Here is a 121,896-nt window from a genome sequence, read left to right as displayed (position 1 = left end):
ATATAACATTTCAAATTGCTTTCTCATTGAGGAAAGAAGAAAATTTGGAGGCTCAAAATTTTAGAAGTGATTGTTAAAATTTGTTTTCACATGCAATTGGAAAAAAATTAAAATTTGAAAATTAGAGTTGAAAAAATGAATTCCTCTTCTCATGGTATCATCCTTCTCCAGCACAGTGCCTGACACAGAGTAAGTGCTTAAGAAATGATTTTGATTTTTTTTATGTTTTTCAATATTTAGGTAACATTTCTTTTGCTTTTATTATGCTATATGGCATAAGAAATTAGTTCCTCAAAAGGTTTGGCAACTGTCAATGCTGTAAAATTAGCCATGCATATAACTTGTAAATAAAAAGGTATAACAATAATAATAATAATAATAATAAAGAAATTAGTTCCTTCTGGGAGATGACTAAAAACCATTACATAGAATTCCCAATCCCTATATTTTTGTCTTCCTGCATTTTTGATTTCCTTCACAGACTAATTATACACTATTTCAGAGTCTGATTCTTTTTGTACAGCAAAATAACTGTTTGGACATATATACTTATTTTGTATTTAATTTATACTTTAACATATTTAACATGTATTGCTCCAACCTGCCATATGGGGGAGGGGATGGGGGGAAGGAGAGGAAAAATTGGAACAAAAGGTTTGGCAATTGTCAATGCTATAAATTTATCCATTCATATAACTTCTAAATAAAAAGCTATTTAAAAAAAGAAATTAGTTCTTTTAAATCAAATATCTCTGCTGTGGATTCAACATCCAAGACATATAAATTAACAGAAATAAATAAGAGTACAAATCTTTTTCATTCCCCCAAATACAAGGGGTCAAAAGAAATGAACAAATAAGGGTTGTGAGGAGATAGTGTTAGGTCCAAGAGGAGGCCATATCCCTTATAAATACCCCGATAAAACTCTTAAAATGCACCAGAAAAAAAATAATAAAAAGAAAACCAAAGAGAATTAGCTATTAACTACTTTATTCCGTTCAGAACTGCATAAAAAGTCTACAGGAATCTGATCGAAGTGTTGATACGGGAAGGATGGTCTTGCCCTCAAAAGTAAAGAGGTTGGAAGACGGGATGAAGAATTAACAGGGAGATAAAACATTGAGGTTTTATCTGTGAACTTTAAAGCTTTCACCCTCCCAGACGGATTTTCCATTACATTTTTGACAGCCTTTGTGAAGTCCCTACTATATGGGAGATATCATACAGGTACCAATAAAATGTAAAAACGCCCCAAACGAGACACTTCTGAGTCATTTTTCTTGGCTTATAGATTGGGCAGGAGGAGCTATCCACTTATTATTAACAGGTAGCAGCGAAGGATCTTCAAGGATCCTGTTTGCCACAAAAGCAAAGTTCAAGTCAAAGGAGCAAGAAATGACCTAAGTAGGGAGGGGAAGGGGGGATGGCGAGACCGAGGGATTTCACCCGCCTTGCACCGCGCGGATCTGGTTCTGGAGGATTTACACTCCGGGAGAAGGGACGTGGCAAGAACTGGGGGGGGGGGGGGGGGGGGGGGGGGGGGGGGACCCAGACTGAGGGGATGGGGCTAGAATCGCCCAGCAAGGGAGGAAATACAGCATTTTTTACAATATTTTGTCTACAAAGTCTCTTCTGAGCAGTGCACCGGGGAATTGAGTCTCCCTAGGAAACTGTAGCGATCTCTGCAGTTGTCGCCCAGGGAGAAGTCGTTGGGATGCCGTGCTGGTGGATGAAAAGAGAAATAGGTCCCCCGACATGGGAAGAGCGGGACCCGGGTATTCTCTTCATGTCCACTAAGGCTCCGACCCCCGGAGCCAAAGGTTCACTGGTCCTGTCCGCAGCCTGAAAAAGAAAGGGCCGCCGGAGTCCAGAGACCCCGAAAGGCCGGGGGCGGGGGGAGACAAGGGCGGGAGGAGACAAGGGTGGAGCGCGCCACGTGGAGAGTCGTGCATTCTCAGAAAACGGCTACGTTGGCGCCGCAGCCGCTCACGCCGCATCCCCACTCGGCCTGCGCCGCTGGCGTAAGCCTGGCCAGGGGCGGGACGTCGCGGCCGGGGGCGGGGCAGTCCGGCCGCGCGCTAAGAATCGCGGCTCTACGTGGACTCGGAGCAGACGGAGCCTGCGCCCCGAGGTATCCTTCAGTCCCTCTTTGGGGCGGCCTGCGGCTGGGGAGGCAGGTAAGCAGGCTGGTTCGGGGAGAGGAGCCGGGCCCGGGCCGCGGGGGCGCGTGCGGCGGGGCGGGGGGGTAGCGGAGGAGCAGAGATCCCGGGGAGGCACAGGGCCGGGGGGCTCAGCCGCGGGGACCATGTGCGGCGATCGGGTGGGCGAGAGCGCCCGGGGACCGCCGGCCGCCGCCTCCTCCATCCTCTGCAGCGCCGCGGCCGCCCTCAGCCCTGGGCCCGGCACAGGGGGCAGCTCCCCGGGCCGTCCCGCCGGCGGCCTGGCCCTGCTTAGTGACCGCCCCGTGCATTCTCCTGAGACCCCTCCGAGTGTGGATGCGTGCGGGGGCCGGGGGAGTCGGAAACGGGCCCGACATCTGGAGCGCGCGGCTGGCTGCTGACCGCTGCCCCGCGCAGCCCGCCGCTCAGAACGCATTTCTTAAAGGGAGCGGCAGATGCCGAGGGCCAGAGGGGAGCGGCAGATGCCGAGGGCCAGCGGCACCGGCTAACGGGGCTGTCACGTTTGTCTGGTGGGCATTTGTGTACCGCACTCTCGGAGAAGTTTTCTTGGCTAAGAGACGGGGTGGTGGCCACTTCCTTCCCTGATGAGTTAGGCTACCAGGTTGCGTGACTTGTCCAAAGTCATACAGCTAGTGTCGGACGCTGGATCCGAACTCGGGTCAGGACCTGTGTTCTATCCGCTGTGGATCCACCTTCTGCCTCCTTTTAAAAAAGCCTGCAGCGCCTGAGATTCTCCGGCAGTCTCCCATCCAAGAACTGAGCAGGTAACTCGGCGATCTTAGCCTTCATGGTCGGACTGGATCAGGACTCATTCAGAGTGGTATTGCCTGGCCCATAGCAGGTGCTTGCTGAGTGACTCATTGCCACCTATGATATTGAAATAGAATTATCAAAAACATGTAAAAATCTTGGCTGAAAAAGGACCGTTATATTGAAATATAGTCATCGATATATATGTTTAAGTAGTTGCTAAAGGAAATAAATTATATTGAAATATACTTATCAAACTACACACACACACACACACATACACACACACACACACACACACACACACACCCGCACCTCTAACTGTTAAAAAAAAAAAAAAAGACTCCAAGAGTACATGGAAAGGATACAGAGAAGAGAAGGCACTAAGGAGAATAGAGAGAAAGAGGTAGGGAGGGAAGGAAGAAATAGCTTCTGGGAATTGGTGGAATTTGAGTCGAGTCTTAGAGAAATCCGGGAAACTAAGGTAGAAGGGGAAGGGAAAGATATGGGGAGATAACATGGAGATGGGAGGATCTAGTTATCTATTCCAGAAACTTCCCGCAGGCTGGGGAAAATGATTTGGGGCATTGAGCTTGTGTGATAAACCTTGGCTACCTTTTGTTGGCTATTTTGTGAGGCTTCTAATGAGTGTTTTTATGAAAAGGTTTGGAGTGAAGTTTAATGCTTTGTTTAAATGACTAAGATAAGGACCGTTTTGAATTCCTAAAGAATAGAATTGAGAAATAGTCAGTTTAGTCAAAATATCAAAAACTATTTTCTCTAAGTAAACTGAGTGCAAAATACCTTTTGTTCTAAGGAACCAATTATTTGCTTTAGAATTTAAACATTCTCTTCCTTTTTAGAGCTGGAGCTAGAAGGTCACTCTATACCAGTGATTCTCTGTGAAGGTTTTCTGGAGGCAGCCTTAGTCTCACTTGAAATAAATAATTACTCCAAAATCGCAGCCAGTTGATAAAAATGCAAAAAGATTCCAACAGTTCTCAAACTTTTGTTTTCAGTATCTTTATCCTATTAAAATTTATTGAGGATCTCTCCAGTGTTTTTGTTTATCTGGATTATATTTATAGATATTTACCATATTGGAAATAAAAACTATTTTTGAATTTGTCGACCCTCTAAAAGGGTTTCAGAGATTCCCCAGGATTTTCTAGACCATACTCTGAGAACCACTGCCTATACAATACAAAGAGCGTCCTTTTACAACTGAAGGAACTGAGACTCAGGAAAAGACTGGTCTTGAAGGGCCAACTCCAAGCTCAGGTTCCAACAAACCTCCTCTTTTACCACTCAGTCTACTAACTATATTTCATTGAGAAAAGTTCAGGAGTTCAGTCTGTCAGAACATAATATATTGGCTGGTGCAAGTTGTAGATGGGCTTTTGATTTGGCCTTGACTATATTCTGGTTTGGTAGTTCTGGTTCACTGCTTTGGGCAGTGAACCTCCCTGTGGCTTATTTATTAATGTGATTTTATTTTTGTTTCAATGATGAAAATGCACTTTTCCTACCTTTCACTTCTTCCCCTGAAAAAGAGAGAGAAAAGCAAACTCTATGTAACAAATATGTATAATCACACAAAACAAGTTCTGGCATTGTCTGTGACTTACTTTATTTAGCTGAAAAGTGGACATAAGAAGCAGTGTCATCTGAGGCAGTGGCTTGAAGGTCTTATTTTGGAACCAGATACCATGGTCTGATCTACCTGGGCAATTCCTTTAAGGACTCTGTTCTATAGACCTGCAGGATGACAAATTTCAGTTTCAATAAACAGTTACAATTGCAAAATTGGTAGAGGTTATCAAGAAATCCTTCATTGATGAAATCAAAAGACTTCATCTCATCCCACCTTCCAAAAATCTGTGGTAATGCTTGTCATTTAGCACCCATTTATTAGCTGGCTGTGCAGAGAGCATCAAGCGAGATGGGGGTATACAAATAGAAAGCATGCTCCTTGCACTCGGGGAAAGCTTATATTTTGGGAAGGCCTTGGGACATTCAGGTGTGTTCCCAAATCCATAGTACTAAATGGTCACTGTGATACAGAATAGAAGAGCCGAAGAAGGGTCAAAAGTGCTCTTCAAGGCTTGAAGACCCCTGGATGTCATTTTTGTGTGCCCAGCACAGTGTATTTATTTTTTATTTTTTTTAAATCACAGACACTATGTATTGAGAAGGACTTCACAAGTCATCTAGACAAACCCATATGGAAATAAGGATTTTCTCTGTGACATCCCTAAGAATTAGTCTGTCAGTCTTCTCTTGGTGTTTTCAGGCAAGGAAGAATACAGTACCATGCCATTTTTGGACAATCTGTTTAACGAATTGCCTTGAGGAAAGAAAGAACTTCTATGTGAGGGTGGTTGATCAGGGACAGTTTGTGGAGAGCTGATTTTAGAACTGGAACTTGAAAAGTAGCTAGGATTCCAAGAGATAGCTGAAATTTGGAAGGGAAGAGTAGGGTGGAGGGGGAATATATAGAATATGGGTAGAACTGTTTGACTAGAGCTTAGCACCTATAAAATAATCAGTTTGAGATTAGGTTGGAAAGATAAGAAAGTAGTCAGCCTTGAATGGGTTTGAGCTGGGCCATGGAGGGAAAAAAAGCATTTAAACTTATAGAGAGAATGTTTAAGTATAGAATATGCCAGAAGCAATAAAAAAGTTGAAATTATTTTAGTGGGGGACTCCTGTTAAGAAGTAAATTGAGTATTTACAGTGAGACTAAATTATGAAGGACTTTGAAAGTTTGTCTCATAGGAGTTTAAACTTGATACAGTAAGCAATAGGCATCAATTATAGGTTCTAGATCAAGTGGGATGTTGTGAAGAAGATACTGTTGTTTTGTTTTGTTTATTCCAGCTCTTAGTAGACTGCTTGACACAGAGTAGGTACATAATATTTGTTTATTGATTTAGAATTTGAAGGGTTCTTAGAGATGTAGGTTAGCTCTTTCACTTTATAAATGAGGTAATTCAGGTCTGGGGAAGTTAAATGATTCACCAAATGTGAAAATGGAATAAAGAGCAGAGAACTTTGCTGCCTTATAAAGGATAATTAATGTACAAAATTCAGAAAAATACAAGAAGACTTGTATGAGGATGAAGAGCAACGAAAGCAGAAACAAAAAATAATACAAAGTCAATTTGGATGGAAAAGCAACAAAATTCAGTTGTAACTGTGAAAGTTAAGAGTACATTTCTTATCTACAAAATTACTATTTGGGAGATGGGGGTGGGGAGAAGAATATGAATAAGATATGTTCCCCCACTCTCAATTATCTGGAAGAAAATAAGATAAAAACATACTGCAGAGCAGAACATGGTATCAAAAGTACAAAGAAATCATAGTGGGAGTCTAAGAGAGATCCTGGTAGAAATAGGATAGGTAACTCAGGGAAAGCTTCCTGAAGGAGGTGGCATTTGATTCAATAGGGTTTTAATATAAACGTAAAGGATAGCATGTGGAAAACACAGAGACACCTAGATTCTCAAAAATGATGGGAGTGCTCTGTGCCATTGGCACTGAACATCTGACTGAAACATATTATCCAATTCACTTAATGATTACTGAATAAATTGCTTTTAGAGCCATCACGGAGCTCAATAAACAATTCCCCAGAAGATTTTATCATCCAGGACACTGTTTCTTAATACTTCTAGGTGTTTAAAAGACCTCCAATTTTTTTAAAATTTTGTTTCAATCCAAGCATTTTTTATTAAGTGCTTGTATAGCAAGGTACTATGCCAGAACTGGGAATACAAAGATGATCTTTGTCTTCTGAGAGAACCCTGACAGAAGAATAAATGGGAATGAAAGGGAACAAATAAAGTGACTTGGGAAAGCTTAAACAGAGGAAAACCAGAATCAGTACCAGGAGAAGGGTCAGGAAGGTGTAGAGTATAGAAAAGAATCCAGTCCTCTAGACTGTTCAGAAGACTTGAGTGCAAATTCTACATCTTGACTTGTAGTCCTGGGCAGGTCACTTGCCCTTTTACTGTTTCAGGGAACTCTTTTCAGAGTTTCTCTTAAAGAACAAACAAGTCCCTATCTGCTTTGGAAAAAGGATTTTTTCATTTGAAGTTCCTTCAAGGTGAAGTTATAGGTCTGATAAAAAAAACAAATCAGCAAAGGAATGGAAGAGGTGATGAGCCACAATGAAGAGGAATGTGTATAACAGGAACAGAAGGGAAGCCCGGACAAATGTATGAAGTTTGAAAACAACTGTACATGATTAGTTTCTCAGTGGACTAGGTTAGGTTCAAAGGACAAAACAGTCGATAACTTTAATGTTAGTGTTTGACAAACCCAAAGACCCCAGCTTTTGGGATAAGAACTCATTGTTTGACAAAAATTGCTGGGAAAATTGGAAACTAGTATGGCAGAGACTAATCATTGACCCACACTTAACACCATACACCAAGATAAGGTCAAAATGGGTTCATGACGTAGGCTTAAAGAATGAGATTATAAATAAATTAGAGGAACACAGAATAATTACCTCTCAAACCTGTGGAAGAGGAAGGAATTTATGACCAAAGAAGAACTAGAGATCATTACTGATCACAAAATAGAAAATTTTGATTATATCAAATTGAAAAGGTTTTGTACAAACAAAACTGATACAGAGAAGATTAGAAGGGAAGCAATAAACTGGGAAAATATTTTTACAGTCAAAGATTCTAATAAAGGCCTCATTTCTAAAATATATAGAGAATTGACTCTAATTTATAAGAAATCAAGCCATTCTTCAGTTGATAAATGGTCAAAAGATATGAACAGACAATTCTCAGACAAAGAAATTGAAACTATTTCTAGCCATATGAAAAGATGCTCCAAATCACTATTGATCAGAGAAATGCAAATTAAGACAACTCTGAGATACCACTACACACCTGTCAGACTGGCTAGAATGACAGGGAAAAATAATGTGGAATGTTGGAGGGGATGTGGGAAAACAGGGACACTAATACATTGTTGATGGAATTGTGAATATATCCAACCGTTCTGGAGAGCAGTTTGGAAATATGTTCAAAAAGTTATCTAACTGTGCATACCCTTTGATCCAGCAGTGTTACTACTGGGATTGTATCCCAAAGAGATTATAAAGAAGGGAAAGGGACCTGTATGTGCAAGAATGTTTGTGGCAGCCCCTCTTTGATGGGGAAAACTGGAAACTGAGTGGATGCCCATCAATTGGAGAATGGCTGAATAAATTGTGGTATATAAATATTATGGAATATTATTGTTCGGTAAGAAATGACCAGCAGGATGATTTCAGAAAGGCCTAGAGAGACTTACATGAACTGATGTTGAGTGAAATGAGCAGGACCAGGAGATCATTATATACTTCAACAACAATACTATATGATGATCAATTCTGATGGATCTGGCCATCTTCAGCAATGAGATAAACCAAATCAGTTCCAATAGAGCAGTAATGAACTGAACCAGCTACACCCAGCGAAAGAACTCTAGGAGATGACTAAGAATCATTACATAGAATTCCTAATCCCTATATTTTTGCCCACCTGCATTTTTGATTTCCTTCACAGGCTAATTGTACAATATTTCAGAGGCCAATTCTTTTGTACAGCAAAATAACGATTTGGACATGTATACTTATTTTGTATTTAATTTATACTTTAACATATTTAACATGTATTTGGTCATCCTGCCATTTAGGGGAGGGGGTGGGGGAAAGGAGGGGAAAAATTGGAACAAAAGTTTGTCAATTGTCAATGCTGTAAAATTACCCATGCATATAACTTGTAAATAAAAAGCTATTAAAATTTTAAAAAAAGAAAATAACTGGACATGATCAGGTAATAACTAGGAGTTTGATTTAGTTATGAGGGAGAGTATATGAAGAGCATTATAAGAAATCATACTAAAAAGTTAAATTGGTGCCAGTTGAAGAGAACCTGAAAAGTCAGAGTAAAGATTTGTATTATATTGTAAGATATGGGAAATTGATTCACATCTTTAAGCTGGGGATCTACATATTTGAAGGACTTTTTAGGATATTACTGGAAGGAAAAACTAAAGAGGTAGGAGATTTGTTATTTAGGAGAGCTAATCAAGGGCTATTACCACTTGCCATTTTCTGTTGTGTTTTTCGTAGTCCTTTAAAACTTTTTTTTTTCAAGTTAGTGGTCAAAGGTATATGAACTCACAATTTTCAAGGGAGAAATGCAGGTTGTCTCTAGCTATAAGAAAAATGTTTCAAACCACTAATAATTAAAGAAATGCAGATTTAAAGCTTGAGGTTCAACCTTATATTTATCAAACTGGCAAAATTGACAAAAAAGAATCCTTTTTTTTCTTACCCCCTTCTTCCTTTAAGGATGCTAACTTTTAAGTGTCATTTTTATACATTATATAACTTGAATGGACTTTTGAAAACCCATTCTTTCCCTTTTGTTTTTTTTTCTAGAACCTTGTTGTTATTTGTTTAAATCATTCATCCAAGTTACACATTCTAAATGGGTTTTTTCCATCTACTACATCTACATGTCATAATCTAGGCAATACATATATATATATATATATATATATATATATATATTAGTATATTTTGTTTTTTCAATGTGAACCAAGCCTTTTCACATTGTGTATTTCACTAAGAAAAATTTTCTTTTGTTTTTATACCCCAGATTCTTAACAAACTCAGTGCTTTGCAGAAGTAATTTGAATTTAGAGTGTTTTGAAATGAGTACTATTAGAACAATATTATCTGTCATAAATGCCCAACTCTAATGTCTTGTCAGGGTAGAGAGGTAATCCTGGTTTCTCAAAAGTTATGCACATGTACAAACTCTGGCAGCTTTTGAATAGCTGGAAAAGTTCTTATTTTCTTTTTTATAATTCTGTATTTTGTGTATACATGTCTACTAATAAGCATTTATTAAACACTTATAACATGCCAGGCCTTGTACTTAATTGTGAGGATAGAAACTTAAAATCAAAAATGGCTCCTGTCCTAAAGGCATTCAGCTTGATTGTAACAGGGGGAATTTCCCAGACTTAGCAATTATTTTTTCTTAATAATATTTAATTTTCCCCTCAATTATATGTAAAATCATTTTCTAACATTCATTTTTAATCTTGAGTTCCATATTCTCTCCCTTCCTCTGATCCTTTCTTTCCTCTAAGATGGTAAGCTATTTGATATAGGTTATATAGGTACAGTCCTGTAAAACATTTCCATATTAGTCATAAGGAAAGAAGGAATGCATTTTTTGGTCTGCATTCAGAATCCATCACTTCTTTCTTTAGAAGAGAATAATATTTTTCAGCATGAATCCTTTGGGAGTCTTTTGGATCATGCATTGCTGAGAATAGTTAAGTCATTCACAGTTCATGGTATAATATTGCTATTACTGTGTAAGGTATTTTCTTGGTTCTGCTCATTGTATCAGCTCATGTAAGTCATTCCTCAGGTTTTTCTAAAATCATACTACTCACCTTTTTTTTTTTTTTTTCTTTTTTGCTGAGGCAATTGGAGTTAAGTGACTTACCCAGAGTCACACAGCTAATGTCTGAGGCTGGATTTGAACTTAGGTCTTCCTGACCTCGGGGCCAATGCTGTATAAACTGTGCCATCCAGCTGCACCTTGCTTATCATTTTTTATAGCCTAATAGTATTCCATTACAATCACCTACCACAACTTGCTCAGCCATTCTCCATTAGATGGCATCCTCTCAATTTCTACTCCTTTGCCACCACAAAAAGATCTGCTATAAATACCCTTGTACAAATAAGTCCTTTCTCTATTATCTCCTCCTCCTTCCCAGACTCTTTGGGACATTGACTTAGTTGTGGAATTGCTGGATAAAAGTGTATTCACAGTTTTATTTTCCTTTGAGCATAGTTCCAAATTGTTCTCATTTTTTCACTTCCTCTCCAACATTTATCATGTTCTTTTTCTGTCTTATTAGCCACTCTGATAGGTGTGAGATAGTCCCTCAGAGTTGTTTTAATTTGTGTTTCTCTAATCAATAGTGATTTAGAGTATTTTTCCTATGACTGTAGATAGCTTTGATTTCTTTTTCTGAAAACTGCCTGTTTGATCACTTTTCAATTGGGTAATAACTTATATTCTTATAAATTTGACTCAGCAATTTGGAACTATGCTCAAAAAGTTATCAAACTATGCATACCCTTTGATCCAGCAGTGTTTCTATTGGGCCTATATCTCAAAGAGATCTTAAAGGAAAGAAAGGGATCCACATGTTCAAAAATGTTTGTAGCAGCCCTTTTCATGGTGGCAAGAAATTGGAAACTGAGTGGATGCCCATCAGTTGGAGAATGGCTGAATAAGTAATGGTATATGAAAGTTAGGGAATATTATTGTTCTGTAAAAAATGATCAGAAGGATGATTTTAGAGAGGTCTGGAGAGACTTACATGAACTGATGCTAAATGAAGTGAACAGAACCAGGATATCATTGTATTGGCAACATCAATATTATATGATGATCAATACGATGATGAATGTGACTCTTTCCAACAGTGAGATGACTGATGCCAGTTCCAATGACCTTGTGACAAAAAGAACCATCTAACCCAGAAAGAGGACTGTGGGAACTGAATGTGGATCAAAACATAACATTCTCACTCTTTTTGTTGTTGTTTGCTTGCATTCTTTTTTCTTATTCATTTACTTTCCTTTTTGATCTGATTTTTCTTGTTCAGCAAAAGAATTGTATAAATATGTTTACACATATTAGATTTAACATATATAACATCTATTGAATTGCTTGCCATCTAGGGGAGGAGGTGGGGAGGAGGGGAAAATATGAAATCCAAGGCTATGTAAGGGTCAATGTTGACAAATTATCCATTCATATGTTTTGAAAATAAAAAGCTTTAAAAATTAAAAAAAAATTGACTCAGTTCTCTACATATTTGAGAAATGAGGCTTTTATCAGAGCTGCTTGCTATAACTCTCCTCCCTCTCCCCCAGTTTTCTACTTTCCTTCCAATTTTGGTTGCATTGGCTTTCTTTGGGCAAAACCTTTTTAATTTAACATGAATTATCTATTTTACATTTTGTAAACAAGCTGGAAAGATTTTTTTTTTTAATAGCCTTTTATTTACAGGATATATACATGGGTAACTTTACAGCATTAACAATTGCCAAACCTCTTGTTCCAATTTTTCACCTCCCACCCCACCCCCACCCCCTCCCCCAGATGGCAGGATGACCAGTAGATGTTAAATATATTAAAATATAACTTAGATACACAATAAGTATATATGACCAAAACATTATTTTGCTGTACAAAAAGAACCAGACTCCGAACCATTGTACAATTAGCTTGTGAAGGAAATCAAAAATGCATGTGTGCATAAATATAGGGATTGGGAATTTAATGTAATGGTCTTTAGTCATCTCCCAGAGTTCTTTTTCTGGGCATAGCTAGTTCAGTTCATTACTGCTCCATTAGAAATGATTTGGTTGATCTAGATTTGCTGAGGATGGCCTGATCCATCAGAACTGGTCATCATCTAGTATTTTGTTGAAGTATATAATGATCTCCTGGTCCTGCTCATTTCACTCGGCATCAGTTAGATATAAGTCTCTCCAGGCCTTTCTGAAATCATCCTGTTGGTCATTTCTTACAGAACAGCAATATTCCATAATTTTCATATACCACAATTTATTCAGCCATTCTCCAACTGATGGACATCCATTCAGTTTCCAGTTTCTAGCCACTACAAAAAGGGCTGCCACAAACATTCGTGCACATACAGGTCCCTTTCCCTTCTTTATAATCTCTTTGGGATATAATCCCAGTAGTAACACTGCTGGATCAAAGGGTATGCACAGTTTGATAACTTTTTGAGCATAGTGCTGGAAAGATTTTGAATCTATTCCTGGTATGAACCATCTGTTATTTGAGCACCAACCTAGCCAGGTGAGGAGAACCTGATTTCTTTTAAGTTAGCTCCTTAAAGTGCTGAATGTTTTGATCACAATGCCTATCCTCTTTATACATATGCAGTCAAAAGGGTGCTTTTGGCATACTAAAAACCACAATTTGTAGACAAGACTACAAACTGTTGCTATTGTATGGAAGTTTTGTTTTCTGAATGAGTGCTCCTGGAGAAACTCAACCCCACCGAATTGACATTCTCCTTAAAAGAGAAGTCAGAAGATATAAAGACACAGAAAATGGGGAGCTTATAGTATCTTCTTTGAGAAATAAATAAGAAGCAAATTTTCTGTATTCTGAGACATCTGTTTTGTCTAGTTTATAACAATAAAATCCAAATGATCAAAAAGAAGATAATTGGAGGAGTACATGTACCAAGATGTATGGCAACATATGAATTAGTAGAGAAAAAGCCCTCAAACCAACTCAGCATATGGCTTTAATGCAAAGGTGGGCATTGTGGAAGTTGGTTCCCAAAATGTCAAAAAGTGACTTTCAGGATCAAGGAATAAGAGACTATGTACCCCAAGGTGATTAGATCACCTGTGGCTTGCTGGTGCTCATCTGTCCTGCCATCTGTTGAAAGTTGAGGTGAGCTGAAAAATTAGAATCCGGGGTGGCCACTTTTGCCTAGGATGGGGACCCTCCAGGTTCCTGTGTGGTTGGGCTGCTCAGCTTTGGCAGTCAGTATGTGTATACATGCTTCATGTGTGTGCTTAGATGTTCTGATCAAAAATACCATCTTTGAAAGTAAATTGTCTGGACTCTGTTTTGGATAGGGCTGAGAAGAGTGGGTGGATGGAAAGGGTTGGAATCACTGCATTTTGCCTCCTGAGGAATAGATGTCAGCCTGATTTTCCTCAGCCTCCGCTGCCCCATCAAATCCACCACAACCAAGAAAGAGAAGTCATTGCTGAATTAACCTTGGGAGACCCTTTTGTAGAGATCATAACCTCTTGAGAACATTCCAGGACTATGGTCCCCTTCCCACTGAGCCCTCTGGGTCTTGAACTGGAGTCCTGTTTTCCAAGCATCCTTTTCTCCATCCTTCCCACTGTCTCTCTCTTCCTCCTCTTTTCCCCAGGATATGACAAGGTGAATATGGAGGAAAGGGAGCTGACCTGAGCATGTAGCAGCTAGCTGAGGTTCATGACTGGCCAGCTAGCCTTCACAGCACATCAGGAACCACCCCCATCCCCCAATCCTGATAGATTTTATAGATTGTAAAAATGTGAACTTTTCCCAGGCTGTAGCTCACTTCTCTTTGCCAAAAATCAATGTTTTCCTTCCTTGGTTGAATGCTCAGCAATAGATAGAATGGGGAGCCTGTGACCCAGCCCCAAAGGGATTGTTGGGTATCACTATCACTTGGGTTCACTTATACATGTTTATTTATGTTATGATTATTTTACTTAAAGGTATAAGTAAATAAAATGCTTTGTTTTTAACCACACACACACACACACACACACACACACAAACATGCTACTCAAAAACCTAGAGCCTGTGTACCCTGAATATGTGTTTGACAATTGGAAGGTTTTATCATGACAGGCACAGATATCATAGAAAAAGAAATTGACCATATCTTCCTAGACACAGATGTTAATACTGTGCTGAGTCTTTTCAGCATCAGTAGACTCTGTTCAGTTAGATCATTAACAAAGTAAAGCAGAAAACAAAACCAATGGATTAGAAGAAGGAATAAAGGTGAGAAGAGACTATAATTATGGCACCTCCACCCCTAACCTGTTTAATGAACTGGTGACTCAAAGAAATGTGAAGGTTTAGTAGATAAAAAAATAGACACCAGAGTAATAAGTAATAATAATAATAAGTAATAATAACAATAATAAGTAATAAGTAATAGCCAAGAAACTACCTCTATAGGGCAATTAGGTGGTGCAGTGGATAGAGTACCAGCCTTGAAGTCAGGAGGACTCAAGTTCAAATCTGGCTTCAGACACTTAACACTTCTTAGTTTTGTCACCTTGGGCAAGTCACTTAGCCCCAATTGCCTCAGTAAAAGAGAAAGAAAGAAAAAAACTACCTCTACAAGCATGCCTATAAAACCTTATAGATCAGCAAGAGGATAGAAAATTAGAATGATATCATCATCCAGAATACTGAAAAGCCAGTAAAGGGCGAATAACTTGGTAGAAAGTTTGGAGTGAGATTTAGCCAAATTAGGACACTGAAAGCATTTGTGAAGTATGCATAGATAGAGGACAACATTTATATGTGAAAGAGCAGTTGGTATTTTTATGATTATCTATGTTCTTTTCATTGACAATAGTGGAATCATTACAACTGCCATCTTAATACCCAGTGTTCTATATAAGGAAGTAACAGTGACAGTCTCTTCTGTCTGCGTATATTTTGAGGTTCTATTTAGTCTTCTTCATTCTACTTTCTCCTTCCATTCATCTGCCTTTCTTGTTGCTGCCATGGTAGGTTTTATCACCTAGGGTTACTCGTCTAATAAAAATCTTCCTTATTAGTGAGAGAGTAAAATTAAAATTCTGTGGTGTAGCATTCAAAACTATTCATAATTTGGTGCCACCCAAAGACCTTCTAGCCTTTTTTCCTGCTTCATCTTTTTGAGATACTCTATGTTGTAGCCACATTGACTATTTATGTCTTCTATATGTGTCCTGACACTTTCCCTCTTCTTGCCCATTGCTATGATTTTCCTCGTCCTGCTTATTGAGTTACTACCCATCCTTGGTTTCTTATTTTTATAATTGTCTATACTCTTCTTTTTAGTCTTATTTTATTGATATCTTTTTTCATGATAGCACCATCATGCTTCAGATTTGGGCTGATAACCTCTCAGGTCTGCTTTAATTCTTATGATTTAATCATTCTTTAACCTGAATTTGCTTATTGGGGTTGGACCCATATGTGGGAGGAGTGGGCATGAAATATCTGATTCATTCTTTCTCATCTCCAAGACCTTGAGTGCTAGCACGATCTCTGGGATGGAGAAGAATGAAGCAGAAGGATGAAATGCTTGTCCCATAAAGAAGCTTAGGAGGAGACGACAACCTGTAACAAACTTTTGGTTTTGTTTTGTTTTGTTTTCCTTTATCTAAAAGAAAAAGAACCTGCAGATAACTTGATCAGTCTACACCTCTCAGAATGTTGAGTCACATCGTTAGCAACTCTGGCTTTAGGCCCTTCAGCCATTGCCTCCTCTCCTGGATCCGATCCACAGCTGTCTCCAGAACACGTATGTATCTTACCCTCAGAATCAGGTGAAGGTTTCAGGGAAAGAGGGAATAAGGAAGCGGGAGGGCAGGGTGCAGAAGGAAAAAAATCTTTTACCTTTGAATGTGACTTCTGAAGACCTCCTTGCTCTAATTCTGTTCCTTTTTTTTCATTTCTGATGGACTCCCTGTCAAATTCCCTACAACAGCTGCTTCAGATTACTTTCTCTAACACTTCTCCTATCTCCAGCGCTCTGTTTTGGGTCTTCTCTATGAATGAATGACCTTGTCTTTCACTTCACTGAGAAGATCGAAGTTATCTACAGGACCATAGAATTTGATTAGAATTGGAAGGAACTCCACCAATCATTTAGTCCAAACTACACCCTAAAAAGAATTCCTGTTTACATTATATATGATAAATAGTAATTTGGCCTCAACAAGCATTTTTAAAGATTTTGAAATCTAAACTCTCTCCCTCCTTTCCTCTTCTTCCCCCTCCTTGGAAAGGCAAGCAGTTTGATATAGGTTATACTTATGAAGTTATATAAAATATATTTCCATATTGGCCATGTTGCCAAAAAAAATACAAACCAGAAAAACAAACAAGAAAAAGAAAGTAAAAAAATTCCTTTTTTCTTCTGGATTCAGACTTTTTCAATTCTTTCTCTGAAAGTGGGTAACATTTTTCATTATAAGTTAGTTGGAATTGTCTTAGATCATTGAATTGCTAAGAATAGTTAAGTCATTCATAGTTGTTCTTCGTACATTATTGCTGTCACTGTGTACTTTCTTCTGATTCTGTTCACCTTGCAACAATTCATGTAAATCTTTCTGAGGTTTCTTGAAAATCATCCTTGACAATCATATACCATAACTTGTTCAGCCATTTCCCCCCAGAAGTATATCTCTAACCCTAATATTTTTCCTAAGTTCCAATCCCATATCTCCAATGCTAGACATATGGATGTCCTACTAATACTTCAAACTCAAAATGTCCATAACTGAACTTCCAACTTTCAGTCACATAAGCTTGAAAACTTATTCATTTTATACCCTTCTTCTGTTACTGCTAATATCTAATAGTAAAGTCCTGGAAATTCTCTCCAGAGAACATCTCTTAAACCTGTCCCCTTATTTTGATTTATGCTACCACCATTGTGGTTAAAGCTTTCATTACTTCAGGCCTGAACTATTGTAAGAGTCTTCTAATTGGCCTGCTTTTTTCCATACTCAATCCTTTTCAGTCTATCCTTATCAGGGTTTTCAAAATATTCAGTTGTTTTAGCCTGGCATTAAACTATCACTTCAGCTTTATTTTAAATATTACATTTCTTCATGCACTCTATATTTCAGTCAAACTAACTATGGTCATTTCCATGACCTCAGCATGGTATTTCCTGCCTCTGTGCATTGTGTCAGCAGGCATCTCTCACCTGGAATGTACTACTTTCCTTCTACCCTTAAAAGTGTTCTTTTCCTTCTCAGATTTTCCTGGAGCACTGTGTCTTTGGCCCCATTATATCTGTCATTTATATTATACTTACCTGTCTGTACGTCATTTCTTCCCTAGTAGAATAGGTGCTTCTTAACCATGTAATTTTTTATCTTTATACAGGTACTTTGCACCTAATGATGTCTTATATATAGGCTTTCAATAGGTATTTGTGGAATCCATTTTGGGAGGGGGGAATGGTCTGAGAAAAATATAGATAGTAGATTTAACTATAATCTATTATGTTTGTAAAAAAAAATTACTTTTAGTTAACTTTTAACTTTTGCTTTTGTTTCCATTACTTTTTATTGAATAAAGTATAAATGATTATTCTTTAAGCATCAATATGACTCTTAAATGAATGCTCCTCTAAAGTTTTATAAACTTATTTGTTGACTTACTAGTCAGGAGTCAAGAAAAGCTATTAAAAACAAACCAACCACAGACAAATGGAAGAGATAATGATTCCACGCATTAAACAAAATTTTCTGATGTTTTAAAAAAGTTGACAGCATCTCACTTACATTTTTTGTTGTTTGTCCTTCATTCTTGAAGAGCATCAGGACATCAAGGAGGTGATGTCATGATATGCAAAGTGAGTTGGATTTCAGTGAGGGAAGGGTGTACAAAATCACCTGCCTTACTTTCTCCTCCAGAGCCATCTGGGTCCCACAGCCAGATATGCTTCAGGACAACAGGAGGTGGCCTTGGATCCAATGGGAGACCTTGGCCTTTTTAAGCTAAGATCTTCAATAGGTCTCAGTTTGACTGAAGCCTTGGCTCATTCAGTGGCTCATTTTTTCCCCACTTTGGATTCCTACATCTATTAACATTAATAGCAATATAGATAATATTAATAGAATTATGAATTTTCAGATCATGTTGTCAGCCTTTGATCTTTATTTTCTCTGTAGCATTTAACTTCCAAATAAAGACTTCATTTCAGGAAATCCACGACACTCTGTGGAAAGCCTATTCTATTTCTCAGTGGCTTCAAGGAATAGGAACATCAGATTTTTCAGTGACCTATTTTCAGATCATAGAAAGAAAATATTTTCCAAGTATTAAAAATGCTTCATATTAGCAATTTGGTTGCACAGCAGTCAGAGATAATTAAAGAAAAATGATGAGAGACCAACAAAGCCACTTTTCGTTTCAGAAACCCCGTCTTCTCCATGTCCTATTTTTCCTGCTTTCAGCTTTGCATTTAGGATCCATGTGTCACTGACATACTGTGCAGATGTGGGAAATTCAAAGATAAGTCAGACAAGGTCTCTGTTCTGAGTTGTCTCTGTGTATTTGTGTGAATCTTTTGTGTTCTACCTGCTGTGTGTTTTTATAATGTCTAGATTTTATGCTTCCACAGGTTTGAGTTCATGCTTGTTAATAACACTAAAAACACCTGCTCAGTAATGTCAGTCAGACACAATAACAAAACTCTTTGAATGCTGATATTGAATTGTAGGTTTCAAGCCACCATTTTTTAGCAGCAGGAGGTAGCTGTTTTATTTGGTTTGATTTTTGTTGGGGAGTTTTGTTTGTTACAGATGTTGTTTTCTCCTCATCTCTAGATTGTCTCATCCAACGACCGACCTTCGGCCTTAAATTTTCTCGTTCTTGGAGCAACATTCCCTTCATCACAGTGCCCCTCATTCGTACGCATGGCAAACCCTTTGCTCACCGGAGTGAGCTAAAACATGCCAAGAGGATTGTGGTGAAACTTGGAAGTGCTGTGGTGACAAGAGGGGATGAGTGTGGTCTGGCCCTGGGGCGGCTGGCATCTATTGTTGAGCAGGTAATATCTCTCTCTCTCTCTCTCTCTCTCTCTTTGTATATTTTTATCTGTCTCTCTCTGCCTTTATCTTTCTGTCTCTCTGTCTCCATCTCTCTCTCTCTCTCTCTCTCTCTCTCTGTCTCTGTCTCTCTCTCTCTCTCTGTCTCTGTCTCTCTCTCTCACACACACACACACACACACACACACACATATTCCTGTCTTGGGAATTTTGTGTCCTTTCTGACTTAAAATGCCATGTCCAGTTATCAGTGTTAAGATGAAGTTTAGCTGAAAGAAAACTTCACATTAGAGTAAGCAAATCTAGAGAATCCCATCATCAGTGTAGATGATAAGGTAAGTGGTAAAATAAGAAAATGGGGGTCAATGTGGGTAACATTGTAGGGCATCAATAGCAAAATGGGTTTCAAGAGTGATGGCATTATACCCTCTCAATCTACATCCTATTTTGATTCCTCAGAGAAAAGCACTATATGTAAATAAAAGGTATCCTTATTTGTGTGGTTTTTAAAAAATTATGTGGTTATAGAATCCACATGGGCCTTTCTTAATTTTATGTAAAAGTCATTAGGTTCTTATTTGGGGCACATTTTCTAGGGTGAAATTGTTCTCTGTTCTTTCCTTTTTCACAAAACAATAGTTGATCTATTATTCATGGTCTCTCATGATACTAGTTGTTGACACAGTGCTTCCTTTCCATTTTGCTTGCATCTTTACCATCTCATGAAAACTGTACTTTCTTCAAGTATCTAAATCTTAAAATTCCTCTCCCTGACTCCACATTTTCCAGCTTTCCTCCATGCATAAAACCTGTTCTGTATTGTCAGGATGGCTTGTGGTTCCTCGATTTTACTTTATCTCTGTTATGTCCCTTCTCCCTGGTGCCCCAGGACTTCTCATCTCCAGTTCTGGAGTAGTTTTCTTCCTCTGCTTCTGTTCCCAGTGTGGAGAGAGTCTCAAAATGCATCTAATTTCACCCATGACACGTGTGTAGTACATAACCTTGCCAGAGCCCTCTAGGTTCTTCTTTTTCCTTTTACTATATTTTTATTGACTCCCTGTTCTATTCTACACAGCAGCTATTCTCAAATATTTTTCTTTTTTCTTCAAGTATAGCTATACCTCCTTGTCACCTTCTTGAACTCTTAAACTGGGCGTCCCCCAGAGTTCTATTCTTGTTATTTTCACTCATATAACTTCATTCATTCACTCATTCCAACTAAACTGATGACATCTCCTGACTAGGACCATCTTCTGAGTCCAGAATATTTAGACATCCCACTAGTATCGCAAACACAATATGTCTTAACACAAGCTTAGTAGCTTTTCTTCAGGACTTGCTTCTTCTTCTGAATGAATGAACTCTTTCCATCCTGGGTAACACCATTTCCCCAATCTTCTGTGTTCAAAACTTTAGTATCATCCATAATTCTCCTTTGCCTGTGCATTGTTTATCCAGTCAGTTTTCAGGTCTTCATGAGTTTACTGCCATAGTGTTTCTCATATGAGTGCTGTCCCCTTTATTCCTACTGCCACCACCTCAGCATCAGCCTTTGTTGTTGCCACACTGCCTAGATCATTTCAGCAAGTTAACTGTCTTATTGAAATCTTTAAACTTTGATATTATCAAGTTTAAGTTTAAATTTAAAAAGTAAAGTTTAAATTCTTCCTCCACTTGTCTCCCTGCCAGTAGAACCTTTCCTTGTTACAAATTAGCATAAGTTAAGCCAACAACTCTTTGGCCGTGTCTGATCTTTGTGTAGAAAGAAGATGAAAGGTATGTTTTACCTTTAGTTTTTTTACATCAAGATTGATATTGTAATAATCAGACTTGTGATATTTTTAAGTATTTTGTGTTATTTTATAAGTTGCCATTTTGATTCTGATTTCTTTTAAAAAATTAATTTTTTTCAGGTAATAAAAAATTTTGCTTGCTTTTGAATTGGTACATGTAATTTGTTTAATAGTTTCTCCGGATTCTATATATGTGCTATTTCTTTACGTATAATATCCCATTGCATTTATTTGCCACATTGGTTCAGCCATTACCCAGTTAATGTACACCTACTTTTCTATCTTTTGGTTCATCTTTTCTCCCTTCCTTTCGTCCTTCTTGCTTTCTCTCTTCTTTCCTCCATCTTCCTCCCTTATCTCTTCCTTTCCACCAAAAATACTTCTATAGGTACTCTTATATATGTGGAACTTCTCCCTACTTCTTTGACTTTGAGGCTTTAGTGGTCTTACTGGGACAAAGAGTATGTATAATTAGTGATCTTTATAATAGTTCTAGTATCTTCCATAAGAATAGGCTTAGTGCATAGTTCTACCAACAGTGTATTAATGTGCCTGTATTCCCACAATCCTTCCAATAATTGCCATTTTCTGTTTTTAGTCATCTTTACCAGTTTTATGATGTGAGGTGAAACTTTTGGATTTTTCAGTTTGCATTTTTTTATTAATGATTTGAAACATTCTTTCATATGGTTTCTGATATGAAAATTTCCTGTTTAATCTATTGGTCATCCTGCCATCTGGGGGAAGGGGTGGGGGGAAGGAGGGGAAAAATTGGAACAAAAGGTTTGGCAATTGTCAATGCTGTAAAATTACCCATGCATATAACCTGTAAATAAAAAGCTATGAAAAATAAATAAATAAATAAATAAATTTTTTTTAAAAAAGAAAATTTCCTGTTTATATCCTTTGGCCATGTACCAATTAAGGAATGCTCTTTGTTTTATATATTTGTGGAGTTCTCTATATTTCTTGGATATTAGATAGCAAAGTTATATGGTGTGAGAATTCATACCCCTCCATTAATAGCTTCTCTTATTATTCTAGGTGCATTAATTTTTGCTTACATAAATGTTGAATTTTATGTAAGGGTTTCTTCCTTCTAGCAACTGATCACAATGTATCATCTTTGGTTTGTATTCAATACCAATTAGCTATAGTTAGCAAGGGTACATTATATCCTTGTATAATTGATTCAGCCTAACTGCATCTCTTTCTCTTCATCTTATTGGTCCTCTCTCTGTCAGTCTCTCTGACTGCTCAGCTTACAAACTCAAAAGGTCATTCTTCTCTATTTTGAGTAGTAGATAAACTGAATGAACTTTACATATGCTTGGTGTGGTAGCTCACCTTTCTCATCTCTGCAGGCATCTTTGTCATGCAACTTCAGGATTTTCAGTTTTCATACTATATACAATTCTGAAAATGTTGCCTTTGAAACTTTCTAGCAGTCATATTTTTTCCCCTTCTTCATTCAAGTAGCTGCCATCAGGTATGGAGTGTCTATCTTGTTGTGGACCCAGATATACCATGTTTCTGTCCTAGGAAAACATGCATCCTATATTGAGAAAAGTCTTACTCTAGGCCATTAGTTCCAATGAGACTCAGACCAGGGAAAGAATCTACATTTATTTAAATTCAAAAATTGTCTTTTCTTTCATGATAACTTTGTTATCATGTTCCTTGCATTAAATTGTATAAAAATTTCAGTGCATTGATCTGGTCAGGTTAACTTCTCAGAGCTTTTCAGTAGTTTCTAGTTCATTAATACTAAGACCTCCCCTGAGTGTGTTTCTAAGCTAAGTCTGATGTGATGGCCACATAGAGATTGGAAAGTAACACTTTTTCCCTTAAGTTTTCATTACTACCAGGGTTATGATGTACACAGAGGATACTTTGAAAGGAGAAACCTTCAGGCTTCTCTTTTTGGCCCTTGGGATCCTTCACAATCAGGCATCATCTTATACTACTCTCCTTTAGGGATTCTGTGTCCTCATCCAACTGGACTGCTTCTTGCCTTGCCCTTTACAATCCTCTGAGAAAAATTCTGAGGTTAGGTGACCTACACAGCTAGCCAAGCTATGAGGTAGAATTCAAACCCACATGTCTCTATAGAGCATGGCACACTAGTCTCCCCTATCATGGCAGGTGACATTATGACTAGGAATTCTTAACTTAGTGTGACATGGATACCTTTGACAATATGAACACCGTGAGCATTAGCTTAGAATAAGTTTTCTTAAATGCATAAAATAAAATATATGGGATTCCCAAGGAAATCTTATCAGATAAAAGAAAAACAAGTTTACACACCTTTCATAATGGGTCTTAGAGGTCAGTTAAAGGAAGTGGCAAACAGATACTGAAAGTTTTTTGATCGAAGAAGTAACATAATAAAAACAGTTGCAAATAAGGGATCTGGCAATCTGATGATGTAGGATTAATTGGAAGAAGACCGGCACCCTCTTGAAAGACAGCCAAGTGCCCTTATAAAAAGTCTGGTGGGAATGGCAGGAAATAGATTATGGCTGGTATGATGCTTAAGAATCACAAAGTTTTTCTCAGTAAAATGAGACAAGCACAGGTCAGACATTGTCTGGGCTTTCCCACACTGACTGGATTTCTTGCACCTAGCCCAAGCCAGGACGTCCTAGCCCTATACCTGGTCATCGATTCATGATGATTAGTGCAGGAGAGTTTGGAGGTGGGTAGAGACTAACAAATGTTTTCACTCCTGAAATCAAGATTAAAGCATGAAAGGAGTGAGACCAGCTTTTGTGAAGTGCATGAAGGTGCCTGCCTTTGTCTCCCTGTTTTAGAGCCATTGACTAACTGAATCACAGCCTTATGTCTACTTTGACCCCTTTATGACACTGGAGAGAACTCCTGGCCTTATTTCTCTTTCCTGACAGGTGTCCGTGCTGCAGAATCAGGGCCGAGAGATGATGCTGGTCACCAGTGGGGCCGTAGCCTTTGGGAAGCAGCGACTGCGTCATGAAATCCTCTTGTCTCAGAGTGTGCGGCAGGCCCTGCATTCCGGACAGAATCAGCTCAAAGAGATGGTGGGTCCTGGAGTGCCTTCAGGATGCTAAAAGATGTCCCCTCTCCTTCTTAACAACTCATCTCCTTGTGGATCTGTTGCAGGCAGTTCCCGTCTTGGAGGCACGAGCCTGTGCAGCTGCTGGGCAGAGTGGGCTGATGGCCCTGTACGAGGCGATGTTTACACAGTACAGCATCTGCGCTGCTCAGGTGAGTGTCTGTCACACTGACTGAGCAAGCCTAGAAGTTCATCTTCAGCTTTTCTGCGAATTCAAAAGCTTAAGGTAGAAGGGGGTGGGGGAGGATAGGCATTCACTAAACACCTGCCTGTCTGGCACTGTGCTAAGCATTTTTTCAAACATTACCTCATCAGACCCTCCTCCCTGGGAGGTAGGCCCCCAGCCTGCTACCTCAAACCAAGGGGGTTTGCTTTACCTTTGTGCTTCTGCTTCTCTTAATGATGGGAATCTCTTGTGCAGACTCTTTAATTAGTATTAATTTGATAAAGTGCATGCTAGAATAGAGTTTGCATCTTGTAATTATCACCCTAATTATGCTGGTGCTCTTGCTGTTATTCCTTGAAATTTGGCCAGAGACCCCATCCATAGGTCAAGGCCTTCCAGTTCAGGCCCCTCTTGTAACCATGGTTCTTAAAGTCACATCCAGCTGTCTAGCACTACAGATTGTGGAATAGAGCCAGATAGACTTGTCCAGAGGTCACTAGCACATGCAGGAGCCAGAAATGAAACCAGGCAGTCTCACATTTTCCTATTCACCAGTATGTCTGGTATCATTCCTACACAGAGGTACCAGACCTTTCAGATTCTACTTTTGCTTTTTAAGTAGAGTGGACCAGAGCAAAACTTCTTAAACTATGGGTGGCAACTCCATTTGGAGTCACAAAACTGAATGGGGGTATCATGAAGTTATGATTTATTATCAGTAAATTTTTGATTATATATTTATTTTATAAATTTATATACCTGGGTCACATAAAAATTTCTCAGTCAAAAAGGGGTCCCAAGTAGAAAAAGTTTAAGAAGCTCTGAACTAGAGGACTTCTGAGGTTTCTTTCAGCTCAAAAATTCTTAGATAATAAAAATAACTTGATTTTTATTGCAGAATTGAAAAATGCACTTAAGTATTTAAATGCCTCCATATGCTAGATGGTGAGGTTAAAAAGCTTTTAAAAGGCTATTTTCTCTATGTTTAGAGAGTTTACAGTTTAAAGTTATGACATATGAACACAAATAGAGATATTCCATTGAAGTGCCTAGAAGTCAAAACAGAAAGGCGGAAATGAAGGAAGGATTCCATGTAAAGATGTAGATTAAGGTTTATTTCAGAGTTGTCACATGGTGTATACAAACACATACATATGAGAGAGGTCCAAAGATCAGGACGGGTCTAGCAGTCTTGTTGGGGAAGTGTTCCAGACAATGTGCATGAACTAAGACTAGAAAGATGGATTGGGTCCAGATGCTGGAGAATCTCAAATGGCAGTTTGAGGAGTACATCTTTGAGACAGTAGGAAGCCACTGAAGGCATTTTAAGTTGCTGAAAAGCTTTTCTCTTCTGAGTTCCAGGGAATAACATGGAGTACATTTGCCATAAAATCTATTAAGCTGCCCATCTTCTTTTCCATTGCCTTTTGTATCTGTATCTTATCTCTCTTCTTTTTCTTTGGTTACTTTTTTTTTTTTGTATTTCTGATTTTTCCATGTTTCTCTCTTTGTTTGGTTTTGCCAGTGTCCCATATTCTTCTTTGTCTCTCCTTTTCTCACTTAAGACTGTTAAAACATTAAATATTTTGCCACTTTACCTGTTGTTTCTATTGTATAATGATACAAGTATTTCACCTTATTCACTAATCTTCTAGATAGCAGTTTATGGGCCTCTTGCTCAAGCTACTTATTCAAGTTTTAATCTCCAAATGGACTTTAACTTTTGTTTTGTGGCCCCTTATCTTCTCTAATCATCCTTTATAAAAGGCCTTTGTTCATAGCTTTCTGGGAATCTTAAGTACTTTTTTCCAATATGGAATATAGGCTATCTGGTCTGTAATTTATTTCTCCAAGTTTGCCTTTCTTGTGAAGGCAAACTATATCATGGGCTCATTTCCTATCTCCATGGGCTCGTGATTTGTAGAATTTTTTCTCAGCTAACTTTTTCTTTTCAGATTTTTGAAATTATTTTTGATAGTATTTTATTTTTCCAAATACATGCAAAGATAGTTTTCAACATTCACCTTTGCAAAACTTTGTTTCTCCCTCTCTATTCTTCTTGCCCTCTCCCCCAGACAGCAAGTAATCTGATATAGGTTGGACATTCACAGTTCTTCCAACTATATTTCCATATTCATCATGCTGCACAAAAGGGAAAAAGAAACATGAGAGGGAAAAAAACAAGCAAACAAACAGCCACAACAAAAAAAAGATGAAAATACTATGCTTTGATCCATATTCAGTCTCCACAGTTCTCTCTGAATGTGGATGGCACTTTTGTTTTTATCACGTCTATTGGAATTCCCTTGAATCATCTCGCTGTTGAAAAGATCCAGATCCCTAAATTGACCATCACATAATCTTGTTATTGTGTACAATGTTCCCTTGGTTCTCTTCACTTCACTCAGCATCAGTTCATGTAAGTCTTTTCAGGCCTTTCTGAAATCACCCTGCTCATCATTTCTTGTAGAACAATAATATTCCATTACCTTCATATACCACAACTTACTCAGTCATTTGCCAGCTGATGAGCATCCACTGTTTCCAGTTCCTTGCACTACAAAAAGAACTGCTACAAACTTTTTGCACATGTGTTCTTTTTCCTCTTTATGATCCCTTTTTATGAAAGACACTTTTGGATCAAAGGATATGCACAATTTGATAGCACTTTGGGCATAGTTCCAAATTGTTCTCCAGAATGGTTGGATCATTTCACAACTCCAACAACAATATATGAGTGTCCTAGTTTTCCCACAACCCTTCCAACATTAATCACTATTTCAGATAACTTTTTTGGATAATTTTAAAATTATTCTTCCTTCATTCCCCTTAAGAGTTTTTTTTTTTTTTTTTTTTTTTTTTTTTTTTTTTTTTTTTTTTTTTTTTTTTTTTTGCCAATTTGATTCTTTACTGTGCTTATTACCCCAAGACTTTTGTCTTCTCAATTTTAGTCTTTTACCTCCTAGAACAGTCATGCCTTAGGAACAGCTTTGTTGCTTTTTATCCATGACATGGGTAGATACTACATTTGATCATTCCACCCTACCTGTAACATTTTCCCATTCTTAATGCTATAGACAATGGGAAGAAACATTTTCCTTAAATATCAGAAAAAAAAATAGCTGACGTTAATGTAGCATTGACAAAATTTAAAATTTCTTCTTATCTTCCTGAGAAAACCCTGTGAAATAGATATAGCACAGGCAGAATCTCCATTTGGAGGAGTGGGATTAGACTTTTGATTTTATTCGAAAAGAATGCCCATGGCAAAAGTGTCTTCTGTAATGCATGAGCATCTACTGGAATCTTATAATTTTAGGCATTCCCTGGGACTTTGCTCAGAAAACACTCAGAAAACAACCGGTTTCTGTAAGAGACAGGTCTTGCAGGCAGGTTCTCCAGGCTATCAGGGTTCTCTTGGCTTAGTGACTGTTTTACTCCAAAGTATATAGAGGATGAGTTAAATGGGAGAGATAGGACCAGGATGATCTTGCAGAGAAGGCACATAATGAGTTAGAGATGAAGGAGGCTCTTAATAAATGTTGATTTGGTGCACTTGCTGCAGAATCTTCTTGGAGAGTGGATTCAGTTGCTGTTTCAGGGAGTTTAGTTGCTGTTTATGAGTGGTCAGAGTTACTTAAACCACCAAAGTGGCCTTAGGATTTAGCAGGCTTCTGAAAGTAAGGGGTGGCATCCTATGCTCCAGATTGTTTTTAAAGATGTTTTGATAATTATATTTCAGTATAGCAGTATAAACGGTTTCTTTCTCATCCTGTGGGTTTTATTTTATGCATTTAATAACATTTCTGAGAAGGAGGCCACAGGCTTCACCAGATTGTCACAGGAGTCTGCAATGTGGGAAAGGTTAAGAGCCCTCTCTGAACTGAGAGCCTCTTTGTCCTTTGTGGAGTACTAGAAGCCCCATTTATCATGTAGTTATCAGCTCGGTGGCTGGTATAGCATCATCTTCATGTGTATTTAACCTATGGTTCTCAGATTCTTTCCTCTGACATTATTTATTTGTTCTTAGATTTTAGTGACCAACCTGGATTTTCATGATGAACAGAAACGCCGGAATCTCAATGGGACACTTCATGAACTGTTACGCATGAACATTGTCCCGATTGTCAACACAAATGATGCTGTTGTCCCCCCAGCTGAGCCCAATAGTGACTTGCAGGGGGTAAATGTGGGTAAAGTATTGCTGAGGGTGGAGCCTGTTGGAGCTACTAATCCCTGTCTGCTGCATGTACTAACCACCCCAAGCCCCAAAAGCAGTGATGTGCATGAGGTGGGGAACTCCTCAGCCAGGCTGAGTTGGGCATGAACTCTTCAAATATGAGAGGAGGGATGTTAGCGGGATCAAATGGTCTAAATTTCTAGGAATATGGCTCATTGATGTGGCATGGTACCCAGGAGGCTTCAGGGTTGTGGGACGGAAGCCTAGGGGTTGGGGAAGGGCCCTTGGGAGCATGCAACTCAACCCCTCCCTTGCCAGATGAGCAAACTAAGGCCCAGAGGTGCCTTGTCCAAAGACACACAGGCAAGGCATGGTGAAGGCAGGAGTGGAAAACCAGGACCTCTCCCTCTGGGTCTGATTCTCCTCTCAGGAAGAATGGGAAGAGAAAACCATATAGCTGAGACTGCAGGGACTTTGGCTTTCTTTGTATGCTATCTGAGCCTTAATGCTTATCTAGGTCCATTCTTAGGCAGCATGATTCATTCGTGGCATTTTACCTGAATTCTAGGTCATTAGTGTTAAAGATAATGACAGTTTGGCTGCCCGTCTGGCTGTGGAAATGAAAACTGACCTCTTGATTGTGCTTTCAGATGTCGAAGGTATGTGGTGAGATTTTTCTTTCATCTGTGACCACATCCACTCCTCTGAGTATTGTTTAAGATCCCTTCTTGGTTTTGGAAGCTGATACACATTGCACTGGCCTTTCTCCATTTTCTTCTTCCTAGAGTTTGGCACACCTACTTCCTGGCTGACTCTAGCTTTGTCCTCACTATAAAAAAAAATAAAATTCATTTGTTCTGAATTGGCTCCCTTCCCCAACCATAGAAAAGACAAGAAAAACAAAGGCCATTAAAGTGTGTTTAGTTAAATAGAATTAATTTTGCATTAGCCATATGGGGGGAAGGGGGAAATAAAGGAAAGAGAAGAAAAATGCTTCAATCTGTACTCAGGATTCATCAATTCTCTTTCTGGAGATGGATGTTTCTTTACTTGTCCTGTGGAATTTGGCTAGTCATTACGTTGATCAGAGTTATTGTATCAGTTCATACAAGCTCTCTCAAGTTTTTTTCTTTTATTCCCTTTATCATTTCTTACAGGAGAATAGTATTCTGTCATATTCACATGTTATAATACTTGTTTAGCCATTCTCCAATGGATAAATACCTTTTAGTTTCAGCAGCTATAAATATTTTTGAATATATGGATTCTTTTCTTTTTTCTTTGATCTTTTTGGGATAAACACCCAATATTATCACTGGGTCAAAGGGTATGCACAGTTTAATAGCTTTGGAGGCATATTTCCAAATTGCTTTCCAGAACAGTTGAACCAGTTCACAGCTTTACCAACAATACATTAGTGTATTTGTTTTCTTATAACCCTTTGTTTTTGTCATTTTTCCCTTTCTGTCATGCTAATCAATCTGACTGAATAAGGCAGTACCTTAAAATTGTTTTAATTTGCATTTCTCTATTAGTGTTTCAGAGCATTTTCTTTTCATATGCTTATTGGTTGCTTGGATTTTTTTCTTTGATTTCCTTGTCTATTGCTTGGAGAGGGGGTCAGAATCAGAATCGGAATCAAAATGATTGACTCAGCAAATCTCACTCAGTACTCTGTATCTTAGAAATGAGACCTTTATCAGAGAAACTTGCTACAAAGATTCTTTCAAGTATCCTGCTTTTATTCTGAACATAGCTGCATTAGTTTTGTTTGTGCAAACCCTTTTTTTATGTAATTAAAATTATGCATTTTATATTCTTTGAACTTCTCTGTCTCTTGTTTGATCATGAACTCTTCCTTTAGCCATAGACCTGATAAGTAATTTCTTCCATGTTCCACAATTTTGCTTATGCCATCTTTTATCTAAATCATGTAACCATTTTAAGGCTTTCTTGACTTATGTGAGATATCAGTTTCTGCTGGGCTATTTTCCAGTTATCCCAGTACTTTTGTTGACTAGTGAATTTTACCCAATAGCTGAGACCTTTGGGTTTATCAAACACTAGATTTGCTGTGCTCATTTGCTTCTGAATGTTGTGTAATCTATGCCATTGAGTGACAGCAATTTCTTATACAGTATCGAATTGTGATGGATTATAGCTTTTTAGTATAGTTTGAAATTTGTTGTTAGTAGGCCCCCTTCTTTCACATTTTAAAATTTTCATTAATTCCCTTGATATTCTTGATCCTTTTGTTCCTCCAGATGGAAATTTTTTTATATTTTCTGGTTCTATGAAGTAGTTCTTTGGTAGTTTGATTAGTATGGCACCAAATAAATAAATGAATTTGGGGTACACTTGTCATTTTTATCATTTTGTCTTAGTCTACCTACAAGCACTTAGAATGGCGTGTTTATAGATTGTTTCTGTTAGTTTTTTAGTTGACTCTCTAGGGTTTTCTAAGACAATGATTTCAAATTCAAATAGTAACCAGTCCCTGAGACCCACATATGGACTTGGAAAGCCACAAATAAACACTTAATATTTTGTATTTTATTTTTATCTTATTAAAACTACCCAGTTATATTTTCATCTTGTTACTGTGTACTCTAGAGTGTTGTAGCAATGTGGTCTGGAAAAAGTGATAGTTTGATTTCCTCTATCCTTTATTCCTTTAGTTTCTTTTTCTTATCTTACTGCCTGAAGCTAGCAATTGTAGTAAAATACTAGTATTAATGGTGATAATGGACATCTTTGCTTTATCCTTGATCTGGTTGGAAAAAAGCTTCTAGCTTAATCCCATTATAGATATTATTTGGTCTTGGTTTATATATACTACATATTTTAAGGAAAACTCCACTTATTTCTATGCTTTCTAGTGTTTCAAATATGAATAGTAGTTGTATTTTGTCAAAAGCATTTTCTGCAACTATTAAAATAACCATATGATTTGTCAATTTTATTATTAACATAGATGTATGAACAACCCAGCATTCCTGGTATAGACCTAGCTTGATCATAGTAAATAATCTTTATTAAATGTTGCTATTAATACTTTGTTTAAAATATTTTGTACCAATATTAAGTAGAGAAATTATAGTTTTCTTTCTCTTTTTCTTCTCCCTGGTTTAGGTGTCAGAACCATATTTATGTCATAAAAGGAATTTAGTAAGATCTCTTTTTTACCTTTATTAAGTATTATTCTGTTTTCTGTTCAGTTATTCTAGTCAAATTATGTTTTTGTAAATACTCATTTATTCATTTAGATTGTCAGTTTTATTGGCCTAGTTAGATAATATAAGCTCCTAATAATTTCTTTTATTTTTTCTTCATTAATTTTGAATTTACTTTTTTCTTTTTTTTTTAAATACAATGTTCCTGTAATTTTCTTCTTTTTAAAATCAAATTAGTTAATAGTGTATATAATTCTGTTAGTTCAGTGATATTTTTACATTTAGTTTTGCCGGTCTGTCCTTTGATTTTCAAAATTTCAATTTTGGTATTTAATTAGGAGTTTTAAATTTGATGTTTTTCTAGTTTTTAAAAAATTGCATGTCTAATTATTATGCTACTTATCTCTCATTGATGAAATGAAATGATTAGAGATCTACGTTTTCTACTAAGGACTATTTTGGCATCACCAATTTTGTTGTCTCTGATGTTGCTATTTTTAATGAAATTATTGATTAAATAATTTGTTTTTTGATTCAGCTATTCTTTAGTTTTATATCAGTTTTCAATTTTTTGAAATCTGTGCTTCAAAGGCCACTTGTGAAAGATAATTTTCATTACATTATAATTGGGAAAATTTAATTTTTAATAATTTAAATTTTTTAGTTTAAAATTCTGCATTTATTTGTGAAATTTTATGCTCTATTACATTGTCAGTTTGGGGGAAGGCACCTTACACATTTGAGAAAGAGGTGTGTATTCTCTTCTATTCCCTTTAACATTCTTCAGAAGTCTAGCATATCTAAATTTTCTAAAATTCTATTCATCTAACTTCTTTCCTGATTATTTTATGATTAGATTTTTCTGTATCTGAGAAAAGTAAATTGAGATTCCCCCACTATTATGCTTTTATTATCTATTTCCTTTGGAACCTTTAAATTATTTTAAGAATTTAGATTGTATGCCATTTGATTCATCTCATCATATAGTCAGTATTGATTCATTGTCTGTAGTATCTTTTTAATAAAAGGTAGTTTTCATGTTTATATCTTTTCATTAGATCTATTTTTGCTTTTACTTTGTCTGAAATATGTGCCACCCTTATCTTTATATCAACTAAAGCATAATAGATTTTGCCTATTTTTAAGTTTATAAGTATTTTTCTGTCTAGTTTCTGATTCCTCCTATTGTTCTCTACCATTTTATGGGTGAGTTCATCCTTTGCCCATTGATAGTTATTATTCTTAACTGTATTTTCCTCCATCCAGTTTTTTTACATTCCTCTCTTTTCCCTTGTCCCCTTTAAGAATATGTTTCACTTCTGGCTACTTCCTCCTTTACTTCCTTCTGTTTTCCCTTAACCCTCTCCCTGTTGGCTAAGATGAATTACTGTATCCAACTATGTGTATAATCATCCCTCCTTGAACCAGTTCAGATGAGGGTAAGGTTCAAATGTTGCTGTTTCTCCCCTCCCCCCTTTACATAAACATTTTCTTGTGTATTTCATTTATTAATTTCCCCCATTTGTCCTCTTCCTGCCCCCCTCTCTAGCAGTGCATTCCTCCCCCCCTTCTAATCTTTTATGATTTCTTATTTTTGTTTAATACCTTGTTATACTTCTCTTAAGCCCTACATGTATGTCAGATGGATTCAACTCTAGAATACTTGAAAGTTCTCAATTTTATTAAAGACCAATTCTTCACTTGTAAAATTATACTCAGTTTTGATGGATGGGTTATTCTGCTTTTTGAATCTCCTGTTTTGGGCTCCACTCTCCTGTTCTGAACTTTGCAAGTTCCTCACCTGGATTTGGGTCTGCTGCTTTGTGTATGATTGAATTTCATTAGATTGCTACTGGACTCAGTTGCTGTTAGCTTGCTGAGAGATTCTCTGGGTATAGGGACACTGAATTGCCAGTTCTCCTTCAACCTTGATCTCCTGACCTGCTTACCCCATTTGCTAGACTAAAGGCCAGACTGAATCTCCATTCTGGCCATGGACGCAGAACCACATTCTATATTCTGTACTCAGCTAGGCCCTAAACTCATTTCTGATTCTTCCCTTTTTCCCTGGATCTTTGACCCGTTACTGTGGGAGAGGATTAACATCCACAGCACATTAAAGAGTTATGAGCCAGCTAATCAGGAGAGAAGATTATGGAATTTGAGGGCCATTTCTCATTGCAATTTGATAAATTAGAGCATGTGTAAAACATGAAGATTTCTCAACTCTGAATTAGAGATAGTCTGGAAAAAAAATTAATTTCAGTTATTTAGTCAAATATTTATTGTACATCAATTATGGAAGGTACTGTATTAGACAGCATTTGATAACGATTAAAAAATAAACTGAGGTTATTGCTAGATTATTAAGCTAGTTGATAAAATGTGTGAGGAATAGGGAATAAATGGTAAGGTAGACAGATCTGATTCTAGGAGACAAATTTGTTTAGTCACTAATAGTTTAAATTGACCTCTAAATTTTTGGAACATTTTAATGCCTTCTATATACCATCAAGATCAAACCCCAATCCCTTAACATTATCCTTTTATTTGATTCTTACCACAAGCTTGGAAAGTAGATATTATTATTATTCTCACTTTACAGGCAGGGAAATGAGGCAAAAAAAGTTTGAATGACTTGTTCAAAGTCAGACAAATAGTTCCATTTAAATCCAGGTCTTTCTGACCTCATGCCAGAAGAACCATCGAGTCATGCTGCCTGGGGCGCAGCCTTCTCTTTGGGATCTACCACAGGTTTAGCATATACATTTCACCAGGTAGACTGGAGCCCGAGGGAGCTGAGGGCATTAGTATAATAATGGGCACCTAGAGATCTGAGTCCTGGAGTCAGGAGGACCTGAGTCAACTCTGGCTCAGACACTAGCTGTGGACCCTGGGCAAGCCATTTCACCTTGTTTGCCTCTGTTTCCTCATCTGTAAAAATGAGCTGGAGAAGGACATGGCCAAAATATCCATTGTCTATGACAAGAAAACCTCAAATGGGGTTGTGACTGAAAGGACTCGTGCAATAACAACAATCATCAGAAAGTTTTTGATGACAATTATCCACATAATTAAGGCACATAAACAACATCACTGTTAACACATAAGCATAAAAAGTGCATGTCAGGAGACCTGAGTTCTGGTGTTGGTCTTGAAAGACTTTTAATTAGATACCTTTTTTTTTTTTTTTAATATACAAGTTCTGCTTCATTTGAGAAGTTGGGGACTTTATCCTTTTAGATGTTTTGGTGAGATAGTGTGAGGTTTGGGGTGAGTTAATGATTGCATGTTAGCATTTTTACTCTGCTTAGTACTGTATAAAAATAATGCAGAACTCTTCAGAATTTCTTAGTGACAGCAGTCAATTTATCTTGTGATGTTAGAAAACTGAAATGTGTTTGGTTTTTTTTTTAATCTATGAGTTTACTAAACTATCCTACTTTGTAAACCCTGATAATATTCTAACAAATAACTTGATTTTGTTTTTTGAATTGGGTGTATTTCAGATAACTGATTTTTCTGTCCTTCCACCATTGCTGGAATTGTTGTGAATCTTAGTTAAGAGGTCAATGAGAAAGTTTTCTTGGATGCATGAGAGTGCATTGATTTGTGTCCTATTTTCCTGTCTTTCTTCTATAGAATATGACCCAATGGACTTTACAATCTTCATTTCAGGTCTTTTTGACAGTCCTCCAGGATCAGATGACTCCAAACTCATTGATATTTTTTACCCCGGAGACCAGCAATCTGTGACATTTGGAACCAAGTCAAGAGTAGGACTAGGCGGCATGGAAGCCAAGGTAGGAAAAGAATTGGCCCTTATTAAATTATAAAATAAAATTGTTTTTAAAAACTTTAAAATGTCTAATGTCTTTAATTCACAAAAGTGATTACTTTATATTGGATGCTTCAACTATCTTTTTAAGAGCCTTAGAGATGGCTAACTCCTTGAGTTTTTACTATGTACCATAACAAGATGAGTTGTTTCATTAAGTTAATGAGATGATCATCACCATTTGTAGTATTTTAGATTTTCTACATTTTATTCAAAAAAGAGAATCTCTCTCTACTCCATTTTGCATATAAAGATCTAAAAATTATGAAGTAATCCTATCAAGTAAATTAAACATTAAAAAAATTCTTCTTAACTGCTACTTCTAAGCCTTCTCCAGTATTGGTTCCAACTTCATGACCCCACTGAAGCTGCTCATTCCTAAATTACTGGTGATCTCTTAATTGTCACATCTGTTGGCTTCTTTTCAATCCTTGTATTTCTTGATCTTTCTGAAACACTTGACATCATTGATCACCATTTCCTGAAAACTCTCTACTCCCTGGGTTTTTGTGATTCTAACTCTTAGCTTGTGATGTGTGCAAAGGAGGTATACGTTAAGGCTCTCTCTTTTCTTTAAATATTTTCACTTGACTTCATAGTCTCCCTTGAATTCAGTAGTTACCTCTAGGCTCATGATCCCCAAACCTGTGCATGCAGTTTTGGTTTCTCTCTTAAGGCCTACATCATCACCTGCTTTTTGGACAGTTCAGATTCAGGATCTCATCATAAGTATCTTAGACTCAGCTTGACTATAATAAAACTCAGTTTCCTTTCCCTCTAACTCACCTATACTCACACTCTAAACTTCTGTGTATCACAACCATCCTTCCAGATACCCACACTAACAACCTCCATGTCATCATTCATATCTTATTCTCACCCTGCACAGCTAGTCATGGACCATTTCTTGTTTCTGCTAGTACAGCATCTCTCATATCCATTCCCCTTTATCCACTTATGTAGCTTCCAGCTTATTTCTAGCCCTTAACTTCAATTATTGCAGTAGTTCTTTGCTCATTCTCCCTCTCTGGACTCTTTTCACTCCACTCAGTTAATTCTACTGGCTCTTCCTTAATCTTTACAATGAAATACAAACTTGCCTGTTGGTCATTTAAAACTCTTCACAACCAAGACCTCTTCCTGCCTCCCTATAATAAAGTCACTGATTTGTAAAGTCACTAAAAAAAATCACAGTTATGAACTACCTTCAAATCTTGAATGACAAAATTTTCCTTCAGTTCAGTTCATAATATACTATATGGTATCATATTAATTTTTGCTGTTTATGTATTTCTTTGTGAGTGTTGTGTTTTTAATAATATTGTGTGTGTGTTTCCAAAAACATATGTCTGACTTTCAGTGTGAATTCTTTAAATAAGGATTTCTTTTGTTTCTCCATGGCACCAAGAACAAACAGTGCAAAAATTGCTGGTTGGTTGGTTTACTGAACCCTGAAAAGTTATAGATCTCTTATATAGATATTTCTTTTATTAGGTGAAGGCTGCCCTTTGGGCTCTCCAAGGTGGAACCTCTGTTGTGATTGCTAATGGAACGCATCCTAAGGTCTCAGGCCATGTCATTACTGACATTGTAGAGGGAAAAAAAGTTGGCACTTTCTTTTCAGAGGTGAAACCTGCAGGTAAGTAGAAATTTGTGAAATCATATAACTTTTGAGTAAATAAATAGCTGACATTCACCTATGAATAGTCCATGAGCCTAGAAAAAAGAATTTAAGCTTTGAATGTTTCTTGGGGTGAGAAAATGAATTTACTTGATTTTAAAAAATATTAAACAATTTATGTTCAGTTTCTAAAATTATTGGCAAAATTATATAACTCAGTAAATTTTCATTCTACATACATTTTTGTCAGCCCACCAAATGTCAGTAGACCTTCCTAATTCCATCTTCTGTTCTACTCTGCTCAGCAGTACTTCCTGGTTTTTTCCAGTTAATGTTAAAAAGATAAAGCACCTGATTGAGTCCAAATAGAACATATAGAAGAGGCACAAATTGTACATCAAATGCATTTAATTCCTGGCAATTTATGGCAGAGTTTATTTTAGTCATCGAGTTCATCTATAATTCCCTTGTTCTAGAAAATATATTAGAATGATCCCAAGATGCCAAATGAAAAAAGGCCTAAGCTACCCTTTACCTTCTGAGGATTAAGACCACTGGAAAGGATATTAACCTAAAGATGACCTTGTCTTTTAAATTTATGTTCAGGTCCAACTGTTGAACAGCAGGGGGACATGGCTCGATCTGGAGGAAGGACTTTGGCTACTTTGATGCCCGAGCAGGTGAGCCAGTTTTTCCATGTTTTTTTTTTTTTTTAGAGAAATAGGGACTTTGGCAGGCCTGGACTTTCCATTTCTCCCATATTAGCTTGTGGCTCCTCAGCCAACTCCACATTTCTCCTTACTGCTGGCTCACTGTTTCTTGCTACATAATTTTGTTCTGAGTTTGCCTTTCTTAGTTTACATCCTAAAAGGGCCATCAGAGCAGAGTGGATAGTGGGGCTTAGAACCATGAAGACCCAGATCAAAGTCTTGTCTCTTACACATTTTGACTTGCCCTTTCTCGGCTTTGCCCTGTCTTTATCTTTTTTTGATAAGCTATTCTTGTACTATTTTCCTTTAAAAATGAAAGCATAGTATCGATCATGTAGTCATTTGGGGGGGGGGGGAATGAATGCATAAAGAAAAATTAAGAAACTGGGATACTCCACTTAGTTTGAATATTTACTTATTGTGTCACTGTAGAGCACATAGAAAATTGTCTGTTCCAATGCAGTAGAAGGCATGTTGGTCTTTACCCAAGTTCAGTCAGTCAATCAGTAAATAGTTATTGATGGTCTACTAAAAGCCATGCAAGCTTGCTGGAAGTTGGCACAGTGTAACTTGGTGGCATCAGAGGCAAAGAGAAAGTCTAAGAGGACTTAGTTGGTTTCTAGGAGACTGTCAGATAATGCCTTGAGGAATGATATGTTTCAGTCACTCAACAGAAATACTTTAGCCTAGGGAAGAGAATGAAGATTTGGAGAACAATGGAATTAGGAGAAAGAAAGGGAAGATTGAACCTTTTCTCTGACAAGTGATTTAAAGTTCTCTATATATTTGAGAAATGAACCCTTGTTAGAGATACTTGCTATAAAGATTATTTCTCAGCTTTTTGCTTTACTTTTAATCTTGATTGCATTGGTTTTGTTTATACAAAATCTTCTTTAATATATGCATTCTGTGATGTTCTAGCTCTTGTTCATGAATTTTTCACTTTTTCATAGGTCTAACAGACTATTCCTTATTTTCCTAATTTGCTCATGGTGTCACACTTTTTATCTAAAAATCATGCATTTTATTTTGAATTTATCTTGGTATATCTTGTGTGAGATGTTGATATATTCCTAGTTTGTGTCCTGTTGTTTTCCAATATTCTCTGTATTTTTGTCCAATAGTGAGTTTTTACCACACAAACTAGGGTCTTTGGGTTTATCAGACACTAAGTTACTTTTGTCATTGTCTACTGTGTCTTGTGTACCAAATGTATTCTACTAATCCACCACTCTATATCACTAGATGATTTTGATGATTACCATTTTAATAATATGATCTGAGATTTGTATTATTGCTAAGCCACCTTCCTTTGCATTTGTTTTCCATTAATTCCCTTGATATTCTTGACCTTTTGTTCTTCCAGATGAATTGTTATTTTTCTAGCTCTGTCAGAAAGTTTTTTTGTATTTTGGTTGGTATGGCCTTGCATAGATATCTAGCTAGCCTTTTTAATTTTAAGAGATGTGTTTCATGCTGGTTGTGTAGGCTCTATGCTTAGGTATGGCATTTGTATGATTTGTACAGTCTGCATTTTGTTGCATTTACTCAATAAATATTTAATAAAGAAAATAGGGAAAGGAATAAGAGAAGAAAAATTGAGAGGTTAAAAAATGAGAAAATGAGAAGAAAAAATGAATGACATTAGAACTTGTTGCCAAAGACTGTCAAAACATCACTTTAGGAGTAGGATATGTATCTCCTGTTGGTAATGTGAATAGTGCATTCTTTATCTCACTTAAGGTACTTTGCTTTTGTTTCTAACTTTCAAACTCCTCCTGCCTTTTCCCCCAGAGAGCAGAGATTATCTACCATCTTGCTGATCTCCTGACTGACCAGCGGGAAGAGATCCTGTTGGCCAACAAGAAAGACTTGGAAGAGGCAGAGGGTAAAGATAATCCCATGCCCTGAAAATCTGTTGCTTAGTAGGTGTAATGAGTTTTTTCTCCCTGATGGTATTCTTTCCAAGAAAGGCAGGTCTGTTATGGCAGATGTCATGTTAAGTAAAGGAAAAAAGATGCTTTTAAAAGAAACTCAAGGAAAAAGTATTTCTGTCTATTTGGATAGAGATCTATCTTTGTAAAATTTGTGACCACCATCATAAGATACTATAACCTGTCCCTTGGTCAGTTGATAAACATCAAATACCTGCAGGGTTTGCAGTTCTGTGCAAGGTGGTTTATGGTGTATGTCAGGATTCCAAACTCACATAGAAACAAGCAGAACTAAACTGGGCATCAGAATCTCTATAGGCTACATACTGACTTAGAAAACTACTTATTAACCTTGTCTGTTATATTTTCATTTATTTTGTTAAAGTTTCCCCAGTAACATTCTGGTGTGGTTTGGTCTGTACTTGGGAGTGTTGCAGACTGTACAGGTCTGACCCCTCTGCTGTATGGGGTAATGCAGTCTAGGTTTAGCTTAATAGGTGGTTATGCTTCGTCCAGAGCCACCTGAGCATCTCCCTGCCATTCCCTCTCCGGGTCTTCTTGAGATGTGACTGAAGTAATGAATGCCTTCGTCTAAAAAGCGAGCATCATCAGACCTCTCTAACCAGTTCAGGATTGCACCCCTTCAGGATGCTGTTTTGTTACTCAAGAAAGGAGCTGCGACTCAGCACATCTGAGATGCTTCTTTTTATCCAGTTTCCTGGTCGTCCTTCCAGATCTCTTGAGCGGTGACACAGTGTAGAGCTGGAAGCCCTTCCCTATCATTTGGCCTGGTGCCCCTGAATTCCAGGGAGGCTAAATCTGATGGGGTATGAGCGAGGGAGGTGAGAGTCTGCTCCCTGAGGGGAGAGCCTTAGCCGAGTGCCTGAGGCCCAGAAGGAAAGGGAATTGGAAGGGAGCAGCCTGGCTGCCAAAAGAGCCCACGACTTAGTGACAGGGAGAGCAGGAAGCTTGAATGTGTATGTGTGGGAGGACTGTGCCAGAGCCAGAGGGGTTCTCCTTATGTTGTCCTTCTTTGGGAGGCGCAGAGACTCCCCCAATGGGGCCTTCTCAGGGATGCTCACTGCTCATTGCTCCCTGGGCTTTCTGACGGTCTCTGATGATTCCCTCCTCCTCATGTCAGCCACATCCTCCTCTTCTTTGCCATTTCTCTCGGGCTCTGTGCAGATGTCCCCCATGTCTTTTTATCTGGACCTCACCTCTCCATTATCACATCCCCACCAGAGGCATTTCAAACTGGACACACCAAAAACAGAAACCATCCTCTTTACCCCCAAACTCAAGTTTCCCTCTTAGTGTTGAGAGTATCGCCATCCTTCTGGTCACAAGGGTTCGCAACCTCAGCATCCTCATGGCTCATGGCATGCTTCCAATCTGTTGCCAAATCTTGTCATTTCTACATTCCCCTTTTCTCCCTCATCATTTCTCACTTGAACATGATCCTTATTTCTCTACCGCCTCTTTTCCCTACACTGCTGCTATAGTGACTTTTCTAAGACATAAACACCTGTGGCTTCCTGTTTTACTGTTCAGTCGTGAAGTCGTGTAAAACTCTTCCTGCCCCTTGTAGACCAGAGCTTGCTGGGCCCTTCTGAACTCTACTGCCCCTTGAAGTCTGTTCTACCTCACCTTTGTTGATTCCATGACACACTCTCTCCATCTCATTCTTTCCTGTCCCCTTCTCTTTTTGACTTCAAACTTTCCCAACATCAGTCTTTTCCAGTGACTTCTGTCTTCCCATTATGTGGACAAAACATTTGAATTTCAGATTCAGTATTTGACCTTCCACTGAATTATCTGAGTTAATTTATTTTTAAAAGTTTTGTTAATTTTATTTTTTATTTATGAACTAAAACTAGTACTTCCATAACCTGGTAGAATTTTTTAAAAAGATGATTGCACATGAAACTACAAATCTATTGGGTATGACTTGTTATTTGAACCATATAATAAAGTTAGCATATGAATTCTTTTGACCCCCCTCTTTTTTTCTTCTCCCTCATGGCTACCAATGCATATATAAATATGCATAATTATGTAAAGTCATTCTATATATACTTAAGTCTTTATCTGAATGCAAATAGTGACTTCCTTCATTTGCTCTTTGAGGTTAATATGAGTATTTTTATTAGTCAAAATGACTTAGTTGCTTAAAGGTGTTCTTAAAACAGTATTGCTGTTACCATATACAGTGTTCTTTTGGTTCTGCTCATTTCAGTCTTTATTATTTCATGCAAATCTATCCATGTTTTTCTAAGATCACTGAGTTCATCATTTCTTAGAGCACAGTAGTAGTCTATCACAGTCACATATCACAACTTGTTCAGCCACTCTCCAGTTAACAGGCATCCTTTCAATTTCCAATTCTTTGCCATTAAAAAGAAAGCTGATTTAAATATTTTAGCTTCTTTTCCTTTTTTATTAATTATCTTTGAAAATAGAACTAGGACTTATATTGTTGGGTCAAAGTCATAATTTTACACCTATCAGATTGGCTAAAATGATAAATGTTGAAGGGGATATGGAAAAAATTGGTTCACAATCTGTTGTTGGTAGAACTAGGAATTGATCCAACCCTATAGAGAGCAATCTGAAATTGAGTTAATTTCTTTAAGTAGGGACTGATTTGATCCCTTGGTTGTCCAAGGGACTCACAGAAGTTTTCTCCAATATCACACTTTTGAAGGTGTCAGTTCTGTATAATTCAGCTTTCCTTACAGTCCAACTTTCACAGTCATACATGGTACTATTGGAAAAATCATAGCTTTGACTGTAATGGAGCTTTGTTGGCAAGATACATCTACTTTTTCATATGTTATCCAAATTTGCCATTAACGTAATTAGATGGCACAGTGGAGAGAGCTCCAAGCCAATCGTTAAGAACTGAATTCAAATCCGACCTGTGTGACCCTGATTAAGTCACCTAACCCTGTTTGCCTTTATTTTCTTGTCTGTAAATTAAGCTGGAGAAAAAAATGGCAAACTAATGGTTTGCCCAGACCCCAAATGGAATCCCAGGAAATTAAGCGTAACAGAACAACAACCAGATTTGCCATGATTTTCCATCCAGGGTGCAAGTTGTCTTTTAATTTCATGGTAACATTTGCCATCCACAATAATCATGAAGTCCAAGATATAAATTTGACATTGCTTCCATTTTTTTTTCTCCCTTTATTTGTCAGGAAGTAAGGGGACATGTTACAAAGATCTTAGCTATTTTGATGATAAACTTCAGCTTTTTTACTCTTCTTATGGAATCCTCATCAGGAGACTCCTTAATGATTCTTTACTTTCTGCCTTCAAAGTGATATCATGTGCATATCTCCCAGGAATTCTAACTTTTGATTCATCCAGCCTGGCATTTCACATGATGTATATGTGTGCAATGTGTGTGTGTGTGTGTGTGTGGTGTGTGTATTCACATAATCCCCTCCCTTTCCCTCTTTCCTCTCTCACCTATTTCCTTAGAGTAGACAGGCTGCTTAAGTAGAGAAGTAGTTTTGTTGGGTAGGGGATCTTTTTAAAAAGGAAAACAAAAGCAAAGCACAAAAAACAAGTAAAACAAACCATACTTATAGTGTTGTTGGGTTTTTTTTTTTAACTATCTGAATCACCTATGTGCTTTCCAGCAGCCTCAGTAATTTTGTTTACATTTTATTCAACAGTAACTAATAAGCTTTGAACAGCCTTTAATTTAAAAAAAAAAATTCAACTTAAGCACTGAAACCTCAAGGAAACTTCTCTTCTCCCCAGCTCTAGTCCCTTTACCTTCAAGTCTGCCTTCCATGCAGTCTAGATGTATCTTCTTTATACCTTTTTATGTACTTGCTGTTTCTTCCCATTAGAATGTAAATTCCTTGAGAGTAAGGATTGGTTTTGCTTTTTCCTTGCATGCCCATTGCTTAGTACATAATAAGCCATACATAATTGCTGACTGACAAAGACGCTGATCTTTGGCCAGAGTGGATGATAGGGGACGGTTATAAGAAAGGATGGGAACTCCAAGGACCAGAACTGGAGGAGAAGCTAGCCAGATTCTTAGGGAAGTGGAACAGGGCTAACTTGAAAGACAGTTTTTAATTTTGAAGAAAATTCCTAACATGTAGTAAGATGATTAAGTATTGTATCTTACTATATATTTCTGCAGTCGACAGGACTGAGCTAATGAAAGGAGAAAAGTTACAAATCCAGGAGTACAGACTTTGGAAGGAGATGTACCCGCTCCTTCCTAGGGATGCAGAAGAAGTCTTCCTCAGGAAAGTGGCTTAGAGACTCCAAACCGGGGAGCTCAGCCGCACTGCTCTTGGATCAGCTTTAGATTTTCTGATCTGTATATGTTCTGACAATTTAAAATAATTAAATCTTTCCTGTTGAAGCAATAAGTGAGATGGGCAGAATCTGGATTAAAAGTTAAAGAGGTTTTACAAAATGAAGTTGTTAATGGCTATTGAAGTGAAGTGGAATCATTGTCTTTTGGGATTTGAAAATGTGACAGATACCAACTACTGTGTTTAATTCACTTTCCTGCCTTCGATTTTCTTAGATTTTAATTAAAATTCATCTTGTGAAATGTTTGGAAAGCACATCAAAATTAAGTTTCCACAATATTCTCTGGGAACAAGTATAGGAGAAGCCGTAGAATTGAGTAGAAAACGTGACACGAGCTGACTAAGTTGGTGGGTTTATTCTGTGGAGCAGATCCTGGGCAGCCGCCGCTGCCCTCTCAGAGGACTTAGGCTTTGGTTGAAAAGCGCAGTGCTTGTCAATGGCCAGCAAGTGTCGCTGCATTACCACCTCCTGATGGAGCCGCTGGGAAGGGAAGCTTGCCAGGATGAAGCTGCAAAGGGAGCTGAGGCTGATTGTTCAAGTGTGTGTGTGTGTGTGTGTGTGTGTGTGTGTGTGTGTGTGTGTGTGTGTGTGGTGTGTTTTATTCAGGTTTTTACTTTTTGCCCAGTAAAAGCAGCACTGGCTGTAAAATAGCCAGGAGGCTTGGGTTTCTGTTCTGCAGATAAACACACACACACATACATATATATGTGTGCATGTATTTGCTGGTATGATTTATTTTAATGAGCACAACTTACCTGCAGTTGTCCTGATCCAGAACAAGGTACATAAAGGAAGGGATTTCATATTTAAAATAATAGGAAGTGGAGTTCTCAGCAAAGTCCTCTCTCTCGGCCTCCCATTACAGTAGAATGTCTGTGCCATGATTTTTGCAATATGTGCCTCCTTTGACAGACAGATGTGTTTTCTTGGGATCCTAGCAGGGGCCGAGGCTCTTAGACTGAGGCAACTGCTCCTTTTACAGATGGATGAGGAACCTCGGGTACAGAACATTCTAGGGATAGGATTCCGGCGTAGGAAAGGGCTGAGCCCAGAGCCCCCTGCTCCTTTCCTTCTTTCCTTCCACTTTCATGGTGTCAGAACAATGCAGGGTTGCTTTCCTCCTGATCTTCAGATTCTATTTGCCCCCAAATCAACTATATTTTATGTGGGGATTTTTCTTTCTTGGCACTGAGCCAGGAGTCTGAGGGATAGTTCCTTTCTTAATCTGATTTCTGCTCCTTTCTCTTCCAGCTCTGTTTTAGCCATTTATTCTATGCTTGAGCCAGAACACCCTCTGTATTTTGATCATTCACCACTGGAGGTCAGAATTAAGAGCAGTGGGTAGACCTTGCAAAGAGCCAGATTGAAACTTAATGTCAGGAAAATTTTTATAACCCTTGGAACTATGAAAGAAGAGCTGCCTTGGAAGGGATGTTTTTCCCCCAATCCCATTGGTGTCTTGTCCAGAGGAATCTTGTTCTCATATAGGTTGACCTCTCTGGCCTCTATGGTTCTTTCCAACCCTGGGTTTTTGCGATAGTGAATATGCCGTGTTCTTTTCATGCTCTTCCCCATGTTTAGGTTGTGGTTCTCTCCCTTTCTGACCCTTTGACTCCTACTTGTCCCTAAAAGCCCAAGTCACTGATGAGGTAAAGCTATCTTGTCCAGGAAGGTTTCTTTGATATTCAGTGTGTTTTACTAATAACAATACCCCATGACATCCTGCAGTGTTGGATTTTGCCCTTTCTTACATGCTGACTATGAATTGTATGTTTTATTGTCTCACAAGTCTGAAATCTCCCTGAGGTCAGAAATTGCATCTTCATTACATTTTACAATTTCTTAAAATATGTTCTGCCCCCTAGTAACAGCCTTAATTTTTGTGTCTTAAAATGAAGTATGTTCTTAAGCCTGTCACATTCTAGAAATGCTGAATTACTGTAAGAATTCAATAGGTTTAAATTTTATGTTGTACTGTTAACATAAGGGACTTAACTCTCACAGAATGGCTGGGATTTTTATTGTTTTTATCTGATGACTGCTGAGAAGCAAGGGATAATGGGGTCCTGGTGATATCCCAGGATTCAGTGGAATATTGAATGTGAGTTACTGCCAGTGTATCAGCCTGTGAGAGCAAAAATGCAAAACAAGCAAAAGCAAAAGAGGTAGTAAGACTGAACTTTGCCCGCCTATTCCCTGTCTTAACAATACTATAATCACATAGAAAAACAAAATTGACTTAGGTACAAAACTTTAAAGTTATAAATTATAGAGCTGTAAATTTTCATATTCCATAATTAACTGCTGATAAATTTTAATCTGTAGTTGGAAATACTTTACCTACAAGTTTACCAATTTATTATTAATCCTTCACACTTAATCTCCTCTTATTTCAGGGAGACTAGCATCCCCTCTGCTAAAGCGCTTGAGTTTATCTACATCTAAATTGAATAGTTTGGCCATTGGATTACGGCAGATTGCAGCTTCCTCCCAGGACAGTGTTGGGCGTGTCTTGCGAAGAACAAGAATTGCAAAAGATTTGGAACTGGAGCAAGTTACTGTCCCAATTGGAGTCCTTCTAGTGATTTTTGAATCCCGCCCTGATTGCCTTCCCCAGGTATGTGGGAGTGATACCCAGTTTGCCAGGATTTGGTCCAAGCATGTTCAAGATTCGACATTGATTTCCTTATAAAGGACTTTTCAAGATTTCGTTCTCAGATCTTCCTTACTCACTTTTATTCCTATTATGTTTCTCTGATTTTGGTTTGGTACCTATTATGTGTACTAATTAATGGGGCTAGAACAGAAGTGCTTGCCTGAGGCCACATAAAAAAAATACAAATCATTGTTATACACTTTAGTGATTACCTTTCCCGATCCATTTAATTTTTAGTATTTCAGTGTTCCTTGATTTTTTAGACTTGCTATTGGCTATCCTATTAAAGGAACCTTTTAAAGTGACACAAAATGCCTGAGTAGACACAGAATTTATGTTTAATAGAGCTTCAGTAAATGAATGAAGTGAGTGGAAAATGGAATGTGGGTTTACTTGAGTAGATTTCAGAATTGTACTGGCTGTCAGTACAGTTAGTAGACATTTACCCCAAGAAGGGCAAAGTAATCTTAAAAGCTTGTTTTGCTTCTGTTAGCCCAAGTCCTCCAGAACATATCCCAGCAGACTGATAGCTACTCCTTCTATATAAGTATTCCAGATACAATATAGAAAAAGGAAGTTTAGTTACTGGAAGATAAAAGGACAACCACAATATTCCAGTGCCCACAGAATCCCACAACTGATATTTCTAATGTTATTTCTGAGATGGAAGGGTTATCAAAGATCATCTAATCTAATTGTAAATTAGGTTTCACCATAGATTTCACCAAAATCCTCTCAAGTATATTCTTGATAAGTGGCATCCATTTAGTTACTACTGAGCCCATTACCACCTGAGCTGTTTTAGGACAGTTTAAAATAGTTAGAAAATATGGCCTGATGCCATGCCTAAATCTTCCTCTGCAACTGATATCAATTTTTTTCAGAATTCCTCTTCTACATGACAGCCTGCCCTTCAGATGATAAAGCTTGGTATTATGTCTCTACCACTCTATAATCCGTTTCTTGTCCGGATTCTGGTTCCAGTTCTTGATTTTCTATAGCCAGTCTATGTCCTTATAATGCAATATCCAGAACTGGACCCTAGTTCTCCAGATGTGATTCAATGAAAGTAAAGTCCTAGGGGAGCTCCGTTTCCTTCATTCTGGTCACTCTTCCTCTCAGTGGGGCTAAGATAGCTTTAATTTTTTTTCTATTTCTCATTTAAATTCTCACATCTTCTCCACTCTTTTTATTTGTGTGGCTACACCTTCCTGTCCTATACTTGTGAAGTTGAATTTTTGAATCCAAAAATATGATTTTATTTGATTTTAATAGGTGTGATCCATTTTTGTAGCTTGTCAAGTTAGTTTTGAATCTTCAGCTGTTGTCTAGCACGTTAGCTGTCCCTCCCAATTTAACCTATTTTCTTCCTCAACAATCACAACTCCTTTGGATTTACTCAAGAGACTAATTAAAAATATCTGTGGCACAGGAGCAAGCACAAATCCCTGAGGCATTCCATTAAAGACCATCCCTCCAAAGTGACATCAACACATTAATAATGACTATTCTTTAAAGATGATCATTTAGCTGGTTCTAAGTCCATATAATTTTATTACCATCTAGCCCAGATCTCTCCATGTTACAGAGATAGCTTGAGAGCTTTCATCAAATGATTTCATAAATGCTAAATGCTCTACTCTTACAGCCTTACTTGATTTACCAGTCTGGTTGTTCTGTCAGAAAAGGAAATTAGACTAATGTGGTATAATCAGTTTTCATGAAGCCATGTTCTCTTTTAGCAATTGTTTCCCTTTTTGTCTCTTAATACTATAATATTATAATAACCATTCCCTTAATACTGTACATTAAAATATTGCCAGGAATAGAAGTCTCACTAACCTCTATCCTACAGATTTCACTTGCTTCCCTTTTTTAACATTGGAGAATTTTTGGCAGCTCTTCTCTTCTCCAAGATCTTTAAAGGTCACCAAAATTGATTCAACAGTTGTGTCTGTTATTCTTTTTAGCACCCTCAGATGTAGCTTCTCCGGGTTTAGGGATTCATATTCATTAAGAACAGCCATATTCTCTCTTACCATTTCCTCGGATGTCTTGAGTTTCCACTCCTGGTTATGTTTTGTTTTTTTTTTAAATAAATTTTTATTGATTTTTTTTAACATCATCAAAATTTCCTTCAGAGTGACTACTTCTTCCTGTCCCCTTCCTGAGAGCCATGCTATATACCTCCCCACCAAAAAAAAAGGAAAAAAAAAAGGCAAATTGATCAGTATGTTGAAAACTCTGAAAATAAAAGCTCTCATGTAGCCCCCACAATTGTAAAGCAATGGAATGAGGTTGTCTTCTCATCTCTCTTTGGAGTCATGCCTGTTTTATGTAATTTTGCAGCATTCATGTTTTGTTTTTGTGTGGTTCTTCATTGTAGTCATCATGTATACATTCTTTTTTGTCTTTCACATTCTTTGCATTTGGTGAAGGCTCAGTTTATCCAGAGATTTGTTCTATGTTCCTTAGACTTTAAATTGTTGCAGTGAAATTCACTTTTCTGCCTCATCCTAGCAAGTATCCTCTGTCCTCTGCTAGTTGAAATCCTGTCTGTGAATCAAAGATCTCCGTCCTAACTCTTCTCTTGGGTCACTGCATAGTATCCAGTTAACTGATTATTTTTTAAAAGTCATAAGAATTCTTTCCAAGCCGTCCAGAAAGTTTTTGGGTGAAATTCTTGTCCTTACACTGAGTTAACACCACAAGTGACTCTTCTCTTGAGATGTTCATAAAGCCATCAGCTTAGGCTATTTTGGACACTCTTACAATGCCATTTCCTCTTGAATATGATTATGACTGGTATTATTAAAATATTAAGCAGAATGGTTAAATCTTAAATCTGGCCTAGGGCAACTTTATAATAATCCCATGAATAATCCCATGAATGTGGGCTGGATTGTCTCTCACCTAAGAATGATACCCTCACTATTCAGGGACTCGCAGGTTCCCTCCGCTCTCCTCCACTTATCCGTATTAAACTGTGGCACATTTTTCAAGATGCACAAAAACCTGCATCTGGAGGTTCTGCGCGGCTCACACTGCTGAAGCAGCCATTTACCTTGGGATGTGGCCTCTAGTTGCTTTCCTCTCAGCTCCCCTGGGTGTGGTGCTAGAAGGTTACTGTTTACACAAAGGAGGATCTTTTATTCTTGTTTCCATTACTTGGATCATATTGAGCCACATTTTTTGTCCCTTCTCTCTCATTTGGATCTGTAGGTGGCTGCCTTGGCTATTGCAAGTGGCAATGGCTTGCTTCTGAAAGGAGGAAAAGAGGCAGGTCACAGCAACCGAATCCTGCATCATCTCACACAGGAGGCACTCTCCCTCCATGGCGTCAGGGACGCGGTGCAGCTGGTAGGTTTGCAGCCTGGAATTAAGGACAACCGAGAGAAAGGCTTGGGTGTATGGGAGATGAATGGGCTGGAGGTATAGCCGGGCCTGTGTGGAGCTGGGTTTAATTTCTTGAAGCCAAACATGATGGGATGATGTAGAGATTTTAGCCAGAAAACAAGGATATAGAGCTTTCCTTCAAGGGTTAATGATCTAATTAAATAGATGGGGTACATGTATTAAAATAGCACATGCTTTGGTTAAAAAAAAATGTAATAACCAGCATTTACTAGCACTTTTGGGTTTTGCAAAGCTCAGGACAAACTTTATCTCATTTGATCCTTACAACAAGGCTACAAGATGAACACTATTATCTCCATTTTAAAGATAAGAACTGTCAGTCAGACTCTCAGATTTAACTGGAGAAGTTGAGTGATTTGCCTGGTCATAGAGCAAGTAAAGTGTCTGGGGAAAGGTTTGCACTCACATCTTCCAGAATCCATATCCAGCACTCTTATACTGGTCCATTGCTATGGTCACAACATGCAAGAGAAGGAGGCAGTTGTGGAGAACTGGGGAAGTCCAGGAAGGTTTGTGGAGGATGAGGGACTAGATGGAGGATGAGTTATTGGATGGGGCCACAGTGAGGGGGAGGAGGTAGCTAAAATCAGGTCCTGGCCCTGAGGAGAGTGCAGGCAGGGGCAGCGCAGGGATTGAACCTTCCTGCTGTCAGTTTCCTCATCTTTAAAGTGGGAATAATAGCATCAGTGTGGCACGGCAGGGCTGGGTTTGAGCCTTGGATCTACCCCACTACCAATTTTGTGTCCTTGCACTTCTTTGCTCACCTCACAGATAAGGAAGTTGGTCTGGCTCCCTACAAGCCCTTTTGGCCCAGGTTAAATACATAAGACAAATAAAAATGCAAAAGAAATCAATTATATTGAACTATAATTATCAAAATGTTCCAAAAAACCAAGTTCGTGAGTAAGGACTGCTGCTTATACATAAATCTTATGTTCCTAGGACTTCTTACTCCTACAACTGTGGGTAACACTGAAAGCCCTGCCTGGTCGGGCTGCTCTCTCCTCCCTCCCTCCCCAGCGTTACTTGCCTTGGCATTCTCCCCACTCTGTCCCCCGGGAGCAGCCCCTGCTCTGATGTGCACAGCCGTGCACTCTCTGGGTCACAGGCTCTTGAGCTTTCTCTCTGGCTGATAGGGAGATATTGTAGTCTCAGAACCTGCTGAGAGGGAGCTGGTGAACATCTCAGCATTTCCCCTTGTGTACAGTTAGTGTGTATGTATGAGAGAGAGTGTGTGTGTGAAGGCTGTGGATTCCTGAGAACCCAGGGCTGCCAGATACTTAAGTTGCCTTTGGTGCCAGGGTGGGCGGAGAACTGAGCAGGCTTCGTCCCTGGTTCACAGGTGAACACTCGAGAAGACGTTGAAGACCTTTGCCGGCTGGATAAGCTGATTGACCTGATCATTCCACGCGGTTCCTCTCAGCTGGTCAGAGACATTCAGAAAGCTGCCAAAGGAATACCCGTGATGGGCCACAGTGAGGGCATCTGCCACATGTATGTGGATGCAGAGGCCAGTGTTGACAAAGTCACCAGGCTGGGTAAGATAAAGACTCCAGACTTCATTTTATAGAGAATTTTCTTCCCCTCTCAAAACTCTTATGTTCACACCTGTCTCTTCTTTCCATTCCAGTGAGAGACTCTAAGTGTGAATACCCAGCTGCTTGTAATGCCCTGGAAACTCTGTTAATTCACCGAGATCTGCTGAGAACCCCGTTGTTTGACCAGATCATAGACATGCTGAGGGTAGAGCAGGTGAGGTCCCCAGCATGCTCTGACACTGCGATGTGGTAAGCACAGCGCGGTCCTTTATGACCCTGATTAGCCTGAAGGTCCCAGGGATTGCTTTTCCTATAAACCCCCATAGCAAGTCTTCTTTCTTACCGTGTAATTCTGAGGAGCAGTGAAAACAGTGCCAAAAACCCATGATTGTCTTACCCCCAACTTCTGTTGCTGGAAAAGGAGGAACCAATCAGGCTCTCGAGGTTGGGGATGGTGGCAAAGGCATAAAGGCGAGTACCTTACTTGTTGCTGTTCTTCTCTGCGATTCAAGCCTTGCAAAATAACATGGGCCCCAGAGAAAGAAGCCTGCAAGTGAATGTGTACAAGAGCTCATACACGTATACACACACTGCTTCTATAGGATAACCAATCACTAAACATTTGTTGTCATTCTTATGTGCCGGGCTCTGATGAGGATCACAATCCTTGAAGTTTGAATACATTTCAGTGCTTGAATATTTATAGAAATCTTTAATAGACCAGCCAAAAATAAGAGGCTGTATTTTGCTGTAGTGAATTTAGTCCAGCAGGACTATAGCTGGGATATCTCCTCTTATCTCAGTAGTCACCACAAAGTAAATGAATTAATTTTATAAATAAACACCACGAAACAAAAGAAAACAATTTTGAAAGCCTTAATAATTGATCAGTGCAACAACCAGCCATGTCCCCAGAAGACTTAGAATGAGTTATGGTGCTCATCTCTTGACAGAGAAATAATGGACTCAAAATGCAGAAATAAATATACTTTTATAAATATATATATATAATTTATATATATCTGTGTGTATGTGTGTGTGTGTGTATCCACTATGTGACATGTTTTTCTTGACTACACTTTATCAGCACGTACTGTAAGATTCAAAGTTAGCTCTAACATGAATTTAGAAGTGTATTAAATGGAAAATTTCATGCTGTAATTTGGCAAGTTTGTCATAACTGTTAACTTAGATCTAAGAAAGAAAATGAGGTCTTTTTTTGTTGTTATTAACTTGTATTTTCTTTTGTTTAGGTGAAAATTCATGCAGGTCCCAGGTTTGCTTCCTATTTGACTTTCAGCCCTTCTGAGGTTAAATCTCTTCGAACAGAATATGGAGACCTAGAATGTTGTATTGAAGTGGTGGACAGTGTCCAGGAGGCCATTGACCATATCCACAAATATGGCAGCTCGCACACAGATGTTATTGTTACAGAGAATGGTCAGTATGATGTCAGATTAAAGAAGAGATGGTTGATGGGTGTCTATCCCGACAGGCAGCCATTTTATCTCATTACAGCTAGTTGCCTCCCATCCTTATCCCTTCATGGCTGTCATAAAGAGTCCTTCTGGTTGTGCCAGTAGATAATATAGGTTTTCTATTTATAACTTTTCATATTATACCATATAAATGTCAGATCATTATTATTACTGAAATGTCTTCATTTTCAAAGACACTTGAGGTCTCAGTTCTAAGTCTCTTATATGTTCTTTGTATTATCCTCTGCATATAATTTTTCTGATTTAAAATAGTATTATTGTGATTCAGGCCAATTCCAATAGACATGTGATGGAGAGATCCATCTGCACCCAAAAAAGGACTGTTGGGACTGAATGTGGGTCACAACATAGTATTTTCACCTTTTTTGTTGTTATTTGCTTGCTTTTTTTTTCTTTCTCATTTTTTTCCTTTTTGATCTGATTTTTCTTACACAGCATGACAAATACAGAAATATGTTTAGAAGAATTGCACATGTTTAATCTCTATTGGATTACTTGCTGTCTAGGGGCGGGGGAAGGGGAAGGGAGGAAAACAATTAGAACACAAGGTTTTCCAAGGGTGAATGTTGAAAACTCTTTGCATATATTTTGAAGATTAAAAAAAACTTATTATTTAAAAAACACAAACTAGAAACCAAAAAATAAATAAAAATAAAAAATAATATTAATGATGCTAGAAGAAAAATCTCAGGGATGAAAAGGCTTGCATATATGTAATACTCCCACACTGGCTCATCCTCCCTATTGCTGTAACCCTTCTCATAGTGAACTAACTGCCAAAGCCAATTCAATTCTCTGTTTGAAAGACCATCCCTTACTCATCAAGAAGGCTAGGGCCTGGCTGCCCCTGGGAACACTTAAGTTTGTTTTTTGAGGTGTACCTGGGGATGATTGCACAGCTTTCCACAAGGCCCAGAGAAATGCTGCTATTCCTGCAGTTTAGCAGAGCTAGCTTTTCTTTACTCTTGCATATTCTGTGCCACTTGTTGCCCCCCTCAAAAAAAAAATTCATTAGGAGCCCATGGGTTCATTCTGCTTTGGGTCAGTTGCCTTTAAACCTGAATTGCCTGCTGTGCTGAATTGAATGATGCTGTAGTAAGCCCACTCTTGACTGATTCTTTTTCTTTCTTTTGCAGAGAAAACAGCAGAATTCTTCCTTCAGCATGTGGACAGTGCTTGTGTGTTCTGGAATGCTAGCACCCGCTTCTCAGATGGCTACCGCTTTGGGCTTGGTAAGAAAACTGCATTTATAGGAAAGAGAGCATAGCCTAGGGCATAATCACAGTTTAGTGATTACAAGTCACTATTTGACTATGAAGGGGATGTGCTGGTGGAGGGAGAGGTTGGAAAGATTGCTGCTTCTACTTGGTTTGGTATTGGATAGTCCGAAATTTGGGGTGATTGGAATTAGTCTACATAAGAACAGACAGAAGACAGCTATGAAACCTTAATAACAGATACAAAGACCTAAGTAGTTGAAGAGATTTAAAATGTTCATGGCTGGGTTTGATTAATGTAATAAAAATGCAACACCAATCAATTTTGAGGGACTTCTCTATAAAACTGGATCAGATAGAGAAACAAGCAGACCTGGATATCATCAAATGGGGAAAGGGTCTTGCCCTTATAAGCCTTAATATAGCACAAGCCACTGGGAAGTGGGTCAGAAATAAGAGGAGAGCAGAAGACTAGGCTAGATGCCAAATTATGAAGCAGTGTATTTAAAAAACAGCACGTGATAAACCTATAGAATATAAAACATGGGGAAAGTATGCATTTATTATTTAACAAGTACTCTTGGGAAAATTGATTAACAGTTTAACAGGAAATATATTTAGATCTGTACTTTAAACCATATAACTCGGTGAATTAGAACAGGACAAGAGACTTCATCTCAGTTGTGGAGGGGAAATGACTTTTTTTTCTGTTCAACAGTTAAAATTATTTAGTGGCGGGAAGACATCTTTATTGTTTATTTCATTATAGTAATTTTCTATACAGCAAAATAATATAATTAAAATTCCATTTGGGGAAAAATTTTATGACAATATGATAAATGAACAGGGATCATGGCATAATTGGCAGCAAGCTGGTATGGGATACAAGAACACTTAGGATCAAATCCTGCTTCTAACATAGATTAGCTTTGTGTCCCTGGGTAAATCCCTTAACCTTCAAGGCCATATAAAAGTTGTATAATAATGGTGAGTTTCCTTAAGGAAAGTACCGTACACCAGTTAAATCACAGATCTGATATCTCCTCCCCAAAATAGGAGTTTGAAAGCTTGACTTGTAAGAATTTCCAAAGGTAACTCCTAGTTCACAAGGAATAAATGGTCAAGGATGTAAACAGAACATTGTCAAACTGTTAATAATAACTAGTCAAAAAGAAAAAAATGAAGATACCACCACACATCAAATTGACAACGGTATAATCAGCAAATCTTAGTCCTCGTAGGATAGTGGAAAAACAAGTATATACCTTTAACTTCTGGTAAAATTACAAATGTATATGATCTTTTTGGAAGTTAATGTGGCATTCCTTACTGTTTGCAGAAGTATCACCTTTTTATTTATATACCTTTTAATTAACAATTTTATTAAAGGTATACCCCAAAATGTTATCAAAACAACAAAAAAAGTACTTGTTGTACCAAGATTTTTATAGCAGTATTTTTGTATATTTGTATTTACATTTGTACACAAATACGTTGTATTTACATTGTATATTTGTAATTATAATCCCCTCGCCACTAATAACAATCTGTATGTTCTACAGGGAGGATGTAAATGGTTAAATAAGTTGTACATTAATGTCATGACATGCTGTTGTACAATTAAGATCAGCAAGTATGAGAAATATAAAGAAGTCTGGGAGGGGGGACCTTCTGAAATAATACAAAATGAAAAAAAGCAGACCCTAAGGAAAAAATACTCAATAACTGGTCACCACAAAGAAGGAAAAGTGAAGGGAAGAAAAGAAATGAAGAATAATTATGGTAGTGATGGAAAGGGCACAGCTAGCTGTTCTGTGTTCTTATATGAGTTAAGTATAGGCATATCACTGTGCAAAGGTAATGAGCTATATGGATGTTCAATTTAAGTTTTTAAAGAAATTCTTTTTTAAAAGAACAAAAAGGAGATAGTTGCCTTGGAATACTGCCATTTAAAGCTTGCAATAAGATTTTGTTTCCTGAAGATGCAAGAATTTAACATTTGGAAGAAATAAAGAGGACAGAGAACAAAGGATATCATATATACTATCACCCAGTCATGGATCCCTCAGTTGTACAGAGGAGTGGGACAAAATGTCTTCTTGTAGGCCAGATTTAGTCATTATAATTTTATTTTGTTGTAATTTTTAATTGTTGGTGGTATTTCATTTTATCTTTTTATAGTCGTTGTGTGTATTGTTTTCCTTGTTCTTATTAACTTCATTTTATATTATTGCATATATACATTGTTCCAATGCTTTTCCTATTCTTCATATTCAACATTTCCTACAGTACAGTTAGATCCCATTGTATTCATGTACCATTCTATGTTTAGCTATTTCCCCAGTTAATGGGTTTGTTTGCAGTTCTTTTCTACCATAGAAAATGCTGCTACAAATATTTTGGTATATCTGTCTTTTGGGTTTTCTTCTTTTTTCCCATCAAAATGTGTTTCCCAAAGTTTTTCCTTTGGTTCTTTTTTCTCTCAACTCTTTCTCTTTTAGTAATCTTATTTACTCTTATGGCTTCAGCTGATAGCTTTACACAGATGACTCCCAAATCTGTATCCCCAGCTTTAAAATCCCTCCTGAAATCCAGACTCACAATTTTAGCTGACCCCAACATTTGTTTTATCTGAGTGTCCTGCTGACATGGCAAAATGTATATCTCAAATTTATTTCAAGGTCTTTCCCTGTAAATTTGCTCCATCTTTCCAATCCTATTGTTTCTGTTTGTGGCACCACAAGTTTTCTTGACTATTTCCTGTCCTTTCCTTTTGTCTTACCAGTCCTTCCACCTCCAGATTCTTTTTCCATGCCCACTGCCATTACTCTAGGATGGGTCCTCCCTGGTTCTTTGAAATCATCTCCCAACATTAGGTGTTTGTGTGTCTGCCATGTCTCCCTACTATTCTATAAGGTCAATGAAGGCAGGGACTGTACCATATATAAACATTATGTTTTCCCTTATGCTTAACATAGAACTGTGTACACAGGAGGCACTTAATAAGTGTTGGAAGTTACCTACTTGGAAGAATAGTTAGGAGGAATTGGTTCAGTGTAGAAGTGAGATGGGGGGACAATCACAGCAAAAGTAGGAAAACTGGGGTAAATGAGGACCTGTTCTTGAGAGGGAGGTGAGTCCAGAAAGCTTATTCACTAAGTGGTATTCTAATTTTAATTTTTTCTTTCAGGTGCAGAAGTAGGAATCAGCACTTCTCGAATCCATGCCCGGGGACCAGTAGGACTTGAAGGATTACTTACTACTAAGTGGTTGCTTAGAGGACAGGACCATGTTGTATCTGATTTCTCAGAGAATGGAACTTTAAAATATCTTCATGAAAACCTTCCCATCCCTCACAGAAATATCAATTGAGAGCATGCAGGAAAACATGGGAGGGTGTTCCAAGATCATTTCACTGCTAAAGTCCGGTGATAAGACAAGACTGTCTCCAATTCCTGGGTGTTTTTTTGCTGTTTTGAGATACCAGGAAGCTTTTTGGGTTGCTTTGGCCTGTGCAGTAGAAGACAAGATGTACCTGCTACACCACATACTCTACTTTGCCAGTTAGAAAGTACAATTGTTGCAGATAGCACCTTCCCCTTCTCAAATTGATTTCCTTTAAATAATTTAAATTGGTGCTGGTGATTCTTAGAGAGAAAAAAATGGACAGTTGGTTTCCTCTTTTTACCTTTTTACTGCCTCAGTGAGGTAAAGATTCCTCTTGGACATTTTTTCCAGTATTGCATCCTATGGTCCTAATAGCTTTTTTTAAAATTTCAGATATTATCATTTTACTAGAAGAGGAAACATGGTACTCTTTAAAGACTTGTTTCTCTTCAGCTTTTCATTAGAAAAATCAGATACAAATTGACTGAATTATTGAATCGTTAAATTTTATTTTTTGTATTTATTTGTTAAATGAATGTTCCAGATACTTGCTTATTTGCCTTTGACTAAGAGGGCTCTACATTCATTATAAGTGATTTATTTTGTTAACTCTAATAGGGAAACTACAAGCTGTAACATTTAGGAGCAGCTATTCCTACTATAGAGAAGGGAGGCAGTTTTTTTTTGCATCAGCTATGGTCAGGAATTTTATATGAATTGTTTATTATCCCTTCCATTCCCTGATCTCCCCCCAAAAAAAATAACTAAAGGAATATTTTAATACTCTTAAATTTTTTCCCTTTTTCAAAAATAAAGCTCTTACCAAAAGATAGCTGTGTGATGAAAGTTTTCTGTCTTGCCTAGTTATTACTGATCTATTCATTTTCACTCATTCACTGCTTTTTTGTGCTCAACCCAAGGAAAGCCCCTCCTTAGGACTCTTCTCACATATTTTTTTTTTCATCCAACTGGAAAATACATTGGATATTTTTGTATTACTATCATGTGGGAGCACTCTCTATAGGGACTATCATATGGGACCCTACATTTTCATTTGAAATAAAGTTAGCCGAAGGGCAGCTAGGTAGCAGTAGACAGAGTACCAGCCCTAAAGTCAGGAAGACCCTAGTTGTCTGACCTTAGCAAGTCACTTATCCCCAATTGCCTCAGCAAAAAATTAAAAAAATAAAAATAAATTTAGTCCAACAAGAACAACCAGAAGAACATTTTTTAAAAGCCTATTGTGCCATTATCAAAGCCTATTTTTTAATCTTTACAGATAACAGCACCAAATATAATGCTTCATAATTGGAAATTGTTAAATGTTGAATAGGTGATATGTTTTAGAGATAAGTCAGTGATTCTGATCAACATATCTCTTCCTCAGGGCAATTTATTAGATGCTGAGAAGTCAAATTCAGTTTAACAAATAAAACATAATTAGTAGATGTGGTCAACTCTGGCCACAAAGGTAAACAGAGCTTCTTTAAAGATGACAAAGAATTGTGAATTTTGCAGGAACCCCTAATGAGGCAGCTATTTTTTACCCAGACTAAAAATAATGAGAATGAGGCTTTAGCAGGTAGAAAACCATCCTTGGATTCAATTAATTCTGCATTTAAGCTTTACCTTTGACATTTTAGTTTCTGATGGGCAACTGGCTAGGAAGGGGTGGGTGGCAAGCACTTTAGAAATTGCTGGTTGAAACAGGATGGACTGGAGGCTAGCAAATATTATCAAAACTGAAAAAGGGAGAGGGAGGAAGAAAATGGCCTGTATAGATCTACCAAGTCTGATCCTATAGAGAAGAGGTGTCATTGCAGCTGGTACCGAACTAAAATGAAATATTTAACAAAATAAATAAAAATACAACATTCTGCCAAATAGAGAGCTTATTTGCATTTGACATTGTTGTCATAGAGGAAGTAGGTACAACAGGAAAAAAGCAGAAGAGCTCTAGTTATAGGAAAGTTTTTTTTTTTTTAATTAAAACTTTTTATTTACAAAACATGCATGAGAAATTTTTCAACATTGACCCCTGCAAAACTTTCTGTTCCAAATTTTTCCCTCCTTCCCTCTCTCCTAGATGATAGGTAGTCCAATATATGTTGAGATACATTAAAATAGATGTTAAACACAATATATGTATACATATTTATACAGTTATCTAGCTACACAAGAAAAATTGGATCTAGAAAGAAAAAAAAACCTGAGAAGGAAAACAAAATGTAAGCAAACATCACCAGAAAGCATGAAAATGCTATGTTGTGATCCACATTCAGTTCCCAGGGTCCTCTCTCAGGGTGTATATGGCTTTCTTCATCACTGAACAGTTGGAACTGGTTTGAATCATCTCAATGTTGAAGAGAGCCATGTCCATCAGAATTGTAGAGTCGTCTTGTTGCCATATATAAAGATTTCCTGGTTCTGCTCACTTCACTTAGCATCAGTTCATGTCTCTCCAAGTCTCTCTGAAATCATCCTGCTGGTCATTTCTTACAGAACAATATTCCATAGTATTCAGTTTCTAGTTTCTAGCCACTAAGAAAAGGGTTGTAACAAACGTTTTTGCAGATGTGGGCTATTTTCCCTCCTTTAAGATCTCTTTGGGATATAAGCCCAGTAGTAGCACTGCTGGGTCAAAGGGTATGCACAGTTTGATAACTTTTTAAGTATAGTTCCAAATTGTTCTCCAGAATGGCTGAATCCATTCACAATTCCACCAGTAATGTATCGGTGTCCCATATCCCCTCCAACATTCCTCATTATCTTTTCCTGTCATCTTAGCCAATCTGAGAGGTGTGTAGTGGTACCTGAGAGTTGTCTTAATTTGCATTTCTCTGATTAATAGTGATTTAGAGCATCTTTTCATATGACTAGAAATTTCTTCATCTGAAAATTGTTCACATTCTTTGATAATTTATCAATTGAGGAGTGGCTCGAATTCTTATAAATTTGAGTTTAATTACATATTTTTAGAAATGAGGCCTTTATCAGAACCTTTGAATATAAAAATGCATTAGTTTTGTTTGTACAAAAACTTTTTTAACTTAATATAATCAAAATTATCTATTTTGTGATCAATAATGATCTCTAGTTCTTCTTTGGTCACAAATTCCTTCCTCCTCCACAAATCTGAGAGGTAAACTAACCTATGTTCTTCTAATTTGTTTATAATATCATTCTTTATGTCTAGTTCATGAATCCATTTTGGCCTTTTCTTGGTATACAGTGATAAGCGTGGGTCAATGCCTAGTTTCTGTCATACTAGTTTCCAATTTTCCCAGAAGTTTTTGTCAAATAGTGAGTTCTTATGCCAAAATCTGGGGTTTTGGGGTTTTTCAAACCCTAGATTGCTATAGTCATCAACTATTTTTTCCTGTGAACCTAACCTAGTCCACTGATCAACTAAGACTATTTCTTAGCTAGTACTAAATGACTTTGATGACTGCTGCTTTATAATATAGTAGTAGATCTGGTACAGCTAGGCCACCTTCATTTGCATTTTTTCCCATTAATTCCTTTGAAATTCTTGACCTTTTGTTCTTCCAGATGAATTTTGTTATTTTTTTCTAGGTCAGTAAAATAGTTTCTTGGGAGTTGGATTGGTATAGCACTAAATAAATAGGTTAGGTAGTATTTTCATCTTTATTATATTTGGTCAATCTATCCAAGAGCACTTGATATTTTTCAGTTGTTTAGATCTCACTTTATTTGTGTGGAAAGTGTTTTGTAGTTTTGCTTATATAATTCTTGACTTTCCTTGGCAGATAGATTCCCAAATATTTTATACTATTGATAGTTATGTTAAATGAAATTTATCTTTGTATCTCTTGCTGATAGATTTTGTTAGTGATTATAAAAATGCTAATGATTTATGTGGATTTATTTTGTATCCTGCAACTTTGCTAAAGTTGTGGATTATTTCTAATAGTTTTTTAGTTGATTCGCTAGGGTTCTCTAAGTACACATCATATCATCTAAAGATATGAAATCTCTTCTTATTACCACTTTGGCTGCATCCCACAAATTTTGGTATGTTGTTTCTTTATTGTCATTCTCTTGAATGAAATTATTAATATTGTCTATGATTTTCTGTTTCACCCATTTATTCCTTAGGATAAGATTGTTTGGCTTTCAATTACTTTTTTGGTCTATTTTCTCCTGGTCTTATATTGTATGTGATTTTTATTGCATCATGATCTGAAAAAAAAAATGCATTTACTAATTCTGCCTTTCTGCATTTGATTTTGAGGTTTTTATGCCCTAACACATGATCAATTTTTATACAAATTTCACAAACTGCTGAGAAAAAAGTAAACTCCTTTCTGTCTCCATTTAATTTTCTTCAAAGATCTATCATACCTAAATTTTCTAATATTTTGTTTATTTCCTTAACTTCTTTATTATTTATTTTGTGGTTCAATTTGTCTAGTTCTGAGAGAGTAAAGTACTATACCCAATAGTATAGTTTTGCTGTCTATTTCTTCTTGCATCTCTCTTAACTTCTCCTCTAGAAATTTCCATGTTATACTACTTGGTGCATATATGTTTAGTATTGATATTGCTTCATTATCTATGGTATCCTTTAGTAAGATATGGTCTCCTTCCTTATCTCTTTTAATTAGATCTTTGTTTTTGCTTGATCTGAGATCAGGATTGATACCCCTACTTTTTTTTTTCTTCACCTTAAGCATAATATATTCTGTTCCAGCCCTTTACCTTCACTTTGTATATATCACTACGGTTTAAATGCGTTTGTTGTAAACAACATATTGTAGGATTCTGGCTTTTAATCATCTGCTGTCCACTTCCGTTTTATGAGGGAGTTCATCCTATTCACATTCACAGTTAAAATAACTAATTCTGTATTTCCTGCCATCTTATTTACCCTAAGTTATACTTTTCTCTTTCCTATCCTTCTTCCCTCCTCTCCAGTATTTTGCTTTTGATGACTACCTCCCTCAAACAATCCTCCCCCTTTAGAGCTCCTCCCCCCTTTTTACACCTTTTCCCTAATTCTTCTTTCCCTTTTCCTTTCTTTTCCCCCTTTCCCTGTTATTTCCCTATAAGGTGAGACAAGTTTCTTTGTGATGCCAAATACGTCTGATATTCTCTCTTAAAGCCAAATCTGATGAAAGTAAGATTCACATAATGCTCATCCCCCTCCCTTCTTTTCCTCAATTATAATAGGTTTTCTTTGCCTCTTCATGAGATGTAATTTCCCTTATTTTACCTCCTTATTCCTCTTCTTCTTGTATGATCCCCTTTCCACTTCTAGTTTCTTTTTCATATTATCATAATAAAATCAAATTATATCCGCATTCTCTAAGAATATAACAGAAATATTGTTCTCAAGACTTTCCTTTTTTACCTTTTTATGCTTTTCTTGAGTTGTGTTTGGAAATCAAATTTTTTGTTCACTTCTGGGCTTTTCATTGGAAATAGGTGAAATCATGTATATCAATGAATGTCCCTCTTCTTCCCTAAAGATAATGCTCCTTTTAGCTGGATGCTTATTCTTGGTGGTAATCCCAGTTTTTTTGCTTTTTGAAATATCAGATTGCAGGCCCTTCAATCTTTTAAGGTGGAAGATGCTAGATCCTGGGTAATCCTAATCGTGGCTCCTCAGTATTTAAATTGTTTATTTCTGGCGGCTGCAATATCTTTTCCTTCATATGATAGTTCTGAAATTTAGCCATGATATTCCTTGGGGATTTAATTTTGGGGTCTCTTCCAGGAGGTGATAGGTGGATTCTTTCAACGGCTCTTTTACCTTATGATTCTAAAATATCAGGGCACTTTTCTTTTATGATTTCCTGTAATATAATGTCTAGGTTCTTTTTCTCATCATTGCTTTCAGGAAGCCCAATAATCCTTAGATTGTCTCCTAGATCTGTTTTCCAGGTCAGTTGTTTTTCCTAGGAGATATTTCATATTTTCTTCTATTTTTCATTTTTTTTGTTTTTGTTTGATTCTTGAAGTCTTATTGAGTCATTCACTTCCATTTGTTCAATTCTAATTTTTAGTATATTATTTTCTTCAGTAATCTTTTTAGCTCCTTTTGTAATAGGCCAATTAAATTTTTTTGTTCATTGCATTCTTTTTCCGTTTTTTCCATTTCTCCTTGCATTGATCTCATTCCATTTCCCCATTTTTCTTCTAACTCTCTTTTAAGATACTTTATGCAATCATCAAAGAAAGCCTTGTGAAATGGAGACCAGCTCATGTCTCTCTTTGGGGCTTCATCTGGAGTTGCTTTGACTTTAGGAATCTCAGGATTTAAGGTCTGTTCTCTCTCTCCATAAAAGCTGCCTATGGTGAGAGTTCTTTTTTGTTTTTTTTATTCATTTTTTTAAGGCTTGAGGTCTGCTCAATGCAAAAGAGCAACAGCTGCTTTAATTTGCCCTGGGGCAGTTCTGCTGATTGATTTCAGTGCTGTGTAATGGCAGCTAGGTTCTTCTGGGGCTCAGTGGTTTACAATTTGTCTTTTAGAAAAGGCAAATCTGCCAAACCACCTGCTTGCAACCAAGACAGAGTGGCTTAAGAGGCTCACAGAAGATTCCCAGGTGTCTGGAAGCTACAACACTCTGACTCCCCGCCCCAGCTCCTTGACCCATCTCCCTATACTTCCATCTGGGCTTGGCAGACTGTCCCCTGCCCAGTTGAAACAGATCTGTTCTGAAGTTCTTCCAAGGTATCTTCTTCTAGAAATGTATTGTACTCCAAATATTTATAGATTCTTTAACTTCAAAACCAGTTTAGAGTCTTAATCTGCTGTTGGTTTGAGAGAAGGTTAGAGGAGGTTAGAGAGTTGTGTCTGCTCTCTGCCATCTTGGCTCTAATAGGAAAGTTTTTTAAAGAACCAGCAATAACCAATGCTATAAATGCTAATGTAAATGAACAATATGTCAGCAAGAAGAGTGAGTTCTTAATACAAAAATGCATACTTGGGCCTGATGGAACTTAAAAGGAATATGACTATGGAAGACAGTCTTATTCCAAAGGAATCAAAGAATTTAATAGTGGAATGGCATAGATTATTACATTCATGAAAACATAGTGGGTGGAAAACATCTGGGAAAAGATCAATGGAACAATAAGCAATAGTGGGGGGCATACTACATCACTTTGATTGGAATTTTGGCAAGATGTGGCATGGAAATGTGCTTTTGTAGTGATAGGGAATTTTAACTTCCTCTTAGTTTGTTAAGACCTAGAAGGGAGTTTAATTGAAAGTGCTAGAGATGCTAAAATATATGTATTTAAAAAGCTATTTTTGTAAAATGATCAAATTAGCAATCGATGCTACAGGTAGACAGGATAGTGAAGATAAACAACAGTAAGGATTAGTAGTATTATCACTTTGTTATATTGGCTCAACCAAAAGTAATTATTATCATTCCAATTATTTAAATCATTTCTGTAAAAAATATGCTTTAAATTTGTATTAATAGAATTCCTTTTTGGGTTTTTTTGGTGCACAAGTCCTAAATATCTTATATATTCTATAGTTAATTTGAATATAATTTCTTTTAATTTCTTTCTGCTTGATTTTTTTTTAGCTAAAGAGAATGACCAGTGATTTTTGTAGATTTATTTTATATCTTTCAACATTATCAAAGTTACACATTTGAGTTTATTTTTCATTGTGTCTCTAGACTTCTCTAACTAAAACATCATGTGATCCACAAAAAATGTTTTTTTATGTTTTTGTTTATGTTAATGTCATCAATTTTTTTCTTATTGTTATTGATAGTACTATACCAAATAACAATGGTGACAGTAGACATACTTACTTTCTTCCCAATTTGATTTGAAAGCTCTCTCTAACATTTTTCTTTTAGAGGTAATGCTAGTTCTTAGTTTTAAGTGGATATTATTTATTATATTAGGATGGTCTATTTTACATGCTTTTTAATGTTTAAAAGAGTATTATACTTTTTCAATAGCCTTTTCTTTATCTGTTGATGTAATTATGCAATTTTATTGTTTTGTTATTAAGACGATCTATTATGTTTATAGTCATTCTAATATTTATCCAACCTTGCATTCTTGGCATAAATACAAACTATTCATAATGTGTAATCTTTTAAATATATTATAGTCTCTTCACTAGTATTTTATTCAATATTTTTGTGTTGACATTCATTAGAATTATAAATCTGTAGATTTTTTTCTCTGCTTTAGCTCTCCCTGATTTAGGTATCAGTACCATATTTGTGTCACAAAGGAGTTTTGTAGGAGGTCTTTCCCTATATTCATTAACAATTCGTATGACATTTGAATGGATTGTTCTTTGGCTATTTGACAAAAATTCCAGGCAATTATTCTTTTTCTTTGAAAAGAGAGCTACAGGATTTAAAAATTGGAAGGAAGCCTAAAAATAATTTGGACTGCTTTACTGAAAGGTCACTTTTATAGTTCTCTCTTGGACATTAGCTCTTTCTTATGTCCCTTGTATCCTGACTTTTTGAATATCCAATGGATGAAGCATTGCATGTCTGAGGTTCACCACAAAGGCTAACCTGGCTAACTTCTTTCTTCCTTACCTAGTTACTGCATTTCTCCTCCTATATCTGTACATTTGCACTGGCTATTCTTTATGCTTGGAATTCTCTCTTCCTTTAAGACTCACCTCAAGCATTATCTCCTACATGAAGTCCTTCCTGCCATTCCCAGATCTTAGTAAACTCATTTCCTGAGTTACTTTGTATTTATTTTTTATTTATTTTGTTTATACTTATATGTGAATACGGTTTCTCCTCCAGTAGAATGTAAGCTTCTTGAAAGCAGGGTTTTTTCATTTTTTGTCTTCATTCGCACCCTAGTATCTGGCCCATGGTAGACATTAATCAATTCTTTTGGATTGATAAAATCAGGATTGAATGATATAGGATAAGTTTGCCATGATACTGCCTAGATAGCATCTATTCCTGACAGGTCCCAGATATAGTGAGGAATCATGGATGTTTTTTTCTGAAATAGGGGTTCTTAACCTGGGGTCCCATGGACAGATTTCAGGGGATCTGTAAACTTATATAGGAAGGGGAAATTTTCATCTCTTTTCACTAATATTGGTTTCCTTAGTAATCATATGTCTTTTATTTTATACATTTAAAACCATTATTCTGAGAAAGAATCCCTAGGCTATACCAGGCTGCCAAAGGAATCCTGTGATACACAAAAAGATTAAGGAACCTTTATGTTTTTAAGGAACTTTTCTCCTTCTATTTCTATTATGTGGCCCAAGTGGACAGAGGGCCAGCCTCAGAGTCAGGAAAACCAAGTTCCTATAACAAGCTAATAATGTGTTAATTTCTCTATGCCTTTCGACTAGAAGATTATAGGTGAACTAGTTGCAAATCTGCACAAGTGAAGGGAATTTCCATAGCTGGAATTTCCTACATGATGAAATTATGGGTCCTAATTAAAAAAAAAATTCCCCACTAATCATTGGGGACACATTTGACCTTTCTATTCATTTGTCAAGGAACAAAGTAATTTTTTTCAACAAGTGTTTGTATGCTATTTTGGAGTTAATGATTGATTTACTCACACTAACAGAGACATGAAAAGGATCTGAAAAATATTCTGGTCTTTGCAGTTTAGTGCAAAACAAAGAACACTTCACTGGGAATCAGGGCATTTGGATTCTGGTCCCAGCTCACCCACGGAATGACAACATAACTTTTGGCACATCACTGGAAGCTCTGGGTTTCAGTTTCCTCATATGCTGAAGAAGAGGGCTGGTCCAGATCATGTCTAGGATTCCTTCCAGTTTTTAAATTCTATGGCTCCCTTTTCATAGAAAAAGTATAATTTCCTGAAAAGTTTGTCCAATTTTCAGTGATTCCTTTGATCTCTAAAAGCCAAATCAAGGCACTTTTATTCACTTGGTTGTTGTAGTGCCTCGGAAATAACCAACCTCATCAGGACCAACATTACAAACTCAAATCTTTCGACATACATCACATTCTTCCTATGTCTTCTATTTCATGATTAGTAGCTTAAAACAATATTTTTATTTCCTGGAAGAGTGACTCAATGCAAGGTGTGTTGCTCACCATCTCAACACTCGGTTGCAATAGGCTTTATCTGAGCACACTATCAGAGAAGCTGTGCTGCTTGAAATAATTCATTAAAATTTGAGAAAGTAGTTAGTTTCTGAAGTACCATAGGGCTTAATGTCAATTTTTTAAATTAAAATTCAGTTCTTTGGCCTTCCTAAATAAAAGTAAAAAGAGACATGATTATCTTTGAATTGTTTGGGTGATGATGAAAGCCCCTGGAATCTCTAGTTTTTATTTTTGTGTATTCCTTAACAATCAGAAACTACAAACCTACAATATTAAGATTGCCATTGCTTTGATTATACCTGGACATGCTAGAGGAAGAAGGATTTCTGAAACTTGTTCTAAATATCTAATCCTTTCAGAGAGGCCCAGATTTCCTCTTTTTAAATTTTTATTATAGCTTTTTATTTATAAGATATATGCATGGGTAATTTTCCAACACTGACAATTGCAAAACCTTTTGTTCCAATTTTTTCCCTGCTTCCCCCCACCCCCTCCCCCAGATGGCAGGTAGACCAATACATGTTAAATATGTTAAAGTATATGTTAAATACAATATATGTATACATGTCCATTTAGTTATTTTGCTGCACAAGAAGAATTGGATTTTGAAATAATGTACAATTAACCTGTGAAGGAAACCAAAAATGCAAGCGGACAAAAATAGAGGGATTGGGAATTCTATGTAGTGGTTCACACTCATTTCCCAGAGTTCTTTCGCTGGGTGTAGCTGATTATATTCATTATTGAACAAATGGAACTAATTTGTTTCATCTCATTGTTGAAGAGGGCCACGTCCATCAGAATTGATCATTATATAGTATTGTTATTGGAGTATATAATGATTTCCTGATCCTGCTTATTTCACTCAGCATCAGTTCATGTAAGTCTCTCCAGGCCTTTCTGAAATCATCTTGCTGGTCGTTTCTTACTGAACAATTATATTCCATAATATTCATATGCCACAATTTATTCAGCCATTCTCCAATTGAGGGGCACCCACTCAGTTTCCAGTTTCTGGCCACTACAAACAGGGCTGCCACAAACATTTTGGCACATACAGGTCCCTTTCCCTTCTTTAGTATCTCCTTGGGGGTATAAGCCCAATAGTAGCATTGCTGGATCAAAGGGTATGCACAGTTTGATAACTTTTTGAGCATAGTTCCAAATCGCTCTCCAGAATGGCTGGATGTATTCACAATTCCACCAACAATGTATCAGTGTCCCAGTTCTCCCGCATCCCCTCCAACATTCATCATTATTTTTTCATGTCATGTTAGCCAATATGAGAAGTATGTAGTGTATCTCAGAGTTGTCTTAATTTGCATTTCTCTGATCAATAATAATTTGGAGCACCTTTTCATATGGCTAGAAATAATTTCAATTTCTTCATCTGAAAATTGTCTGTTCATATCCTTTGACCATTTATCAATTGGAGAATAGCTTGATTTCTTATAATTAGAGTAAATTTTCTATATATTTTAGAAATGAGGCCTTTATCAGAACCTTTGACTGTAAAAATGTTTTACCAGTTTATTGTTTCCCTTCTAATCTTGTCTGCATTTGTTTTGTTTGTACATAAGTTTTTCAGTTTGATATAGTCAAAATTTTCTATTTTGTGATCAATAATGATCTCTAGTTCTTTGGTCACAAATTCCTTCCTTCTCCACAGGTCTGAGAGGTAAACTATCCTATGCTCTTCTAATTTATTTAAAATCTCATTCTTTATGCCTAGATCATGAACCCATTTTGACCTTATCTTGGTATACAATGTTAAGTGTGAGTCAATGTCTAGTTTCTGCCATACTAATTTCCAATTTTCCCAGCAGTTTTTGTCAAAAAGTGAATTCTTATCCCAAAAACTGGGGTCTTTGGCTTTGTCAAACGCTAAATTATTAAAGTTATTGGCTATTTTTTTTCCTGTGAACGAGGCCCAGATTTCAAACAGAATTCCTAACAGTACTGCTCTTTTGAATATCATAACTTCCTGTAGCAAGACATCATTCCTAGACCATGAAGTGCATCAGTTATGTAATTTTTATCATGACAACCTTCCAAAATAAGTTTCCTTTCATTCCACCCACAGCTCCAGCAAAATAGTCATCTTCTCCAAGAAACAGGCCAATATCCTAATGCTATTTCTTTTGGAACATGCCTGAAAATTAATTTTAAAAAAGTTCTTGTCTTTGGATGTGTGTGTGTGTGTGTGTGTGTGTGCGCGCATGCGTGCACACACACACATGCACTCATTTGGAATCTTAGCTTCCTGGGAATTAGTATATAAATTATGTAGCCATCTTTAGCTATATGCTCTCCTTCAATCTTCTGGGCATGCACTTCATAAATCTAAATTCATCTGAGCAAAAACTGCAACTCCAGGTTGTTTTTAAATATAAAGTTTTAAACTTGGGTTCAAAAAATCAATTTAAAAATAGAAGGGCAGAAGTAGAAGAGGATGTGACTTGAGAGCAACACATCTGAAAGCAATTTGCAGTATTAAGACTGTAGGTTCACTGAGTAGGCCTAGATGGTAGCAAAGAAAGTTAAAGTAATCTTAGAATGTATTCAGAAAGGCAGTGTCCAAAACTAGAGTTAACAGTCCCATTGCCTTTTGCTCTGATCAAACCAAACCTGCTGGAATATTGTGTTTGGTTCTGAGTGCCACATTTTAGGACAGTGATCCCCTGGAGAAAGATCAGACAAAATAAAGGTTTATTAAACACCTACTAAGGACAGCCTTACAGTGGATAGATACAGTGGATAAAGTGTCAGGCCTAGAGGCAGGAATAATCATCTTCCTGAGTCCAACTCTGGCCGCAGGCACTTATTAGCTGTATGTTTCTGATTAAGTCATTTGACTCTATTTGCCTTAATTCCTCATCTAGAAAATGAACTGGAGAAGGAAGTAGAAAACTACTCTAGTATCTGCCAAGAAAATCCCAAATGGGTCATGAAGAGTCAGATATAACTTAACAACAAAAAACACCTTCTACCACTAAGCACTAAAATTATGCCATATAAGGATCCATAGAAGCAGATGGAGATATTTCACCTGGAAAAGAGATAATAGGTGGAGAGAACTTCCTGATTTCCCCTCTTCTCTAGCTGAGATCTGATGTTGGGCCCCCAGTGTAGTTCTGGGGGGGGGGTTCCTCACTCCCATTGATACCTGGCTTGGCACTTAATGTGGAGCCATACATTCTAGTTCCTGGCAGACTTCAACCCTGACACAACTGGAAGCAGCATTGGAAGATTCCTGGTCCCATCTAGTCAGAGGGTGAATAGGCTGGTGATGCAGACTTCAAAATGGCCTTCTGTGATCATCCAAAAGGAAAAATATTAATCTTACATATTCTGCTTCCTATAGCAAGAACTGGGGGATTGAATCAGTACTAGATTTTCAATTTTTCATATGCAGAAATTTTGGTGAAGAGCAGATTGGTGATTTAGTTTGGGCCATATACATTGAGTATGTTAACTACAGGTGTTTTTTCCTGATTTCTTTCCAGTTTTCTATTTTAAGTTACCCATTTTCACTACTTCATCACTTCTACCATTTCATGATAGCATGAAATTGATAACAAAGCTACTTGGTCTTTTGAATCATCCAGGGCTTAGGAAATCCAATCTGAGTAGATTGAACCCAAACCAGTTTTAAAAACTTAGAATCAATCAGAAGGTGCTACAGATATATCCCAGATTTTTCTCTTAATTGTATCCTATCAATCACTCTAATATGAATCAGCAAGAATGGATGGGTAGTGATTTGAGGAGGCTCTCTCTCACCTTACATTTATCAAGGGTCTACAGTGTGCTAAAGGCTGAGAAAATGACTAAAATCAATGAAAAAGTATTAAGTGCTCACAGATGATCCAGGATCTCTCCTAGGTGCTGGGTATACAGTTCAGTGAACAAGCAATGAAAGTGAACAATGGCTACTGTCAAAGAGCTTTCATTCTGAAGGTGGTAACAAACTTTACAACTATACTTTCATTATTCTTTTGCTGTTCAAGGTGTTACATAGCCCTATAGAGGGTCACAGGTAGTGGGGAATCCGGGGCGAGATGTAAGACCCTTTAGTCCAATAAAAGGAACCCTGCTAACATGTCTGGTTTGGCTTCCCATTACCCCTAGGGGCATATTGGCCTTTCTGAGAAGTCAGGGGGCATGACAACCTGTGCTGTAATTAAAGCAGAGTTATACTAAAGTGGCAAGGTGATATCTGCACACAATAGCAAATTGTTTATGTGGTCCACATGCACAGTATATAATTAGTGCATACGCAGTGAGCGATAGTTATATAAGTGTATTAGGGTATATAAGGCTGAGAGAATTTTGAATAAATGAATTCTTCCTGTTTGATCATCTTCATAAGTGCTCACCCAGGATCAGGATTTGGGTTGGTATTGAAATCCTCCAGTGAACAGGTCCAGACATAGCCTCAGGGAGTCTACATGAGTCCTCGGAGCATTGAAGAACAGCAGATCTTGGCAATTCAATGGAATGCCCACCAATGGTAAGATATTGTGCTAGGTTTGGGGGATGTTTTCATTACTTCTAAGATCTCTTATTTCAAAAGGTGTTGGCACATCCTTCATGAACACAGTTCACACCCTTTGTATGACTTAGTTAATGTTCACTAGAGCTGTACAATTTTTTACCTAGTTAACAGCTCTAGCTTACTAAGGTTCCTCTGAACTTGAGACTCTTTATCTTCTGACTTAATGCATTAATATAGACTCATCCTCCTGTGTAGAATGCTTTCCATCCTCATCTCCCCAACTTATTTCAAGGCTTAATTTAGAAGCCACCTCTTCCATGAAACATTCTCTTATTTCTCTAGTTGTTGGTGCTTTTAACATCTTGAAATTATTTTGTCTTGACTTTTATGCATAGGTTATCACCCCAGTAGGTCATAAGCTCTTCAAGAGTTGGTTCTTTGAAATTCTAGCCCCTAGTATAAGCAGGGCATGTAGTAGGCATTTAATAAATGTTTGTTGAATTAATTGATGCTAGTAATAAGGCTTTCCATCACTGGAACCCCCTAATAAGACTATCAGCGAAGTAGGACCTGCCAGAGAATATGATTCACTTCTACAGAAGTCAAGAATCCAGAATCATCTCTGTGACATGATAAGTATCACCATCACTGGACTTATACTGAAGCTAGGCCAGCTGGGTAGGACCTGCCAAAGGTTATGGTCCACTACCATTATCTTGGTTTTCTGATAAAATGACAATATTGGTGAAGTACATTGCAAACCTTAAGGCATCATATAAATGTTAGCAACTATTATCATTTAGTCTCTCTAAGCTTTGTATGCTACAGTAATGCCACAGCCTCCCCCAAACCTTAGGCTATCATACCACCCTACCCTCTTGTTCTCACTGATGTCCTTCTTATGCTTTCACTTGAACTCGGCAATGAAATGGTTGACCATGCGGTTATCAAAGTCCTCGCCACCCAAGTGGGTATCCCCAGCTGTAGACTTGACTTCAAAAATACCATCTTCAATGGTAAGGATGGAAACATCAAAAGCACCACTTCCAAGTCAAAGAGCAACACATTTCTTTCGGCACCAACCTTTTTGTCCATACCATAAGCAATAGCAGCATCAATTGGCTCATTGATGAGTTAGAGCACATTGAGACCAGCGATGGTACTAATCTCTTTTGTGGTCTGACGTTGGGAATTGTTGAAATAGTCTGGTATTGTGACCACAGCACTTGTAACAGTCTTTCCAAGGTAAGTGCCAGCAATTTCTTTCATTTTGGTTAAGACCATAGAGGATACTTCTTCAGGATAGAAACTTTTGGTCTCCCCTTTGTATTCCACTTGGACCTTAGACCTGCCTGCGTTATTCACCACCATAAAAGGCCAAGGCTTTATGTCTGACTGTACAACTGCATCATCAATACTTTGACCAATCAGACGTTTGGCATCAAAAACTGCTGTTGGGGTTCATTACAGCTTGATTCTTTGCTGCCTCACCAATTCATCGTTCTGTGTTGATAAAGGCAACGTAGCTGGGGGTGGTCTTGTTTCCTTGGTCATTAGCAATGATCTCCACTTTCCCATGTTGGAAGACTCCCACACAGGAATAAGTGGTGCCAAGGTCAATGCCAACTGTGGGTCTCTTCAACATGGTTGCTGGGGAGTCAGGGGTCATAGCTAATCATTGTGGAGAAAGAAGGGATACTGGTGATATTCTGATGGGGAAAGGTATCTGATATTCTAATAGATTGGAATGGGGAGCAGCATCTGATATTCTAAAAGATAAGATCTTTTATCCTTATCAATTATTCTGATGATCAAGAGGGTAGGGTGGTATGATAACCTGAGGTTTGGGGCAGAATGACTGAGGTAGGGCAATTCAAGGAAACTGTGGCATTACTGTGGCATTACAGCTTCAGTTTCCACATCTATAAATGTTTTGGGATTCAATGAATAAAAGGATTCAATGGATTTTTCTAGCTCTAAGTATATGGTGTGATTATTCTATGAGAGATTTAGAGACAAAAGAGCCTGATCTACCATAGGCTGTTGGAGGAGTTATCATAGAGGATATCTGAGATGGGCCTTGAAAGATTTCTTGAAAGAATTTTGACAGGTAAAGATGCATACAGACCCATTTCAGAGAGGGAAGGCATATAAACAGAAGTGGAAGTAGGTGGGAAAAGATGGTAGAGCAACTAGCTATTTTATGAGAGCTCTCAAAATGCTCCCTTATATGATAAAGAAATCTCTCAGATCCTGAGCTTTGTCAGAAATATTCTGAAAAGGCTTTTTCTTCAAGCTCATGGGAATGGGGATGAAGGGGAAAGTGGAGCTAATATGCCAGATAATTAGGGGCAGTAATCCAACTCTCCCAGCAGCCCTCCCAACATTGCTCTCCAAACAACTTTAAGATAATACCTCAGACAGTTCCAGAAGAAATGCATCCTGACAGTAAAATTAGCAAGCTGTTGCCTGTGTTGACACTTCTATTGTCCATTATTCACATAACAATAATTGGTTTACTTTACTCATCATGGGTGATTAGATGACACTATGATCTTGACAAATCATTATTTCAGGAAACTAAACCTTAATCATAAGACAAATGAATCATTCACCAGATTCAATAAATATAATTTGAATATGTTTCTAATAAACAACCCCTAATGAGGACAGCTGCCATCAGGTAAATCAACCATTAGGACCTCAAACCCTGCAGACAAAAAATATACTTTATGGTTGATGGCAGCTGGATTCCCCAACACACAAACCTTAAAAACCTTAAAAATTCAAAATGAAATTTCTACTAGGTTTATGGAGTTAACAATAATTCAACACAAATTTGTATCAATTTAATATCTTCTCTCTTACATTGTTATGTTTCATATGCCTAATTAGCATGCCTTCCCTTTTTCCAGAAGAAAAACAAATTATATTGCTTATAAATTATCTCTATTTAGTGAGTTCATGGACTAAATTAAAATGTTCTGGTAAATCCTTAAGTTCATCAATTTGCCTCTTATTTGTTTTTGTTTTGATTTTTAAAAGAGATATTCATATTTTTAAAATCACTTTTATTTTAAGATATTCATCAAAACAATATATTCAGATTTTGTTTTAAAGCGATTACTGCACTGATTAAAAATGGCTCAAAGTTCATTATAGAAAATCAAAAAGTTCTGAAATTTAAATAAAATAAAACTTTACTAATGTGCTATTTTTCAAAAATAAAATAAAATAATGCCTCAAATAAAAATTTGTAGTAGCAGAGCAAAAAAAGAAGTCAGGGTGAGACATTTTTCCAGCCTAGAACAACTCAGCAGATGAGTAGAAAAGGTCTGGGACAATAGTGTGGGGGCTGACCTAGAGAGCACATCATCTATAAATGGAAATGAATGTCTCAATGAGACTTCAAGAATCAGTCAAAGAAAACCAAAAAAAAAAAAAAAAAAAAGAATAAGTAGAAGAAAATAGAAAATACCTCATTAGAAAAACAATTGACCTGGAAAATAGATCCAAGAAAGACAATTATTGGACTACTAAAAACCATGATGAAAAAAAGAGCTTAGACATCATCTTTCAGGATATCATCAAGGAAAAGTGCCCTGATATTCTATAATCAGAGAATATAGCCATTGAAATGAATTATCAGATCATGGAGAAAATATTGCAAGCAGCCAGAAAGAAACAATTCAAATATCGAGGTGCCACAGTCAGGATTACCCAGCACCTAGCAGCTTCCACTTTAAAGGATCGAAGGGCTTGGAATCTGATATTCCAAAAGGCAAAGGAAGTTGGATTGCAGCCAACAATCAACTACACAGCAAAATTAAGCATTATTTTTCAGGGGGGGAAATGGACATTCAATGAAACAGGTGAATATCATTTATTTCTGATGAAAATACCAGAGCTGAACAGAAAATTTGATCTTCAAATATAGAACTCAAGAGAAGCATAAAAAGGTTAAAAAGAAAGAAAAAAATAACTTTCTTTTAAAAGTTAAAAAGCTTACATCCCTATATGGGAAGATGATATGTTTAACTCTTGAGATCTGTATCTCTGTTAATGGGTATGCTTATAGGTTATAGGTACAATTTGATATTATTGTGATAATATAAGAAAAGAAATTAGAGAGGAAAGGGGATTCTACTGGAAGAAGAGGAAAATGGAGATAAAATAGGGTAAATTACATTTCATGAAAAGGCAAAAAAGACCTATTACATTTGAGGGAAAGGTATGAACCTTACTCTCATCAGATTTGGCTCAAAGAGAATATCAGACATATTTAGCTTCACAGATATATATATATATATATATATATAGGGAGGGCTGTTTGAGGGAGTTGATAGAAGTAAAATACTGGGGAGCAGTGAAAGGGGAAATGAAACAGAAAAGTATAACTTGGGGAAAACAAAATGTGGGAAATATAGTTAGTAATTTTAACCATGAATCTGAATGGGATAAACTCTCCCATAAAAACGAATTGGATAGATGACTGGATTAACCAGAATCCTACAATATGTTGTTTACAAAAAAAACATTTAAAGCAGAGTGATGCATTCAGAATAAAGGTAAAAGGCTGGAACAAAATTTATTATGCTTCAGCTGAAATTAAAAAAAAAGCAGGAATAGAAAAATAATAATTAGATTCAAATCCAAGAAGAATTCCTGGATGAGTCAAAGAAAGAGATAAGAGTGATAGAGGGAAAATTAGAAATAGAAAGGAGAATAATTTTAAAAAGGTATTACAAAAGCATTGCCATCTTGGTAAATGAAGTACAAGAAAATAATGAAGAAAATGAAAACAGAATAAATAGGTCAAATGGAAAAGCAAAAATTCACTGAAGAAAAATCTCCTTAAAAGGCAGAATTGGCCAAATGGGGGGAAAAGTACCAAAACTTCCTAAAGAAGATAATTCCTTTAAAATTAAAATTGGGCAAGGGGAAACTAATAACTTCATGAGACATGAAGAAATGATAAAATAAAGCCAAAAGAATGCAAAAATAGGAGAAAATGTGAAATATTGGAAAAACAACTCACTTGGAAAATAGCTCAAGAAGAGATAATTTAAAATTTATTGGACTACCTAAGAGCCATAATAAAAAAAGATCCTAGATATTATATACTTCAAGATATTATAAAGGAAAACTACTCCATTATCTTTGATGCAAAGGATAAAAATAGAAATTGAGTCTACTGGTCACCTCCTGAAAGAAAACCCAAAATGAAAACTCCCAAGAATAGTAAAGCCAAATGCTAGAGTTTCCATGTTAAGGAGAAAATATTGCAAGCAGTCAGAAAGAAATAATTCAAATATCATGGAGCCACAGTCAGGTTCACACAAAACTTAGCAGCTTCTGGGTAAAGGATTGGAGTGCTTGGAATAAGATATCCCAGAAAGCAAAGAAGCTAAGATTACTAGCAAGTATCAACTATCCAGAAAAACTGAGTATAATACTTTGGAGGAGAAAGTGGATATTTAAGGACTTGGAGAATTTTAAGCATTCCTAGTGAAAAGATCAGAACTGAATGGAAATTTGACATTGAAAAGCAAGACTCAAGAGAAGCTTAAAAAGTAAACACAAAAGAGAAAGCATAAGGGATTCAATGAGGTCCAATTATTTACATTCCTATATAGGAAGATGATATATGTAACTTCTAATCATGTTATCATTATTAGGACAGTTAGAAGGAGTAAACAATATGAAGAAGAAAAGAGGAATAGGAGAAAGGCAAAGGGAGTGGTAGAATGGGGGAAATTCTCACATAAAAGAGGCATGTAAGGAAGTTTTTTGCAATGAAGAGGAACATTCGAGAAGGGGAATAAGCAACACCTGAACTTTACTTTCATCGGAATTGATTCAAAAAAGGTAAGAACATATAAATACACACGTACACACATACATATATAAACATCATATACTATAGATTCATACTTACACACATATATTCAGTTGAGTATAGAAATCTATCTTACTCAACAAGGGAACAGAAGCAGAAATAAGGGAAAAGTGGGACGATAAAAGGGAGGGCAAGTTAAAGGACGCTGTGGTCAGAAGCAAAATGTTTTACTTAAACAGAAAAAAATTAGAATAGAGGGAAATGTATATTTAGCAATAACTAATAATAATTAATTATTATATATAATATAATAAATAATAAATCATACTTAATATATAATAATTGTATATAAATATAATTATGATTAATAATTATATAATAAATATAAAATAATTAATAATAAATAATAATTAAAGTATTGATAATAAATAATTTTGTAATAATTCATATTAATATGAATGGGATAAGTTTACCTTCAAAACATAAGTGCATAAAAGAATGGATTAGAGACCAGAATCCAATAATATTTTAGTTATAAGAGATATATATTTGAAAGAGAAACACACAGAGAGAATTAAAATAAGGAGATTTATAGAAGCAAATTAATAGAAGCAAAATCTATTATGCTTCAACTAAAGTTTTTTTTAAAGCAGGAACAATCATGGTTTCAAAAAAAGCAAAAGCAAAAACCAAATCTAATTAAAAAAGAGCAGGGAAATTACATTTTGATAAAGGGTACCACAGATAACAAAGTCATATACAAAATTGCATCAGATTTCTCTGATAAAGGCTTCTTTTCTCAAATACATAGGAACCTGAGTCAAATTTATTTAAAAAAAAAGATAAGAGCCATTCTCCAACTGATAAATTGTCAAAGGATATGAACAGGGAGTTTTCAAAAGAAATTAAAACTATCGATAATTAAATAAAATGTGCTAAATCATTGTTGATTAGAAAGATAAATTAATACAACTTTGAAATATCACTTCACAATTATCAGAAATGACAAATGATGTAAGAGATTTGGGAAAATAGGAACACTAATGAATTGTTGATGGAGTTGTGAACCACTCTAATCATTTTGAAGAACAATTTTGAGCTATGCCCAAAGGGCTATATAAACTGTGCATACTCTTTGATCTAGCAATAGCACCATTAGTTCTGTACCTCAAAGACATTTAAAAAAAAGGAAAATGACCTATATATATAAAATTATTTATAGAAAATCTTTTTGTGCTAGCAAAGAATTGGAAATTGAGGGGGTGCCCATCAGTAAGAGAATGACTGAATAAATTATGGCACATTATCGTGATGGAGTACTGCTGAGCTATAAAAATGATGACAAGGAGCTGATTGTAGAAAAACATGGAAAGATCTATATGTATTGCTGTAAAGTATGCAGAACTAGGAGATCATTGTACGCAATAAAAACAACATTGTAATGATAACTAACTATGAAACTTAATTATTCTGATAAATACAGTGATTTAAGAGAGTTCCCAAAGATTCATAATGACATTTATATATCTTCTCAGTGGATTGGGAAGAGAGAATTTGGAATTCAAAATTTTCCCCCAAAAAATAATATAAAAATTTTCCAAAAAAAGAATATTGAAAGATAAGCTCATAAAATCCTAGATCAGAGGCCCTCTAGTCCAACTTGCTCACTTTATAGATAAGGAAACTGAGGTTTCACAAAGTTGTTATTTGTCCTTCATTCTCAAGGAAGACCAATGACATTATGAAGGTGAAGGTATTTATTTGTGAGCAAATTGGATTTGAGTGACACAGAGCTGTGCAAAATTATCAGTCTCATTCTTTCCTCTGGAGTCATGCTGAAGTGGGATCTCATCAGTGTCCAAGAACTTGCTTTTGAAATTCTGTTTGCCTCAGTTTCCTCATCTTTGTCTGGAAAACTCCAAATGGGATCACAAAAAGTCAGACACACCTAATTAATCAAAAAAAAAAAGAGGGGATGAATAAACAGAAGAAACTAGAAGCCAAAAGGCCAGTCAGGAGGCTTATTAATATAAGTAAATATAAGTTAAAACAGTAAAAATAAAATAAGTAAAAAGAACGGGTAGTGGCCATGTGAGTAGAGTTAAGAGGCAGGTGGAAGAGGTGTGGTAGGAATAGAATATAGAAGACTTGACAACTAATTGCATCTGTGGAATAAAGGAAGGAGAACAGTTATAATGTCAAAATTTCATGTATAATTGCCTAGGATGACAGTAGTACCCATAGAAATAGAAATGTTTGGAGGAAGAGCTGAAGGTCTCAAAGGAAAGATGCTAGATTCAGTATTGGGAATGGCAAGTTTGAAGTGTGGGCAGGATATAGAGGATATCACTATTTTTTCCCTTTTGTAAGCCCATAGAGGGATGCTACGTATCTCTCTGAGGATTTATAGCAATCTTGTTTCTGTTTTCCTTTAACAGCCAGAGTGGGACTCATTACAGTTTAATCAAGTGCCAAGATTTTTGTCTGTTCTTGGAAAACCAAGTTAAAAAAATAACAACAAAAATACCAATGTGAGACCTGTGGATTTTGCAAGTGCCATTGTGTTATAATAGGTTAAAACCTCTAATGTTTTTCATTTCAGTCCTTTGGGAGATAGCCTTTATTTTTATTCCCTAAAACTTGGGAGTGATTTCAATTTTACTTCGATAATGATGAGATGATTGGCCATCTGCTACTGAATTCAGGTCTCCTTTTTTTCATCTATATCTTTGGAAATAGCTGAAGATCCCATAATATCAAACATAGAAGTCAAAGAAACTAACAGACTTTCTTTTCTATTTTGTTACAATCCCAAGGAGGAGAATTTAGAAAATAAAGTGCCTCTTCTCCCTGCTATTTTCCCCCTCCTTCTTTTAGTCTGACTCACATCCACAAGACTTGATGAGCCTCTCCTTCATCTTGGCTACTTTCCAGTATCCTATTTCTGTACTCTGGGATGGACAACTTTAAAACTTGGCATCTGCCCATTTATGATTTCAGGGAGTTAGTAAACCTACCCAAAATATCCTTTATTGGGGGTATGGGGGAGTCAGAAATTTCATAATCAGATTCTTATTAAGGGTTTAATTGTCAAAATGCAAAGTCTTTCTCACAAAACAGTATGAATAACTGACCATGAAAAGATTTTAAGTGGTATAACGAAAAGAGACTGAATTTGACTTCAGGAGACACATGAATTTGAATCCTATTTTCAACATCTACCAGTGATATGATCATAGGGAAGTCATAATCTCTTTAAGTCTCAATTTCCTCATCTGTAAAAGGGGAATGATAATAAATATTATGTACCTCGCATAATTGGGAGGATCAAATGAGATGGTTGTGCCAACCTTTGCTAATTTAAAAGCCTGTATAAATATCAGCTATAATCAGTGTTAATATTAATGCTAAAAGTGGGAAGTGGAGAACACAAGGCCCCTGGATTCAAGAGAATGAGGAGTTAAGGAGGTAGGAAGGATACAGAAGAGGAGTAGGGTAATGACAACTTGGATGATTAAATGAAAAGAACAAAAAGATGCCCTTTGTACTCTGTAACAACTGGGAATCTCTGGAGCACTTTTACTGAATTGTGCTGACATTCAGCTGATATCAGTTGCACTGACGCCTACTATGTGAGGTCCTGTGTTCAGTGTGGAGGAACTACAAAGGGTGAAAGAGTATGGTTAATTCCAAGAGATTTACCAGGGTGCAAAGAGCAGATCAGGAGGCAAGAGGAATAAAAGAACTAGTCACTAGTTAAAAGAAAAGGGTTTGGGTGGAGTGAAAAACTTCTATTTTCTTCTTATCTTTGGGGCTCAGTTTTCTCCTCTGCAAAATGGGGGATTAGATTATATAATGCTTATAGGTCCTATCAGCTCTTAGATCCTAGGATTCTATTATTCTAAACAATTCCCGCTTTGAATCCATAACCCAATTGGCTGCAGAGGTTGGTATTAGAAATGAGAATCTGGGGTCCCCAGTCCTCTCCCAAGACCGATGTTTTTCTGGAGTTATTAGTCATTGTTCCTCTTCCCCCTTTCCCACTTTCTTCAGGCTATTACCTTGAAACCAGTTATCTTCTTTTTTACGACTAGAATGGACAACTATGACAGTGCTACTGATGCTACTTTCCATGTTAGAAACTGAGGATTCTCTTCCAAAGGAAAGTTGTGATAATGTGTGATGGACTTGCCTTGGAGAGACTTTGAGGTATGTGTAGACATTCTGGTGCTGCTCTGTTAACTATGTGTTTGGGAGAAAAAATTTTTTAATTGTCCCACAATTAGAAGTAGGGAGATGGCTTTCAAAAGTTATTCTGAGGCTAGAGACGTGATCTTTCTCCTTGACTGTTCTTTGTTAATCTTTTTCTCTTGGTTTTGACTTCTTCACTGATGTCATCCAGTACTGGATTCTTTCTCTCTGAAGCTGACATGCCCCAGTGAAAATGATGTTTTTTCTGTACTCACTATTTATCCTTTTAAGCAGAAGAATTGGAGGCTATGAACTGATAAATTTTGAAAGCATGATCTTTCATGCTTTCAAAATAGTTTTCATGTTGTCTAGGTCATTCTGGGAGCCAGAAGTTAAATCTATGATGGATTTCCCATTCTATTCTGCTGCCTCAAGGAGTAACTTTTGAACTATGGGACCCAACTCAATAGTAATCTAAATGAGGAGTTATCTGGCAGTCATGATGCTTGTTAACATGCACTTTGGGAAACCCAATATTATCTAGAAACTGCCATCTGTGCCTCCTTTCCTCTAAAATCAAATTGACATTAGGAAATAATAGTCTCCCAAGTTGTTTGGGAGGAAATGCTTGTGCTTTTGTTTTTGCTATTTTTCTTTCAAAGTAATATTCCTTTGTGATGTGTTTAAATGGAACTGAGAATCACTGTTGTCAAACACAACTGGTGGGAGATCCTGCTGAGAATTTTAGAAAAGAGATTTTCTAACCTCACAAGGTCTTGTTCCCCCTTCTTCCAGGACTCTGAGGGAAAGTTGTAGCAGGAGAATTTTATAGCAGAAGGGCTGGGTGTTACCTTCATATGAATCAAGCTGATTCATAACTAGAATGTTCCAGCATCCACCACTTGGTGGGGTGGGTGGGGGAAGCAATTCTCTGCCAAAGAAGCCGGGGTGTGGTGGAACACATGAATCCTCCTGAATTACAGATCCAGGGAACTTCAGAGCATCTCTCTGTTTTTCCTTGTGTTTTTTTTTCTCATCCCTGTGCCCTCCATTCCTACAAATACCTAGTCTGGCTTATGTAAAGTAACAAAAATTACATTCATTTCTTTGAACTGTTTCCCACTTATGCCTATTTGCCATGTTACACAATAACAATTTTGTCTGACAATTTTGTTGAAAGTTCCCTTTGATTACAACACCATTCATAGCACTATTTGTTACTGTGCTTGATTAAAACTTCATTCATAACATTCAATTACTGTTCGCCCTCATTATCAGTAAGCATTTATTGGCACCTATTATGTCCCAGGTTCTATGCCAAGTACTGGGGATAAAAAAGGCAAAAACATGTTCCCTTCCCTCCAGGAGTTCAAGTTCTGATGGGGAGACAACATATAAATAAATGGGTATATACAATATATAGATGGAACCTCAGAGGGAAGGCACTAGCAACTGACATAGGACAGGGGGACCAGGCAAGACCTCCTGGAGGACATGGGATTGAGCTGAAGTTTGTTCCTGTGCTTGGTCTTACTACTTGTCTTAAAAATTAGTGGGAACGTTTGTTAGAAGTTCAGAAAGTTCAGAGAATTAGGGATGAAGGCTGCAAGGAGAGTCAGGAAGTTGTTTTTCACTGCTGGCATTGTGCCCCCATGCCCTGGGGGGAAGGGCATCTTGGCTGGTACTGCCTGTTAGTCTGTACCTTGTCGGAAGCTTGGATGAGCAGAATCCAGGGGCTGATGGTAGGGACTCTGTCACAAACTCTTGAGCTGCTGTTCTTTGTTAGACAGGTACGGATTCTGAAGGTGGTTGAGGTGACATTTGGAAGTGGGTGGCCCAGAAGGCAATGTGCTAAACTAAAGGTAGGCGTAAGTTGTTCAGGGTGAACTTGGAGGCAGGGTTAGGCCTTTACACAGGCAAGCAAACGGCAACATGCATTTACCAAGTACTTTCTATGTGCCAGATGCTCTGCTAAGTGCTGAGGATACAAATAAAAGCAACAAGAAATATAGGTCTTTCCTCTCAAGATGCTTATATTCTAATGGGGGAAGATAGCACATAAGAGTGATAACTGGTGGGGAAGGGTAGAGAGAAAAGGTACTCACTCACAATCATGGTGCTGAAGTATGGAGTGTCAGAAGCTCAAGGGCTGGGAGGGTAAGAGGGGAGGTGGAGAGAGGAGCATGATCAGCTTGGGCCTTTCCCCTAAATGGAGAATGGTTGAAGGAACTCACTGATGGGAAAAGAGGGTCAGCATGGCAGATGAGGGTCATACAGCCAGCATAGCATCAACTCTTATTTTTCTGTCTCCTGGGTAGTTTGATGAATAAATGAAGACAGATGAATACATAAAATGGCTAGTGTGGGGTCCAGTGATTTATGATAAAGGCCTAGGACTGAGACATGAGTAGGGGCCTGTAGATACATAGTAATAGACTGAAATAACTTCTTTTCTTTACTTTTTAAAAAAATAGCTTTTTATTTTCATTTTTAAAAAACAGAACATCAGTAAAACTTATTTTAGCTATTTTTTTCCAGAGAATGATAGATTAGGTATGTTATTACTTCTTTTTCTTTTTAGGATCATGGGATTGATTTAAGTACAGAACTATTTTAAATTCAAAATGATCATAGCAATATCAATAAATTATCAATCAACTTTTTAAGAGTAAAAAGTTGTTTGTCCTTCATTCTTTTTTTTCTTTTTAAGGCTTTTTATTTTCAAAATATATGCATGATTTTCAACATTCAGCCTTGTAAACTCTTGTGTTCCAAATTTTTTCCCCTCTCTTTCCCCAACCCTCCTCCCCTAGACAGCAAGTAATCCAATATAGGTTAAACATGTGCAATTCTTCTAAACATATTTCCACATTTATCATACTGTACAAGAAAAATCAGATCAAAAAGGGAAAAAAATGAGAAAGGAAAAAAAGCAAGCAAACAACAATAACAAAAAGGGTGAAAATAGTATGCTATCATCCACATTCAGTCCCCACAGGCCTCTCTCTGGATGCAGATGGCTCTCTCCATCACAAGTCTATTGGAATTGACTTGAATTACATCACGTTGAAAAGAGCTATGTCCATCAGAATTGATTATCGTATAATCCTGTTGTTGCTGTATACAATGTTCTCTTGGTTCTACTCACTTCATTTAGCATCAGTTCATGTAACTCTCTCCATGCCTCTCTAAAATAATCCTGATGATCATTTCTTATAGAATAATAATATTTAATGAAATAACTTCTTTTACCATACTTTAATCAAAAGATGATTAGGGCCTGGAAAAGGATGGTGGCTGTATGAATGAGTATAAGGGGACACAGATGTAAGAGATACAATGGAGATAGAATAGAAAAAAGTATTCAGCAACTGCCTTGTATGAGAAATGGGAAAGAGAAAAAAGCCAAGAATGACTGAAAATATGAACCTAGAAAGCAAAGAACTGCCCTCTAGCATGTCCCAAATGGAATGAATTTCTTCCCAGACCCACTGCTCCTGTAAACTTTCCTGTTCCAAAGCAACTGGCATGGATTGTGTACCAGGCACTGTGTCAAGCATTGGGGATACAAAGAGGCAAAAATTAGTCACTGTTCTCATGGAATTCACCAATAGGAGAACCCAGGGGAACTGGAAAAGTCAAAAAGAGGGTATATAATAGGAGTTCTTAGACTGGGATCTGTGAACTTTGAAAAAGCTTATGTTTATAACTACATTTCAATATAGTTTCCTTTTTAATCCAATGAATTTTATTTTGTGCATGTATAAACATAATAATAATAACAGTTAATATTTAGTGCTTACTAAGTGCCAAACACCATGTCAAGTACTTTATAATGATGTCAAGTCCTTTTTAATGACTATCTCATTTAATCTTCACAACAACCCTGGAAGGCAGGTGCCATTATCACCATTTTGCAGGTAGAACTGAGGTAAACAGAATTAAGTGACTTCCAAGGTCACACAGGATATAAAGGCAATAATCCCTTAACACTTTTTAGAGTGTAAGTTCTCTGAAGGCAGGGACTCTGTCTTATTTAGATTTATATGTCCCTCCAAACCTAATACAGTGGAAGCACAAAAAAGAGGCATAATATTTGTTGAATAAATAAATGCATACATAAATGAATCAAGAGCCATTGTCTTTTTCTTTCAGTTTATTTATTTTGTTGTTGTTATTAACGTGTTTTTCTCCTGCTGACCAGCAGACTGTGCATCATGGAAAGAACAGTAACAGGGAAATCCAGGAAGTATATGCTGAAGAACAGAATTACGTTTGGAGGAAATGTAGTGGAAGAAGAAAGTCAGCCTGAGCGAGCTATGGCCTTTAAAAACATTCCTGCTGGATGAGCAAATGTCCAAAGCAAAAATGAAAACAACTCAGTTGCACTGTTCTTTCCATGATGCACAGTTTGCTGATACAAGTATTTGTTGTACATTCATGTCATCTTTGAGCTATTCATGTCAAGTCCAGTTGGAAATACTTATTTTTTGTAGCCATGATTTTCTGTATTATAGACCTATGGGAATCTTCAGTAAGTTTCATGTAATCATATCCAGAAAGCTAATGTGCCAGCTACCAGTTATTCTTAACACCAATTATTCTATTTCCAGTTACTCAAACTAGCTTCCTGAAAAGTGCTATTGGTATTTGAAAGAGAGTATAGTGGATAGAGTGCAGGCCTATTAGCTAGGACACTAGTATCATTTTCCTCACCTGTAAATTAGAGATAACAATAGTAACACTACTTATCATATAGCATTGCTGTGAAGGAAGTGCTTCACACATCCTAAGGTGCTACATGACTTGCATTATTAGTTGCTCAAAAAGATGTAATCCACTGCCTTAAGATATGAGCTTACACAGCCTGCATTTAATCTTGAGATTCTATTTCAAAAATCATATTTCTTTGGCTTATTTTCCTGTACCAGACTTTCTGGGTACCACAAAATATAATTTGTGTCTAAGAATCCACATAAGGTAATAATGTACAGCCCTTATTTTATTCCACTGTCAGAATGCCCCAAATAAACAAACAAACAAAAAACCATTAGGTATTCACAGAATCCCACAAAGAGTCAATAGGATTTTCCACATCTTGGACTGAATGGATGAGTACATATGTAATTAGCTACAGTACACCTCTGCTCCTTCCCCTCAGGTTAGGGGCTTCTTCCAGCGGGAATGATAGGGAGACCCCCTTCCTCTCTCCAAAGCTTCCAGAAAGTGGAGTGAGTGCTAGACTTGGAGCTAGGAAGACTTTAAATGAATCCTTCCTCAATTACCTACTAACAGTGTGACTTTGAATGTCATTTAACTCCTGTCTGCCTCAGCTTCCTTATCTGTAAAATGAAAATAATAAAAAGGATCTACCTCTCATGGTTGTGGTGAGAATATAATGAAATAATTTATATAAAGCACTTTATAAACTTTAAAATACTATATACATTTTAGCGATTATTAGCTATCTTGTCTCTGCATAGTTTTCTCTAACTGTGCAAGTTAGTCTTCCTGGATCTCTCCAGAGATTCTCTCTTAATGGTCTACTCTAAAAGCATAATTCCATTCAGTAATAGCTGGATCCAATAAATCTCCCTCGATCACAAACTGAATCTATTCATTCTCAGGGAGAGATAGTGTAAATGGGTAAACTAGTACCCACGTCTAGACCCGGGAATTGTAGGTCCATTCAGATTCTCACAGGGAGAAGGGATCAAAGTGTTAAAAACAAAGGCTTAGTTCCTTTTTATCCCAATCAAACTGATCTCCCTACCATATAAATGATTTCAGAGAAAGGTTGTGCTGCCTTTGCACATCTTTCCTGATGATCCCATATAAAGATTAGAATGTTTTTTTCCTATTCCTATTATTTCCTATTCCCCATTCACATCTGCCAACAAACTGATGTATAGCAGATTGATTTAAATTTTTAAAAAAACATTTAGTACTATGTCAAATTCCAGTGAATCAATGACCTTGGAGTTGACAAATGAATTAATGATTAAGTTTTCTCTATTTACTCCTTTCTTTGCCCACAAAAGCCTTCCTCCCTTCTAGTCACCTATTTGTGAACTGAACTTGGCAGAGAGAAACACAGACATACTCTGAAAGGATCCCAAATTGAGAAGGTGCTAAGCTATCTCCCAAAGGAAATGGGAGCCTACCTACCCATCCCCCAGGTAGATTGTCTAAGGGCAAGAAGAGACAGCAATAGCAGAAGAGGACCAGCAACCTTGGTGTCCTAGTGCAAGATTCTGTACCATCCAACAAAAATGCTGGCCGATGAATGGCACATCTCTTTTATCCAGGCTGAACAATGGCATAAGATCAGAAGTTCAGAACAAACTTAGACATGATAGAGTCCAATGCTCACATTTTACACAGGAAAAAGACGCAGACCAGAGAGACTGTGACTTCCCCAATGTCACACAGATAGGAAGTGGCAGAGCCAGGATGCTTTGAATTTTGGTAAAAACAGTCAGGATATATGTGGCTACCAAGCAGTAGGCTTAACAGTCACATATGACTGGTCTGGACAAAACTGAGATTAATGTTAGTATTACTGATATATGTGAACCAAGAAGGCTAAGGAAATAAGAACACAATAAAAGCAAGAAGAATAATTATTTCTTGGAAGAGCAGCATAAAACAGTGGTGCAGGTATGGGATTTATTGGGAAGACAAGAAGCCATTCTTCTCATTGAAAGCTGCAATATTCTCCACTCCACTTTTGCAATACTCCCCCTGCATATCAATGAATTGCACACATTCTAAATTATCCAAATTCACAGCCTAACACAGCAAGAAAACAAGTATATTGAACAGTTCTAGGAAGATGTAGATGCTTTGCTGCAGGCAAAGTCAATGGATAAAAGCTATGCAAGAAGATTTCTTTGCCACCATCGACAGATAGATGAGTGTTTGAGAACTCTATGAAGGCACATTTGACAATGGCTTTAGAAATGAAAGTGGAGGCTTCCTAAGGGAATTTGCAAATGCATTGCATGTTATAAACATGAATTATCAGAAAAAAATTCAGAGACAATGAACTTGGAAAAGTTTAGATGGAGCACTGATTGTATTCTGAAGGAGACCCCTCATATGACTTTAGATGTGTCTGTTATTGGCAAAAGTATCATTCATCCTCAATTAGACTAGATTCATTTTTGGGTAGGGGCCCACTTGGATGGTTCTGAGAAAACTAACAGGGAGAAAACCTCAAGGAATACCCCTAAGATGCTATTTTCTATGGAGATGTGCTTGTGATTGAGTTATCTAAAAACTACCAAAAACTGGAATACAAGGACGAGCTTGTTATGGACATGAATTGATCGAGGATGTAATGGAGGGAAATGGAGCATGCAAGCCAAGGAAGAAGAAAATGCACTGAATAAGTGACGAAATAAGAGTAAGAATTAAGGCAGTAAGTGAGAACATGGTCCAAGAAAGTCTGAAAGGAAATAGGATAAGGGAGGAAAGTGTGGGAAGACTATGAAGAACTCTGGAAGGCACAGGGCATAGAATGTAGCTTTGGAACAAATTGAATTTGAAGACTGGAGACATTTGCAAAGATGAACAAAGAGTAACTGAAGGTTACTCTGGAAAGGTATACTTACTCTTCTAATATCTCACAACTTTGAAACTGTCTACTCCTTATCAATCAACAACCATTTTAAAATGCTTAATGTGTGCCCTGTACTGTTTTGCACACTGGAGAGACAAAGATAACCATTTCCTGCCATTAAGAAATTTACATCCTACTAGAGGCCTTTACAAGTACACAAATAAATAAATATATGCTGCCTTTAAAATAACTACAAACAGATATGGAGGTAGCTAACAGCTGGAAATCATGGAGGCAGCAACAGTTGAGCTGAACCTTGAAAGATATTAGGGTAACACTGGCTGAAGTAGAAAGAGAGAGATCTTTCCAGTCTTGAAGATGGCATATACAAAACTCAGGCCAGTCTGGCTAAAGCACAGCGTATGTGAGTTGAAGTCTGGAAAGATAAGCTGGAACCTGTCCTTATTTCTATAACTTGGATACAAGCTGACAATGAACCAGTCATTTTCTTTCTTTTTCTTTCTTCTTCCTTTCTTTTCCTTTTTTTCTTTATTTTCTTCCTTTCTCTCTCTCTCTTTCTTTTCTTCCCCTTCCTCCCTTCCTCCTCCCTCCCTCTCTTCTTCCTTCCTTTCTTTTTTCTTTCTCTGTATCATTTTCTTTCCTTCCTTCTTTCTCTTTCTGTATTTTTCTTTACTTCTTTTTTCTCCCTTCCTTCCTTTCTTTCTTTTTCTTTCTTTCCTTCATGCTTTTTTCCTCTTTATTTCTGTCCCTTTCTCTCCTTCCTCTCCTTCCTTCCTTCTTTCCTTCCTTCCTTCTTTTCTTTCTTCTGTTTTTTTGTCTTCCCATCTACAACCAAAGCCACCATAATAGGAGAGAAAATCCAACTACTATACAGCAGCCCTGATCATTTTAACCCTCACCACTAGGAGGCAAGCTAGTCACAGAGACTTGGGGAAATTGCATCTCTCCACTAAAGATTTGCTTTGTAAAGCAAATCCATAAGACCATGGTTTGACTAAATTCTGAAAACAAAATTGTCAAGAAAACGATGGTGCCCATGTGCAAAAATGTTTGTGGCAGTCCTTTTTGTAGTGGCAAGGAACTGGAAATTGAATGGATGTCCATCAGTTGGAGAATGGTTGGGTAAATTGTGATATATGAATGTAATGGAATATTATTGTTCTGTAAGAAACAACCAGCAGGATGATTTCAGAGAAGCCTGGAGAGACTTACATGAACTGATGCTATGTGAAATGAGCAAAACCAGAAGACCATTGTACACGGCAACAAGATTATACAATGATCAATTCTGATGGACGTGGCTCTTTTCAACAATGAGATGATTCAGACCAGTTCCAATGATCTTGTGATGAAGAGAATCAGCTACACCCAGAGAGAGGACTGTGGGAACTGAGTGTGGATCACAACATAATATTTTCATTCTTTTTGTTATTGTTTGCTTGAATTTTGTTTTCTTTCTCATTTTTCCCCTTTTGATCTTATTTTTCTTGTGCAACATGATATTTGTGGAAATATGTATATAGGAATTGCACATATTTAATATATATTGGATCACTTGCCAACTAAGAGAGCAGATAGTGGGGAAGAGAGGGAAAAAATTAGAACACAGGATTTTGTAAGAGTGAATGTTGAAAATTATCCATGTATATAATTTGAAAATAAAAAGCTATAATTTTTAAAAAATGAAAAGATACAAAAATAAATAAAATGATAAAGTAAAAAATTTATTCTTACTTTCTTAAAAAAAATAAAAAACTCCCTCCATCAAAGTCTAGTAACTGTTCTCTAAAGCACAGTGTTAAGTAAATTGCCCATATATTGACCCATGGCCTATGTGAGATTTAAACCCAAGGTTTTTTTTAAGGTATTCTTTATCTTCTACATCAGCAGTATTAATAGATACAGATCCCTGTTACATTAATTTAGAAAACCACAAATTTATATTATCTATGTTGTATTGTATTTTATTTATTTTGTTAATTATTGTTCAATTACATCTTACTCATGTTCAATATCACTAAGGAATTCTGCTGGTGTAGCAAGTACAACATCTCTGCTCTATACTATAGAGGCTCATATGTATATAGTAGGCATTTAATAAACACTTATTGGATGAATGAATGCTATAGCAAAAATAGAACTAGACTTAGAGCCAGAAGACCTGTTTTTGAGTCTTGTTTCTAATGGTCATTTCTCATATGATCTTGGCCAAGTCACTTATTCTCTCAGAATTTTAGTTTTCTCTTCTGTAAAATGGGGATAATGCTTTCACTAATCTAATCATTTATTAACTTCCTTTCATTGACAAAGGACTGTGCTAGGTATAAGTATATAAAGACTTAGAACTGATGTGATGAAAATACTTTGTAAATTATAAAGTTCTATGTAAATAAAAAGGAGCTATTTGTTATATAATGAAAATGGAAATATATCAGCATAAGTTCCAAGTAGCATTATGAGAAGACTGAACAAGTAGCTAATACATACATAGTTTGTGAACCTTACTTTTCAGTGCAATATGAATGGGGGTGGAATGGGGAGAGAAGCAGGTCTATAGTTACATTTATAGCCAAAAGCTTTTTGAAAACATGAACGCTCCCATTAAACTCAACTGCCTATGACTTTGTAGTCTTCTATGAGTGAGTGACAGAATAATCTCAGCTTTCAGTAGGTTTATGGAATACCATGTCAAGACAGCCTACAAGCCTTACAGGTGGAAGTCCAGACATCAGACAAGTCTAGAAAGAATCGACAGGGACCCACTAATAAGCATTGTGGCTTCAAGACAGTCCTTATTGGGATCATCCTGTGGAAAGCAGGCATTCTAATCCTGGAGGAAACTGTGTAAAGGGGACATGATCCCTGGAGAAAAGACAATTACTACATCTAATGTGTATGTGTGTGTGCGCGTGTGTATTTATACACACACATATACATATGATGTATTGGGAGTGGAGTGAGGGCAGAGTTAGATCCAGCTAGAACTGTACCAACCTGGTAACCATACTGAGGTATTTGACCCACTGTCTTTAACATCTCTCTTACTGGATTAGTCCCAGAATTTAACTCTGCAAGTTGAGATTAAATGAATTTACTTATGGGACTTGAAGGTTTGGAGAATCAGGGGGCCAGGGCAGGTCCTTACACATTCTCTTTCAATGCCTTTCCTCTTAGGTAGCCTATGTTTTTAATGTTAGTGCAGTGTGCTGAATATTGGACTTGAAATCAGGAAGACTCTCCGTTCTACTCCTTCCTCAAGACACTTATTAGTTGTCTAACCCTCCCCCTCAAGTCATTTAAATTCATTTAGCCTCAGTTTCCTCAGTTGTAGATGCAGATAATGTGCAGATAATGCATTATCATTGCAGATATGCAGATAATAACACTACCTACTGCTCTGAGGCTGCAATTAGGATCAAAACATACCATGGAAAGTACTTTACAAATATTAAAGCACCATATAAATATTCTCTATTATTTTGCCTCCTCCCCCAGCATCTCCCATAAAAATTTTCCTGCACTGTCTCCTCTTTCTTCCAGGGACCTACTATGTAACTTGAATAATGTGATAGATTAATTCAAGTTAAATTCTTCATGATATAATGCCCCATCCTGCTCCCAGACACCTCCACATTTTAAAGGTCTTCAGTGTCTTAATCCTAAAGAAAGATATAGGACACAGGAAGGAAGTTCATCTTAGCCACTGGCTGGACCCATTTTCAAGTAATCAGATCCTTGGTACACTCCAATTTTGCAAGGGGAGAAGATTGCTTGGCAACTCCCTTAGCCTCCTACCCCTTCAGGGAGCTGATGACTTTTAATTATTTAAAGATCCACTGGAGATATTTGATACAAATAACAGGTGCATTTGGTTTCCTAACTATCCCTAAGGCATCTTTTCCTTACCTCTCTCCCTTTCCCAGTTTCCTTATTAGCACGCAAATTTCATGCTTCTTGTTAGGGTAAGAAAATTTTGTCTTCTTCATTTTTTCCCTTCATTCTACCTCTTCCTTCCAGAGAAGGCAGCATGGGAGATTGCAAAGAATATGGCAGCTGGAATCCAGTTCTAGCTTTGCCTGTTGGCCAGCTGCATGGCTTTGGGTCTCAGCTTCTTCATCTGTAAATTGATGAGTTGTACTGTATATGATCCTGAAGATTCCTCCTTCTATGATGTTAAGAATGGATCTTTCTTTCTTTCTTCATTGCTTCCTTCCTTCTTTCCTTTCTTTTATCATTGCTTCCTTCCTCCCTTCTTTTTTGCATAACATTTTGTTTTTTGATCTGGATCATCACAGTGGAAACTCCTACTGCAACCAATCTTTTATCTTATAATCTTTGGAGCTGTCTCAGGTGCTGAGGCATTAAATGACTTGTCTAAGTTCATAGGGCTAAAATGAGTTAGAGGCATTGTTCATCAAATTCAATCTTCTAGCCACTGTACACCATGGCCTCTTATGAGATTCTTTTGGTGTTTTTATTATGAAATTATAAAATTCATATTTTCTTGAGTTGAAAATTAAAGGATAAATGAAAACTTACTAAGGAATAAGATAATTGTTCTTACTTGCACTATATAAATGTATGCAATATGTACTTTAGTTTGTGTGTGTGTGTGTGTGTGTATGTTTTAGCATACACCAGACTTTGTTGCACTTCTTAACTTGTTAATTGTTAGTAAAGTCATTAGTTAGGATTATTTTTAAATACTGAGAAGCAGTTTAGCATAAGGGACTGAAAGCTTGCCTTGAAGTCAAGAAGACCTGGGCAAGTTACTTAATCTCTCAATGTGCTAGGCAACTCACAAAATAACAGAGAAGGTATGGACTTGGCATTTGTAGGTTCCCCATCTGAGAGTTGCCCATATCAATGAAATTATGGGTCCAGTCTCTACTCCCTATACATCTTAGTAACTGTTCTCTTTATAAACATTAACCCATGATTAGCCATTACTGGAACAGATTTACTACATTACATCTACATTCTTCCTTGCCCTGTTCCTCTTTATGTGCATATGTTCCTTTGATTTATCATGTGGATCCATTCTTCCGGAGATGAAGGAATGCTGTGAAGTCTACACTTTTCCTTTATATCTGATAATTGTATTGAGTTTGTGGTGAATGACTCAAAAATCTTCATCTGAGCAACTGTTAGATTTTTATTTGATAAGAAACTGAATAGCTAATGTCCTTTAAAAGTCCTGAATTTTAAGATAAAAATTATATTTCTAATCATCTCTTTTCCAGTGAATTCTCTAAGATGAAATTATGAAGGAACTCTACAAAGTGTATGAAAAGTTTCTGTTTAGGTAACTGGAAATAGTTTTTCCCATGACCATTTTTTTGTACTTGAGGAAATTAAATATACAGTTATGGTGCTACAACATCTCAGAGATAACTAGGTTGTTCCTGTCCTGAGAACTTTGCCGAAACTTGGGTCTTTCTTTCTCATTTGTAGCAGACCTCCATCTCTGACTGAGTCTTCAGATTCTATTTCAGCAGCAGACAGTTAGGCGGTGAATAATTGAAGATGACGGAAACTGGCAAAGTAGTGTGTGATGTCCAAGAAGCTATCTTGTGTATCCTCTGGTGTAAACTTCTGAGTCATCTGCAAATGGCAAGTGCCAGGAGGGGGTGAGATGTTCTTGCTCCTGACACTTGTCTCCCCCTTTCCAGCTGGATGTCCTTTGTGAAGGATTCCCAGCTCTGATGTTTTTTAGATATAGCAATTGCCAAACTTCTTGGCCAGGGGGTATGATGAGCTTTAGATAATTCAGGATGATGGAACAAAATTCTGGCCTGGTAATCCAAAAGCACAGATATTATACCACTCAAGCAAATGATTTAAGAGAATGTAGGAGACCCTTGACATTCAGGAAGTCCCTGCTTTTGAAAATTCTCCTGTGTAAATCCCTACTTGGTCTCTCAGGGATGGGTATAGGGCCATGTGCAAAGGAAGATTGTGGATGTTCGTCTGCAGGCTATTAAACAAATCTGATTCCAGTTAATTTATTCCTTGGAGTACTAGCACTTAATAAATGCGGTTGGCAGATTGATTGATCTAAAAAAGGGGGTACATTACTCAGATTAGCAAAGTATATTCCACTCCCCCAAAAAGCTAAAAATCACTTCAATTATTCCACCAATTTAAAATCATCTGGTTTAAGTAGCCTGTTTTTCTGGAATGAGAACATTCCCAGAAATGGAGAAGTTTAAATTTCAGTTCCCTTAATGAGATCAATGCATAACTATCTTCCTTAGTACATACTCTGTCATATTGAAAGAGAGAAGGTAACACAAGGAGTAGTAATTTTAGAAAATGGAGCATTTAGGGAGGGAATGCAATGATTGGGGTGGGGTTTGAATTATAGCAATAGCAAGAGGATCCTGGAGAAAGGGAAGGCAGAGGAGGGAAGCAGGAAAGAAGGACTGGAAAATTTATAATTATGAACAAGGCTCTGGTGACAGTTGATGTGCACTGGAAATGATCTTGTCTATTCCCATTGAAGGATGTGATTCCTGAGTTGGGATAGAGTAGAAGTAACTTCTTAGCTATGTGATTTTGGATCAATTTTTTACCACTTCCTTGCTTGTAAATAAGGTCAGTCTTATCTTCTCTAATTTATCCTTTCCATTTTAAGTTATTTTTATTCTGACTGATCCGATGCCTACTGTGGGAGTAATTAGGAAGAAGGGAAATGGAGTAGGGAGAATAAAGAGAAGTAGATATGTATGGATAACTCACTCTTGGGCAAAAAGATTTCAGATCCTCGGTCAGAATGAACCTCTTCCCCTTGACTGCATCCACTTCTACTCTCTCTATCACAGTAATGGAAACTTGAGAATTCTTCTACTCCAGGAGATTTCTAAAATCTATCCCTAGCAAATATCAGAAGTTCTCATATATGAAACTGAAAAATACAGCATTTTTATAAATATCCATATAAAAGACAAGAAGTGGAAAATCAAAGATTACTATAATCTTTAAGAATTGTGGTATAAGCCATCTAGGTGACACAGTGAATAGAATGCTTGAAATAGAGTCAGAAAGCCCTGAATTCCAGCTTCAGACATTTAGTTGCTCTGTGATCCGAGTCTGCCTCAAGTTCTTCGTCTACAAAATGGGGATAATAATAGAATGTATTTCCCAGAGTTGATGTGAAGATAAATTGAGATAATATTTGCAAAACACATAATAAACTTTAAAGTACTAGCTATTATTACAAAAGAATAGTGCAGATTGGTAAGAAATAGACAAGGAAGATTGACATATTGAATGAGCTGAAGGTATAATAAATGCTTATGATAATAAAAACAGGCTTCTTAAGTCTAGGGGTGGAACATGAAGTAAGGGAAAGAGCAGATGAGCCATTTGGAGAACATAGTGGAATGTTCCCAGAGGCCAAAGAAAGTAGAGTCACCTCATTCCTTCTTTGTTTCCTTTTATACCCCAAAGGAGAAAGATCATTACACTGGAAAGAGCAGGATAAATATGGCAAAGAAGGAATTGAAGCTCAAAATAGGTGAGGATGCAGTCAGGGAGCACAGTGGTTCATGACTCAATGCTCACTTTGGTCAGGTGCCAGGGTACTGGCTGATGAAAATAGCTGGTGTGATCTTAAGGCCACAGTTTATAATATTTGATGAGAAATCATGAGAGAATATGGAAGATAAACAAAAGTCTCCAGTTTTCAAATAAGTTGTAAAAGCACAGACTGATCAAGACACTAGAAATTCCCTTTGCACAAAATAGATGTTTTAAACAAATGTTTTTTTCAACACTTACCAAAGAAAGAGGTGATCACTAAAAGCCAACATGGGTTAAAAATAGAACCACACCAATCTTATTTTCTTATTTATAGGACGGGTAGATATAGCAGAAGAATGTAATAAATATCCTTCATTTTAGCAAAGTATTTGATAAAATCTCTCGTGATATCTTTTTTGGAAAAAGTGGCAAATAGTAAGTTAGGTAGATAAATTGCTTTTGGGAACTACTGCCTCCAGGATTTCTAATAATAGCTTAGCATTAACTTGGAAGAAATCTAGAGTAGAGTATCTGAGGGCTCTATTTTGGATTTTTCAAGGATTTTCAAGGTGTTTGATAATTTTATCATTGACTTAGAATGAAGATGTAGAAGAAATAGGAATCAAATCTGTAGATGACACCTAGCTGGGAGGAATACTTAATGTCAGAGAAGACAGCCTTAAGGTTCCAAATGATCTCAGTACACTGGTCCAAGACAATTATGCCAAAAACTAATAAGAAATTTTACAGGCATAATTAAGAAATTCTGCATTAAGATAAAAATAATTAGTTCCTCAAGTATAGAATGGCAGTAACCTGCCTTAGTAACAGTAAATGTGAAAACATATCTGAGAGTTGTTTTTTTTTTAGTGGAACACTATTATAATCCCTATAAATATGATGCAGTTGTTAAGAAAATTAATGCTGGGGCAGCTAGGTGGTGCATTGGATAGAGCATTAATCCTGAAGTCAGGAGGACCTGAGTTCATATCTGGCCTCAGACACTTAACACTTCCTAACTGTATGACCTTGGGTATGTCACTTAATTCCAATTGCCTCAGCAAAAAAAAAAAAAAATATATATATATATAGTTTAAATCATGGGATATAACATTCCTACCATCCTCTGAAATAGAGTAATGTCTGGAACAGTGTGATCTTTTGTGGGCACCATATTGTAAGAAGAACACTAGGGAAAAAAACTAGAATGCATGTAGAGGACAATCAAGATAATGAGGGTATTTAAAACCCCCATGTCATTAATTTCTGAATCATAGCTTAAAATACAAAAAAATGAATTTTTTGCCATAAATATGCCTATCCAAGACTGATATAAATGTATTTCCCTGAAGATTTACAAATCTAATCAAAAAGACTTTAAACTAAAAAGAAAAGGGAAAGAAGAAAAACATATATATATATATATACATGTATATATATACACATGTATATGTGTATATATATATATACATATATGCATATATATATATATAGAGAGAGAGAGACCCCCAAAGAAGCCATTAATGTCTCAGTAACAACATAGGTCTCTAGCGGAGTGCCCCAGGAATCTGAGTTTAACATTCTTATCAATGACTTGGGTCAGGAAATAGGAAGCATACTTGTCAAATATGTAGATGACACAAAACTAGGAGGTATAACTAATATACCAGATAATAGAATCAGCATTCAAGAAAATTTTCATGGGCTAGAATAGGACCTCAGATTAAATGAGATGAATTTTAAAAGGAATTGTCAAACAAAAAAAAATTAATTCTGTATGCTGTGCTTTAGGCACAAGTCTACCAGAAATAATTTTATTTAATTTAACATTATTTTAATGCCTAAGCATTTTTATCTTAGAGAGAGAAAGCTGCTCAAAATGGCATAGTTCTTCCATGCCCTAGGACATGACTTTCCAAACTTAAGAAGATCTGAAATAATATTTATAGGGATTTTGAACAAATTAAAGATCACTATATATTAAAAGATAAATTGAGGTTAAAATTCAAAACAGTAGTTACTACTCAGTGCTTTCTTGGACCACTCCCCTCAAAGCATAAAACAGGTTTCTTCTCTTGGATCAATATCTTAAGCTGAATGAAAAAGAGGGTACTCACCGCCCCAAGATAGATCATAGGATAAGAAGAACAGATCATATCTGAACAAGAGTTAAGTTTGGTTATCTTTCTTAATCCATTTCCATAAATGTGTTAGCTTTTATTCTACCCCTTTTTCTAAAGGAAAATATTCTATATAAATGCTCTTGATAAATGTTTTCTTTTTAAAAATAATTTCAGTTGAATGAAAAAGGGCTTTACTATGTTATCATAGAATGAATAATATATAGTTAGATTTCATAAGATGAGTAATAATAGTTGAATTTTAAAAATTATTTTCCTAAGCACAAAGTATGTTACTCATGACTAGAGAGTAGTTCATCTAAAAAAAAAAAAAAAACTAAGGATTTTTAGGAACTACAAACTAACTGAGTCTGCAGTGCAATATAGTCATCCCCAAACTCAAAACAGGCTTAGCTTCCCTTCAGAGAGGCATAGCATCCAGAGCATAGAAGTCACTCAACTGACATTTATTGAATACCTACAACATGTCAATCACATTGCTAAATGCTGGATAATTCCAACACTTTCTGTCTTTCTCAGACAATATTTAGAGCATTGTATTCAGACTAGGGAAACAAATTTTAGAAAGAACATTGATAAACCAGAGCGTGCCTGGGAAGGCAAGTAAAGTAGTAAAGGACAACAAGATTATCTTCACTATTAACAATATATATTTATCAAATACAGCTTATATGCCATCTTCTTTGTGAAGTGTTGGGAATGCAGATACTGTATATTAAGCAATCCTTATTCTTTCCCCAGGAACTTATGTTTAAATGGTTATGCTGTATGAGAATCAGTTAAAAATCCTGGGATATTTAGATTACAGAAGAGATAAGATGTGTGTGTGTGTGTGTGTGTGTGTGTGTGTGTGTGTGTGTGTGTGATAGTTTTAAGTATCTAAATGGTTTTCTTCTGGAAGAAGGACTGGAGGAGTCCTGCTTGTCTCTAGAAGGCATATGTAGGAGCAATGAAAATTGCAGAGAGGCAGATATAGACTTGATATAAATATAAATAATTCAAGCTATTTAAATGACTTGATCTGGAAAGTAGTAAGTTTCCTCTCAGTAGAAATCTGCAAAGGCTGGATGTCTATTTCTTAAGGGAGTCCCCCTGAGGTCTTTTTAGCTTTGAGCTCCTGTGATTCTGTGATTCATAAGAATAATTGAAAAAACTAATTCTGTTTAGCCCAGAGAAGAGAAAATCAGGAAATATATTATAGTTCTTAATCAAATATTTGATAGGCTGTCATGTAGAACAAAGAATAGACTTCTGTATTACTCCGGAAGTCACAGCTAAGGAGCAGTACTTGGAAATTCTAAAGAGGCAGATTTCAGCTCCATGTGAGAAAGAACAATCTGAGGACTGGAGCTGTCCAATGGTGTAATGAGCTGTCCATGACTGGGGGTACTTGGCATAGGATGGATGACCATCTGCCAGGGACTTTGTAAAAGGGACCTTAGAAGTGACCTAACCTGGCTGGAAAATGGGCCAGATGACTTACAAGATTTCTTCTAATTCTAAGTCTGTGATTTAGTGATTCTATAAGATGTCTAATCATTTTTTTCAGACTCTGTTGTCTAGGAATATGATTTCTCTCTTGGGGACCTAACCTTTCCTCTTTCTCCTTGAGCTAAGTATCTTTATGCTGTTTCAGGGAACCAAAGCTGAGCGATTTTCTTCTCCAACTTCCTAGTCATTTTCTTTTTTCAATCTTTCAACTCACAACAGTGATCATTCCTTGCCTCACTGTTCCATTACAGCACAGAGAGTAGATGTAGGTGCTGTTTGTAGTAACCTCTCTCACCACCACATCATACCTTGCAGGTGATTGTCTACTTAGCCCACCCTTATGATAGATCTTCATGGAACCTGAGAGCTCAATCTACAAACACCTGAGCAAAACCTCTCCTTCAACATCTGCATTAAGTGCAGAGAACCTGCCGCCTCCCGAAACAGCCCCATTATGCTTTTGGAAAGCTCGGATTGTTGGGAAGCTTTTTTTGTTGGGAAGTTTTTGACATCAAAGGTTTTCTCTGTGAAGCTTCTATCCAATCTTCCTAGGTCTGCCCTTGCTCTTTCTTGGCTCTTTCCTCTGTTCAAGGCTGCATAGCATGTACTAATATATATATATATATATATATATATATATATATATATATATATATAAACTAATGTGTATATCTACATATACATATATATTATATATATTGGAGTTCTGCTCCACTCCTCGAGCAGAACTGAGAGATCGTAATTCTTGGACCGTGTCCTCTCTGCTACATTCCTAATTGAACACAGAAGGCACTTGTGGTGTGCACAGGTGACTAAAAGTTGCCTTTCTTAGAAGTTACTATATTAGTCATTTGAAATATGACTCAAACTGTGTTGATTTATAAGAGGTGGGAAGCAGAGTTCAAAGAACATCACTTTAGAAATAAGAAGATCTAATTCTGTGACTTACTCCCTGTGTTATCTTGGCCAAATCACTCAATTTTTTTGTTTCCTGGTTTCCTCATGTATAAGAGTATTGGAATAGATCACTTTTAAGGTCTCCTATGGTTCTAAGTCTATGATCCTATAAATTTATTTCCTTTTACCTTTTGTAGAGAAAAAAAGGTTTCTCTAATATATATTATATACTCCAATATATAATATATATGTATATATACACATTAGTTTATATATATATTAGTACATGCTATGCAGCCTTGAACAGAGGAAAGAGCCAGGAAAGAGCAAGGGCAGACCTAGCAAGATTGGATAGAAGCTTCACAGAGAAAACCTTTGATGTCAAAAACTTCCCAACAAAAAAAAGCTTCCCAACAATCCGAGCCTTCCAAAAGTTTCTCTAAAGTTGGCTGTCTTGGTAGTTTGCTTGACTGATTTTTTCATTTTTCAACTGGCTGTTTTGGGATTGTATAGACACAGTGTTCATTTTCTACTTCCCCTTTAAAGTTGCTATAACTTATGAAAAAATGCTCTAAATCATAATTGATTAGAGAGAGAAATGCAAATTAAGACACTTCTAAGGTACCATTTTTTTTTTACCTCTCAGATTGGCTAAGATGACAGGAAAAGATAATGATAAATGTTGGAAGAGATGTAGAAAAATTGGGATACTAATGCATTGTTGGTGGGAGCTGTGAACTGATCCAACTTTCTTGCAAAGAAATTTGGAACTATGCCCAAAGGCCTATAAAAGTGTGCATACCCTTTGACTCTGCAAAGTCTCTACTGGGTCTATATCCAAAGAGATTGTTAAAGAGTGGAAAGGACCCACATGTGCAACAATGTTTTTAGGAATTCTTTTTGTAGTGATGAGGGAACTGGAAACTGAGTGGATGCCCATCAGTTGGAGAAAGGCTGAATAAGTTATGGTCTATGAATGTAATGTAATATTATTGTTCTATAAGAAATGATGAGTAGGCTGATTTCGGAAAAGCCTGGAACTAATGCTCTTTTCACCAGTGAGGTTACTCAAGCCAATTCCAATAGATTTGCGATGGAAAGAGTCATCTGCATTGAGAGAGAGAACTATAGAGATTGAATGTGGATCAAAGCATAGTATTTTCACCTTTGTTGTTGTTGCTTCCTTATTTGTTTTTCTCTTGAGTTTTTTTTTTCTTTCACCTTTTGATCTGATTTTTCTTGCTGCATGATGAATATGGAAATATCTTTAGAAGAACTACACATGTTTATTCATATTGAATTAGTTGCTGTCTATAGGAGGGGGTAGGGAAGAAGGGAGGTAGAAAAATTGTGAACACAAGGTTTTGCAAAGGTGAATGTTGATAACTAACTATTTTTGCATGTATTTGGAAAAAATAAAAAGGTATTTAAAAAACCCAAAGTTGCCATGACAGGAAAAAAAAAGAGTTTGAGGGAATGAAAAGAAATGGCCTTCTTTTGGTGTTGGCTACCAATTCTTTACTAAAGTTTCTCAGCATTTTTTTAAAATAATAGTTTTTTAATTTTCAAAATGCATGCAAAGATAGTTTTCAATAATCATCCTTGAAAAACCTTGTAAGGCAGTAAGGCAGTAGTATCAAAATCAAATAAAAGAAGCACCCCTAATATAGGCCCTGCAGGTCATATACTTAGCTATATAAAGCAGTGTCAACAATGTTTTATTTTATATCATGTGTTTAATTATTGTTATTATATTAAAACAATATTTTATGTTGTATTTAATTTTATTAAATATTCTCAATTGTGCTTTAATCTGGTTTGAGCTGCACTGGGGGTGGCTGTGCAATATGTTATGGGCCACCTAAAGTCATGTGTTTAAAAGTCTCATATAAAGGAATAAACATTGAATTTATAGTCAGAGCACCCAGATTTGAACCCTGACTTAGATACTAACTTTCTCTATGCCTCTGCATATTATATTTCCTTCTTTCGGCCTTAGTTTCCTCATCTATAAAAGGGTTAGACAAACTTTTTCCACTCCTATTTTTGCCTGACAAAATTTTATATGACCCCAAGTGTATAGATATATGAAATAAATATACAAATCAAAAATGTAGTGATAATAAATCATAATTTCTCAACCCCCACATTCAGTTATGAGATCCCACAGGGAACATGACCCACAGTTTAAAGAGCTGAGGTCTAAATGATCTCTAAATTTCCCTACTTCTAAATCTTGTAATAAGTGAACATTGTTAAGCCTTTTGCTGATTCTACTCCTCCATCCAGAAGATTTCCATTGCAAAATGTCAGGACTGCCTTCTTTCCTCTAGCCTTCTGGAATGGGTCATATCCATAATCCAACAATTTTTTAGCCTGCTTTTAGTTGCCAGTATTCTCACATGCAAGATTGAAATCTTTTAAAAAATCTCTTTTGGATGGTACTGTAGGAAGTGCTTGTCTCTACTGGGACTTACTTAGTTTCCTTCCTGAATTTCCATCAGCTAGAAAAAAATACTGCTTAATCCACCCACACAACAAGAACAAGAAACAGCTTTCATAGCACCTGACCAGAATGGAAAACCTAGAATGGAACAGATCTACCACAAAGAGGCTTTGCTGCAAGAGATATGGGTTTTCTTTCATTTATTCTTAAAGTCTGGAAAAACCCAGAGCTGTTTTGTTTAATTAATAAGTGAAGGCACAAAAAGGTAATTTAGATCCAAAATTTGCAGTTGGCTTGCATATGCAGGCCATCAGCTATTATATTAATAGAAAAAACAGAGGATGACCAATCAAAGAGTCTTATTAGCAAGGGCAGGGTAAGAGAAACACCTTGCATAGAGTGGATGCTTAATTACTATGTGGAATTAGGTTGAAGAGTTGCTTGCCTGAGGTTTGACGTTCAGTCAGGATAGGATTCCACCAGGCTCCCAGATTGGCCTTAATTCTTCCTCTTTCAGACAGTTAAACCCATTTCCTGAATATTGAGGACAAACCCTTGCTTTAATAGTCCTGGTGAATCTGTGTCTTTCCAGCCTTGAATATCTCTCTCCCTGATTTTCTGTCCCGTTGCTGACTTTGTCAGCTATAAAGACAAGATTCGGGCTCCTAAGAGATTAATGTCCCAGCATGACTTGGGTTATAACTCAAGACTCCCACCAGAGGAGAAATCATGTCAAATCAAGTCAAATAAACATCTCTGCTTGTTGTTTGTCCTTCATTTTCCAAGAGAGCCATGATATAAGGAAGATGATATTATGACTTGCAAGTGAATAGGATTTAAGTGAGGGAGGGCTGGTCAAAGTCACCCGTCTCATTCTTTCCTTAGCAGCCAGATGAGTCCAGTCATCCTGATCTAAGCATCTATTAAGCACTTACCTTAGTCCAGATACTGTGCAAAGTCTGGGAATACAAACAGAAGTAAAAAGAAGACAGTTCCTGCTTTTAGAGGGCTTACATTCTCATGAGGGAAGACAACCTATGAAAAAAAAGCTGAGGGGCAGCTAGATGGGGCAGTGAATAGAGCCCTGGAGTCTTAAGGACCTGAGTTTAAAAATGATCTCAGACACTTAACACTTCTTAGTGTGACCCTAGTAAGACAAGTCATTTAACCCCAATCACTTAGAAAAAAAATTAAGAAAAAAAAAAAGAAAAGACACTAGAAAGGGGTAGAGGGCTGGATAAAAGAAGTAAAATCCTTAGAGTTAAGAGTGGAGCATATCCTGTCATTCCAATGCTGATTGCAAGGGCTTTCAGGGCTGAATAAACTTTCAGGGGAAAAGGCTGAGGGCAGGGTGAATTTCCACCATGAAGGGGCTTCTGGGCCATAGTGGAGAAATTCCAGAGAGAAACCAAATCCTTTGCCTCCTCCTCCCTTCTTTATAGGCAAGAGAAGTCTTAAGCAAAGGAGCATTTTAGAGTCTAAGGGCTAGTCAGGGGAGCTGGCTTATTCAAAATATGGTTGGGTCTGAGCTAACTGACAGGTGGGTGAGAGGCAGTAGGTCATAGTGGAAAGGATGCTGTAAGGAATCAACAGATCTGAGTTTAAGTGACATCTCTGGCAGTTTCCTAGAAGTGTGACCATGGATAAGCAATGTGAATGAGTGGAATTTGGAAGGGAAGGTGAATGAATGAACATATAGATATGCAAATGGAAGGAGCATAGGAAAATATCTAACTGGTAGAGAGAAGAAATACATGTTTAGAGAGATAGACTGAAGGAGAGAAGATGGAAAAAAGTGGAAAAATAAAGGAATAAGATTGTGTGTGCTAAAAGAGTTTTATGGGGGCATGAAGGAGAAAGGGGATGACTCAAGTGGTTGGGTTGGCAGGAATTAATTAAATCTTAAATGGTTTGAAAGAACATAGATTGACAGTAGTATAGAAAGGCAAAAGGAAAAGCAGAGCTTGGGGGATGGAAGAACATTCAGGGATTGAAGAGGAGGTCGAGAATAAGTCTCTGTATCACCCAAGCAAGCAAAGTATTCCAGTAATCTATAAATTACTCAAGAAGGGTACAATGGATAAAGCATTGGACTTGGATTCAAGAAGCCCAGAGTTCAAATCCATTCTCTTAAATGACTGAAGGCATTGAATCTGTGTCTCATTTTCTTCTCTATAAAATGTTTTATATATATAATGATAATATAAATGTAAATATAAAATGGTAATAGCACCTGCTTCCTGGAATTATTGTGAGGATAAAAGGAAATAATATTTGTAAAGCAGTTTGCAAACCCTAAAGCTCTATATATGTAATTATATATGTATTATATATCTATATATGTATTAGAGAATATTTTCATTTTTGTCTATATATCCATAGCACTTAATACAGTAGCTGCCACATAGTAAATACTTAATAAATTGCTTTTGGATTGAACTGATTCAAAGAGTAAGGAGGCATAGGGTGGGTGGGAAGGCTAGTAAAATTTTGGCACATTGGTGAACTTTATGCTGATGATGGGTCTGAAAAACATGGTCCAGGCAGCTTGAATGCTCAAAGAGTCTAGGAAAAGATTTGAATTAGTAGCAAACAAGGCTCTTCTTTCACTTTCTCAGCACTTAACAACCTTCTTCTTTTTTTCTCAATATCCTTAGGGATGATGTGCTGAAGCTTTGCTAAGTGATGATACAGAGAGGAAAAAACAGACTTCTAACTAGCCTCAGGCTCTACTCAGTTTTTCTTCTCATTTCTTGGACAGTGGAAGCAATATAAACCAAATCCTTGTCTTCCAGCAGCATTTTCACCCAAATCAGAGTCTCAGAATTTTTTCCACTATAGCCATGACCCCTCTATAAATATACTCATCTATCTGATGTTTCTTTTCTCCCTGCAGACCCAACTTTTCATCATCCCACTCAGCAAGCCCCCTGGCCAAAAAGAAATCAGCTTCACAAAGTTTTCCAGGATGTCAGAGCTAGAAGAGACCTTAGAGATCATCAGTTCCAGTCTTCTTATTGTATAGATGAAAAAATAGAGACCTGAGTAGAGAAAAACTTAGTCCAAGGAGATAGACAACCAGTCTCATTAACCATTTTAAGGTTAATTTTTCTTTTTCCAGAAACCTTCTGAATTCTCTGTTAATTCCATCCCCCTCTTCATTAAAGAGAGTAATATGCCAAATATACCAGGTTTGGGGTTGGAAGACTGCTCATACTTACATTTCTTATAGTATTCTCTTATAGTCCAACATGGACATTGTATTTACTTTTTCTGTGTAAGTTCATTGAAGATAGTTACTAGTTTTCACTTTTTTTTTTCATCTCCCAGGCATTGTATGTAGCAGGTACTTCATTTGTTGGATTGAATTGATCTCTCAATTATCCCTGCAGGCTGAACCCCAAATCTATTTCCAGTTACCACTGTCTCCTGAGGTCATCTTCAATTTTCTAATAGACAAAAAGTCCAGATAACAGTTCAGATTTAATATATTAAAAATAAAATGCTCATTTTCCCATAAAACAATTCTGTACTTCCCTACTTCCTCCCTAATTTGTGTTTAAGGATATTGCCATTTTTCAGTCATTTAGGATTAAAATTTTAGAGTTTTTTGGTTCATCTCCCTTTCCCTTGTGATGATCCGTATTGGATCCATCCACTTAATTCTCCCTTCAAAATGTTTCTCAAATATATTTCTTTCTCTTTCTTTCTCTGTCCTCCTTTTATTACCTTCCTAATTTGAATTCTTATCATCCCACATCCAGCTACAGGAAGATTGAGGTGAGGAGGAGGAGCACTCTGGGAAGAGGAGATTAATAATAGCCAGGACAACAAAAAGGAAGAGAGAATGCAGTAGACACGGGCTCAGTGGCTTTAGGGGTATCCCTTCGTCCACCACCCTCACAGCAACGGTTGCTGTTGTTAAGGCCTCTGCTCCAGAAGCTGACATTATACCCACTGCTGCCAGCTGCATTTCAAGATAGCCAATTAGCAATCCCAGTGAAATCAATCTATTGAAAATGAATGAAGCAAAAATAGTCCAAGCACTCTGAGCCAATACTGTCAAATGAGATAAACGGGGCACAAACAGAAGGGAAAATCAATGGTGCATAAGTGGTTTTTCAACCCACATTCATTTTCTTCTGCAATGTCTATAACATCCCCCTTTTCAAAATTGCTGTTATGATTTGGTGGTAATCAGTTGCTTCATCTATAAGGAAGATGGGGTTGGACCCGATGAACTCCAAGTTCCCTTGGAGCTCTAACATTCAATGATTTTGTGAGTGTATGAATTCTTATTTAAGTTTTTCTGGGTCTGGCTAATGGTGTTGCCGTATGCCCTTGGGCTTTGCTGCAACCAAGTGCTATCCAGTATCAGATGTTTAGAAGATGTGACTAGAAGCATGATCAGGGATGCTTTTACCTCAGGCAAAAACAGCTGTTTGTAGGGGTCAGGGAGGAAATGGTTGTAACAGAGGGCAATCCTACTGTACAAACTCTGAGCAAGGAGAAGGCTAGTTGTTTGTCAAAGAGCCTGAGCCTTGTTCCCATGGGAGTGAAAAGGAAGGAGGACCACAGGACAAAAACATCGCAGAAATGGTTCCCTGAGAGTGATAGCTCTGGAGGTTGTGTCATGACCTGTATAGGACTGAAAAGCAAGACACAAGAATAGTGTCACCTTAAAGAGGAAGTGCTTCACCTTACCCACAGTCCTGCCAATGAGAGCATCCTGTGGTAAAGCCCCACTTGTCCTGTGCTAATTTTAGGTCTAAGTATAACTGAATAGTCTGGCTACTTCAAGATCTGTGTGAATCGAACACAGAGATAAAATGAATTAGAAATAGAAAACTTCAAGTTTCTAAACATAAATCGAACTACTTACAAACTAACAGTCTTCATTCATTAATGGGTAGAAATTAATAATATGTTCCCTTGATGCTTGTGTAGACCAATTGATTGATATTTATTAAGCACCTATTATGTGCCAGGCAGTGGGCTAAGTGCTAGAGATACAAAAAGAGGCAAAAGAGTCTCTGACTTCAAGGAATTCACAATATAATGAAGGAGACAATATGCAAACAAACATATACAAGCAAGCTTTTGTTCAGGACAAACGGGAAAACACTAACAGTACAAAGGCACTGGAACTAAGAGGTATTGGGGCAGTCTTCCTATGAAATATGGGATTTTTGTTGGGACTTAAAGGAAACCTCAAAGGTCAATAAGCAGAGTTGAAGAGGGAGAACATTCTAGGCATGAAGGACAGTCAAAGAGAATGTTTGGAAGAGGAAAAATGAAATATTTTGTGTTTAAAATGACAAGATTACTATTGTCACTGGATTAAAGTGTATGTATCAGGGACTAAGAAGTAAGAAGACTAGAAAGGTAGTAGAGGGCTAGTTATGAAGAGCTTTGAATGTCCTTTATTCTTATAAAAATGTTATATAGAGGGGAATATACGGATATAGGCTAGTAGTTTACATTTTCTCAATTATTGCTTTTTTTGTCAAGGGTTGGGGGAGAAACATTAGCAAAATCTAAGATATTTCCCCCCATACTTTGTCATCTCCCCTTTTAAAGATAGCATAAATAAGTACCTCAAAAGCTTCACAACTGGTTTTCTTCTAGATCATATATCTTTTATATACATTTGATAAAATTTTGATGCTTTTTCTGTCTCAGAGGACATGATATTTTTACCTCCTCTATAGGAACATATAGGACCATAAAGTCAGAGCCATAGCATTAATAATTATAAATGCACCACAATTTACAAATTCAAAGCAATACAGTCCTTCCCATGAGATATGCTCCATGATAGCTTCTCAGCAGATTAATGCAAGTGTGATGCTACACTGTCCTTATTGGTGAAAAAAGTTTCTCATTAAAATATCTGTGAATCTTTTCCACTTGTCTTCTGTGTTATCTTCCTTCTATTTTCATATTTCATTGTATTAGGGATGATTTTCTGTAGTTGAGCTGCTCACCATAATTTCCTTAAATTAATTTTATCCTCTACTGCTTCTCTAAGTTTTATAAGGCAACAATTGCTCATAATCTTTCATCATCCTCCATAACGTATCACAAATGAATTTCTACTTTAAAATTGTCAAGTTTACTCATTTAGGTGATTTTAGGTTCTTTTGGTCCTCTTGATATAGAAATGGATTTGCATTGTTAAACGTCTGAATGAAATTATCGTAGTCTGTATCTATGTCTTTTCTTATATATCTATCCAGCTATATCCCATTTTTTAAATCGTCAGTAACTTATTTAAGTTATTAGTAAGGCAGGATAGACTTGTTTTAATTGCATGCCATATGTTTTCATCATTGTATTCTTAATCTTAAACAAACTTCCTTTCATTTTAGAACTCTTCCTTTCATTACCCCAAATCCTGTGCATTAATTTTAAAACTGGCTGCACCTTCCCTCATACCTTCTTAAACTCTCTTTGGTTCTGGGGAGGTAATCTAAATGCTCCTTTCTTTTCATTCTACTTCTAGATAATCCCTCTAAAGCTATTACTCAGCAACTTCTCTTCCTTTGAGGTTGACTCTCCACATTTGTCAACCAATCTGAATCCTGGTGGTTTTTATCTACTGATCCACAGGACATCCTCCTTCCTTTCTCAATGAATTCAATGCCTGATTTTCAGTTCCTTTTTCTACTTCAATTCATGCTCTCATACTATGGGATTTCAGCATACAGGCTGTTGTTGTTCTCCCATTTTTTAGTTATGTCCAACTTTGATCCCAGTTGAGGTTTTTTTGGCAAAGATACTAGAGTAGTTTGCCATTTCCTTCTCCAGCTCATTTTACAGATGAGGAACTAAGGCAAACAGGGGTAAATGATTTGCTCAGGCTCACACAGCTAGTAAGTGCCTGAGACTGAATTTGGCTTTGTGAAGATGAGTCTTTCTGATTTCAAGTCCAGTGTTCTATCCCCTGAGCTGTCCCATACAAGTTGTAATAATTTCAAATATTCTAACTTTCTAATTCCCTTTACTATACTCAGGGATGGCCATATTCTTGATCTAAACATCACCCACTAGTATTCCACTTCCATGTTCAAGAACTCTGAAATCCTTTTCCTGTTCAAAACCATCATTCTATCTCTTCTTATGATTTTCTATTACTCCCTCCTCCTTTCCCAATCCTGACTTCTAAGCAAACATTTTGACTTCAGTAATGTCTACTCTCAAATCCCTTGCTATCTTATTCACTTGCTGCTCACAGCTTGTCAAGCACCAATCCTGGATTATTGCAGTATTTGCCTTCTGTGCTCCTATTCCCAAACTGGAGGAAGCCACACGACCATGTGGACTTTCTCTAATTGACTCTCAATCTCATTTACCAAAGAAGCTGTTTCAAGCATTCTGTTCTCTCACCATGCTTTTCACAGCATTCTTCCTCCCTCTATCTCAGCTGGAAATCTCCCTTTGTAGTTTGTTGAGAAAATGAGGCCATTTGGTACAAAATCTCTTTTCTCTCTTAGAACCTCTTGCCATCTTCTTCACCAATTCTGCCCCCCCTTCCCTCTTTTCCCAAAATTTGTAATAGAGTGACTTTTTTCTTTGACAAAGGCCAACTCATCTACATGTACTATTGATCACCTCCCATCTTCCTCAGAATATTGCTCTACTCTCACCCTTCCCATTTCTCCTTATCCAATAGTGTCTTCCCTCTTGCCTACAAACATCTCAAGTCTTACCCTTCACTTCTCTACTAGATCTTAACATCCTAGCTAACCAGGGTCTGATAGCCCCCTTCTTGTTCTCTCCCCCTCAGTCTTTGGAAAAGCCATCCACACTCATTGTCTCTACTTCCTTACTTCTCACATCCTCCTAACTTGGTTTCTGACATCAGGACTAAAACTGCTTTCTCCAAAGTTACCAGTGACTTATTTGCTAAATTTAATAACCTTTTCTAAATCCTCATTCTTCCTAAACTCTCTGTGTTGAAGCCACTGGAATTTCGCAAGTTTTTGCAAACATATTCCATAGTAGACTGAATTTTTATCATCCCATTATTGACGGGAAAATGTAAAAATGTAAACTAGGCAAGATTCCACAATATTTCTTGTTTGTTGATTTAAAAAAAATAAATATTTGATCTAGGAAGGCCTGCCTAAAAATCTATTTTCTAATAAACTATTAATCTCCCAGGAATATATGAAAAAATGCTAGATTCCATGAAATACATAATATTAGAGACAATTGTTTACTCTCTAATCATTAATATCAGGCAAATCTTAAAACAGGAGGATGTATTCTTACCCAAATATGTTCACCACTCTGATGGAGAAGTTTCAGTGCTACAACCTTGTGAAAAAGAATTCCTTGTAGATGAACAGATTCTCCAAGTACTCCCACTTGTAGATGACATTGTATTGTATGCCTTAGTCCTGGAACTTTGTGAAGTCTCGTGGATAAGATCTATAGCAGCTCAAAAAGTTTGGCCTCAGTGTTCATATAAAGTAGATGATGAATGATTGTTATCTAGATTATGACATTCACTAGATAGATCTTTATAGAGCTCATTCATCAATATCTGCATCTTTGACAGTAACTATAGACAGAAAGAGAGTTGGGTTTAACTTTAAAAGGCAAAAAGAGAATGGACTGATAAGTATTGGGGAAATTATACAATTTCTTCATTGACTGTCAGGTTTTTCCTAGAATCAAAGGGCCATATTTTTCTTTAAAGTTAAAAAAAAATCGTATGGCAAAAGTCACAGACTACTACCATCCCTGTGTTGTACAAGGATCAGGGAAGGCTTCTGAAGAGCTATGAAAGTGGTAGAAACAAGTGCTATTGTAATGCCAAAAGAAACTGAGCAAGACAGAGATTAGAGACCAATTCAATAGTTTATTAAATGGAGAGAAATACTGGGACCAATGGAACCCAGGGCTAGACAAGAGTATCATCTCAAAGAGTCTAGCCCCGAGTATCGGGACAGCAAGCCTTTTATGGAATAACAAGAACAATAACATAATGCAGAGACCTAGGTGGGGATAGCCTCATAGATGGAGGTTACTGATATTCTAATGACATTAAGGAATGTCTATAACACCTTTATCTCAACCATTAAGAGGGGACGGTCATGACCTTAAGGCAGAATTTTGAAATAGGACAAATGGAAGAACTGGTCACCCCATTAAAAGTGACCTTTGGCATTACACTATCTTGGTTAGATATCAAAGATGCTAAGATCATCCACTACATCATTACTAGTCATCTTGACTTTTGTCTTGCCACTGAACTTCAATGATTCTGGAAGAGAGAGGGAGGTCAATGATTTTGTCTCACTGAAATCTAATTTATGTGCAAGTCAAAAGAAATCACTCATATTGTTTTTGCCATTTTTGTCTACCTGAAAGTCCTGCATCAACAGCAAAGTGACAAAGAAGCAGGTATGAGTACACTGGGAATTGTAGCCAAAACCCTGTACATAGGCAGCCTAGGCCATAGCGTTAAGCTACAATGAGATTCAGCAGTCCCAAAGGTGTGCTTGCTGAGGAGATTTTCATTTTTTAAAATTTATTTATTCATTTATTTTAGGTTACACATGTACATTCATTTTTTACATATTTCTATATGAATCATGTTGGGGGAGAAAAATCAGAACAAAAGGAAAAAACCATGAGAAAGGTAAAAAAAGAGAAGGAAAAAAAGGTGAAAACAGTATACTTCAATCTGTATTCAGTCTCCATAGTTTTCTCTCTGGGTGTTTGGCACTTTCTATCCAAAGTTTATTGGAATTGCCTTAAATCATTGAATTGTTGAGAAGAGCTAAGTCCACCTTAATTGATCATCACACAATCTTGCTGTTACTGTGCAATGGGGAGTGGAGATCGTATAGATTTTACAATAAAAACTAATCTAGTCAGCAAGCTTGTATGCCTCCCAGAAGTGAATAACAGGTCACCATCATGAATAGATATGTTCCCACCATGACAAATTCTAGCAAGGTCAAAGAAAAATTCTATCAAGGCCTGAAAATTCCCATCATTAACATGCTGAAAGCCAGCAAGCTTGTAATTCTGGGCAACTTTAATTTCAAAGCAGGCACAAGGAGGAATGGAGTCAGAAACAGCAAGAGCAATGATTGCTTACTACTGAAGACTTGTGCATTTTGTGACCTTCTTATCACTAACACGATCTTCCTTTTATCTAAATGCAATAAAGCTTTATGGATGCACCTTCATAGCAAACACTGGCATTTAATAGACCATGTCATTATATGGAGAAGAGACAGAAAAAAGGTGAGAGTTACAAAGGCAGTGTGGCTGGCCCAATCACAGATATCCTCTCCAATAAATATTCACATTCAACAAAAGCTGCAGTCCCAAGGCTAGAGGACTATAGACAAATTAATAGAATTCGAGCACTCCTCCAAGCAGAAAAATTTTGTTTCTAATTTGGAGGGAAAGTTGAGCCAACACAAGATTGGCAACAGTGGAGCAGAAAAGGAGCTTTCAGATATCTGGTGTGCATCATCACATTTATTTATCTGGACCAGGACACTTATAAACATCAGGATTGCTTTGAATAAAGTGATGGAGAAATTCAGAAGCTCCTAAGCAAAAGACAAGAACTCCACAAGGTTTGCCAGCAAGATAGTTGATTAGTCTCTAAGAAGGCAATGTTTACTCCATCAAAAGTAAAGTGCAAGCAAGGCTTAGAGAAAATGGCAAATGAAATAGTCATATGTTGATAATAACAATCCAAAGGACTTTTATGATACCCTGAAGGCTATTTACAAGCCTAAGATCTTTGATACATCTTAACTACTCAGTGATGATAAGAGTCACGTGGATTAATGATAAGGACATGATCCTAGAAGCCATTGACTGTGTACCTCAGGTTGAAGTCAATCCCTCTCTAGCTGAACATCCAACTAATCACCTGATGCTGATTCTATTCCAGCTGAGATTTGTAAATCAGGGAGTCCACTGCTGATACCAAAGCTGTCTAAGATCTTCTGGGTTAGATGGCAAAAGGAAGTTATCTCCCAGGAGCTCAAGGATGCCTCCATTGTCCATCTTTGTAAAGGAAATAGGTTGCCCTGTGACAAACAGGGGAAGAAAGGGTCCCTCAAATAGTCTTTGCTGGCAAAATTCTTTCAGAGTCTTTTTTAATAGGTTGATCCTTCACCTTCATCTACCTGGGACCCAGTGTGCCTTCAGAAGAGGCTAAGGAATGGTTGCTATGGTATTTTCTGCCCAACAGCAACATTCCAGGATCAGAACAGAAGTCTGTACACAATGTTTATCAATATGACCAAGGTCTTTGATGCTGTTGATCATGAGGGGTTGCAGAAGATCATGAACAAATTCATTTGCCTAGAGGGGTCCATCAGAATTGTATACTTGTTTCATGATAGCATGTGTGTACAAGTTCTGGATAATGGACAATGCTCTCAAGCTTTCTCAGTCACCAATGGAGTGAATCAGGGCTAAATGCTTCTCATATTTTTAGCATGTTGTTTTTATGTATGTTGTCAGAAACCTTCAATAAGAATAAAAAATGGCATCAAGATTAACTACCAGAATGATGATAAATTATTTGACTTGACTACAAGCCAAGACTAAAGAAAAGGGAGCGTTGATACAGGACTTTCTCTTTATAGATACAGCTCCTGAGACTGAGATACAACAAAATATGGATGAAGTCTCTGTTATTTGTATTGATTATGCCCTAAGGATTAATACCAAGACAACACAGGTTTTGCACCAGCCAGATCCATAAGTGGAATCACTGGTTACAGCAAATCAAGATATTCCTAATGCTGCACATGAATTCACTTACCTTGGCAATATATTTTCCAGGAATATACATATAGATGATGATGTTGATGTATACAATACCAGAATTCGCTCAATGTTTGCCTTTTATTGTTTGCCTGTGATACTTGGGCAGTCTACTAGCATCATGCCAGGAAACTGAATCTCTCCCATTTGTACTATCTTAGGAAGATTCTGAAGACAAGACAGATACCAAATACTGAGGTCCTTTCTTAAGATGAACTGCCAAGCATTCAAACTCTACTGCAGAGAGTACAATTACAAGGGGCTGCTCATAGAACTACATCTACCTAAAAGATTATTTTATTTCCAAGTCACACAAGGCATGTGCTCACGTGGAGGTCATCCATTTAAATCTTTCCAGGCCTTTCTAAAATCAACCTGTTCATCATTTTTATAGAACAATAATGTTCCATTCCTTTCATACACCATAACTTATTCAGTCATTCCCCATCTACTCATTTTCCAATTCTTTGCCACTACAAAAAGAGCTGCTACAACATTTTATGCACCTGTGAGTCCTGTTCCCTCCTTTATGATTTCCTTGAAATACAGACCCAGTAATGGCACTAGATATGCATAGTTTGATAGCCCTTTGGGTATAATTCCAAATTGCCCTCCAGAATGGTTGGATCATTTCACAACTCCATCAATAATGCATTAGTGTTCCAGTTTTCTCACATTCCCTCCAATATTCACCATTATCTTTTCCTGTCATCTTAACCACTCTGAGAGGGGTGAAGTGGTACCTTGGAGTTGCTTTAATTTGTATTTCTCTAATCAATAGTGATTTAGAGCATTTTTTCGTATAGCTGTGGATGGTTTTAATTTCTTCACCTGAAAATTATTCATATCTTTTGACCACTTATCATTTGGGGAAATGACTTGTATTCCTATAAACTTATAAACTTTATTTTTTTTAAAATGAGACCTTTATCAGAAATACTGGATGTAAAAAATTTTTTCCCAGCTTTGTACTTCTCTTCTAATCTTGGCTGGGTTATTTTTGTTTGTGCAAAACCTTTTAAATTAAATGTTTTAGGTCTAGATCTATGATTCTAAATAAAGAAATGTGAACAATAATAAAGCTAAAGGAATCCTAAAGGAAATGTGGAAACAAGATGAGCTGGTCATGTGTCAGGGGAATAAAAGGGAGGTTCTTAGCACATTGGAATGACACTGCCCCCTTGTAGTGAACTTATGGGAGGCCATGGACAAAAGTATCACAGGATGGGTGGTACTGATGAAGTGCTATATTCATGCAACATCCACATCTCTTTGATTATTTGAGCATGAATACCCATTCTTAAAGAGCAAATTACAAAATAATATTTTAAATGATTATTATCAGTTTCATCTTAATTTACATAAACAGTTGCTTTAAATTGTGTTTAATATAAAATTTTGCTTCTATCAGCTGATCAGGTGGTCATTCTATCACTGACCCTCTGGCTATTCAGAACTTTCCTGGGTAACTGGAATTTCCAGCCAGAGGCAGGATCTGTTAAGGGAGGGAAGCCTAAGGTCAAGATGATTTGTGGAATAGATTAGGTTGTTAGGTATCAGAAAGGAGCCTTGTGGGATTGGCTTAGTGAGGAAGATTTAATTATGCCCACTGGGAAAGGTGTACTTGAAACATGGCAATTGAACTCTGACCAAGTTTAATTCAAGCACTACCCAGAAGGTCAAAAAAGAAACAGAGGGGCTATGAACTGAATCAACAAAGCAGCCTCAACTTGATTCAGATATGTCTAACTCCAGTTGTAACAGTGTGATTTAGGGCTGCCCTTGGAAAGAAGTGGGAAAGGGAGAGTTGAAGTACTGGTTTATATGTATTTACTTGCTATGTGGAATCCCAGTTTATGTATTTTTGGCTAAGCAGGCTGGGACTTATTCAAACACATACAATCTTCTACAATGAAACTCTCAATTTGTAGCAGACCGTTTGTCACTTGTGTGATGGTTATCACTCAGGAACTCTCCTTATTGCTTCTAATCCTGTTATTTTTAGTTTTTTGTATGTCATAGATAGTAGTGCATAGAATTTAAATTCTCACCATGCTTTGTAAGCATACCAGTCATCAAATCCATTTTGTGATGTATGGGAGGACTTAACCTATAAGTGTCGGTGAAACTTTGCTCCTTGACTAAAATAAACATGTGGACTCTATTTTGGTCACAAAATAAGTCATCAGGATAAATCATGGACATCCTATTTATGTTAAATCACATGTATTATACTACTAACTGGATCCATGGTAGATTCTATAGCATGGAGAGAGCCAAAAAATAGTTTAATATATTGCTGTGAATGTCATCTTCTCCGTGAACCTAAGAACTCCTTGAAGGTAAAGTTCTTCCTTCCAATATCATTGTAAGGATCAAATGAGCTAATACTTGTAAAGAGCTTCTCACAGTGTCTGACAGAGAGTAAGTGCTTAATACACACATATTGATTGATTGATTTAAATAATATATCAGAAATTATCTCCATATCTAAGCATACTATATACAATATTCAGCCTATCATTAGTTATAAAGCCTACTTTATACTATGAAGAGCCATCTCACCCTAATCATCAGAAACTTAAATTTGAAGGAACCAAATGAACCTGGTCATACTGGTAATAATAGTAATGGTGATGGTGATGAAGTTCAACTAGGAAACTAACAATATGGTGATCTCTAAATCAAAGTCATCTTTCTGTCCTCAGCTCCTTATTGAGTAACTCAGATAAGCCTGAGTGACCTTGTTCATGGTTTTAGGATTAGGCCTTTGATTGGTCATCAAAGACCAATGACCCATGGCCATTGATCTAGAGAACTACCAGGTGAAGAAACATCCTCTATTGATGCAAGTCTGCACTTTCTCTGCAAAGTAGTCCCCGAGAGCAGTGGTATCAAATTCCACTAGAAATGGAAACACTAATCCAAATATAAGGATCCCTATGGCAACATATTCACTTAGTTTTAAAATATGACATATGTTTTATTATATTTTAATTCTTTTGTTAACTATTTTCCAATAACATTTTAACCTGGTCTTTGCCATAGTTGAAAGTGTTGTGAGTCACATGTGGCCAGCATGTTTGACACCACAAGCCCAGAGCACAGAGAAGTTATCAAGGATTACAGAAATGACCAGTATCAAAGATGGGACTTGAACTTAGGTCTTCTGAGTTCTGCTCTCTGACCATTGCAACATAGTTGGTTTTAAAATTTATTATTATTATTATTCATGGTCTTCCCATTTAAAAATCAAGCTAAACTTTTTACTTGAAAACTAAAAGAATGAAATTCTTGCTCAAGAGAACACTAAAATATCATCAAAACATGAAATCTCTTGAGAAGTATAAAATTTGAAACATTCTTGGCATATCTGTGGGGATCTGAAAAGGATAGTTTTTTAAAACTAAGATTACAACTGGACATGCAAGTACTATTGCTTTATTTGTGAATGGGAGATTAGAGACAGCAAAAACAATTTTAAAAAACTTTGGCCTCAAAGTAAAGAAGTGAATCCAGGAAAAGTCAACCACTGATTCAATCTTGAAAAGGTTTTTGGTTTTTTTTTTTTAAAAACCACTCTTGCTTATTAAATTTGGTTTAATAAAAATTTTGTCGAGGTGATGAATTGAAATGGTACAGTATTTCTTTTTCCAAAAAATAAATTTCTAAGACTTTGAGGCTAAAATCAAAGAAGGGGGTGAGAATTGTGGATCCTCAGAAAAGGGAGACCAAGAAAAATAAATGTTCTGAAGAGCAGTTGAATAAAGTTACAGAAATGGCAAGGAAATAATCTTTTAAAGTAACCAAATGCTTTTTGGGAAACATGGCAGAAAATTAAAATAAAGTTGTCAATGACCTCAAAGTCTCAAAAGTTATAGGACTTAACATGCTACCAACATCCATTTCTTGAATTCCCATTTGGATTTCTTCCCAGAAAAGCTAGGTGCTATCAGCAATGAGAGCAGGGAATGCTCCCATCAAGAAATCTCACAATGGAAAAGTGATACAAGGGTACATCATGTGCAAGTATGCTGGCTGACTATTGTTGGATGGTGAATTGGTTTGTTCCACAGGCTGAATAAAACAGGAAATCATCAGTTGTTACATTTTGGATAAGTTAAACAGGCACATTTCTGTTTATAAAACCTGATTTTTAAGAAATCTACATCGGTGATTCCTGTAAAATTGGTAGGCGTTTGATAAAATCTGAAGCTATATTTGAAAGCAGTACAAAATAGTCTATTTGTTGTTCACTCATTTTTCAGTCATGTCCAACTCTTCATGAACCCATTTGGGGTTTTATTGGCAGAGATATTGAAATGTTTTGTCATTTCCTTCTCCAGCCCACTTTTCAAATGAGGAAGCTGAGGTAAATTGAGTTAAATGATTTGCCCAGGGTCACATAACTAGTAAGTGACTGAGACCAGATTTGAATGCAGGGAGATGAGTCTTCCTGGCTCCAGGTTTGGTGGTCTATCCACTGAGCCATCTGCTTCATCTATTTTATGAATGTGATGGGGAAAAAAATTTTGTTGCCCAATTAAATTAGAAGATTTTTCCCGACCTCAAGCCTTTATTTTCCTCTCTTTCTCCTTCACCTACTATTCCTAATTCTATCCTTTAAGGCTATAGAGAAGACTTCTACCTTTTCTTCCACATGATGATCCTAAAATGCTTGAATACAGCTTTCTTGTACAGCATTCACTTCTTCAAAAAAAGCCCACCCCAGCCTCTTTTCACAAAGGTATATCTTTAGTGTTTTCATTGATTGTCTTGTGACATGATCTTCATTAACCATGATTGCTCTTATTCTGCAAATCTTCTCTAGTTTATCAGCACTCTTCTTCCTGAAAAGTGGAGTCCAGAACTCTACACAAAACTTCAGATATAGTTTAGGAAAGGCAAAGTAGAGAACTCTACCTCTTTATTCTTGAGAGGTAGGCTTTAAAAAAATCATCCCAAGGTAAAGATGCTTTTTTGACTGTATACTGATAAAAACATATTGTTAAATTATGCTGAGCTTGCAGTCCACTTAAGCTCCCAGATGTTTTTCAGAAAATCTACTATCTAAGAATGCTTTGACCCATTTTGTATCTGAGAAGTAGATTTCTTGATTCTAAGATTTTACATTTATCTTTATTAAATTTCATCTAGCTAGATTTAAAATTATTTCATCATACTAGCTGCTCATTTCACATTGGTTGGGAGCCCAGGTTCAGAGCATTTATGGTTCTATTTTGTATGCATGACTTTCCTGACTGAAATTTTTATTTATTTCTGGTAATGGAAGAAAGATTCTGAGAAGTCACTTTGTTCATTAAAACATGAGAGGCTAGAGAGAGACTGTCAATAGCTACTAGTAGTGCAAATGTTAATTAGCTTTTTAAGTTAATATTGTGCTAGTATTGAAGTTATGGATGGAAGAAAAAGAA

The 121,896-nt window shown here is 36.9% G+C and overlaps 1 protein-coding gene and 1 pseudogene across 2 annotated transcripts; one reads left to right on the top strand and one right to left on the bottom strand.

Moving 5' to 3' along the window:
- Positions 1-2,098: 2,098 nt before the first annotated feature.
- On the top strand, positions 2,099-58,059 carry ALDH18A1 (aldehyde dehydrogenase 18 family member A1). Of its 2 annotated transcripts, none has more exons than XM_031956152.1 (18): positions 2,099-2,177; positions 15,988-16,121; positions 19,165-19,388; positions 24,089-24,238; positions 24,321-24,425; positions 28,470-28,622; positions 29,188-29,278; positions 35,471-35,595; positions 37,125-37,269; positions 37,858-37,931; positions 39,756-39,849; positions 46,639-46,859; positions 50,121-50,258; positions 51,658-51,853; positions 51,946-52,067; positions 53,107-53,293; positions 54,489-54,584; positions 57,760-58,059. In XM_031956152.1, the coding sequence occupies exons 2-18, from the start codon at positions 16,031-16,033 to the stop codon at positions 57,939-57,941; spliced, it is 2,394 nt and encodes a 797-aa protein (XP_031812012.1). In that variant the 5' UTR covers positions 2,099-2,177; positions 15,988-16,030; the 3' UTR covers positions 57,942-58,059. The 2 variants fall into 2 exon arrangements, with proteins under 2 accessions (XP_031812012.1, XP_031812011.1); XM_031956151.1 differs by having other exon boundaries at positions 28,470-28,628.
- A 15,353-nt stretch (positions 58,060-73,412) lies between these two features.
- Positions 73,413-74,178, bottom strand: LOC100914668 (annotated as a pseudogene).
- Between the last annotated feature and the right edge of the window lie 47,718 nt (positions 74,179-121,896).

Source organism: Sarcophilus harrisii, chromosome 2 (genome assembly GCF_902635505.1).
Source record: "Sarcophilus harrisii chromosome 2, mSarHar1.11, whole genome shotgun sequence".
NCBI lineage: Eukaryota > Metazoa > Chordata > Mammalia > Dasyuromorphia > Dasyuridae > Sarcophilus > Sarcophilus harrisii.
Note: the sequence above shows the minus strand (reverse complement) of the source record. Positions and strands in the feature narration are given on the sequence as shown.

Coding starts and splice junctions, on each gene's coding strand:
- ALDH18A1 (XM_031956151.1), top strand. CDS start 16,031: ATGTTGAGTCACATCGTTAGCAACTCTGGCTTTAGGCCCTTCAGCCAT. Junction 39,850..46,638: donor AGACTTGGAAGAGGCAGAGG/GTAAAGATAATC, acceptor CTCTTATTTCAG/GGAGACTAGCATCCCCTCTG. Junction 52,068..53,106: donor ACATGCTGAGGGTAGAGCAG/GTGAGGTCCCCA, acceptor TCTTTTGTTTAG/GTGAAAATTCATGCAGGTCC.